Raw genomic sequence first — 144,179 nt, 5'->3', positions numbered from 1 at the left:
TCGTCATCGATAACACACTGAAACCTTCTGCTCAGTGTGCTGCTGCGGCTAAGAAAGCGAATAGAATGTTGGGTATTATTAGGAAAGGTATGGAAAACAGGTGTGAGGATGTTATAATGCCGTTGTATCGCTCCATGGTGCGACCGCACCTTGAGTATTGTGTTCAATTCTGGTCGCCGCATCTCAAGAAAGATATAGTAGAATTGGAAAAGGTGCAGCGAAGGGCGACTAAAATGATAGCGGGGATGGGACGACTTCCCTATGAAGAAAGACTAAGGAGGCTAGGGCTATACAGCTTGGAGAAGAGACGGCTGAGGGAAGACATGATAGAGGTATATAAAATAATGAGTGGAGTGGAACAGGTGGATGTGAAGCGTCTGTTCACTCTTTCCAAAAATACTAGGACTAGGGGGCATGCGATGAAACTACAGTGTAGTAAATTTAAAACAAATCGGAGAAAATTTTTCTTCACCCAACGTGTAATTAAACTCTGGAATTCGTTGCCGGAGAAAGTGGTGAAGGCGGTTAGCTTAGCAGAGTTTAAAAAGGGGTTGGACGGTTTCCTAAAGGACAAGTCCATAAACCGCTACTAAACGGACTTGGAAAAATCCAAAATTCCAGGAATAACATGTATAGAATGTTTGTACGTTTGGGAAGCTTGCCAGGTGCCCTTGGCCTGGATTGGCCGCTGTCGTGGACAGGATGCTGGGCTCGATGGACCCTTGGTCTTTTCCCAGTATGGCATTACTTATGTACTTATATGTACTTATATACTATTACGACAACTGCATTTCGATGGGTTGTGCCATATCATATGCATATTTTGAGCAGTTTAGTTCCTTATGCACTGAGTAGTGGAGCAAATAGCCACAGCCGAGACACTAGCAGGAACACACACGATTGCAAGTCTATATTACAGAATTTTAAACAAGTAGCGATTACCGTTGGTATTCCATTAACAACTGACAAGACAGTAGGGCCATGTAGTGTACCTACATTCTTGGGCATTGAGTTAGACATTAAGAGCCAACACTGATAAAATATCCAAGCTACGCAGAGCGGTGGATACAATGCGACAATCCAAAAAAGCAACACTTAATTTCAAGAACTACTCAGATTATTATGCTTTGCCACAGAGGTCATTCCAATAGGCTGTATTTTTGCAAGGAGACTAACTTTAGCAACCACAGGAGTAACAAAATCCCATCATCACATCAGGGTATCCAAAGCCATTAAATGGGTTGGCTTTCTGGCAGGACTCCCCAACACAGGCCAAGCCACTCGAGTTTTCACAGACACTACGGAGGGAGAGGGATTTGGAATTTACTTTCAGGGTGCATGGTGCGCTGCTCTCTGGTCTCAGTCATGGATAAAGACAGGCACCGCAAGGGAAATTACATTCTTGGACTTGTTCCTTATCATGGTGACATTCCATATATGGGGCCAGCAACTAGCGAACAGGGCAATTTTCAATTCTGATAATATGGCGGTTGTAAAAGCTATCAACAGTTTGTCAGCCAATACACTCCATACCATTAACCTATTGAGGGAAATTGTACTGCAATGTCTGTGTTATAATGTGGGGATTAGAGCAAAACACATATTTGACAAAAAAAATTAACAACATAGCAGATGCTCTTTCTTGTTTCAAGATATCAGAATTCAGATCCCTCACTCCTACAGCAGACAGTCTACAGGCAGCAATACCGGACATTGTATGGGACTTTGGCCCACTGAACTTTGGTAGTTGATGCTTCAATCCCTGTCAGATGCCATGAGGAGAAGATATCCCAGTGTATTCTTAGTGTTCTTACATAGCATTGAGGAACAGGGCAATAGGGACATTTTCAAAGTCCATGCTCTTGTTAATTTCATATTACAGTCATGAGCAAAAGGGTGCAGCAAACACTATATAGCAGCCACTATAGCTAGCATTAGCTTTTTCACAAAAGTAGCAAGTTTGTCATTTCCAGAACGATGAGATGCTGGGAGAGGGCTAAGATATTAACTTTAGACAGGAGATGTCCCATTACTCACGAGTACCTGATTTCTCTTTGTGAAATGCTACTATGTGAAATGTGTTAACGAATATGAAGTCCGGCTATTCAAGTGCGCTTTTTTGCTGGCATTCCATGGGGCGCTCCATATAAGTGAGCTGGTCCTAACTCCAAGCAGGGCAGCCATCTCATGGGCCTGTCAATATAAGATGTCATCCTCAGAGGGAACATTTTACAACTATACATACAAAAATCAAAGACCGATGAATTGGCAACAGGTACTAGAATTTTATTAAATCGAGCAGTAGGTGACCTTGCTTGTCCCATCAATACCTTCACAACATACATGGAGGGCAGGCCACGGGGAGATGATTAGCTACTTATTCATGAAAACAGTGACCCGTCTTCAATTCACCAGAATTTTACACCTCTGCTTAGAGTGTGCAGGCATGCAAACCAAAAATTATGGGACTCATTCAGAATTGGGATAGCTACTTCAGCGGCAGCACAGAGTCTTCTGACTGAGCACATTTGAGCTTTGGGCAGATGGAAATCAGATGCATATAAACGTTAAATCGGGCCTGTTGCTAAAGTTGAAGGGCAGTGTTGTTCCGAGGAGCGCTGACACCCGGGGCAGATCGCCGATGCGCCCCCCCCCCGGGTGCAGCGCTCCCCCCTGTGCAGCGCGACCCCCCCCTCGGCGAAGGGACACCCCCACCCCGGTGAAAGAACCCCCCCCGGGTGCATGCCGCTGGGGGGGGTGCCGCGCGCTGGGGGGGGTGCCGCGCGCTGGTCAGCGTCGTTGGTTTCCATGCTCCCTCTGCCCCGGAACAGGAAGTAACCTGTTCCGTGGCAGAGGGAGCATGGAAACCAACACTGACCAGCATGAGGCACCCCCCCAGCGGTGTGCACCCGGGGTGGACCGCCCCCCCCCCCTTGGTACGCCACTGCTGAAGGGCACCCTATCCAATACACAGAACAGGCTTTATTGCTTTCATTTCCATTATAATATGCCTTACAGGTCATCCTGAAGAACAGCAAAACATTTGGATATGTTACCATTCATACATACCCTGGGTGCAGCTAAGAGCACAAGCTGAGAGAAAAGAATATTACGATGTTTGCTCAGAGTAGTGGAGACTATTATAAAGGACAAAATTACAGAGCATATACATAAGCATGGATTAATGAGACAAAGCCAAAATGGATTAGTCATGGGAAATTTTGACTCACCAATCTACTACATTTCTTTGAAGGGGTGAATGAGCCTTTGGATAAAGGTGAGCCAGTTGATATTGTGTATCTGGATTTTCAAAAGGCATTTGACAAAGTACATCATGAAAGACTCCTGAGGAAATTAGAAAGTTATGGGATAGGAGGCAATGTCCTAGTGTGGATTAAAAACTGGTTTAAAGATAGAAAACACAGAGTAGGGTTATGGTCAGTATTCTCAATGGAGAAGGGTATCTACCCTTCTCCATTGAGAAGCACTGTTAACTGTGCTTGGACCGCTGCTTTTTAACATATTTGTAAATGTTCTAGAGGCAATTAAAATTGCTGATGACACAAAGTTATTCAAAGTTATTAAATCAAAAGAGGGTTTTGTGATAAATTGCAAGAGGACCTTACAAGACTGGGAGACTGGGCATCCAAATGGCAGATGACTTTTAATGTGAGCAAGTGCAAAGTGATGCATGTGGGAAAGAGGAACCCAAATCATAGTTACATGATGCAAGTTTCCATATTAGGTGTCACCACCAAGGAAAAGGATCTATTTATCATCACTAATGATACGTTGAAACCCTCTGCTCAATGCACAGAGAAGTACATAGAGAAAGCCTACAAGGACATTGTAAAGAAGTCCCACCTCCAATCTGGCAGCCCCTGTGCTGCCTTGGAAGAGGGAGGCCTTCTAAAAGGAGAGTATCACCCTGGTGAGGCAGGACCAACACACCAGGGAATGCAATTTCCTCTTGCACCAAGGATGTGTCTCCAGAAGCTAGTGCCCAGGTGGGAAGGGTTATGATGGCTGCTGTAGTTGGTGATTCGATTGTTAGGCATATAGATAGCTGGGTGGCTGGTGGACGTGAGGATCGGCTGCAATGATTTGTAAACGTTGCAGTTCAGGAAGAACGCTGGAGACAACTGATGGTGCAAACGATACAGTATTGAACTTCCAAGATAAGTACCACATTGTGGGCATCAGCATTTAGCTTCACTGAGTTTATTCTGTATCTTTAGTAGGTATTTGTCAGTTATAACTACACAATGGAGTGGAGTTTTTTTATGACTCATGATTGAACGGAGCCCCCTATAATTCTGAAGGCATTGTCCTTACAAATAGGAGTGTCTCTGATATTCACTGGTCTTTTTTCTCCACTGTTTGAAACATTGTGGTTGATAATTGTTTTGTATGACATCCCTACAGATACAGAATATAGTAGTAGAAAATTCATTGTATAAATTTTGATATTATATTCTCCTGATTCCTTTAGAAACAATTATTTCAATTACCCCAATACTGACTGGGTAAATGTAACATCAGGGCATGCTAGGGAGGTAAAATTCCTTGACAAAATCAAGGACTGCTTTATGGAGCAGCTGGTAGAGGAGCCGACAAGAGAAGGAAAAATTCTAGACCTAGTCTTTAGTGGAGCACATGATCTGGTGTGGAAGGTAATGGTGAGGGGCCACTTGAGAACAGTGATCATAATATGATCAGATTTGATATTAGCTTTGATGTAAATATAAACAGAAAATCCAATAATTTAGCGTATATCTTTCAAAAAGGAGTCTACGATAAAATGAGAAGAATGGTGAAAAAAAAGAGGAGCAGCTGCGAGGGTCAACAATTTACATCAGGTGTGGATGCTGTTCAAAAATACCATCCTGGAAGCCCAGGCCAAATATATTCCATGCATTAAAAAGGAGGGAGGAAGACCAAACAACAGCCGGCATGGTAAAAAAACTGAGGTGAAGGAAGCTATTAGAGCTAAAAAAAAAAAAAATATCCTTCAGAAAATGGAAGAAGGAACCAACTGAAAATAATAAGAAAGAGCATGGAGGAGTGGCCTAGTGGTTAGGGTGGTGAACTTTGGTCCTGGGGAACTGAGGAACAGAGTTCAATTCCCACTTCAGTTCACAGGCAGCTCCTTGTGACTCTGGGCAAGTCACTTAACCCTCCATTGCCCCATGTAAGCCACATTGAGCCTGCCATGAGTGGGAAAGCTCAGGGTACAAATGTAACAAAAAAAAAATAAGGAATATCAAGTCAAATGCAAAGTGCTGATAAGGAAGGCAAAGAGGGACATTGAAAAAATGATTGCGTTGGAGGCAAAAACACAAAGTAAAAGTTTTTTTATAGGTATGTTAAAAGTAAGAAACAGTCAAAAGAATCAGTAGGACTGCTAGATGGCTGAGGGGTAAAAGGGGCAATCAGGAAAGACAAAGCCATAGCGGAGAGATTGAATTTATTCTTTGCTTCGATCTTCACCGAGGAAATTTGCGAGAGATACTGGTGCCAGAAATGGTATTCAAAGTTGACAAGTCAAAGAAACTGAATGAAATCTCTATAAACCTAGAGTATGTAATGGGGCAATTTGACAAATTGAAGAGTAGCAAATCTCCTGGACCTGATGGCATTCATCCCAGAGTACTGATAGAATAGAGAAATGAACTGGCAGAACTATTGTTAGTAATATGTAATGTATCTTTAAAATCGAGCGTGGTACCAGAAGATGGGAGGGTAGCCCATGTAACGCCGATATTTAAAAAAGGTTCCAGAGGGGATCCGGGAAATTATAGACCGGTGAGCCTAACGTCGGTGCTAAGCAAAATGGTATAGACTATTATAAGGGAAAAAATTACAGAGCTTATTCAAAAGCATGGATTAATGACAGAAAGCCAACATGGATTTAGTGAAGGGAAATCTTGCCTCACCAATCTATTACATTTCTTTGAGGGGGTGAATAAACATGTGGATAAAGGCGAGCCAGTTGATATTGTGTATCTAGATTTTCAAAATGTGTCTGACTAGTACTTCATAAAAGACTCCAGAAGAAATTGGAGAGTCATGGGATAGGAGGTAATGTCCTATTGTGGATTAAAAACTGGTTAAAGGATAGAAAACAGAGAGTAGGGTTAAATGGTCAGTATTCTCAATGGAGAAGGGTAGATAGTGGGGTTCCCCAGGGGTCTGTGCTGGGGCCGCTGCTTTTTAACATATTTACAAATGAACTAGAGATGGGAATAACTGGTGAGGTAATTAAATTTGCTGACAACACAAAGTTATTAAAAAATGTTAAATTACAAGAAGATTGTGAAAAATTACAGAAGGACCTTATGAGACTGGGATACTGGGCGTCTAAATGACAAATGACATTTAATGTGAGCAAGTGCAAAGTGATGCATGTGGGAAAGAGGAACCCAAACTATAGCTATGTAATGCAAGGTTCCACGTTAGGAGTCACCTACCAGGAATGGGATCTCAGCGTCATTGTTGATGATACGTTGAAACCATAGGCGTAGTTTGACTGTTTCATTTGGGGGGGGAAAGAATGGGCAGAGCATATTAGCATATTCATTTGCATATATACATATGCAAATGAATATGCTAATATGGAGGAAGGAATTAAAATTTACAGGCAAAATATCACAGATGCACATTTCAAAAAGCTGACATATTTCAATTAATAAATTCTGAATAAAATACTTTTATCTACCTTTGTTGTCTGATCATTTAGTTTTTCTATTCGCTTTGGTCCCAGTGTCTTCTGTTTTATGCAATGTCTTCTTTCCAGTAGGCTTCACTCTGCTCCCCACCCTCCCAGTCCCATCCATCTCCTGCTCCTTCCCTCTGCTCCCCACCCCTCCCAGTCCCATCCATCTCTTGCTCCTTCCCTCTGCTCCCCACCCCTCCCAGTCCCATCCATCTTCCCTCTGCTCCCCACCCCTCCCAGTCCCATCCAACTCTTACTCCTTCCCTCTGCTCCCCACCCCTCCCAGTCCCATCCATCTTCCCTCTGCTCCCCACCCCTCCCAGTCCCATCCAACTCTTGCTCCTTCCCTCTGCTCCCCACCCCTCCCAATCCCATCCATCTCCTGCTCCTTCACTCTGCTCCCCACCACTCCTAGTCCCATCCATCTCACATCTGCTCCCCACCCCTCCCAGTCCCATCCATCTCTTGCTCCTTCCCTCTGCTCCCCACCCCTCCCAGTCCCATCCATCTTCCCTCTGCTGCCCCCCCCCCCACAAGGTCCAGGATCGTGGACTCCGTTTACCCCCTCTCTTCCTCCCTCCCTCCGGCGCAGGAAGCAGTCTTCTTCAACCTTTCTGTGTTCCTGGCAGCAGTAGCGACGTACATGCTGCCTTCGGGCTGCCCCGGAAGCCTTCTCTTCAAGTTCCTGTTCCCACCTATGCGGGAACAGGAACTTGAAGAGAAGGCTTCGGGGCAGAGCCGAAGGCAGCGTGTACGTCGCTACCGCTGCCAGGAACGCTGAAAAAGACTGCTGCCTGCGCCGGAGGGAGGAAGAGAGGGGGGTAGATGGACATGCACCTCTCCGTCCGCTTGGCTTCCCTGCCCTCTCTGTCTGCGTCCCGCCCGAAAGGAAATGACGTCAGAGGAAGGCGGGACGCAGACAGAGAGGGCAGGGAAGCCAAGCGAACGGAGAGGAGCGCGTGCCTGCTTGTTTTTTTTTTCACTACTGGCGCTGTGGTGCCTCGTCGTTTGGGGGGGCATTGCCCCTCCTCGCCCCCCCAGTCTACGCCCATGGTTGAAACCCTCTGCTCAGTGTGCTGCAGAGGCAAAGAAAGCAAATAGCATGTTAGGTATTATTAGGAAAGGAATGGAAAACAAAAGTGAGGCCATTATAATGCCTTTGTATCGGTCCATGGTGCGACCACACCTCAAATATTGTGTTCAATTCTGGTCACCGCATCTCAGAAAAGATATAGTGGAATTAGAAAAGGTACAGCGAAGGGCGACAAAAAATGATAAAGGGGAAGGGACAACTTCCCTATGAGGAAAGGCTGGAGCGGCTAGGGCTGGTCACCGCATCTCAAAAAAGATATAGTGTGTGATGACTCAGTAACTCTACCTAAAGATGGCAGGCAGAGCAGGGAGAATTCCCCTCTGTTTTACCCTCGACCTCAGCCTAGGTTTTTGAGAGAGGTAGAAAATATAGTAACATAGTGAAATAGTAGATGATGGCATAAAAAGACCTGTACAGTCCATCCAGACTGCCCAACAAGATAAACTCATAGGTGCTACTTTATATGTGTACCTGACCTTGATTTGTTTCTGCCATTTTCAGGGCACAGACCGTAGATGTCTGCCCAGCACTAACCCCACCTCCCAACCACCGGTGTTTCTGAGGATCCATTCCTTCTGAATAGGATTCCTTTATGTTTATCCCACACATTTTTGAATTCCGTTACCGTTTTTATCTCCACCACCTCCTGCGGAGGGCATTCCAAGTATCTACCACTCTCTCCATGAAAAAATACTTCCTGACATTTTTTCTTGAGTCTGCTCCCCTTCAACCTCATTTCATGTCCTCTAGTTCTACCACCTTCCCTTCTCCAGAAAAGGTTTGCAGATTAATACCTTACAAATATTTGAACATCTGTATTATATCACCCCTGTTTCTCCTTTCCTCCAGGGTATACATGTTCAGGTCAGCAAATCTCTCCTCATACATCTTGTAATGCAAATCCCATACCATTTTTGTAGCTTTTCTTTGCACTGCTTCAATTCTTTTTACATCCAAACCTGGCCTGGCAAGAGAAAGGGAAAGTACTCAAACAGCCAGATTCCATGCCATCTCAGGGACAGCCCTTAAAGACAGACCAGGATCCCTATTTAGTCCAAGCTCTCTGCCTAACCAAAAAGTTTAACATGGACACGGGCTCCAGTTGGGAGGGGTTCCCAGGGGCTAATTAGAAGGAAGAGGAAGTAGGAAGTGAGGAGAACGAGTGGGTTGATGATCAGGATGTGTCCCAAACTGCTCCACAGATCACACTTCTTGAACAGGAGGAAAGGATGGAGGTAGCTTCAGAGAATGATTGAAAATAGCTGCTGTAAGTTTCAATGATTCAATGCAATGCACTCTACATTCTGCTTTCACATTATCCCTGTGGGAGGATTGGACCAGTTATAACCGGTAAAGTGGGACGTGGAGACAAACTCCAGTGTAAGTTAGGCTGGCGCTGTCAGCAAGAGGTGTGAAAAGCTATTAACTTTTTCTGAACTGTTTTGAACTGAGAAATGAACTTTTTTTTTAAGTTTATTATTTTAAACATTTACATTTATAAGATTCACTTATAAACAGAAAAATGGCAGGCAATACTTTGTTCTAAAATAGAAAGAAAATTCAAACGAGAGAAATGAACTTTAACTTATAAGCTCTAAGGTTTGTTTTGTGTTTAATTTAAGATAAGACTGTTCTTAGAATTGGGATAGTTTTCAAGTTTGCAGAAATACAGACCCTTAAGCTGTTTGGTCCAGGAGCTTTTCTCATCTGGAGAGGGAAAGTGAAGTGTGCCATCCTTTCTTGGATTTAAACCATAGGAGGACTAAAATTACAGAGGGCTGTGCAATAAGAAAGAACTATCTATGCTAAGGAGCACTGACTGCCACTTTGTCTTGGTGAAGCAAGACTGAAATCCTGGACTGGAATTACAGTTGGGATTGCAGTAGTTTTTTTTTTTTAATTATTATTGTCTGTTTTGTAATTTGGGGGGCTTGCATCGTAGCAGCCTCACATTACAACACCAGAAAGAACTCCATCCCGTCTTTTACAAGCATCGCAGCCAAGATTAGAAAATGTACAGAGAAGGGTGACAAAAATGATAAAAGGGATGGGAGGACTTTCTAATGAGGAAAGGCTAAAGTGGCTAGGGCTCTTCAGCTTAGAAAGAGACAGCTGAGGGGAACATGATAGAGGTATACAGGTAGATGTAAATCACTTGTTTTCTCTTTCCAAGAATATTAGGACTAGGGGGCATGCAAAGAAGCTACTAAGTAGCAAATTTAAAATGAACCAGGGAAAATGTTTCTTCACTCAATGAGTAATTAAACTCTGGAATTCATTGCCAGAGAATGTGGTGAAAGAAGTTAGCTTAGCGGGGTTTTAAAAAGTTTTAGATAAGTTCCTAAAAGAAAAGTCCATAAGCCATTATTAAGGTGGACTTGGGGAAAAAAAACACTGCATATTCTTTGTCCTGTTTGTCTGTCCTAATTAGGTAGTAAGCTCTGTCGAGCAGGGACTGTCTCTTTATGTCTAGTGTTTAGCGTTGCGTACATCTAGTAGCGCTATAGAAATGATAAGTAGTAGTAGTAATAGTATTCTAGGATAAACAATATAAAATCTGTTTTAATCTTCTGGGAGCTTACTAGGTACTTGTGCCCTGGATTGACCACTGTTAGAAACAATATACTGAGCTTGATGGACTTTCAGTCTTTCCCAGTATGGCAATACATATGCTCTTAATATCCTGAATGGTATGGAGAGGGTGAAGGTGAATCGATTTTTCAATCATTCAAAAGTACAAAGACCAGGGGACATTCAATGAAATAGCATGGAAATACTTTTAAAACAAACAGGAGGAAATATTTTTATCATTCAAAGAATGGTTAAGCTGTAGAACTCATTGATGGAGGATGTGGTAATGGCAATTATCATATTTGGGTTTAAAAAACGGTTCAGACAAATTCCTAGAGGAAAAGTCTATAGTCTGCATGGCGGAAGCCACTGCTTGCCCTGGCATTGGTAGCATGGAATGTTGCTACTAATTGGGCTTCTGCCAGATACTTGTGACCTGGATTGGCCATTGCTGGAAGTAGGATACTAGTTTAGATGGACCATTGGTCTGACCAAGTATGGCTATTCTTATATTCTTATGTAAATTGGACCACACTAATTTCAAATGAGGCTGTGGATATGGGAGGGGCAAGGGCGGTTTGTGGGCATTCCTAAACATTATATACAATGTTACTGAATATACCTCATCTGCGCCTAAATAAGACACAGGAATATACAACAGCTTTCAGTTCATATAAATGGCTGCACCTATATTTTCGTCATGAAATGGCCTATTTGTTTGATGCCATATAATCTGGTCCAAAATATATAACTTATCTTTAAATTTTGGGATAAGAGGGAATGGATATGGCCAAAGAGAAAGACACAAGAAGAAATCCACTCAGAGGTCCATCAACCTCTCATCAAAAATTATATGGAGACTTAATACAGGTCTTTTAGGCACCTTACTTTAGGTACTGAAATGGAAGTTGGCACATACTGATGGAGGTATAACAAAATGATATAAAAATCTATCCTTACATAACCCCCATATTTGCCACTGGGAATGTAAATGGTGGAAGACCTGCAGTAATTACCATATGTATCTCTTTAAGGATTACTGCCCACTTATCATGTGTTTAAAATTTGAATGCAATTAAATGCCCCAACCATGAATTTACTCTCCCTTCTGATGACCCACTTAGTCGATTGCTCAATTATTTGCGAGACCAATTGCCTTGCTGGATCTTCATCACCCTTCTGTCTCTCTCCTCCACCCCCATCTCTAACCCCTTATCCCAACTATCACCACCCTGTAAGTCTCCCTTTTATCTCCCCCTCCTACTTACTCACTTATTGGTCAACTGACCCACTGCTTCCTGAGGTCAGCACTGTAGCACCAGCATCAGAAAACAGAAGTCAAGTACAGGGACATTGCTCTATGTGTGCCATTGATGGTCCCAGAAACAGAAAGCTACCTCCTGTAGCTGTGGTGTGTACAGCAGTATTTGGTTACAAATTCTTACTGCAACTTATGAATTATCCTGAATGAAACAATCCAAAGTGTAAAATAGCTTGGGTTAAACTTCCTGGAAACAAAAGTGAATTTCTCTAACTGAACCCAAGCCAAAAGGAGAATAAAATAAACCACTATACAACCTTTTCTGGCCAACAATGCTGATTCAGGATCCTGTTCCAGGAAACAGCAGCTGCCAAGGTATAACTTAATGTTTCTGGCACTGACAGAGCCAGCTGTGGAACACACAGTGCAGTGCCCCCATGCCTTCCTTTAATTTGCTGTTACTGCCACTGCCAAGGAGACCTGGGAAAGCAATGGGTCTGAAAGAGAAGCTGGAAACCGAGTGAGTGGATGGGGGAGAGGAAAGGGAGAAAAATGGGGGAATGCAGGATGGTGGTGGTGAGGGGAGGGAGAGATAGGACAATGCTGGTTGGGAGGACAGGCAGAAAAACAGGCAATATTGGATGGAGTTGGTAAATGGAGGAGAGATGAGACAATACTGAATGGTGGGGGGAGAGACAAAGAGATAGTGCTGGATGGTGAAGGTGTGAAGTAAAATTAAGATATCCCCTTACCTGTGGGTAGTGGTAAATCCTGGACAGGCTGGAAAACTCACTTGATTGCTCAGCTGAAATACCTTCAATGACAGCACTCAGTCTTCTAGATGTTTTGCAGCTATAATTTGGGATCCCGGTGCTCATTCCTGTAAATATATTCATGGCAGCTATATACGTTAGGAATATATTGTTGCAAGGGTTATAAATGTGGAACCCCAGTGTATGATTGGGTAAGAGCTCCAAGCTGTTGTTAATCTCCTCCACCGCAGACACAAAGGCCAGAAAGTTGTAATAGTACAAAAATAAAGGACTTTAAGGATAATAAATGACAGATAATATGAAATTAGCATCAAATTAAAAATGCAGAAACAGAGACATTGGCAGTACACATGAGTGAAATAGGTTTAGGATTAGGGTTAAAAAAATAATTTGCTACATATTTGTCTGCAAACATGATGGAGAAGTGGATACTTCTCCATCATGTTTGCACGGAACTGTTCAGAAGAGCATACCCCAACCAACCCAACATAACAAACCTGGACACTTGAAACACAGTGTAACCAAAGACCGCAATTGAACACTACTTGTACCTCATTCCACCACATTATCACTTTGTACTCATTCATACCATGTGTTTGTTCAGACTGGAATCGGCTAACGCCGCTAACGGTAATATGTAAGCCACATTGAGCCTGCAAATAGGTGGGAAAATGTGGGATACAAAAGCAACAAATAATAATAATAATAATAATAATAATACTTCAGGTTTAGCACAAATTAAGCACATTTCTTCCCTCTCTCCCTGCCATTCTCTAGGGCCACAATGAGTACATCTATATCCTACCCACATGCACACAGCCTTAATCACTGGACTGTAGTACCTCTGATTCTCTGCCCATCCATATGCATCTGATCCATTAAATAAACTCACCACTCAAGATTAAGCAGGGGCTAGAGGAGACTGATTCAGGAATTGGCATCAGGGGGAGACGGTATGGCTGGAAGTACCGATGGAGGTATTCCACCCCCACCAATAATAATGAGGCATTTGATGTATATGCAATGCAGTGAAGATGTGGCTTAGAATGTGAGGAGTTTGGAAATATAGTAAGGAGGAGGGGGGAGGAGAAAGAGACGAAAGAGAAGAAAGCAAAAAGGAAAGGGGAGAAATGAAGGAGTAAGAAAGAGAAGGCCTTAAAAGGGAATGGAGGAGGAGGTGAAGTGCGAGAAGATGGGGGAGTAAGTGTAGGGATGGAAAGAAAGGATAGCTGAAGAAAAGAGAAGAAAAGCAGGAAGGGACAGACTAGCACCCCTAGACCCCTCCGCAGTAGTCCCCCTAAATGCCGACCCTTCTTGTACTCACAATGCCTCATGCTCACAGGACTCACACAAATAACATGCAACAAATGCACAACCACAGTAAACGTGTTTTTGTGATCTTTGAAAACTTTTCCAAATATGTGATCTTGATTTGTTCTTGCCATTTTTAGGGCATAGACCACAGAAGTCTGCCCAGCACCGGCCTTGTTCTAAAATTTCTGAATTCGTCAAGCCCTTGAAAAGCTCCACTCCAGGGGGGTGCTGTAGAGCCACTGATGAGATCAGATGCTTGAAGGATTCTTTCCCTGTATTTCTCTAGAAAATCATTCTAAAATATACTTAAAACAGGATTTTATTTCCTTAAACTGCCTGTATTCAGTTTATAACCGCATAATGTCTCTTTCTAAGTCAACAAAATTGGATTTTTTAAGTTTACTACAATCGGGATCTAAAAGAACAAAAACTGATCCACCGATGCCAGAAAAAGCTGCTCAAGCGAAACTACCACATTCTGCTTCAGATATTATCATGGAAGAAATTTGCGCCTTATAGAAGCTTACTACTAAACATTATCAAACTACATTCGACTTGAAAACCAAACTGCAAACTCTTATCTCTCTTCTCTCGGCTTTTCAGGTTAGGATTGAAAAGTTGTAAACACGTGCGGACGAATCCGCTCTCAATATAGCACAGAATCAGGAAAGAACAGACCAACGCATTCGTAAACTGGAATTGGAGTTAGAAGATCTCTCCAGCAGAAATTGAAGAAACAATATTAGAATTATTGGTTTGAAAGAAGGAGCAGAAGGGCCGGATATGGTTAAATTCCTTACAACATGGCTTCCCCAAACTCTTCAATTATCTTCAGATCTTCTGTTGCAATTTGAAAGGGCGCATAGATCTCCATCGCAACTCAAGCAAGGATCTCAGCAACCGCGTCCTATTGTGGTGAAATTATTACATTTTCCACAAGCACTGAAAATTTTAACCGCAGCGAGAAATTCCGACAATCTCAAGTTTGATGGGAAAAGATTTCTAATTGTACCCAATCTGGCTAAAACCTCGGTCAGGAAACGGAAGGCTTTTCTGGAAATGAGGGCCCGACTCAAGTCTTTAGGTGCCAGGTATGGCTTACAGTATCCTGCCCGCATGACAGTAACTCTACACAACTCCACCAAATTTTTTGATCCTCCAGAACAACTTCAACAATTCTTAGATCAACTTCAATCAACTGGAATGGATACTTGATTTTTCTTTCTCTCTTGTAATGATATATCACAGGTATTCAGTACAATTGTTTTCAAAATGAAGTCTCCTCCTTCACTTTAGTAATTTTGCAAGATTGCGATATTCTAAATATGTACCTCATATGCTTTCTCATGTTAATTAGATCCAGTTCTAATTCTATATCTCCAAAAGATGTTATACTTTAAATGTTTGTAATCTCTATCTTATTTCAAAGAGTTTTCACTAGAAATATAGGCGTATGACTAGGATTATACACACATAACTATATATTTGTTTATATAACGTGTTTGTAGGCTCATGTGTAACGTCTAATCGCTTATAGCCACAGGCATACCTGTGTTTATTTACGAGGATCTCTGGCTATACGCAGAACATGGCGCAAATGCCTACTTTCTCTTGTTATTCAAGCATTTCATTTCATATTATTCTTTGTTTGAAGAATAACTCTGCTGTTATCTATGTGAAAATTCCAATATCTCTAGCATCTCTAGGTTTGGGCATATAATTCTATTTTCTCTACCTTTAATGTTAAAACACAGGGATATCTTTGAGTGTTCTCTCATCTTTACTCTCAGTCTCACACACTCAAGATTCATTTTCTTGGTTGAACTATATATTTAGCTCTTTATGCTGTTTCTATCTATCTCTTGTTTAGTATGCATAATGTATTGTAGTCAGTATTCTCAAATTATTCAATACTAGTAAAAAAGGCCCGTTTCTGTTTTAAAGGAAACAGGTGCTAGCAAGGTTTTCCTCGGAGTGTGTATGTTTGAGAGAGTGTGTGTGAGAGTGACTGTGTGAGAGAAAGTGAATGTGCGAGTGTGTGTGTGACAGAGAGAGTGAGACTCGGTGCGAGTGTGTGTGTGAGAATGAGAGTATGTGCCAGGGTCCCCCCCCCCCCGCGGTCTGTCTCCCAGTTGCAGGGGGGCCCCCTCCCTTCCCTTTTTCCCAGTTGCAGGGTCCTCCCTCCCTCCCTTTTTCCCAGTTGCAGGGTCCCCCCCCCCTCCCTCCCACCCACCCAGTTGCAGGGTCCTCAGCCCTCACCCTTAGCTGTTCTCCTTTCGTTACACTCCAAGTGCAGCACATATTTCTTGGTTTTATGGCTCTGTTGTTCTTTCGTTAGCCCCTCCGCTCCCCTGAGAGTTGTGATCCTGAAGTCCTGCTTTGCAGTTAGCAGAAACCAATGAAAGAGGGCTTCCTGCTCACCTGCAGTGCTTTTTTCTTCCTAGGACCTTGAATCTTTCTTTCTTAGAGAAACATTGGAAAGAAAAGATTTTCAGGTGTTCCGCCCTCCCTCTTCGTCTGCTTGCTTTGTTTTGAGTGAACGGGGATGAGGGATGCGACTCCTCCCCCTGCCTGGGTCGCTGACTGTTTGGTGCTGGCTGGGTCACTCGCTCGCCGCCCTCCCTCTTCGTCCAATTCATAGGCAGGGGGAGGAGTAGGGAAACACGCTCCGTGTGTTTCCCTACTCCTCCCCCTGCCTGGGCTGCTGTTTGCTGCTGGCTGGGTCGCGGTTTGTTGCTGTGCGTGGGGCTAGTGACTTCACCCGAGGCGCAGCCAATCAGTGGGATGCATGACGTCACTGATCTACAGCACCTAGCAGACCACTGTTCCAGGCAGCCTCAGAACGTTGGAGGTGAGAATTATTATATAGGATTGTGGACTAACAACTATTGTCATGTATTTTTCTATGAATTATAATGTCTCAAAATAGCACTGACTTTCCTATTAACATGGTGACATGGAATGTAAATGGTTTAAGACACCCTATTAAAAGAAAGAAGGTTCTTTTATATCTTAAAAAACTCAAACCAGAAATCATTTTCTTGCAAGAAACTCATTCCCCAAACACTACACAATTTATTAAACAGTGCATTTGGATCTCCTCCTCAATAGATTCTCTAGCACAAGGTAGGAAAAAAGGGGTTTCAATTTTATTTCACAAAAACTGCAATTCATCCATACTAGACCAATATATAGATCCTGATGGTAGATGGATAATTGTTAAAGTTTCTATTAATAATATTCCAACATTGCTGGTCAACATCTATGCTCCTAATGTTGACTCCCCCAGACTTTTTCTCTAATATTTTTCAAATCATTCAGTCACAAGACCCTATTCCTATCATCATGGCTGGAGATTTTAATATTCCTATGGACTATCACCTTGATAGACACTCACAAATCAAATTAGTGCCTTATAAATCATTTACTATTTTACACTCATATATTGACCAGTTGCACCTTGTTGATCCATGGAGATTATGCAAGCCTACTTCAAAAGAGTTTACTTTTTTTTTCTGTACCACATAAAAGTTTCTCCAGATTGGATTATTTCTTAATCTCCAATTCTCTAGTTGAGGCAATTAAGACCTCCTCCATTTCACCTATAGTAGTCTCTGATCACACTCCAGTCTCCCTATCTCTAAACTGGTCAGCCTTCTCTCCCAGAAAGTCTTCGTTATGGAGATTATCTCCTAGTCTTCTCAGTGATGAGGAAGCTCTTGTCACGATTGTGGCCGTGACCCCTCCTTGATTTACCTTGTTTCCAGATGGTCAGCTTCTGAGCTGGCTCCTTGTCTGTTCTTTCCTGTTCACTTCCTGTGTGTTCCAAGCCTCACTTTGGTGTTCAGTGCATATTTCCTGCTTCTGTCCTGTAGGGTTTCCACTTCCTCTGTGTTTCAAGCCTCACTTTGGGTTCTGTGTATTTCCTGCCTCTGTCCTGTTTATAAGGAAGTGGTTCACTTTCATTCAGTGCCTTTGCAATGCCAAAGGTCCCCATGTTAGTTTGTGTGCGTGTGAGCACTTCTGCCTAGTACATAAGTACATAAGTAATGCCACACTGGGAAAAGACCAAGGGTCCATTGAGCCCAGCATCCTGTCCTCGACAGCGTCCAATCCAGGCCAAGGGCACCTGGCAAGCTTCCCAAACGTACAAACATTCTATACATGTTATTCCTGGAATTGTGGATTTTTCCCAAGTCCATTTAGTAGCGGTTTATGGACTTGTCCTGTAGGAAACCGTCTAACCCCTTTTTAAACTCTGCCAAGCTAACCGCCTTCACCACGTTCTCCGGCAATGAATTCCAGAGTTTAATTACACGTTGGGTGAAGAAACATTTTCTCCGATTTGTTTTAAATTTACTACACTGCCTAGATCCTTGTTGCTTTATTTCTTAGCCTATGTGCCCGTGGGCACTTCTGTTTCTGTTCTTCTCTGTTTGTTTGCTTTGTGTCCTGCCTAGTCTGCCTTGCTTATTCTAGTCCCTTCTACCTTAGCTTCAGCTTTAGTTCTGTTGTTTGTCTGTGTGGGTCAGCTTTGTTTCCTGCTTGTCTGTGCCTTGCAAGCCTTCAGCTTTGGCTCTGTCCCTGCTTGTCTGTCTTTACCCTGGTAATCTTTAGCTCCAGTTCCCTTCCTACTTGTCTCTGCCTTGCAAGCCTTCAGCTTTGGTTCTGTCCCTGCTTGTCTGTCTTTACCTTGGTAGTCTTTAGCTCCAGTCCCCTTCCTGCTTGCCTCAGCCTTACAAGCCTTCAACTTTGGTTCTGTCCCTGCTTGTCTGTCTTTACCCAGGTAGTCTTTAACTCCAGTCCCCTTCCTGCTTGTCTCTGTCCTTGTTTGCTACCAAGCTTGTTTGTAAATCCTGAATCTTGCTTGAGTATCCTGAATCCCATTCCAGTCAAGCCAAGCTTGTTCCTGAATCCAGTTCCAGTCCAGTCAAGCTTGTTCCTGTATCCGGTTCCAGTCCAGTCAACCTCCAACCCAAGTAGTCATATAGTAATAGCAAGAGTTGAGAAGACTTTTGCTGGGAGTTATGTCATCATAGGCAAAAACCCTTTTAGTTCCAAAATAAGTTAAAAAAGGTGCTAAAGCTCCACGGAATCAGCTCTGGATCCGTACAATATGTGAAAGTCAAAGAGTAACTTAGCTTTCAAGTGCAGGTTCAAAGCAACAAGTGGGTCATCGGTATTATCGAAAGTCGATTTTGGTCGGGTTCAACTGCTTTCCGTCTCGGAGCCGGCGAAACATCAAGGGGCGTGTCGTTAGGGTAGTGAAGGTGGGACAGGGGCAGGACTGGGGCGTGCTCACGAGATGGCCGGCTTCGCCTGATAATGGGAAAAAAGCCAGGCTTGACAAGCATTTCGCTGGCTGTACTTTGTCCCTTTTTTTCACGACCAAGCTTCAAAAAGGTGTCCCAACTGACCAGATAACCACCGGAGGGAATCGGGGATGACCTCCCCTTACTCCCCCAGTGGTCACCAACCCCCTCCCACCCCCCCAAAAAAACAAAAAAAAAACTTTTATGCCTCTATGCCAGCCTCAAATGTCATACCCAGCTCCCTGATAGCAGTATGCAAGTCCCTGGAGCAGTTTTTAGTGGGTGCAGTGCACTTCAGACAGGTGGAACCAGGCCCATCCCCCCTCCTACATGTTACACTTGTAGTGGTAAATGGGAGCTCTCCAAAACCCACCCAAAACCCACGGTACCCACATGTAGGTGCCCCCCTTCACCCCTTAAGGCTATGGTAATGGTGTAGAGTTGTGGGCAGTGGGTTTTGGGGGGGATTTGGGGGAGCTAAACAACCAAGGGAAGGGAGCTATGCACATGGGAGCTATTTTTATTTTTTTTAATTTTTAGAAGTGCCCCCTAGGGTGCCCAGTTGGTGTCCTGGCATGTCAGGGGGGCCAGTGCACTACAAATGCTGGCTCCTTCCATGACCAAATGCCTTGGATTTTCCCGGGCGTGAGATCGCCGGCATTATTTTCCATTATGGCCAAAAACCGATGCCAGCCATCTCAAACCCGGCAATCTCTGACATTTGGCCAGGCCGAACCGTATTAGAGAAGAAAAAGATGGCTGGCCATTTTTTTTCGAAAATACGGTTGGCTCCGCCCACTTGCGGCGCCGGCTCCGAAGATGGCCGCCCATAGAGATGGCCAGTGCCGTTCAATTATGCCCCTCTGTATCTCTCTCATCATCTCTTCACGTCCATATATACTAATAAACAAACTCCCTTTTGGAAAAAATGGATTGATAAAGGAATATGGACTCTCTGAGATATAATTCATAATAATAAGTCTTTTCGACCTTTCTCTGAACTAACAGAAAAGTTTTCCTTATCATCTTCTGCCTATTTCAAATGGCTACAGTTAACTCGTATTGCTGTTTCTCCTGTTTTTTCTCAATTGTCACCTCAACAGCCTTCTCTCTATAGCACTGCATAGTCTCTGCTTCTAGAAGGTCACACTGCCTCAAGGATATACAAAATGTTAATAAAATCAACACATAATTTTAATGTGGTGCTCCAAAGTAATTGGCAAGCGGATATAGGACAAATTCTCGATGAAGAACAGTGGTCTTATTTTTGGTCGAAGACGTTGAAACCATTGTCCTCTGCATCAATTCTCCAATCTATGTACTTTTTGTATCACAGAGTCAATTGGACACCTCGCAAATTAGCAAGAGCTAGTCTTCTCCCTTCAGATAAATGCTGGCATTGTTCTCAAAAAACAGGAACTCTACTTCACATGTTATATGACCTTGAGCACATATTCAAGTTCTGGCAATTAATCTGGTCCATCATACAGAAAATCTTATCACTGGATTGTGCTTTATCATCTTCGATAGTAATTCAAGCAAAATTATTGGATATCTCATTTACTGTCGCAATCCCAGGCTTTGAACAACCAGGCACGAACTCTGGAACAATGTAAGCCCTTGCTTGGCCTACTGTCGTCGAGCGGCAGCAGGAGGCAAACCCCCCCAAGCAAGACTGGGCAGGATTCAGGATGCACTGGCTTGGCTAGAGTCAGATACTGGAACAAGCTTGGCTTGACTGGACTGGAAACAAATGCTGGAATGGACATGGCTTGGCTAGACTGGAACAAGCTTGGCTTGACTGGACTGGAACCAAATGCTGGAATGGACTTGATTTGGCTGGACTGGAACCGGACACGGAACAAGCTTGGCTTGACTAGACTGGAACCAAAGGCTGGAACCAGATTCAGGAACAAGCTTGGCTTGACTGGACTGGAACTGGATACAGGAACAAGCTTGGCTACAAACAAGCCAGAGACAAGCAGGGAGGGGACTGGAGCTGAAGCCTACCAGGGTAAAGACAGACAAGCAGGGACAGAACCAAAGCTGAAGGCTTGCAAGGCAGAGGCAAGCAAGAAGGGGACTGGAGCTAAAGACTACCAGGGTAAAGACAGACAAGCAGGGACAGAACCAAAGCTGAAGGCTTGCAAGGCAGAGACAAGCAGGAAGGGAACTGAAGCTAAAGACTACCAGGGTAAAGACAGACAAGCAGGGGCAGAACCAAAGCTGACCCATAGACAAACAACAGAACCAAGGCTGAAGCTAAGGTAGAAGGGACTAGAACAAGCAAGGCAGACTAGGCAGGACACAAAGCTAACCCACACAGACAAACAGAACAAAGGCTAAAGGTAGAAGTGTACACAGGCACCAAATAAGAAAACAAGACACAGAAGTGCCCACAGGCACCTGTTCTGTACTTTGACAGCCTTGCCTGGTTCGGATGGGTTCTGAAATGTGTTTAATGTTTTACTGTAGTGCACTGTAATGTTAAGCAAGGCATTATGTGAAATGTAGTTCACAGGTAGTGCAAACACACTTGTTTAAAAACTTATTAGTGGTGTGCTGTTGCCTAGGCCTTTTTGCTCAGCCTAACTTGGCTGATACTAAGAGCATCTCCCGCCCCTGCAAATTGAGTTGTATCCATACCAGTCTCCCCTCTCCATCTTTGAACTCTAGTTTTGCCTGGCACATTAGCGATTTATGAATTAATATTGCTACCCCCCCCCCCCTTTCCGACCAGTTGCTGGCGAGCAAAACACCTCCCCCACCCAAGAATGTTTCAGTTTTGCATGTTCTTCCTGGGAAAGTCTTGTCTCCTGTAGGCAGGCTATCCCCACCCCATATCGTTTTAAAGCTGTCAAAATCTTAGTTCGCTTAATTGGGGAGGAAATACCACCCACGTTCCAAGAGATCAAGCGCACTTTATTTGATGCAGGGCTGTACCCTTAAGAGAATAAATCCCAAGATGAACTGTTGCTCAAAGTTCCCGGGGTACCCAGCCTTACCCCGGAAACCTACATTGGCCATCACGTTCCTCTCCCCAAAGTGCTCCCCAAACTTGTTTATTGTGTACCTGTTCTTTTTGTGCCCATCTCTAATAAGTGTTCTATTGTGTGTGTGTTCATCCTGCGCTCTCCCCATCCCTATCTGATCCCCTTCCCAACTCCCCCCACTATCTACTCCCCCCCCCCCCAATAACCTGACCTAAATCCCCTCCCTTATACATCAATTCTACCAAAAAGTAAAGAGCCCCTTCCATGCTCAAGGCCTCCCCGCCCTCGTGCCTTACAAACCTTTAAACCTCATCTCTTACTGAATTGTGTTACTGCATGGGGTTCCATGCTAGGTCTCATCACTCCCCCGCCATCTGCCCGGCCGAGTCTGCTGCCTTCCGTTCCAAATCTGCGATGTAGTCCTTCGCTGCAGCTTCGGTTTCAAAGGACTTCCAGCGGCCCTCATGACGAACTTTCAGCACTGCTGGGTAAATTAACATGAATTTTGTGTGCAAATCTTGAAGTCGACGGCATAGCGGAGTAAATTTTCTCCGTCGTTCCTGAAGCGGGGCAGAATAGTCCTGAAATATTCTGATAAGGTGTCCATCATATTTTGTGTCATCTCGCTTCATGCGGTAGCCCCTCAGTATCTCCTGTTTATGCAAATAATTATGGACTTTCAAGATCACAGCACACGGGGCCTGTCGGCCATCTTGAACGCGGCCTATGCGATGTACCCTTTCCAGGCATAAGGCTCCCGCATGGTCCCATAAGGCGAATTCTGCCTTCAGCCAGTTTTCCACTACTGTTGGAAGCGCAGTATCGCTGATCGATTCAGGTAGGCCTATCAGACGAAAGTTACTACGCCTGGCTCTGCTCTCCAGTTCGTCTACTTTATCTGACAACGATGCCACTGTGGTTTGAAGCTGGCGGAGTTGGTGTTGCATCGGGGAGCGTTCATCTTCCAGTTCTGAAACCCGATGTTCCAACTCCCCGGCCCGCCGAGATGCTTCCGCCAACCTTGCATCAAAGTTGTCTATCTTAGCCAATATGCGCTCCAAACGCGGTTCTAGGGCTTGTACTACTGCTGTGGTCAGCTGCGAGAGCTGCTCCTCTGAGAAGGGTGGCCCGCTCCTCTGCTCCGGTTGTTCCGCGCCAGTGTCTGCCGCTCGCGGTTTTTCTTTTTTCCCACTGTGCGCTGGCATTGTTTTTGGAGGCATGTCAAGGAACTTGTCCATCGACGATTCAGCTGGATGGACAGAGCTGTTCGCTGGCCAAAAGTGAGGTTTAAACAAGAATTTTGACAATTTTGGGCGTTGGGCCTTGGAGAGCAGGAGCACACGTCCTACTCTCTCAGCGCATCACGTGACTCTCCTATCCAGATTTTATAATTAGCCAAGTTAACTACCCAATCGAAACCCAGCTAAACATTTAGGAGTAATCTTTGATATGTACTTATCTTTTAAAACTCAAGCATCTGCCATCATAGCCAAACCTTTTAAGATCTTTTGAAGATTAAAAAGGATTAGAGACTATTTAACAAACCAGTCTTTATGACTGTTAGTACAAACGATGTTATTATCACAAATTGACAACTGCAATTTAATGTATGTGGGTAGAAAGGAAACTGATTAAAATGCTACAGACAGTTCAAGACACAGCATCCCACTTGATTTTCAGTGTATCAAAGTACGACAGAGTAACGTTGTTATTCCTTAAATTACACTGGTTCCCAATTAAAGCATGATTGATGTTCAAAACCTGTACCCTTATCTACAAACTTTTGTTTGGAATGGCACTAGGTTATATGGTAGATTTATTTGAACTATCTAGAAGGAATTTAGACCCCAAAACATGAGACTATATACTTCTCCACCTCCCCAGCTGCAAAAACACAACCTATAAGCTCACACAACAACTCTCAGTTACTTGGGATCCAAATGGTGGAAACAAATTCCCAAGAAAATAGGAGACATATTTCACAAAAACCTGAAAACATATCTTTTTAAGAAATTCTTTAATTAAGAATACAATGTAAAATTGTGAAATAGTGGCCACCCATCTGGAAAGTTATCTAACCAATTTTGCTATTTTACACAAGTCCCAGTCAGTGGCGTAGCCAGACCTGACATTTTGGGTGGGCCCAGAGCTAATATGGGTGGGCACTAGGTGTGAGTAGTGTTTCTTGGGATACTCCTTAATAATGCCTTAGAATGCACTTGATGATGGATTTCTAAGTAAACAGTCTGTGCAACAGCTCTCCTACATTAACACAAACCACATACCTGGTTCATGAAACACCAACATTTTTAAATATAGTGATTTTATCCCATATCTTAAACTTGACCAAATATGACTGCTATAAGGCAAACATGTCAATGGCACATATCCTTCAAACTTTGCTTTGTAACAAATGCAAATGCATGATTAAGCTGTATTCATAAAACAGGTAAATTCTGAAACTGGCATTCCCATTTAAAAAGCCAGAGAAGTCAGACTCATATAGATCCCCACACGAACTATATGCACACAGAATCTTTTACATCGGTCACATGCAGAACACAGACCACCCCTTACCAACTGCAGAATAAAAGACAAAACATTAGAAATCGCAGAGATGCCAAGAACACAGACCACCCCGTACAAATTGCAGAATAAAACACAAAAAATTAGAAATCACAGAGATGGCAAATTACCCAGTTCCAGGCTTGAGATTTTGTGCAGTCCTGATTTAAACTTTATAACCCAAATCAGTGTGGGATTTGCAGTGCCTGATTCTGCCCATGGAAATCAGCGCTGCAAGTCCCATAACAATGGGGTGGTCAGAAACGCAGGACTGTCCCAAAATCTCCAGCCTGGAACTGTAGCCCGGCATCACCCTGCCCTTCCCCCCTCCCCCATAGTTTGGCATCAGCCGTGGGAGAGAAGGCAGCGACAGCGATCAAAGCAGTGGCGTACCTACTACTACTACTATTTAGCATTTCTATAGCGCTACAAGGCGTACGCAGCGCTGCACAAACATAGAAGAAAGACAGTCCCTGCTCAAAGTAGGGTAGTTGACACCCGGGGCTGGTCATTTTTTAACACCCCCCTCCAAAATCCAGTACTAGGCATACATACCGAGAATACAAAACACTCGGGACCTATAGAGCAATTCTAGCATAACATAAGCAGTAATTTCTACAAGTCACACAAGGAAAAGGAAAGCATCTTAAACACTACAGTGAGCATTAGAAAATCAATTCACCTATTGTAAAATGAAACCAGACAGAATAGTACAGATCGTCGATCCTGCACAGTCAATGCCAACTGAAAGCAATGTATTTTTCAAAAACACAGATACACCCTAATCCACTATAGAATAAGTAATCATAAACTTTCTATTTAGACAAAAATTAAACTGAACCCCCAAGATGCCAGGCTCTGCATACAATGCAACACCACATAAACCGAAAATGTCCCCTAGTACTGTGCTGGAGGAGTGGCCTAGTGGTTAGGGTGGTGGACTTTGGTCCTGGGGAACTGAGGACCTGAGTTCAATTCCCACTTCAGGCACAGGCAGCTCCTTGTGACTCTAGGCAAGTCACCTAACCCTCCATTGCCCCATGTAAGCTGCATTGAGCCTGCCATGAGTGGGAAAGCACGGGGTACAAATGTAACAAAAAAACAAAAAAAAACAAAATATAAAGACAGCAGATGTAAATTTGAAAAAAAACTAACAAATACCAATCACCACTTTCCAAATTAACAAATACAAATAAAACAAATATAGAAAATAAAATAATACCATTTTATTGGACTAATACATTTAGCTTTCAGAGGCCAAAACCTCCGTCCTCAGGTCAATACAGTAGTGCTGTTACAGTAACCTATCCTGACCTGAGGAAGGGGGTTTTGTTCTCCGAAAGTTAGTCAAAATGTATTAAAATTAGTCCAATAAAAAGATTACCTTATTTACATGTTCTATTTATAAACATTTATTAACACATCTAGAATACTACTTTATCCTAAAGCAAAAAAATAAAAAAATATATTTTATTTACAGTTTGTTGTCTCTGGTTTCTGCTTTCCTCCTCTTCTTTTCACTGTCTTCCTTCCATCCAGCATCTGTCTTCGCTCTCTCTCTGCCATCCCTTCCATCCACTGTCTGCCCTTTCTCTCTGCCCCTTCAATCCACCATTTGCCCTCCCTCTCCCATCCATCCAGAGTCTGCCCTCCCTCTCGCTGCCCCTTCTTTTCGGCCCCCAGTTCCAGCCCCATTATCCCACCTGCCCCTCCTTTTCAGCCCCCAGTTTCAGCCCCACTATCCCACCAGTCCCTATTTTCAACCCCAGCCGTTTTCTCCCACCAGTCCGGAGCTTCAGCCCCAGCCACTTCTCCCTGTCCCCTTTTCAGCCCCTGCCCCTTTTCAGCCCCCAGTTCCAGTACTAGCCCCCTTATCCCACCTACCCTCCTTTTCAGCCCCCAGTTCCCTTCATCCACATGCCTTGCATTAGGGCCCCCCTTTTCAGCCCTAGACCCATTCTCCCACCTCCCCAGGCATGGCCCCATTCTCTCACCTGCCCCCTTCTCAGACCCCAGACCAAGTCCCCGTCCCCTTCTCCCATCTGAGCCCCACCCCACCCAGACCCCCATCTGAGCCCCTCCTCTCCCCACTCCACCCCACCCAGACCCCTTCTCCCATCTGAGCCCCCATCCCCGACCCAGTCCCCACCTGCCTACCAGCTCCATCGACTGACAGACGACCCTCTTCTCCTGCCACATGGCACCCAGCCTTAAAAAAACCCAGTGAAGCGTCTGATCTGCTGCTGTAACGCAAGCAAATCGCCTCGTCACGTCGGCCCTTCAATCACTGTGTCCCGCCCTCTGATGTAACTTCCTATTTCCGCAAGGGCGGGACACAGTGATTGAAGGGCTGATGCGACGAGGCGATTTGCTTGCTTTCCAGCAGCGCAAAGCAGACGCGAGGCGCTTCACCATTTTTTTTAAGGCTGGGTGCCGGGTGGCAGAAGGGTCATCTGTCCGTCGACAGAGCTGGTAGGCAGGTGGGGACTGCGGCGCTAGCGGAGCACCCCCCCCCCACCTGCTGACACCCGGGGCAGGGCGGACGTTGGTTGGGCGGGCCTGGAGGGAAAGTGGCTGGGCCTGGGCCCATCCAGGCCCACCCTTGGCTACGCCCCTGGCCCAGTAAGGTTTCAGACTCCACTTCAGCTCAGATATAGTACTGACCACACTAATAGCCAACTTCAAAAAACTAATCAGCAAAGGTCAAAACATTTCGCTCCTCCAATTCGACATGTCAAGTGCCTTTGACATGGTCGACCACTAAATTCTGCTGCTTGAATACATTGGTATCAGGGGAAAGGTGCTCAACTGGTTCACTGGCTTTCTCACATCCTGCTCCCTATAATGGAAACCATAAAGATTCTAGGTTTCATCGTGGACTGCCTTCAAAAAGCGGGCCAAAAATGTCACCAAAATGTTCCACATGATGTGGAAACTAAAGCGTATCAGGAGATACTTCCCCATATATATTTATTTTTATTTATTTTATTTAATACATTTGTACCCCACATTTTCCCACTAGATGCAGGCTCAATGTGCTTACATGAATCTGTAAAAAGGCTACAGTACAGAAAATACAATTAAACAGTGTAAAAGTAAGATAGTAAACATCATTTAAACAACAAAGTGTAAAAGATAATAGATAATTAGTGTCCAAGAGTCTTGATTAAACTAGGAGTTAATCAGAATTATATTGAATCTGTAGAATAAGCCTTTTTGAACAAGACGGAGTTCAATAATTTTCTGAAATTTAAGTAGTTCTGGGTAGATTTTACTGGTTTGGGTAAAGCATTCCACCATTGTGTACCTATGAATGTGAAGTTGGAGGCAAAGGTAGATTTGTACTTAAGGCCACCACAATCTGGGTAATGTAAATTTAAGTAGGATCTTGATAAACTGGATCTATTTCTGAGTGGCAAGTCAACCAATTCAAGCATATATTCTGGAACTTCCCCAGAAATAATTCTGTGAATTAAGGTGCAGACCTTAACGGCAACTCATTCTCTAATGGGAAGCCAGTGCAGTATTTCCCGGAGAGGCTTGGCAGACTCCAATTTAGATTTTCCAAAGATCAATCTTGCCGCAGTGTTCTGTGCAGTTTGAAGTTTCTTTTTTTTTATTATTTTATTTATCAATTTTCAAAATATACATTTACATATAATAAATGTGGGAAATACAGGAAAATTATATATGACAAATCCTTGTCCATTAAAAGAAAAAACAAATATGTAATGATATTGTTACTTAGTCCACATTATATTGATCAAGATACAAGGCAATTTTTTGCGGAAAATCTTTAAACAAACAATTGTGAGGGTAGAGTCCATTCCCTGCCAGCGGTTTCAGCTTCCTACCGGGGCATCCATAACCAATTCACCACCACTTTCTGTGGCAATTATAAATTGTCTAAAGAGAATCCACAAACAGTGGAGAACTCAATAGATCACTGTGACAGACGGTCCATTTGCACAACGGTCTTTTTTAAGGTACGTGTCTCGCGTTCTTTTTCCAATACATGCGGCTCGCGCCTCTGACGCCGCCGCGTTTTATCATTTTTGTTTTATTTGTGCGCTGTTTTTCTATTATTAATATGCAGTGCGTAGTTTCTTTTCTATCATTAATATGCAGTGCGTAGTTTCTTTTCTAATTTGTTTGTTTCTAATTTGTTTGTAGCTAATCTTATGTTTTTGAGCTAGTCTTGCGTTTCAACCCCGGACCAGTGCTGTAAAAAGGTTTAATAGGCAGATCACATGACTCTTTATCTTTGGGTTTTCTCTATTTATCCAATTAAATTGCTTGGCGTGACCCAACGGTTAAACATATTTATTGTCTCGTAAATGTTAATCACATCGTGATCATACGGACCTTTTTTTGTACTTTTTTGTATTTTTTCTTCTCTGTCTTCTATTAAAAATTTTCTTTGTCTTCTACAGACCATTTTCAAGATCTCATCTGTAGATCTTTGGAATCTTTTATCTGCGTTTTGAGATTCCTTTGATGTGTTATACTTAATTTCAATTTGACAAATAAGGTTAGTTTTTTCCATTCAATTTTTTACCCCCATGTATGTATATTTTGATTTGTTTTTCCCTTATAAAGTTCGTTCAACATATTATTTGGCATATACAGTGGGGGAAATAAGTATTTGATCCCTTGCTGATTTTGTAAGTTTGCCCACTGACAAAGACATGAGCAGCCCATAATTGAAGGGTAGGTTATTGGTAACAGTGAGAGATAGCACATCACAAATTAAATCCGGAAAATCACATTGTGGAAAGTATATGAATTTATTTGCATTCTGCAGAGGGAAATAAGTATTTGATCCCCCACCAACCAGTAAGAGATCTGGCCCCTACAGACCAGGTAGATGCTCCAAATCAACTCGTTACCTGCATGACAGACAGCTGTCGGCAATGGTCACCTGTATGAAAGACACCTGTCCACAGACTCAGTGAATCAGTCAGACTCTAACCTCTACAAAATGGCCAAGAGCAAGGAGCTGTCTAAGGATGTCAGGGACAAGATCATACACCTGCACAAGGCTGGAATGGGCTACAAAACCATCAGTAAGACGCTGGGCGAGAAGGAGACAACTGTTGGTGCCATAGTAAGAAAATGGAAGAAGTACAAAATGACTGTCAATCGACAAAGATCTGGGGCTCCACGCAAAATCTCACCTCGTGGGGTATCCTTGATCATGAGGAAGGTTAGAAATCAGCCTACAACTACAAGGGGGGAACTTGTCAATGATCTCAAGGCAGCTGGGACCACTGTCACCACGAAAACCATTGGTAACACATTACGACATAACGGATTGCAATCCTGCAGTGCCCGCAAGGTCCCCCTGCTCCGGAAGGCACATGTGACGGCCCGTCTGAAGTTTGCCAGTGAACACCTGGATGATGCCGAGAGTGATTGGGAGAAGGTGCTGTGGTCAGATGAGACAAAAATTGAGCTCTTTGGCATGAACTCAACTCGCCGTGTTTGGAGGAAGAGAAATGCTGCCTATGACCCAAAGAACACCGTCCCCACTGTCAAGCATGGAGGTGGAAATGTTATGTTTTGGGGGTGTTTCTCTGCTAAGGGCACAGGACTACTTCACCGCATCAATGGGAGAATGGATGGGGCCATGTACCGTACAATTCTGAGTGACAACCTCCTTCCCTCCGCCAGGGCCTTAAAAATGGGTCGTGGCTGGGTCTTCCAGCACGACAATGACCCAAAACATACAGCCAAGGCAACAAAGGAGTGGCTCAGGAAGAAGCACATTAGGGTCATGGAGTGGCCTAGCCAGTCACCAGACCTTAATCCCATTGAAAACTTATGGAGGGAGCTGAAGATGCGAGTTGCCAAGCGACAGCCCAGAACTCTTAATGATTTAGAGATGATCTGCAAAGAGGAGTGGACCAAAATTCCTCCTGACATGTGTGCAAACCTCATCATCAACTACAGAAGACGTCTGACCGCTGTGCTTGCCAACAAGGGTTTTGCCACCAAGTATTAGGTCTTGTTTGCCAGAGGGATTAAATACTTATTTCCCTCTGCAGAATGCAAATAAATTCATATACTTTCCACAATGTGATTTTCCGGATTTAATTTGTGATGTGCTATCTCTCACTGTTACCAATAACCTACCCTTCAATTATGGGCTGCTCATGTCTTTGTCAGTGGGCAAACTTACAAAATCAGCAAGGGATCAAATACTTATTTCCCCCACTGTACATATATATACATGTATAGTTTTCAATTGGTTTTATATTAATAGAATTTCATTACTTGTATTGATATGGTTTCTTTGATTTTTTTGATAATCTATATATGTTCCTCCTTTAGTAGAATTCTTGTTGCATATTATTATTTTTTTGATATATATTGTTTTGATATATATTTTTTTGATATATATATTTTTTGATAATCTATATATGTTCCTCTTTCAGTATAATTCTTGTTGCATATTATTATTATTTATTTCCATATGCTTAATTTATTTATCTATTGTTTGTTTATGTTTATAGACTCCTGATGTAGGCCATTCGGCCGAAACACAACGTTGTGTCGAGTCAATTTTAATGTGTTATTGTTATATTATTATTTGTTTGAAGATTAATAAATTTTGTTTTTTTAAGAAAAGATAATTTGGTTCCAATTATAAATTGTCTCAATTTTTCTGGTTCAAAGAATACAAAATATACATTTTTCAAGGAAATAATACATCTACAGGCAAATTTCAACTTGTATGTACCACCCAGAGAGAGAACCCGGGACCGAAGTCCCAGAAATTCTCTTCTCCTTCTTTGAGTAGATTTACTAAGATGTGGACAAATTTGTATCTTCGAACCCAGAAATTGGGCTGAGATGAATTTGAAGTATAATCTGAAAACATGGTTCCTATCGGATTCAAAAGCAAAGGAAGCAAGAAGAGTTGTGCGTTCCGTAATTGTTTCTAAGGAAGATTCCAAAAATTGTGTCAAGTTTAAGTCTGAAGCTGCAGCTTGAGTAGTGTTAATTCCTGTAATATAGTAAGCCTTTATAATTGGAGGTAAAGCTTCTTTAGGAATTTGAAGTATTTCGAGGAAATATTTTCTCAACATCTCCAAAGGTGATATCAAAGGAGACTTCGGAAAATTCAAAAATCTCAGGTTATTACGCCTGAGTTGATTATCCATAAATTCAAGTTTCCTTTGAGTCAGTTCTTTTTCTGTTACTATATTGCTTACAACTGTCTGTAGCTTTTTAATTTCAAGCAAATTCAACTCACATTTTTCCTCCTGCTGCTTGACTTTCGCTTCCAGGGTTTGATAAGTTGTTTTTAAATCCTTTAGTTCAGATTTAAAGGAATTGCTTGTCTGAAGTAGCGACGAATTAAGGGTCTGGATTGCATCCCAGAGGGTCTCAAGAGTGACGACTGCCGGTCTAGGCCTCCCGTCGAGTCCGATCAGCGGAGCCTCCTGGATAGGGGAGGGCGAAGGATCAATACGTCCCGCCCTACAACCTGATGTCATTCCTTCCGGAGTCGAGTGCTCGACAGGGCCGCCGCTAACCTCCAAAGCCTTCACTTGGGGTTCTCCCATCGCTCCCGATTCTCCGCTTGGTCTCGGCGGGGCAGTCTGGTGTGGCGGACTTAAAGACGCCGCCTCCGTGCTAAGATCCCCTAGCTGGTCCGGGGATCCAACCAGGGCAGGGACCTGGGCTCCTGAAGCTTGGAGGCCAAAACTTTCCAGGATCGGCTGCCGGAGCATTAAAGAACCGCCAGGGCCGGCAGCGGCTTTCGCCCCGACTTTCCCCTTTCTTTTCACCATATTTTAGGTGAAGGAAAGCTAACGCTACTGGAGCAGAGTCTGGGAGACTGCAAGCTACACTCCCTCACACGGACGCCATCTTGATCTCCACTGCTCCAGTTTGAAGTTTCTTGAGTAGATGTTCTTTGCAACCTGCATAGATACCGTTACAATAGTCCATCTGGTTTAATACCATAGATTTTATCAAATTTCGGAAAACATCATGGGGAAAATAAGGTTTTATTCATTTGAGTCTCCACATTGAATAAAACATTTTCTTTGTGGTCAGATTTATTTGGGTTTCCAGTGTTAGGTGCCAATCAATTGTGACTCCTAGAAGTTTTAAACTGTCCGAGATAGGTAAAGAAAGATTAAGAATAATATATTCCACATGCTGGTTCAATCTATGGTTTTAGCCCCTCTGATTAACACTGAAGAAATTAGAGACTGTGCAGAAAACCACTGTTAGACTTATATCTGGGAAGTCAAGGTTCAAAAGTGCCAAACCGCTACCACACAGCCTACACTGGCTCCCCATCAAGTCAAGAGTAGCCTTCAAACTGTGTACCTGGGCTTATAGAATTATCTTGTCCCAGAATACATGAGTGAACGTATAGCATTACCAACCCGAAATGCTATCATAGTCACGAGGAACTGTCTAAACCTTCACTTTCCTAACCCCCAAGGTATAAAGTACCGAATCACACATGCAATGTTTCTCCTGCTTATGTATCAAGGCATGGAATGTGCTTCGGAAAGATCTAAAATGCAGAAATAATTACATTAATTTTCAAAAACACCTCAATGCTTTCTTCAGAAAAATCTTCTTTGAAGAAGCATGGTAGCCCCAGCTACATCCATCCTATTCAATCGTTCAAGATGAATAACTATCCTTTGATAGAATATCTATGTTAAACTTGTAATGTAAGCCACTTTGAACAAAGTCATATTTGGTAAAATGTGGAGTACAAGTGTTGAAATAAAATAAATCTTTATGACTGATTCTTGTTTATTCTAATTTTATTCATTATGTAGTTAAAGTAGTTGCCTTGATCTTTACTGAAGATGATGTAAGAGATCTACATAGACCAGAGATGGTTTTCAAGGTAAAGATCTAGAGAACTGAAAGAAATCTTGGTAAACCTGAAAGATATATGAGCAAAACTGACAAATTAGAGTAGTAAATCAACTGGACTGGATGGTATACACCTCAGGGTATGGAAAGAACTCAAATATGAAATTGCAGATGTGCTGTTAGTGATCCGTAACCTGCCACTAAACCTGTCATTAGTACCTGAACATTGAAAGGTGGTCAATGTGAAGCCTATTTTTAAAAAGGACCCAGGAGTGATCCATGAAATTACAGTCCAGTAAGCCTAACATCATTGCCGGGCAAAATAGTTGAAACTATTATAAAGAATAAAATCAATGAACAAACATTAGACAGAGTCAACAGGATTCAGCCAAGAGAAGTTTTTTCTCACTAGTTTGCTTCATTTCTTTAAATGCATGAATAAACATATGGATAAAGGTGAGCAAGTTCATATAGTGTATCTAGATTTTCAGAAAAGTTTTGACAAAGTTCCTCATGAGAGACTCCTGAGAAAATTAAAAACCCATGGAATAGGAGGCAATGTTCTCTTATGGATTAGGAACTGGTTGATGGATAGAAAACATGTGGGATATAAATGTCACAAATAAATAAATAAATAAATAAATAAATAGCCAAATTCATTCTGTGGAGGAGAGTGAATAGTGGAGTGCCCAAGGACTTGAACTGGCACTGGTGTTATTTAACACTAGTAAAAAAAGCCCGTTCCTCATTGAAATGAAATGGGCGCTAGCAAGGTAATCACTTTCTGCCATTAATGTTTTTAAGGGAAGTTCCAGCGTCCCCCCTCCCTCCCAGTTCCAGGGTCCTTCCTCCCAGTTCCAGCGTCCCCCCTCCCTCCCTCCCAATTCCAGGGTCCCCCCTCCCTCCCTACCTCCCTCCCTCCCAGTTCCAGGGTCCCCCCTCCCTTCTTCCCAGTTCCAGGGTCATCGTCGCCCCCTCCCTCCAAATTTTAAAAGTCATCCTGACTTACCTCGTCGGGGCAGCAGCGGTAAAAAGCGTGCAGGCTCGGCACTTACTTCAGTTTTCCCTTCTCTGTCTCTCAGCTCTGGTCCCACCCTCATTTCCTGTTTCTGCAAGGGCAGGACCAGAGCTGAGAGAAGGGAAAACTGAAGACAGTGCCGAGCCTGCACGCTTTTTACCGCGCGAGGTAAGTCAGGATGACTTTTAAAATTCGGAGGGAGGAAGGAAGATATTACTGGCATTGGAACATGTCAAACATGTGAAAGCCCCCTCACTTCTTATTAGTTTTGATGCACACAAGGCATTTGATAGAGTGAGGTGGGACTTCATGTTTGGAGTTCTGGAAGCATATGGAGTGAGAGGTTTCTTTACAAAAGCCATACAAACTTTATATAAGGACCCGGTGGCAGAGGTATCGGTGAATGGAGTGATCTCTAAGCAATTTCCGATAGCCAGAGGGACAAGACAGGGGTGCCCACTCTCGCCTCTTTTGTTTGTAATGGTGTTAGACCCCTTAATTAGAGATATTATGGGCCAAACGACAGTACAGGGAGTGGGTTTAGGAACTGAACAATTCAAGATCTCTGCCTTTGCAGATGACCTACTAGTTGTACTTCAGAATCCGAGAGAATCTCTACCAGCTCTTTTGGAGATATTCAAGGAATATGGTGAGTTTTCCGGATTCTGCTTGAATTTAGATAAATCTGAGATCCAGCCCCTATGGATATCTGAGGAGGAATGGGCGCAGCTCCAATGTACCTTTAAGAGAACTGATGGCTCATTTAAGTACCTTGGTATACAGCTGCCAGGAGACCCAGTACAATTATACCAATTAAATATAGCCCAACTATTTGAACAAACAAGACAGATGTTAGGGAGATGGGCTAACCTACCAATATCATTGTCAGGGAGAATTTCACTATTCAATATGATATTATTTCCAAGGTGGCTTTACTGCTTTCAGATATTGCCAATTTATATGATTAAAAGAGATTGGAAAAAGCTGATGGGCCTGCTTTCAAAATTTTTTTGGAATAAAAGACGTCCACAAATCAAATGGCAAAATCTGCTGGACCCTTGGAATAGAGGGGGATTTGGGGTCCTAGACCTACAACGTTATAACAAGGCATGTTTGCTTAGACATATAGGGGACTGGCTTTTGGGAACAGCACACTATACACCGAGGATGATGGAGGAACAGTGGGTATACCCTTTGAAACTCCATTATGTGCTACAGGCAAAGTTAACTGAACTACCAACATACCTACGGAGGAACATAGTGATTCGTCCCCTTAGACTGGTTTGGAGGGACTTGGGCCAGATTCTGAAGTTTGATGAGCACCACAGCACACTAATACCAATAGTAGGGAATGGAGGATTTCTCCCAGGTATAGAGGGTCAGAGATTTAAAAGATGGCAGCAAAAGGGGCTTATTCTCCTACAGGATATTATTGAATCCGATGGTAGCATTAAAAAATTGGAGTCTTTGGGAATAGGAGATATGATGTGGATGGATAAATTCGCATACCAGCAGATATCCCATTATGTTGCCAGCCTCCCACGCCAATCTCTTGCTATTGATGTACCTAACATGATAGAAACACTGTTTGAAGTGCCCACTGAGGAACCCATATCTATCTCCTTAATACATAAACGGCTTATGCACAGCTCTGCACACAGAACACTACCACACCTGATGGAAAAATGGACAGAGGATTTACAAAAAAACATCACTGCACAAAGGTTGTTAAGCAGCATTAGACAAATCCCACAGAAAATAAGTAATGCAGACTTGAGAGAGTGTCAGGGTAGAGTGTTGTTTAGAGCATATACCTCCAAATTTAGATTGTATAAAATGGGAGGAGTGGATTCACCAAACTGTGGAAAGTGCGGAGGGCTGCACTGTACATACTTTCACGCCATGTGGGATTGCCCGGTGGTAAAACAATTTTGGGGAAAGATATGTAATTTCATGGCACATATAGAGGGGCATAATGGAACAGAAACGCCTATCTCCATGGGCGTTAATCTCCGAGAACGGGTCCGTGAAGGGGCGGGGCGGATCGTATTTTTTAAAAGAAAAAGACGCCCATGTTTTATTCGTCAAGGTGTGAGCTGGGCGATTTTGCTTTTCAGCGATAATGGAAAATGAAATCGCCCAGCTCAAAAACGAATAAATCCAAGGCATTTGTTCGTGGGAGGGGCCAGGATTCATAGTGCACTGGTCCCCCTCACATGGCAGGACACCAACCGGGCACCCTAGGGGGCACTTTTACAAAAAACAAATAAAAGGTAAAAGAGCTCCCAGGTGCATAGCACCCTTCCCTTGGGTGTTGAGCCCCCCAAATCCCCCTCAAAACCCACTGCCCACAAGTCTACATCATTACTATAGCCCTAAGAGGTGAAGGGGGGCACCTACATGTGGGTACAGTGGGTTTGGGGAGGGTTGGACGACTAATAGCATTAAGCAGCACAATTGTAACAGGTAGGGGGGGGGGATGGGCCTGGGTCCACCTGCCTGACGTCCACTGCACCCCCTAACAACTGCTCCAGGGACCTGCATACTGCTGCTTGGGAGGAGGGTATGACATTTGAGGGTGAAAGTAAAAAGTTGTGAAACATCATTTGTTGTGGTGGGAGGGGGTTAGTGACCACTGGGGGAGTCAGGGGAGGTCATCCCCGACTCCCTCTGGGGGTCATCTGGTAATTTAGGGCACTTTTGGGGGCCTTATTCGTAAAAAAACAGGGTCCAGGAAAAGTGTTCTAAATTCTAGCTCAAAACTGTTCCATTATCGGCGAAGGGCGCCCATCTCTGTTCGCCCGATAACCACGCCCCAGTTCCTCCTTCGACACGCCTTCGACACGCCCCCGTCCACTTTGTCCGCATCCGCGACGGAGTGCAGTTGAAAGCGACCCAAATTCGGCTTTTGATTATACCGCGTTATTCGTTTTTGTGAGATAAACGCCCATCTCCCGATTTAGGTCGGAACTTGGGCGTTATTCTCGTTCGATTATAAGCAGGATAATGAATCAACATATATCAGTGAGCCCAGAACAGGTATTGCTGGGAGGGGAGACGGTGGGGGGTACTGGTGCTGTCCATCATAATCACCTGCTATACAGAGCATTTTTAATAGGGAAAAAATGCATCTTAGCCAATTGGATCCACCAAGAGGCTGCTACATATTGGCAATGGCGTAATAGACTGCATGCGTTACTATTAATGGAACTCAAAGAAGTGCAATGGAAATTAAAAAGACAAAAAGAGTTTTACTTAGTCTGGAAACCGTACATACAAGCATTGGCTCCACGAGCACGCAGTTTTGTGCTAAACCGATTAGGGACCCTTTAATGAAAGAGGGAATGATATGTGCTGCAAGCTGGTGACAGTCAATCTCAGTATAAAGAATTCTTGACCCCTTATCTGGGGAGAGGGAGAGGGAGTGGAAATACGGGTAAGGGATAGAGGAGGGAAGGAATCAGGAGGGGGCAGGGAAGAATAGCCCACAAATAATTGACTTATATGTACATATTTAACATAAAGAGGGACTAGTTTTGTATGTAAGAGCTTCTTGAATCATAAAAGTTATTATGTAAATTCTATAGCGAAAGGAGTTATATTGAAATTGTTAATATACAAGAAGAAAGGAAGATGTAACAAAGAAGAATAGACAAGAGGTTTTGGGGAGGAGGGAGGGACAAAGGGGGGGAAAGAAAAAATGGAAAATTCACACAGACTTATGGTTGTAATGATTTATTGTTTGTTCAATAAAAAATTGTTTCAAACTAAAATTCAGAGGGAGGGACCCTTTAATTGGAAGGGAGAGAGGGACGACAAACTTCCGGTGGGTGAATATTATGTGCAGCCTTCCCTTCCCTCCGAGGGTGGGGCACTGAGAGCGAGTGTGAGGCCTTTGGTTGGTCCCTTCTCCTTCTGACGTCGCGTTTCTTTCCCTGGGCGATTACGAACCCTACACGGCTTCACTGCCGTGTAGTGTTTGTAGGGTTTGTAATCGCCCCACCCTCGAGGGAACTCTGTATAGTTGCCAGGGAAAGAAATGTGATGTCAGGAGAAGGGACCAACCACAGGCCTTGCACTCGCTCTCAGTGCCCCACCCTCGGAGGGAAGTGTTAGAACGCTGGTAGTGAGCCCTTGGGCCCTGCCTGAGCACGGTAGGCTGAAGAGTAGCGCCACACTCGGTCAGGCAGCCGAACAACCCCAGCTTCACCTGGGAGCAACCACCATTCCCCAGGAGTTGAGCCCCGAGGTGCAGGTGGTCACCAGGACTTCCGGATACCAACGGGGTCAGGCGGCAAAGCAGATAACAGTAGGTCCAACCCGAGAGTCGGGGCAGGCAGCAAGGCACAGAATGGTCAGGTTCAAACCGAGAGTCAGGGCAGGCAGCACAGCAGAGAATGGTCAGGTTCAATCCGAGAGTCAAGTCAAGCAGGAAAATAGATAGCAGAACGCTCAATCTCAAGCACCAGACCTCTACAACGATAGAAGCTGAAGCAAAGTGTGAAGGCTACTGTGGTTCTTAAATAGTCACCTCATCAGTACTAACCACAATCAGCTGGGAGAACGATCCTGGTTTGGCTGGCTGCTGGAGAGGGGTGGAGCAGAGCGAGGAGCGGCTAATCCCGTACCATCATACAAGGCGAAGGACCGTGCCGGAAGGAAGCCCCACCTCCACAAACGCCGACAGTCCGCATGGCCATCCTACAGGCAGAATCGGGATGGCCGGCCACGAGGCTGCAGCTAACCAGCCAGTTATCGCCCCCCCATTTCTTGATGCAGGACCCCCACCTGCATACGTAGGGGTGAGGTAATCCATGAAATAGACCGGGGAAGTGTGTCCCCTTGAATGGAGGTAACCTGGAGGGCCGGCTGACAAGGCACCATCGGCCCTCCCAACCAGGACAGGAGGCCAGCATCGATAACGTTTCCCCCGGCTCCTGAGTCCACCAATGCCATAGTATGAACCTTGAACCCTCGCCCCTGCAGCAGAACTGGAACAGACAACAGGTTGTCAGGAAGGGAAGACAACCGACCCAGAGCCACTCCCTTCATGGGGCCCGGGCCGGGGCGTTTCCCGACTTGTTAGGACAGGTTCCTGCAAAATGTCTTGGTTGTCCGCAGTACATACATAAGCGATTCCTGCGGTGGTGAGCTCTCTCCGCCTTGGAGAGTCGGTGTCGTCCCACCACCATGGGTTCCTCCTCAATCCTGGCCGCAGCCTCTCTGGAGGCTTTAGGTGCCCCAGGACGGCCAGGTCGGAATGTGGGTCTCTGGTCTGATCGCTGAGCGCCCTGGGCCCTCTCCTGGAAACGGATGTAAATCCGGGTGCAGACGGAAATGAGCGCGTCCAGAGTGGCGGGAAGCTCCCCGCCAGCTTGTCCTTTATTCTACCATTCAGGCCCTGCCAAAAAATGGCTGTTAATGCTTCCTGGATCCAGCGGAGTTTGGCAGCGAGGGTTCGGAACCGAACAGCATAGGCCCTGACGGACCAGGCTCCCTGCTGGATACGTAGCAGTTCACCCGCGGCAGATGAGGGGCGACCTGGAACATCGAACACCATCCAGAACTGCTGCAGGAATTCCCCCAAATCCGAAAGCACAGAATCTCGCTATTCCCACAACGGAGATGCCCAGGCTAGAGCAGGACCTGAGAACAAGGAGATGATGTAGGTGATCTTAACTCTGTCAGACGGAAAAGATCCGGGTTGCCGTTCGAATAACATCTGACACTGGTTCAGGAAACCCCGGCATCCTGAGGGTGTCCTGTCAAAACGGGGTGGCTCTGGGAGCCGCAGATGCGGGGTGGATGACTCCGCCCTGGGACCAGGAGCACTGGCAGAATGTTGCTGCTGGAGAGAGGGCATCTGGGAGCAGACATCCTGTAACACACTGGACAATCGATTCAGCTGAGCCCGTTGCTGCTGTAATACTTGAGCCAGATCAGACAGCTCAATCTTGTCCGGCGAGCTCATGGCTTTGGCTTACTGTTAGAATGCTGGTAGTGAGCCCTTGTGCCCTGCCTGAGCACGGTAGGTTGAAGAGTAGCGCCACACTCGATTGGGCAGCCGAACAACCCCAGCTTCACCTGGGAGCGACCACCGTTCCCCAGGAGTTGAGCCCCCAGGTGCAGGTGGCTACCAGGACTTCCGGATACCAATGGGGTCAGGCGGTCAAGCAGATAACAGTAGGTCCAACCCAAGAGTCGGGGCAGGCAGCAAGGCAGAGAATGGTCAGGTTCAATCCGAGAGTCAGGGCAGGCAGCATGGCTGGCCACCGCTACCGAGTCTGGAGGTGAACCGCCTGTGTGGTTTGCACCGCAGGTGAGGAACGTAACAGGAAGAGAAGGCTGCATATAATATTCACCCACCGGAAGTTCGTTCCCTCCTTCCAAGTTCCAGGGTTGTCGTCCGTCCCCCCCTTCCTCCCAGTTCCAAGGTCGTCGTCCTTCCCTCCCTTCAAGTTCCAGGACCCCTCCCTCCGAATTTTAAAAGTCATCCTGACTTACCTCGTGCAGTAAAAAGCGTGAAGGCTTGGCAGTTACTTCAGTTTTCCCTTCTCTGTCTCTCAGCTCTGGTCCCGCCCTTGCGGAAACAGGAAATGAGGGTGGGACCAGAGCTGAGAGACAGAGAAGGGAAAACTGAAGTAAGTGCCGAGCCTGCACGCTTTCTACCGCTGCTGCCGGCCACTGTAACCCCAACGAGGTAAGTCAGGATGACTTTTAAAATTTGGAGGGAGGGGGCCTGGAACTGGAAGGAAGGGAGGGGGGGACCCTGGAACGGGGAGGGAGGGGGGACCCTGGAATTGGGAGGGAGGGAGGGGGGACGCTGAAACTTCCCTTAAAAACACTAATGGCAGAAGGTAATTACCTTGCTAGCGCCCGTTTCATTTCAATGAGAAACGGGCTTTTTTTTTTTACTAGTATTAGATATTTATTAATGATCTGGAAATGGGAACAACAAGTAAGCCGATTACATTTGCAGACAACACAAAATTATTCAAAGATGTTAAAATGCATGTGGATTGTGAAAAAATGCAGGAAGACCTTAGTAAGTCGGAAGACTGGGCATCCAAATGGCGGATGAGATTTACGCTCCTGTTTACTAAGCTACGTTAGCAGCTGTCCTGGCGCTAATGCTGATAGAGCCCATTCAAAGTGAATGAGTTCTGCTGGCATTAGCGCCGGGACAGCCACTAGCGCAGCTTAGTAAACAGACCCTTTAATGTGGATAAGTGCAAATTGATGCACATTGGAAAGAATAATCCAAATAATAGTTATTTGATGCAATGCTTCACCCTAGGAGTCAGTACCCAAGAAAAAGATCTAGGTGTTATCATGGATAATATGCTGAAACCTTCTGCCCAGTGTGTGGCAGTGGCCAAAAAAATGAACAGAATGCTAGGAATTATTAGGAAAAGGATAAAAAATAAGACAAAGAATATTATAATACCTCTCTATCGCTCCATGGTGCAACCACACCTTGAGAATTCTGTGCAGTTCTGGTCACCGTATTTTAAAAATGATATAGCAGAATTAGAAAAGATTCAAAGAAGGGCAACCAAAATGTTTAAAGCAATGGAGCTCCTGTGATATGAGGAATACTGAGTGATGTAGATTGGGTAAATGCAAATCAATTTTTATTCTTTCAAAAAGTAGAAAGACTAGGAGATACTGAAGGAAGTTATATGGTACAATATTTAAAATGCAAATCAATTTTTATTCTTTCAAAAAGTAGAAAGACTAGGAGATACTGAAGGAAGTTATATGGTACAATATTTAAAATGAACAGGAGAAAATATTTTCTTCACTCAACAAATGGTTATGCTCTGGAACTTGTTGCCAGAGGATGTAGTGTCCGAGTTCCCTCCCTCCGTCTCCTCCGAGTTCCAGACCCCCTCCCCTTTGAGTTGCAGGACCCCCTCCCCTGCCCTTTGAGTTCCATGGCCCCCTCCCCTTCAAGCTGCAGGACACCCCCCTCCCCTTCAAGTTGCAGGATGCTCCCCCACCCTCCACTCCCCTCCGAGTTCAACGCCCCCGTGCCTCCCTCCCTCGAAGTGCAAGCAGGACCTGTCCTCTGGCAGCCCCTTGCCTTCCTGCGTGCTGGCTCTAATTTTAAAATTGTTATCTTGGGGTCCGGTGTCAGCATTGAAGGCGAGCGGCGCTTCACACTGCCTTCCCATCTGTCTGAACTCTGCCTCTGGTCCCGCCCTTCCGGAAACAGGAAATGAGGGCGGGACCAGAGGCAGAGCTCAGACAGATGGGAAGGCAGTGTGAAGGGCCGCTCGCCTTCAATGCTGACGCCGGACCCCGAGGTAACAATTTTTAAATTAGAGCCAGCACGCAGGAAGGCAAGGGGCTGCCAGAGGACAGGTCCTGCTTGCACTTCGAGGGAGGGAGGTGGGGGGGCGTGGAACTCGGAGGAGAGGGGGCATCCTGCAACTTGGAAGGGGAGGGCAGGGGGGGACGGACTGCTGAACTGGGAGGGGATGGAGATGGTGGTGCGAACTCGTACTGCCCATGCTTGAGACGTGTCGCGGTTTCCCAGGGAACACGGTGACTTCACCAGAAGGCTTCAGACAGCACAAATGGACATTGATAAGGTGAAGGAAATTCAAATGAAAAATTACCAAAATGGTGCATAATCTGCAGAATAGGTCACACACAGAGAGGCTGAAGGAGCTAAAGACGTAATTTACAGAAGAAGACAAAAGGAAGATACTGTATAATGCAAGTTTCAAATCCATATCTGCTTTCAATAAGATACAAGTAAGTAGTATTTCTAAAAGAATGAAAACCTCATTGTTAAGGAGATGTCAAAGGAATTAAGTAGGAGTAAACCTCAAGAACAAAATATGATTTTTTTTTTATTCACAGAGAGTTTGGTGAATATCTGAAGTAGTTCAATACGAAACAGCGACAGAATGCAAACAGGGAAGGCACTTTTCACAATCTGTTTACTCAGGATTTAAGGCTGTCCGAAAAATTCTCACTCTACATTGGAAAAACTGCACACACAAAAAAAGTGTATTTTTTCGTGTCAGAAAGGTATGAGGACAACACATCTAGTTGTGTATTCTATGATTAATTTAAGAGGAAAAGTATAGACAGAAAAAGATAAAAGTCTTAGCAGGTCATTTCCCCAGGGTAACTTTCAAAAGGAAAACACTCATACTTTATCTGAGAGAACTAGTAAAAAGTCCACAGGTTATATCTGCAGTTCATGCAGTGAAAACCAAAATGAAACTACAAGCCTGTCTCAGATAGGAGCTAAACCATGATGCTACTTACAATGCTTCTCCATCAAACCAAGGAACAGTGGTGAAGGAATCACGATCAAGTGAAAAATACTTTTCCACAGATATGAGTCCCCCAATCATGATGTCCCCATCTCTATGATATCCTGGCTTTAGATTTACTGATAAGTAGTTTCTAAGTGTACACTGACATTCAGCCGTCTTCCATAGGATGTCACAGAGCTTCAGTACAAACAGAACCAGATGAGCTTCCATCTTTAACATTGTGGAAACAACTTCTCCTATGATAATCCCACTCTTCCCACTCCAGTTGTTATACTTGGGTATTGTGTGGATGATGTGCAATTCTTGATGGTGCTATCAAATTGAATATTTGAATGAGAGGCAGAAAATATTAAGTGCTAATTAGACCTGTGTCTTTATACACAAGGAGAATGAGGAAAGACAATGAAATTATAATGCTTAGGGTGAGGTGACCTCTCTATTTCTAGCTGAGTTCGAACACCTGTGAGGACACTGTGTGGCCTCTGTTGGACCCTGCTGCTCAGAGGTTCAGCCTTAAGGGATATCTTCTCCTGACTTCTGCATTTACCATTAAATATAGGTTGTTTCTTTTAAATATAACCTTATAGAAACTGTCCTCATAAGCATAAAGACAAATAATTAATTTGATTGAAGTGCTTTTGCAGGACATAATTTAATAACATAATAGATGAAATGGCTCATCCACTGTGCAATTATTCTGTTCATACTGCCTGAATACATCTGATATTCCAGTCAGAGATTGTGAATGATACAAAGGGGAGAAATTATCAAGGAATGGCAAGAAGTGAGTCTTTACTGCAGCTTGATTTACCATCATTAACCTGCAGTACCTCTATACCACAGGTTGTTGATTCCTGTGGTAAAGGACTAACACTTTCGGGCCACATTGATCAAGGATAAGTACTGGCCAAAAGTATCAATGGCCCTTTTACCAAGCTGGGGTAAAATAAGCCCTGCAGTAACGGTGGCAGTTGTTTTTGCCGTGCACCAGGGCCCTTTTACCACAGCGGATGAAAAGCACAAAAAAAACCCACATGGCTAAGTGGTAAGTTTGCATTTACCATGTGGCGATGTGTGGGGGAGCACTTACCACAACCCATTAAGGTGGCAGTAAGGGCTACCGCAATACCCTGAGGTATATATATTTTTTAATCCAGCAGTGCTGGGAATGGCGCATGCTGGAGGCAGTACTGCCGCCAGTGGCCGAGTTGGGCCAGAGGTAGTTCCAGGTTGTCGCGCAGCAACCCTTTGTGAAAAGGCCCCTCATAAGGCCCTCCCCCAAACCAAATTCCATTCTAAGGTGCCCCCTTCTCACAAGACCATCCCCAAGAATGATTAATTTCTGTATTCTTGCACAAATGGTATCAATGTTATATTTGGCAAAGAGCTTTTTCTGACTAGTGATGTGCTCTGTATAAGGCTCTCTGGTACAGTTTTGGCCGGTAGCAGTCACTGAAGCCTTTTTCTCCTTTGCCATTTTTTATGTTTAGGAAGTATTAAGTGGTTGGATTTTCATATATTACTCACTTTAGAACTTTTACTGTGTAACTATTTGTGGCACTATTAGTGGGCTGGTATTTTTCACATTTATAATGGCCTCTAACTCATGGTTCACTGCTTATGGGTTTTCAGCTGAACAAGCAACTGACTTACTAAAAGATTCTACCATGTTTGGTGCATCAGATAATGCAAGAACTGGATCCAGATGAGACTGGACAAGGCAACAAGCAAGACAGACAAGCAAGGCTGGGTTTAGACACTAAAGGCAAAGTAATGAATGGAGAATGGCAAGGTCTAGGTAAGACTGGGCTAGTAGGGGCAAGGGCAAGAATCCAAGGCAAGACTGGCTAGGTCTATGGTAGGGCAAAGTCCGGAGATAAGGCACGACTGGAGCTTGGCAGGAACTCAACAAGTGTCACATTTGTGACTTTTTTCTTGGTTTGTGGTCCTCTCGCCCTCTGGTGGCCAGAACCGGTGGCAGCCATAGACTTTCCAGACTCTCTTTTTAGTCCGGTCCAGATATTTTAGTCCTCCAGTCTTGCTTGGAAGTTTGGCAGCTAGCCTCACCCTTAGCTGCCTTGAAATTGCTGCAGCTGAGCTCAGCTGCTGATGGGCTTATTAGCCACCTGGAAACTTTCTGCTTTGCCTTTGCAAACGCCAAAGGTCCAGGTTATTGTTTGGTGCTGATAGGAGCACTTCTGTCTGTTTGTTTGAGCTTCCCTGCTTTACCCTTGTGGCTTCCCTGCTTTACCCTTCTGGTGCTGTTAGGAGCACTCCTGTCTTGCTGTGCTGTTAGGAGCACTTCTGCCTGCTTGTTTAAGCATCCCTGTTTTACCCATTTGGCTTCCCCGCTTTACCCTTATGGTGCTGATAGGAGCACTTCTATCTTGCTGTGCTGTAGGAGCACTTTTGCCTTGTCTTGTGTCTTGTTCTTGTCTGGGTGCCTGTGGGCCCTAACCCTGTTTCTGTCAAGCTTGTTCTGTATCCTATTCCCTGTCTGAGAATCCCGTATACTCAGTAGTCCCGAACCCTGTGTTAGTCAAGCTTGTTTAGCATCCTGTTAGTCTAGTCTGTCTGCAAGCTAGGTCCAGTGTCCTGCCGGCTGCCTGTACCTGGGGGCTCAACCCCTGGGGAATGGTGGTTAAGCGCAGGTGAAGACTGGTTGTTCTGTCCTGCTTTTTCCCTGCCTGCCTACTGCTGTAGTTCCAGTCCTGTGGTTCCACTTCGGTTGTTCCAGCTTTGCCTGTCTACAGCTTCTCCTGCCTTGCTTGCTTACCCAGTCCTGGTTGAGGGTCTTGCCTACTGCTGCCGCTTGTCAGCAGCGGTCCAAGGGCTCATGTGGTGCCAGTGACCAAGAGCCTGAGACCGTGACAACAAGGCAGGGCTAGAGCTTGGCAGAACCTCAGAGGCAAGGCAGGGCTGGGGTTTGTCAGGGACTCAAAGACAAGGCAGAGCTGGAGCTTGGCAAGAACTTGGAGACAAGGCAGGGCAAAACAGGAACAAGAACACCAATTGCTAAGGTGACAGGAGCAAGCCCGGGTCTTCCTTAAGTACTGCATGACAGGAAGTGATGCTCCCCATGGGAATTCCCAGCAACACTGTAGCAAGACTATAGGAAATGTCTCTTCATCTTGCACGTGACCTATGGAGAGGCACACAGCACACCCCAGCAGACATACGGAAGTGGGCACCACCCAAAGAATGCTGCAGGACCTGAGAAAACCACGATGCATTGTAGCGAGAGTCATAGCAGAGCCATGACACTATCATTTATTTATTAGGATTTATTTACTACCTTTTTGAAGGAATTCACTCAAGGTGGTGTACAGTAAGAATAGATCAAACATGAGCAGTAGGCAATTAGAGCAGTAAAAATATTTGAACAACAATACAAAGTATGGCATGGTATACTAATTGCAATGACAACACAATATGTACTAGAACATTATAATTGGTAGTGAGGGGTAAGGCAAAGTTGTAACATGTAGATGAGTAAGAAAGTAGGAAGAATTAGAAAGTAAGGTGATTTGAAGAAAGTTGCACGTGAGGTCAGAGAGATGGTTAAATATTATCTCAGCAAGAGTAGGAGTGAATAAACATGTCCTGCTGCAGTATGTGCAGCCCGAGTCAATCCTTGTGTGTGAGACTAACAAGTTAGTTCCTTCTTCCATTAAAGGCTTGGTTGAAGAGCCAAGCTTTTACCTGCTTCCTGAAGTAGAGGTAGTCTTATGTTAAGCGGAGCCTTTCAGGCAATGCATTCCAGAGTGTGGGGGCTACTCCGGAGAAGGCTTGCTTGCGGGTATCACATCATGTAATGTCTTTTGGAGAGGGTGTAGTTAGTGAAAGTCCTTGGGAGGACCTTAGTGTCCTTGGCGGTGTGTGGAGGATCATCTTATTCTTCAGATACTCAAGGCCATTTCCTTTCAGTGCCTTGAAGATCAGACATAGATGTTTAAATTTAGCCCTGTATTGTACTGGTAGCCAATGAAGTTTTTGCAAAAATGGTGTGATGTGGTCACGTGACGGTCACGTGACCACATCACACCATTTTTGCAAAAACTTCTATGAGTTTTAGTTAGACAATACATTCTACAGTTGCTTATCAGCATAAGGGAGCTACAATTGTACAGCTGAGCTGTAGTGTAGGGTGTATTATTCTATTTTCTTACCTATATATTATATTTCAACGGTTTTTATTGATGACAATAAACATTGTAAACATAATCCATAAATTCAAACATTTCGTTAACCTAAGAACAGGTCACTGTTGCATACATACATCGTAACTGCATCATCAATATTTTCTATCATCATTTTCTCCCCCCCCCCCCCCCCCCGGGTTAACATCTTCACAATAATCTTTTTACTTCATAGCGTCTAGTCTTTTCCAATATCTATTACAGGACTATATCCATTTACAACTGAAGTGCTTATCTCCTGAACACCCCATTTGCTAAGGCGTTCCAAGTCTATTTAGCACCGCACTTCGTGCTTTGTGGGATATGTTTTGCAAATACTTACTCCATATATTAATAAACTCCTTTCTTTTCTTTGGATTACCATAAGCCGTCCTAGCCTCCCAAAGCATTAATTCATGCATCCTATTTCTCCAGTACCAAAAGGAGGGTGGATCTTCTTGCATCCAGTGTTTAAGTATGCATTTTTTCCCCACTGCATATGCCTTGCATAAAAATAGCTCTATATGTCTGTTTGATATCCCATATGCATCCCTTTTGTTCAACAACACTCCTCTCCAAGAGGGGAGTAATCTTTGCCCTATGAGATGTTCAATATAGTTCTGTATCGCTCTCCAAAATAGTTTTATTCGAGCACATTTCCAGAATGCATGCAAAAAGGTATTACTTTCTCTATTACACTTGGAGCATTGAGCTTCGCCTATCCAACCCGCTCTTGCTGCTTGATTTTGTGTTATGTATCCCCTGTGTATTACCCTATATTGACTCTCCTGTTTCTTACCTATATAATAAATTAATATATTTCACAGCAGTGACTTTACTTTTATTCCAGTTCTCTCTAACAGAAGAAAAGTTCTGGTGTAGGCCCAGAACAGCCAGGTTCCCTTATAATATATAACCCCTGGACAGAGCTAGGAAGTTGGTTTAGCCAGACTCCTGTAAACGGAACCTGGGAATAACTCATTGGGTAGCTTTGCCCAGAAGAGTTATTCATCTATAAATGCTTACATAACTAATAACTTACATAATTAATAACTAAGGTTTGCAACCTTCTATGAGTCTTGCTGCTGCATTCTGAATCAATTAGAGCTGGTGCAGGCCCTTTGTAGTCAGACCATTATAAGGAGAGCTAATAAAGGTGGAGTGGTGGTTGATTTGAACAAAAATGATTATGAACTAGAGGTATCCAGGCAATTCTCTGATAGCTCTACCTATAAACAACTTTGTATAGCTCCGACTGAGAGATTGTAGTCTGTGATTTCTGGAATCACCACTCTGGCTCTGAATGCAGGATTTTTGACCAAGAATAAGTTTCAGTTATTGAATCCCCAGGATCCTTCCACCCCAAGGTTTCTATATTCTTCCTAATGTAACTGTGACCTCACCCTGGGCATGATGATTCACCCTACAATACCCTTAGAATACCTCGGGCAAAATATCATGTATCGGACAGGGTTAAAGTACAAACATTAAAACTAGCCATGGGGAGAGGAAATAAAACTAAATTTGTGACAAAATACATAACTCAGGAAAACAAATGACATGTACATTGATAATTCAATCAATTATACTTTTTTATTTATGGTATGTATATGTGTAAACTTCAAACAATTTTAACAAGTTTATTTTTTTTTCCAGCACATCAACTTCCCATTGCATCAGACTTCTTCAAAGTTTTATCAGATAAGTACCATTTGATCTTAGCAAAATTCATTAATTAAATATGCATTTAATCTCAAAACCTTGTTTAAACTCCCCTCTCTTTACAAGAATTGATTCTTTGTTATTATTTCTTCTTCAGGTCTCTCCTCTATCAAGCAGGTAAGTATGTATTGTGATTCTCTTTCTTACTCCTTTAGTTGACCTTTTATAATTCAGTCTTTTGTGTTGCTTAGCTTTTCTTCCTGCTTTCTTGTATATCTTCTGTTCTTCTTTCTTTAACATTGGGTACCGTATTTTTATTGTCAGCTGGAGTCAGGAACCAGGTCCGGAGTACCTACTATCCTGAGCTTTAAAAAGCAATAAAAAAAAACCCTAAACCCTAACTACTTCATATGTTTCAAGAGTTTAGTACTCAATTTAGACAGTTCACTATCTAACTTCCCCAATGAAACAAAAGATAATTCAGTAGCACTATGCTAGCCCTCCCAGAACAATATTTTTTTCCAAAAGATTTTTGATTAGCCTCAGTGTAGTTTTCCTTTTAGCAAATAATCACCGAGACTCCTCTGTATGTCCAAAGCGTTAAATTTATTCTCAAAAGTTAGCAGCAACCCCCTATTTTCAAAGTACTGTGTATGTTTGATATTTATGTGTTATTTTTTAATTTATTTTTTTATTTCCTATGTCTTATATTAGAAGCGTGTTGGAGAAAATATAGTTACTATATTCGCCCACTGCTATGTTAGAACACTGCAGTTTTAAAAATACACCAGAGTTCAAATGAGTTCAATAAGCTAAATAAGGTTATTCTCTGGTAATACAGCTTATACCAGTTTTCCCAATTACCCCTTGATTTAGCCAAAATCAAAGTATTTTAAATTCAAACAGAGCAGTGGTGTAGCCAAGGGTGGGCCTGGGTGGGCCTAGGCCAGCCCACTTTGGGCTCAGACCCACCCAGTAGCAGCATACCTACGATGTGGCTGGCAGGGATCCCCAAGCCCCACCAGCCGAAAATTCCCAACTGTTCCTCCTGCATACCTTGTAAATAGCAGATCTTCACCTGCAGTGAGTAGCGACCGATACATACTGCTTGCACCGGCCCTACAGCCTTCCCTCAGATGTATTCCTGCCTATGTGGAAGCAGGAAGTTGCATCTGAGGGAAGGCTGTGGGGCAAACATAAGCAGTATGTATTAGTTGCTGCTCACTGCTGGTAAAAATCTGCAACTTAAAAGGTATGCATGGGGGAGGGATGTTTGAGAGACCATATGGCATGCAAGCGAGAGAGGGAGAGACTAAATCACTTGTGGGACAAGCCCCACCCATCTTGGACCCAGGCCCACCCAAAATTGGGTGTCTGGCTATGCCCCTGAAACACAGCCTTTCAGCAACTCTCAATCATGCCTCTTAAATCCTTTCTAAAACGCGAGAGGCTCTTTAAATTAGGAGATGTTACGCAATCACACTTGTGAACATACAGCTTCCTCTCAAAAACCCTCTTATCCATTTTAAAAACGGAATTTTTCACTCAGCTGACCAGAGACTGTGACTACAGGTATTGTCAGCACTTAACCTACCTCCCAACTGCCTAACAGTAACATTTAGAACTCTCACTATGTCACACACAGCACGAGCCCCTGCACCCACATAAAGCCCACCTAAACCCCCCAAAACACATTTTTAGTTCACATTACACATTTTTAGTAATTAACACACATTTGCTTTTAAAATAACATAAATTTAGTACCTTTTTTTCCCTTGGTATCCTTAAAAATCTTCATTTTCGTCCCGAGCACGAGCCTACTGCAGCTCCGTCCTGAGCTAGCATCCGGCTCGTGCGGTCAGCTGTTATCTCCCTCCTCGTGCCTCCTTCCCGGCGCGTGCCAGCCCGTTGCACACCCACCGTACTTAAATAAAAATGTCAGAGAAGTGCATCGGAGCACTTCCCCCTTCTTACTTTGTCTCACGCTGGCCTCTCTCCTGCTCAGGAACTGGCTCTGCAACTTAAAAGGAGCTGGTTCCTTTAAAAGACTGGAGATTCCCGGGCCCTGCGTCTAAAACGGCCGTCTGACGTCGTCACGTTGACGTCCGACGCAAGGCCAATCAGGCTTCTTCAGCTCTCCCGAGCTTCCCCGGCCTCCTCCACTCGCCCGCACCAGCGAAACAGCTGATTCACGCTGCTCCGGGCCCCGCCGCAGCCCAGCATCGCCGCCTCTCCAATGCAGCGATCCAGCTCTTCTCACTCCACCCACCGATACGCCGACAGCGTCCCACAACAGCAGCTGCCCAATCCAACTCCGCTGCCATCGGGCCCGCCCAGAATCGAAATTTCAGCCCTCACCCTCTAACAAAAACATGCCACTGCTTCCAATGTGGCCAAAACCCTCCAGGCTCCCCTTCTTCAACGCCGCTGTTCTGCATTGCAGAAACCTCCCCGGACCTCAAAGCACTGCTGCTGCCCGAAAACTACAGCCTGAAATCGCCGCTGCGGGAGTCCTAACAAAAACGCCTTCCCCGCTCCCAAGACAGGACCCAGTAAGTTTTAACCCCTTAGGGGGTTACACTAAGATACACAAAAGCTTAATATCTCCTCTTGGTAGACCTATCATGTCTTCTTGTAATTCTTTGCTTCAGCCACCGTCTACAAATGTAGATTGGTTCTTGAAACCCTTGGTGGAGGGTAGTACTTCATACATATGGGATACTATTCATTTTATTTGTATTCTGCAGCAGAGTAACATATAGTAACATACATAGTAGATGACAGCAGAAAAAGACCTGCACGGTCCATCCAGTCTGCCCAACAACTCATATGTGCTACTTTTTGTGTATACTCAACTTTGATTTGTACCTGTGCTCTTCAGGGCACAGACCGTATAAATCTGCCCAGCACTATCCCCGCCTCCCAACCACCGGCTCTGGCACAGACTGTATAAGTCTGCCCAGCACTATCCCCGCCTCCCACCACCGGCTCTGACACAGACCGCATAAGTCTGCCCAGCACTATCCCTGCCTCCCACCACCGGCTCTGGCACAGAGTCTCTGTCCTACAGTCTCACTTGCTAATGGCAACACTGGATGCTGTCTCTCTCAGTACCTCCATATCTCAGGATGCAGCCTTTTTTATTCTTGAGAAGTTTTTGGATTCTTGACCTCAACCACATCTGGTCTCCACTGAATTTCTTATTGATTTGTTGACACATGCTATGAAGGCGTTTAAAAAAATATTTATTCGGACCAGCTTTATTTGCAACTTATAGGTGTTGCTATGGATGATACTTTTGCCTCTTCTGTCGCGTGTTTTTATATGATCAATTTTGAAAACACCTGGATTTCGGAATATCAAAATAAAAAGAAGATTGTCTGCTGTTATTTATTTATTTGTTGCATTTGTATCCCACCTTATCCCACCTCTTTGCAGGCTCAAAGTGGCTTACAATACATCATGAGTAGTGGAAGAATGTTAGTAAATAAACATTTAGTATTGCAGGATCTTGGTCAGTATGATGATAATAAAACAAAGTAATAGTATACAAGCAGATATTAAGAAACAGTTCTGAATATCGATGGGCGAGTTGTACATATTCACATTGGTTGATCTTTGTGGTACGCTTTATTAAAGAGATGGGTCTTCAGTAATATACGGAAGTTCGTTCTTTCGTAGATCGATTTCAAGCTGCGCGGCAGTGCGTTCCATAACTGTGTGCTCAGGTAGGTAAAGTTTGACGCATGGATTAGTTTGTATTTCATTCCTTTGCAGCTGGGGAAGTGCAGATCAAGGAATGTGCGGGATGATCTTTTGGCATTCGTAGGAGGTAGGTCTATCAGGTCTGACATGTAAGCTGGTGCGTCTCCATGGATAATTTTGTGAACTAGTGAGCATATTTTGAACGTGATGTGTTCCTTAAGTGGGAGCCAGTGTAATTTTTCTCGTAAGGGCTTGGCACTTTCAAATTTTGGTTTGCCAAATATGAGTCTAGCTGCAGTGTTCTGGGCTGTCTGGAGTTTCTTGATTATTTGTTCTTTGCAGCCGGCATATAGTGCGTTGCAATAGTCTAGATGACTGATCGCTTCATAGATAATGTTTTTGTCATCTGGGCTGGTCATGTTACTTCTTTTCAGTCTCTTGTGGACTAGTATAATGGATATAATCCTCATATTAGATTTACCTCTCAACATTCTTTGACCAAGATATCTTTTGGGGATGTTACTGTGATCCAGGTTGGCTCATTTTTAAGAACCAAACTACATACTAAAAGTACAGAGAGGAATATCTTCTACAATTCAACAGAAGTCATCTCTTGAGTCTCAAGGAGAGTTTACCATATTCTCAAATATTACAGTTTTGCTGTGTGACAGAACAGTGTGTTTTAAGCCTGTAAATTTGCCTTTATTAAATCTTGAAGTGCATTTCTCTAGTTTGGCCAGCAGGTGGTGCATGTTTTGTTTTAAACTGTTCAAAGAACTGACCTTTCTTTCATTAGTTAACACAGGTAAGTGATGTAACCAGCTTTTTTCAAATGTTGTTATTGACTGGGCTCTGATTGGCCAGGGAGCCTTTTTTTTTTTTCCATTTCAATTGTACTGACGTTTGCTCCAGTTTCAGCCAGGGACGAGAGAGAGAGAGAGAGCTCTTTGTTGAAATCCTGTTAAAAAACCCCAAACAGTTATATTTGATAACTGGTGAATAGCTATATATATCCTGAACTCACCAGGTACTTTTTAGGAAGCAACCAAATGTTTACTTACAGATATAATTGATCCATATTTCAGTTGCCTGTTATTGTTTGCTGATTGCACGTTTTTTGTTCATTGCTCAAGTGTGACAATAAACCTGTTTAGTTTGTTGACTCTGCTGTCAAACTGTGGGACCACTGGGAGTGTGGCCCAAGTAACCCAGTAATCACTGGGGATAATTTGAGAGTGGAAGACTCGCCCAGAGGCGGTACTGACCTAGTCTGTGGGAGGAGGGTGCTAGTGTAGAGCACAAGCAGCAGGTGCAGGTGGACCTGAGCTGTTCTGGGGATCGACTCTCTAAGTGCCAAGGGGTAACCCTAGGCGGGTGACTAGGTGTTTCATGACAGACCTGTCCTTTTTTGGTGGCAGCGTGGTGGGATTTTCAAGGTCCTTATGCGGTGTGAGGGTCACCATCGACTGAGTGGTTCAGAGTTTTTTTTTTAATCTGTAACCTCCAGACACAGAGCACAATGAACAAGTGTAGCAGTAAAAGGGTCCCTTTCCTGTTCAGTTTTTTTTTTTTTGTAGTGTTAGGAGCAGGGGCGTATCTGAGGTTCGGCGGTAGGGGGGGCAGGGGCTAGAGTGAGGGGGCACATTATAGCCCCCCCCTACCGCCGTCAACCCTCCCCCCTACCGCCATTAACCCTCCCTCCCTCCCCTGCCTACCGCCGTCACCTACCCCCGAGGTCCGCTTCCTCCTGCCGGCTTTTTAAAATATTGCTTCAGCTGGAGGGGGACCCCAACCCCCCCCCCCCCCCCCGCCAGCTCAGCCGCGGTCTTCTTTAACTTCTTCATCCTCGTCGTGCTGAAAGCTGCATGCATCCTTAGTTCCAGTTGGACGGAGTCTGACATCACAGTACGTTGACGGAGTCGAGGTTAAGGCGGTGTGCGTCGGCAGCGGCAGCGAAGCGCCTGTTCTTCGTTCGGCGCACCTTCGGCCTTCCCTGTCTCTTAACCTCGACTCCGAGGACGGTACGCTTTTTAAATTTTAGGAGGAGGGGGGTTATTGGTGCTGGAAGGGAGGGAGGGCAGGCGGCCCGATGCTTGTTGGGTTGGAGGGAGGGCGGGAGGCCGGCCTGGTGCTGTCTGTGTGCTGTTGGGTGGGAGGGAGGCCTGCTGCTGCTGCGTGCTGGGAGGGAGGGAGACCTGATGGTGGGTGCTGGGTGGGAGGGAAGCCTGATGGTGGGTGCTGGGTGGGAGGGAGGCCTGATGGTGGGTGCTGGGTGGGAGGGAAGCCTGGTGCTGGGTGCTGCCGGGTGCTGGGAGGGAGGGCAGGGTGGAGAGGAGGGTGGCTGGACATTTGTGGCTGGAGGGGAGAGGAGGGTTGCTGGACATTTGTGGCTGGAGGGGAGAGGATGGTTGCTGGACATGGATGGAGGGCAAGAAATGAAGAAGAAAGGAGGAAAGTAAAGAAATAAATGGAAAGGAAGCCCTGGAAACGGAGTTAAGAGAACACATAGAGAACAGCAGAATCAGCGACTAGAACCAAGATGGATAGAAAAACAAAATCACCAGACAACAAAGGTAGGAAAAATCATTTTATTTTCATTTTAGTGTTTAGAATATGTCGAATTTGAGAATTTACATCTGCTGTCTTATTTTGCACTGGGTATACTGGAGCAGTAACAGCTTACAGAAATTATTTATAATGGAAGAAAATCATGTTATTTTATTCTCCTATACTAGTATAATATTTTCAATGATGTCTGTTTATATGCGCCATGGCTGGTGTAAGGGGGTGTGGCTATCATAGGGGTGGAGTCATATGTGGTGACCCCGTCCATGAGTACCGGCACTTCGCGATGAGTAATTAGATTTTGGGTTGCTGTTTGGGCACTCGGTCTCTGAAAGGTTCGCCATCACTGTTCTAGAGCGACAGCGGCTAGACCAACAGCTGCTGTGCTGAGAGGAACAGCAGCAGCGGCGAGAGGAATGGGAAGAAGGACAGCAGCAAGATGAATGGAAAAACAACTGCAACATGAAGAGCATGAATTCCAACAGAATGAGGAGTGCGGGCGGGAATTCCAGCTGCAGAAAATGAAGTTAGAGATGGAAATGGTTCATATCCAAAGCTCCAATCCAACCCCTTTGACAAGGCCAGACATAGGATCGGGCTTAAATTGTTTTTGCAGCTTGATGACCAAAACCGAGCTTCTCATTTTCCCCCCCAAACCCACCTCCCCGCTCCCCCCGTTTTCTATTTCTGTTGATGGCTCTCTCATTCTCCCTGTCTCCTCAGCTCGAAACCTTGGGGTCATCTTTGACTCTTCTCTCTCCTTCTCTGCTCATATCCAGCAGACCGCCAAGACCTGTCGTTTCTTTCTTTACAACATCCGTAAAATCCGCCCCTTTCTTTCCGAGCACTCTACCAAAATCCTCATCCACACCCTTGTCACCTCTCGTTTAGACTACTGCAATCTGCTTCTTGCTGGCCTCCCACTTAGTCACCTCTCCCCTCTCCAGTCGGTTCAAAACTCTGCTGCCCGTCTCATCTTCCGCCAGGGTCGCTTTACTCATACTACCCCTCTCCTCAAGACCCTTCACTGGCTCCCTATCCGTTTTCGCATCCTGTTCAAACTTCTTCTACTAACCTATAAATGTATTCACTCTGCTGCTCCCCAGTATCTCTCCACACTCGTCCTTCCCTACACCCCTTCCCGTGCACTCCGCTCCATGGATAAATCCTTCTTATCTGTTCCCTTCTCCACTACTGCCAACTCCAGACTTCGCGCCTTCTGTCTCGCTGCACCCTACGCCTGGAATAAACTTCCTGAGCCCCTACGTCTTGCCCCATCCTTGGCCACCTTTAAATCTAGACTGAAAGCCCACCTCTTTAACATTGCCTTTGACTCGTAACCACTTGTAACCACTCGCCTCCACCTACCCTCCTCTCTTCCTTCCCGTTCACATTAATTGATTTGATTTGCTTATTTTTTATTTTTTGTCTATTAGATTGTAAGCTCTTTGAGCAGGGACTGTCTTTCTTCTATGTTTGTGCAGCGCTGCGTATGCCTTGTAGCGCTATAGAAATGCTAAATAGTAGTAGTAGTAGTAATGATACCATAGGTGACTGAGATGAACATCTAACTGTCTAAAAATTTGCTGCCTCAATGAAATTCCTCAGAAAGACTGGGTACACTGTCTGGGAGGAAAGCTCACTGGTAGAGCACTTGAGGCATTCCAAGGACTGTCTATAGAGATGTGCTCCAAGTTTGAGGAGGTGTGCAAAGCATTTTTTGAACTGTTATGCCATTACCCCCAAGATGTTCAGACTAAAGTTCCGGACTTTGCAAAACGGGGTGTTTGATATTCACAGCGAGTTTGTGATTCAGCTAAGATACCAGCATCAGCAATGAGTCAGTGGAGCTGAGGTTAAAAGCCTGGAGGACTGCCAAAACCTGATGGTCCTGGAGCAGTTTCTTCAGCGTTATCCTCCAGAGGTGAGGAAACATGTTTAAGATCACTAGCCCCATACTGCAGAGAAAGCGGCTGAGTTGGCTGACATCTTTATGGCTATGATAGAATATACTGAAATTAAATGGAAGTAGAATTAAAACTCTCCTTTATATTTTTTTTGTTACATCTGTACCTCACACTTTCCCACTCATGGCAGGCTCAATGTGGCTTACATATTGTATACAGGTACTTATTTGTACCTGGGGCAATGGAGGGTTAAGTGACTTGCCCAGAGTCACAAGGAACTGTCTGTGCCTGAAGTGGGAATTGAACTCAGTTCCTCAGAGCCAAAGTCCACCACCCTAACCACTAGGCCACTCCTCCACTCATTGGGGCACATGGAATTCATCTGTGTTGTAGAAGTTTACCTTTTAGATACACAAATGGATTATTCTGTTTTTGAACATATTTCAGGGGCATGTGATTTTATAAGTCAAAATAAAATGAAATATTTTGTTTCATGCAGATCTCTTTTGTTTAAACATAAATGGGCAATAAGCCCCTAATGCAGTCCATTTGTTTTCTTATATTTTGTTCTTATGATGGTAGTGGAGGAGTGGCCTAGTGGTTAGGGTGGTGGGCTTTGGTCCTGAGGAACTGAGTTCAATTCCCACTTGAGGCACAGGCAGCTCCTTGTGACTCTGGGCAAGTCACTTAACCCTCCATTGCCCCATGTAAGCTGCATTGAGCCTGCCATGAGTGGGAAAGTGCAGGGTACAAATGTAACAAAAAAAATATATTGTGCCAAACTACAGTGATACACATAAAAACCATTTGTGATGCATAGGCGTAGTTTGACTGTTTCATTTGGGGGGGCAAAAAATGGGCGGAGCATATTAGCATATCATTTGCATATATACATATGCAAATGAATATGCTAATATGGAGGAAGGAAATGAAATTTACAGGCAAAATATCACAGATGCACATTTCAAAAAGCTGACACATTTCAATTAATAAATTATGAATAAAATAAACTTTTATTTACCTTTGTTGTCTGATCATGCAGTTTTTCTATTCGCTTTGATCCCAGTGTCTTCTGTTTTATGCAGTGTCTTCTTTCCAGTAGGCTTCCCTCTGCTCCCCACCCTCCCAGTCCCATCCATCTCTTGCTCCTTCCCTCTGCTCCCCACCCCTCCCAGTCCCATCCATCTTCTGTTCCTTCCCTCTGCTCACCATCCCTCCGTCCCATCCATCTCTTGCTCCTTCCCTCTGCTGTGCCTGACCTCTCCAAATCCCATCCATCTCCTGGTCCATCCCTCTGCTCCCCACCCCTCCCAGTCCCATCCATCTCTTGCTCCTTCCCTCTGCTCCCCACCCCTCCCAGTCCCAACCATCTCTTGCTCCTTCCCGCTGCTCCCCACCCCTCCCAGTCCCATCCATCTCCTGCTCCTTCCCTCTGCTCACCTCCTTTCCCAGTCCAATCCAATTCCTGGTCCTTCCCTCTGCTCCCCACCCACCCCTCCCAGTCCCATCCATCTCTTGCTCCTTCCCACCCCTCCCAGTCCCATCCATCTCCTGCTCCTTCCTACTGCTTCCCACCCTCCCAGTCCCATCCATCTCCTGCTCCTTCCCACTGCTTCCCACCCTCCCAGTCCCATCCATCTCCTGCTCCTTCCCACCCTCCCAGTCCCATCCATCTCCTGCTCCTTCCCACTGCTTCCCACCCTCCCAGTCCCATCCATCTCTTGCTCCTTCCCTCTGCTCCCCACCCCTCCCAGTACTATCCATCTTCCCTCTGCTCCCCACCCCTCCCCCCCGCGCGAGGTCCAAGATGGTGACTCCGTTTACCCCCTCTCTTCCTCCCTCCCTCCGGCGCAGGCAGCAGTCTTTTCCAGCGTTCCTGGCAGCTGTAGCGATATACACGCTGCCTTCGGTCTGCCCCGGAAGCCTTCTCTTCAAGTTCCTGTTCCCACCTATGCGGGAACAGGAACTTGAAGACAAGGCTTCGGGGCAGAGCCAAAGGCAGCGTGTACAACGCTACCGCTGCCAGGAACGCTGGAAAAGACTGCTGCCTGCGCCGGAGGGAGGGAGGAAGAGAGAGGAGTAGACGGAGACGCTCCTCTCCGTCCGCTTGGCTTCCCTGCCCTCTCTGTCTGCGTCCCGCCGAAAGGAAATGACGTCAGAGGAAGGCGGGACGCAGATAGAGAGGGCAGGGAAGCCAATCGGACGGAGAGGAGCGCGTGCCTGCATGTGTTTTTTTTTTTTTTTTTTAACTTTTTTTTTTTTTAAACTAATGGCGCGGCAGCGCCTCGCGTCGTTTGGGGGGGCACTGCCCCCCCTCGCCCCCCCCAGTCTACGCCTATGTTGTGATGGTATGAATATTAATATGCAATTCTAACAATATTTCCTGGAAGCATGACTGTTAAAGCCATACATTAGAAATTACTGTTTAAAGTACTGCCATTAGCGATAAATGACTCCTTTTATACCATCTCTGTTAAAGGAGAATTCACTTATTATTAGATTTGTAAGATTAGGAAAAGAGGAAAAAGATATATCAATATAGAATCTTATATTAGCTTCCTGTTGAAATGCCATTAGTTGTATTAGGTATATCATTCACAACAATATGAAGATAGAATTTATATTAATATCCATCATGATGTAGTGACAGACAAACATTCATACCACGTCGACTACAGTGGGAGAGAGATCTTCAACAAACGACGCCATGGGACTTGGATCTGTGAAATCCTTAGTGCGGTTGTTGATGGTGATGCGCGTACATCCAGGATATAATAGATCAAATTGTGCATTTAGTTCTTTAAGTTTGGGGCGGAATTCCAAAAATGGTTTATGAATTTTCACTATGTTCTTGTGAAGGTCTAGTAAGAATTGAATTGTTGATCCGTCTTTTTTAATCGGAACACATATCAGAGCATGCTGCGTGATGGTAGCCACATGTTCGTATCAGAGCACTCTCATAACGCTAGGCCTGGGGTATTTGTTTTGTGGTATAAGCCTTGACGGGACCCGATGAACTCTTTCTATTTCAAAGCATCGTTCAAATTGTAAATCATAGTAACATAGTAAATAATGGCAGATAAAACTCATTTTACATGGTATGTGGAACTTTATACCCGAGTTTGATTTGTCCTTGCCATTCTCAGGACACAGACTATAGAAGTACATAAGTGTTGCCATACTGGGACAGACCAAAGGTCCATCAAGCCCAACCTCCTGTTTCCAACAGTGGCCAATCCAGGTCACAAATACCTGGCAAGATCTCCAAAAAGTACAAAACATTTCATACTGCTTATCCCAGAAATAGTGGATTTTCCCCAAGTCCATTTAATAATGGTCTATGGACTTTTGCTTTAGGAAGCCGTCCAAACCGTTTTTAAACTCCACTAAGCTAACCTCCTTTACCACATTCTCTGGTAACGAATTCCAGAATTTAATTACACATTGAGTGAAGAAACATTTTCTCCGATTCGTTTTAAATTTACTACATTGTAGCTTCATCGCATGCCCCCTAGTCCTAGTATTTTTGGAAAGAGTAAACAGACGCTTCACATCTACCTGTTCAACTTCACTCATTATTTTATAGACCTCTATCATATCTCCCCTCAGCCACCTTTTCTCAAAGCTGAAGAGCCCTAGCCACTTTAGCCTTTCCTCATTGGGAAGTTGTCCCAGCCCCTTTATCATTTTTATCGCCCTTCTCTGCACCTTTTCTAATTCCACTATATCTTTTTGAGATGTGGCAACCAGAATTGAACACAATATTTGAGGTGCGGTCACACCATGGAGCAATACAAAGGCATTATAACATCCTCATTTTTGTTTTCCATTCCTTTCCTAATAATACCTAACATTCTATTTGCTTTCTTAGCCGCATCAGCACACTGAGCAGAAGGTTTCAACGTATCAACAACGACGACGACGACGACATCTAGATCCCTTTCTTGGTCTGTGACTCCTAACGTGGAACCTTGCATGACGTAGCTATAATTCGGGTTCCTCTTTCCCACATGCATCTCTTTGCACTTGCTCACATTAAACGTTATCTGCCATATAGATGCCCAGTCTCCCAGTCTTGTAAGGTCCTCTTGTAATTTTTCACAATCCTCCCACGATTTAACGACTTTGAATAACTTTGTGTCATCAGCAAATTTAATTACATCACTAGTTATGCCCATCTCTAGGTCATTTATAAATATGTTAAAAGGAAGCGGTCCCAGCACAGACCCCTGGGGAACCCCACTAACTACCCTTCTCCTTTGAGAATACTAACCATTTAACCCTACTCTGCTTTCTATCTTTTAACTAGTTTTTAATCCATAATAGAACACTACCTCCAATTTCTTCTGGCGTCTTTCATGAGGTACTTTGTGAAACACCTTCTGAAAATCCAGATACACAATTATCAACCAGCTCCCCTTTATTTTTTTTATTTTTATTTATTACATTTGTACCCCGCGCTTTCCCACTCATGGCAGGCTCAATGCGGCAGGCAATGGAGGGTTAAGTGACTTGCCCAGAGTCACAAGGAGCTGCCTGTGCCGGGAATCGAACTCAGTTCCCCAGGACCAAAGTCCACCACCCTAACCACTAGGCCACTCCTCCACATGTTTGTTCACCCCTTCAAAGAAATGTAGTAGGTTGGTGAGGCAAGATTTCCCTTCACTAAATCCATATTGACTTTGTCTCATTAATCCATGCTTTTGAATATACTCTGCAATTTTGTTCTTTATTATAGTCTTTACCATTTTGCCCGGCACCGACGTCAGACTCACCGGTCTATAATTTCCCGGATCTCCTCTGGAACCTTTTTTAAAAATTGGCGTTACATTGGCCACCCTCCAATCTTCTGGTACCACGCTCGATTTTAAGGATAAATTACATATTACTAACAATAGCTCCGCAAGTTCATTTTTCAGTTCTATCATTACTCTGGGATGAATACCATCCGGTCCAGGAGATTTGCTACACTTCAATTTGTATAACTACCCCATTACATCCTCCAGGTTTAAAAAGAATTCATTCAGTTTCTCCGAATCGTCGGCTTCAAATGCCATTTCTGGCACCGGTATCTCACCCAAATCTTCCTCGGTGAAGAACGAACCAAAGAATTAATTTAATCTCTCCGCTTCGGCTTTGTCTTTCCTTATTACCCCTTTTACTCCTCGGTCATCTAGCGGTCCAACCGGTTCTTTAGCCGGCTTCCTGCTTTTAATATACCTAAAAAAAATTTTGCTGTGTGTTATTGCCTGCAACGCAATCTTTTTTTCGAAGTCCTTCTTAGCCTTCCTTATCAGCGCTTTGCATTTGACTTGACATTCCATATGCTATTTCTTTTTATTTTCAGTCGGTTCCTTCTTCCATTTTCTGAACGATTTTCTTTTAGCTCTAATAGTTTCCTTCACCTCACTTTTTAACCATGCCGATTGTCGTTTGGTCTTCCGTCCTCCTTTTTTAATACGCAGAATATATTTGGCCTGGGCTTCCAGGATGGTGTTTTTGAATAGCATCCACACCTGATGTAAATTTTTGACCCTCACAGCCGCTCCTCTGAGATTTTTCCCGTCTCCGAAAAATGTTTGTTTGTGGATTAACACCTTTCAAATATTTGAACGTCTGTATCATGTCACCCCTCTTTCTACTTTCCTCCAAGGTATACATGTTCAGGTCAGCAAATCTCTCCTCGTACGGTTTGCAATGCAAATCCCATACCATTTTTGTAGCTTTTCTTTGCCCCGCGTCCAGTCTTTTTACATCTTTATCAAGATACGGCCTCCAAAACTGAACACAACACTCCAAGTAGGGCCTCACCAATGACTTGGAAAGGGGCATCAACACCTCCTTTCTTCTGCTGGTTATAAAGTAATCCTTACAACATTAGTTTCTTCAATATATTTATTAATTACACATATGCCTATATCTACTAATTACACATATACCTATATGTGTAATTAGTAGATATAGGACCAGCACAAGATATAAAGAATCCGGAGAATTTAAAGGGACTTTTCAGCTGCAGTGAATGTTTACATATAAGGTACCTCGGTAGCCTTTCCCTGGCAGTGGCGTTCCTCATGGACACGGTTCTCAAGAGAAGGGAACAAAGTTTCCATAATATATGAACTTATATTCAAAGACTTTGTTTGCGTCAGCGCACAATGGATTGAACAAGCTAGAATATGACCACGGAGACTTGTGTATACTAAATGATTGAAGCAGGTTCTTTGAACTTATGCCTTTTTGTATAAGCAACTGAAGGTTTGGGTACTAATTGACTAGAAGTGACAATGTGAACACGATAGTGTAGAGAACAGTGTGTTTTGAGTGAAATCGGCGAGTGACAGAGTTCCGAGGATCTAAGCAAGATACAGGTATATGTGTAATTAATAAATATATTGAAGAAACTAATGTTGTAAGGAGTACTTTATATATGAATGTAAATAAATTTTAACTGCCAGACCCTCGACCATGCAAACATTCAGAGATCCCTTCTCATCGTTTCTACTCCCTCCAGGGTATCCACTCTATTGGCTATTTTTGTGTCTTCCGCAAAAAGGCAAACCTTTCCTTCCAACCCTTCAGCAATATCTCTCATAAATATATTAAACAGAATAGGCCCCAGCACTGACTCCTGAGGAACTCCACTGTTCACCTTCCTTTCCTCTGAGCGGATTCCATTTACCACCACTCGCTATACAGTTCACCACTTTCGGTCCTAAGTTCAACCCTTTCAGCTTATTCATGAGTCTTCTGTGGGGGACTGTATCAAAGGCTTTGCTGAAATCCAAGCAGATTACATTTAGCGCACGTCCTTCATCCAGTTCTTTCGTCACCCAAAGAACTCAATAAGATTCGTTGGGCAGGATTTTCATTTGGTAAAGCCATCGGGTCCTGTAACCCATTGGCTTCTAGAAAGTTAACTATTCTTTCTTTCAGCAGCGACTCCATTATTTTTCCTACCACCGATGTGAGACTTACCAGTCTGTAGTTTCCCACTTCTTCCCTGTCTCCACTTTTGTGAAAAGGGACTACATTCAATCATCTCCAGTTTCGCAGTACTGCTCCCGTCTCTAAAGATCTATTAAATAAATCTTTAAGAGGTCCTGCTAGGACCTCTCTCAGTTCCCTCAGTATCTTGGGATGTATCCCATCCGGCCCCATAGCTTTGTCTACCTTCAGATTCTCAAGTTGTTAATAAACCCTTTCTTCTGTAAACGGTGCAGTATCCACTCCATTCCCAGACGTTCCCTCGGCAGCAAACCGTTGTCCTTCTTCAGGATTTTCCTCTGTGAACACCGAAGAGAAATAATTGTTTAGCACATTTGCTTTATCTTCATCACTCTTCACATAACCATTCTCATTATCTTTCAGTCTCACAATTCCATTCCTATCTTTTCTCCTTTCTCCAATATATCTGAAAAAGGTCTTGTCACCTCTCTTTACATCTTCAGCCATTTGTTCTTCTGCTTGCGCTTTCGCTAGCCGAATTTCCCTCTTTGCTTCTTTGAGTTTAGTCCAATAATCTTTTCCGTGCTCCTCTCATTGCGTTCTTTTGTATTTCTTGAAAAAGCCTCTTTTGCTTTTATTTTTTCAGCTACTTGTTTGGAGAACCATATAGGCTTCCTGCTTCTCTTGTTTTTGTTTACTTTCCTCTCATTAAGATCAGTCGTCATATTTATAGCAGCCTTTATCTTGGACCACTGTTTTTCCACATCTCCTACGCATTCCCACACCAACAGCGCCTTCTTCGGGTATTCCCCCATTTTATCAAAATCAGTACATCTGAAATCCAGTACTTTGAGTTTTGTGTGTCCGCACTCTGCCTTTGCCCTTATATCAAACCATACGGTGTGATGATCACTATTACATAGGTGGACGCCCACCCGGATATTGAAAACACTTTCTCCATTCGTGAGCACTTTCCAGTAGAGAAGGGATGAAGGATTCCAAATATTTAGTAATATTATTACCTTCAGCTGCTTCTGGTATTCCCAAAATTCTGATGTTATTTCTTCTCGCACGATTATTCATATCTTCAATCTCTCTCTCAAGGATCCCAATACTTTTATATTGTCTTTGTAATTGTTTGATATTATTGTCTGCAGCTTCTTGTTTACCCAAGATTTCAATATGAGATCTGAATTGAGATAATTTAGATTTTATTGAAGATATGTCTTCTTTTATCTCATGGAAGTCTTCTTCATTTTCTAGTAGAATTTCCTTTAAGGAGTGATTTTCTTCTTGTCAGATATCTCCAATACTTTCTAATGTTTTAATGATGACCCTGGGGAAGTTCATAATCTGGAAAAGGATCAGTTGTATCTTTATGTGGATGATATTCAGTTACCAAGCTCAATGGATGCTGGTATTAAAGAGATAACAAGATACTTTAATTTGATGGAACAATGGGCCGCTCAATATAAATTGAACTAAACACCAATAAGACAAAGATCCAATGTTTATCTCCTCCATCGATAGAGCCAGTTAATACATCATTAACCATTACGGGCTCTCATTTTATATTGGAAACCTCTTTCAGGGTATTTGGGATTATTTTAGACAATCAATTAACTATGAAGAATCAGATTAAGCAACTTGCTAAAAGGGTTTTTCTCAAGCTGAGACAGTTGCAGAGCATAAAAAAGGTAATTACTCAAGAATATTTTCAAGTGGTGGTTCATGCGCTGGTGCAGTCTCAGCTTGATTATTGTAACTCTTTATATTCCTGTTGCTCTAAATCATCGATACAGCGTTTGCAAATTTTGAAGAATGCGGCAGCAGAATCGATCTTTAACAAGCAAAAATCAGATCATGTTTCACTGTTACTGAAAAGCCACCATTGGCTTCCATTAGAGTCTCTTTGCTGATTTAAAGTACGTATACCACACAAGATATTCTATGGTTTTGTCCCAGATTATTTGGTTGACATCCTTTCTTTTGGGAATTCAGGCTGATCTTTTAGGTTGCAAGATCAAGGTCTACTACAATTTCCTACACCTAAAGGGGTCAGGTAAATCAATTTATTTAAGGAGTTTTGCTTACATCTCAGTACAATTTTGGAATTCATTGCCCTTAGAACTAAGAATAACTCGCAATCATCTAGCAATCATCTAGGTTTTCACAAGTTGTTAAAAACCCATTTATCTGGTCTATATTTGTAGTCAAGGGATTAAGGTTGTATTTGTTACTTCCTAGGGCTGACTAGCTTCTTTTATATATTGTAATCCATATGGATCTAGTAATGGTATGTAGCAGAATATAAATTTTATTGTATTTGTATTTGAAAGCGGGCAAATTTAGGATTGCTCAAAAGCTGCTCTAATTCTATCTGGTTAGCTATGCAGGTGCCAGCATTAAATATTGTCCAGGACCCACATAACTTTTATTTTAACACCTTGATCCTCCTCCTGGCCCCCTTCTTCTCTCCTACCTTCTCCCCTGCCCACATCATGTAACCACAATGACAAGGAAAATAAGGAATCAAGTAAAGGAAAAAAGGAACGGAAATAAAATAATCATAGATGCATCCTCAGTCTTATGCTTCCAAGAAAACCATAGCAGAAAGATTTAATTATGCCACAACCCTCAAATAATGAAATGCAATAGTTGTTGTAGATCAAACCTTATTTTCAAAATCTACCACACATGTACAAGGAAAATGTAAGACAAACCCAAAACCCAGCTTCAGAGCTCTTGGACAGATAGCCATGAACTCCTGTCACACGTTTTGGGTTGTGTCCATCAACCAGCAGAGGGAGATAGAGAGCACACTTTTTCAGTGCCTCATACCAGCTTGCTCCACTGCCTCTCTTCAGTATTTGAAGCTTCCAAAGCAGTATGGCAAACCGCAATGGGAATAACATGAGCTTTCCTCACAGCGAACGATGGCCCTACAACAAAGGGCATTAATTCAGAATGGAGGGAATGAAACATCCTCCTGGAGGGCATAAACTCATCCTCCACTGAGACATAACTGGAGGGAATAAACTCATCCTCCCGGAGGGAATAAACTCATCCTCCAAAACATGAAACTGGAGGGAATTGCATTATGGTCATTCTCCAGAGTAAAAGTACAAGTGAAGTTCTTAATCTAACAACATCCAAAAATGACTCCAAGAACTCTGTAAGGTTTATACTGGATTTATTTGTACCATAGGAGGAATAGCCTCTGGTGGCAACCTCAATATTTCCCTCATGTATTTATGGACCATGTCCAGCTGGGCCACTAAACATGATTTAGGGAAATCTGTAAAGCAGAGGGTATTCTTCCTTGTCTGGTTCCAATTTCCTTTAGTATCATAACTTCTGTGGAAACATTTCCTAGTTCTGATCTGCATCTGTTGTTGGGGGGGAGGGGGTTATTAGGAGTCCAGATCCTTGTCAATCCACACATGATCTTAACAGAGGCCAACATTGAAAACTCCTCCCTGAATAATAGAACCCCAAAACTCTGTCCTATGCAATTAAACTATGGAACTACATATCCCCATTATCCATAAATTCCTTGTACTGACTATATTATCTGGATATTCAGCACCGGAACTTATTCAGATAGTAGAGCTGAATATCTAGATATTTTTACCACCACAGTAGGCATTTAAAAAATTCTAACCACTGTGGCTGAATATCAACCAATTTGATTTCAATAAATTAATGAAAATGACTATATTCTGGATCAACTATATAGTTTCTGGGTACAACACCAATTTGTCAACTTGGATTAGCCCAAGTAATGAAAATAATATTTAATAGATACATGAATACTATATAAGTCTACAATGGGACCCCATTTAGATTATTGTGTTCAATTCTGTAGACTGCACCTTCAGAAAGATATAAAGAGGAAGGAGTAAGACCAGAGGGTGGCTACTAAAATGGTAAGTAATAGTTATCAAAAAGCATATGAGGGAAGACTTAAATATCTCAAAATGTATTCTTTGGAAGAAAATCAGGAGGTGGGACATATGTTTCTATTTATTAATCATTCCATTTTTTTGTTAGATACTTCCTGTTGTTTCTCTCAGGCCTCAATAGAATAATGTAGCATTTAGGGATAAAGATACAGCCCAGCAGTCCAGCACTGGAAGCCAAGATAGCAAATATCTCCACTACCACCATGTACTTGCCCCTGGTGCTCAGGTATGTTGGGATGAAAGAGACCCAAACACTGCAGAACACCAGCATGCTGAAGGTAATATACTTAGCCTCATTGAAACTGTCAGGTAAATTTCTTGCTAAGAAAGCTACAATGAAGCTGATACCAGCCAGAAATCCCAGATATCCCAGAACACAGTAAAAAGCAATGGTTGACCCTTCATTACATTCGATTAGTATTGCTCCAGTCTCTGAATGCATATTATGATATGGGAATGGGGGAATAGTGAATAACCAGAAAAGACAGAAAAGAGCTTGAAGAAAGGAGCAGGAAAGGACTATATAGTATGAGAATCTGGAATCCATCCATTTCCGGAGCTTGCTTCCAGGCTTGGTAGCATGAAAGGCTATGACCACTGTGATGGTTTTTGCCAGTACAGAGGAGAGAGAGATGGAGAAAGTCATACCAAAGGCAGCTTGTCGGAGAATGCAGGTCACCTTCTTAGGATGGCCAATAAATATCAAGGAGCAGAGAAAACAGAGCATGAGTGAGATTAGGAGAATGTAGCTTAGGTAACAGTTGTTGGCTCTCACTATGGGAGTATCTCGATAATGAATGAAGATTCCCAGAATGACAGCATTAATGAGAAAGAAGAAAATGCTGATGAGAGTCAAAGCTATCCCCAAAGGTTCTTCATAGGACAAGAAGGTTATCACTTTTGGGATGCAGGCATCTCTCTTCTGATTGGACCATTGGTCATCTGGACACTTTATACAGTTGTCCATGTCTATAAAGAAAGAATATTTACTCATTAACTCACAAATAACTTTACATAGTAACATAGTAGATGACGGCAGAGTCAGTGAGCTTCAAGCCTTGGTAGCTCATGCTCCTTATACCAAATTTCATCATAACAGAGTAGTCCTCCGCACTCACCCTGCTCAACAAGATAAACTCATATGTGCTACTTTATATGTATACCTGACCTTGATTTGTATTGCCATTTCAGGGCACAGACCATAGAAGTCTGCCCATCACTAGCCCCGCCTCCCAACCACTTAATCTCTGCTAAGCTTCTGAGGATCCATTCCTTCTGAACAGGATTCCTTTATGTTTATCCCATGCATTTTTGAATTCCATTACCGTTTTCATCTCCATCACTTCCCGCAGGAAGGCATTCCAAGTATCCACCACACTCTCCGTGAAAAAATACTTCCTGACATTTTTTCTTGAGTCTGCCCCCCTTCAACCTCATTTCATGTCCTCTAGCTCTACCACCTTCCCATCTCTGGAAAAGTTTGTTTGTGGATTAATACCTTTCAAATATTTGAACGTCTGTATCATATCAACCCTGTTTCTCCTTTCCTCCAGGGTATACATGTTCAGGTCAGCAAGTCAAAGCTACCTGATATCTGAATAAATAGTGACTGGAGCTAGATAATGCTGCTGAAAATGACTGCAGACTGCCTCACCATTATCCAGATAGCATTGGGGCGGTCAAAGGCAAAGCCAGGATTCAAATGGAGACCAGCAGTACTCAGCATCAGTACTCAGATCATTATCCAGATATCTTAATGAGGACAGGAAAAATGCTATCTAGATTCATATTCAGATAATGGTGCAGAATATTGGTGGTGGTCAGCATCATACCCAGATATTCAGGTCTGTTAATTGGATATTGGCTGCCCTTAAATATGTGGGTGTAATTTTAAACACTGCAGCCAACATTTAAAAGAAATGTCGACCACGGAATATAAGTTTTGTACTCTTTATTTATAAGGCGGTGAATAAAAACATATCCGTTATTTAATGGGATACTTTTGAACTGAAACTTAGAATAATACAGTAAAAATACAGAGGACAATTTCCAAGTGTTTTACCCAGGTAAGTGATGCAGCTCTGTTAGGGGGCCTAGTAAAGCGAGGTTACTAACCTATAGCAGGTATTCTCCGAGGACAGCAGGCTGATTGTTCTCACGATTGGGTGACATCCACGGCAGCCCCCAGGATCGGAAGATCTTCCTAGCAACAAAAGTTTGCTAGCTCTCACGTGATCCGTGCGCATCACGCATGCGCAACCTTCTTCCCTCCCGAACGTAAGCGTGCTCGCCAGTCAAATAAAAAGCAAAAGACCAGGGAAGACACAACTCCAAAGGGGAGGTAGGCGGGTATGTAAGAACAATCAGCCAGCTGTCCTCGGAGAATACCTGCTACAGTTTAGTAACCTCGCTTTTTCCGAGGACAAGCAGGCTGCTTGTTCTCACGATTGGGGTATCCCTAGCCCACAGGCTCACTCAAAATAACAAACATTGGTCAATTGGGCCTCGCAACGGCGAGGACATAACTGAGATTGACCTAAACAGAAACAGCTGAGAGTGCAGCCTGGAACAAAATAAAAATGGGCCTGGGGGGGGGGGTGGGGGGTGGAGTTGGATTCTAAAACTCAAACAGATTCTGTAGCACTGACTGCCCGAATCGACTGTCGTGTCGGGTATCCTGTTGAAGGCAGTAATGAGATGTGAGTGTGTGGACAGATGACCACGTCGCAGCCTTGCAAATCTCTTCAGTAGTGGCTGACTTCAAGTGGGCCACTGACACTGCCATGGCTCAAACACTATGAGCTGTGACATGGCCCTCAAGAGTCAGCCCAGCTTGGGCATAAGTGAAAGAAATGCAATCTGCTAGCCAATTAGAGATGGTATGTTTCCCGACAGCCACTCCCCTTCTATTGGGGTCAAAAGAAACAAACATTTGGGCGGACTGTCTGAAGGGGGTTGTCCGCTCCAGATAGAAGGCCAATGCTCGCTTGCAGTCCAATGTGTGCAATTGACGTTCAGCAGGGTGGGTATGCGGTCAGGGAAAAAATGTTGGCAAGACAATTGACTGGTTAAGGTGGGACTCAAACACCACCTTTGGCAAGAACTTAGGGTGAGTGCGGAGGACTACTCTGTTATGATGAAATTTGGTATAAGGAGCATGAACTACCAAGGCTTGAAGCTCACTGACTCTGCGAGCTGAAGTGACTGCCACCAAGAAGATGACCTTCCAGGTCAAGTACTTCAGATGGCAAGAATTCAGTGGCTCAAAAGGAGGTTTCATCAGCTGGGTGAGAACGACATTGAGATCCCAATGACAAAAGCAAACCTCTCATGAAGTGAACAACTAAAGGCTGTCCCGAGATAGGCTTACCCTCTACACAGTAGTGGAAAGCACTAATTGCGCTAAGATGAACTCTTACAGAGTTGGTCTTAAGACCAGCCTCAGACAAGTGCAGAAGGTATTCAAGCAGGGTCTGTGTAGGACAAGAGCAAGGATCTAGGGCCTTGCTGTCACACCAGACGGCAAACCTCCATTTGAAAGAGTAACACCTCTTCGTGGAATCTTTCCTGGAAACAAGCAAGACTTGGGAGACACCCTCAGAAAGACCCAAGGAGGCAAAATCTACGCTCTCAACATCCAGGCCGTGAGAGCCAGGACTGGAGGTTGGGATGCAGAAGCGCCCCCTCGTTCTGAGTGATGAGGGTTGGAAAACACTCCAATCTCCACGGTTCTTCGGAGGACATCTCCAGAAGAAGGGGAAACCAGATCTGTCGCGGCCAGAATGGAGCGATCAGGATCATGGTTCCATGGTCCTGCTTGAGTTTCAGCAAAGTCTTTCCTACCAAGGGTATGGGAGGATACGCATACTGGAGGCCCTTCCCCCAATGCAGGAGAAAGGCATCCGACGCTAGTCTGCCGTGGGCCTGAAGTCTGGAACAGAACTGAGGGACCTTGTGATTGGTCTGAGTGGCAAAAAGGTCTACCAAGGGGGTGCCCCACTCTTGAAAGATCTTGCGAACTACTCACGAATTGAGAGACCACTCGTGAGGTTGCATTATCCTGCTCAACCTGTCGGCCAGACTGTTGTTTACATCATAACGGCGAGCCCAAAGCCACATCCTGACGGCTTCCCGACACAGGGTGCGAGATCCGGTGCCCCCCTGCTTGTTGATGTAATACATGGCAACCTGATTGTCTGTCTGAATTTGGATAATTTGGTTGGCTAGCCGATCTCTGAAAGCCTTTAGCGCGTTCCAGACCACTCGTAACTCTAGGAGGTTGATCTGGAAACCTGTCTCCTGGAGGGACCAACATCCCTTGGGTGTGAAGCCCATCGACATGAACTCCCCACCCCAGGAGAGACGCATCCGTAGTCAGCACATTTTGCGGCTGAGGAATTTGGAAGGGACGTCCCAAGGTCAAATTGGAGCGAATCGTCCACCAATGGAGGGATTGGAGAAAAGCTGTGGACAACTGGATCACGTCTTCCAGATTCCCCGCAGCTTGAAACCACTGGGAAGCTAGGGTCCATTGAGCTGATCTCATGTGGAGACGGGCCATGGGAGTCACGTGGACTGTGGAGGCCATGTGGCCGAGCAATCTCAACATCTGCCGAGCTATGATCCGCTGAGATGCTCGTACCCGGGAGACCAAGGACAGAAGATTGTCTGTCCTGGCCTCGGGGAGGTAGGCATGAGCAGTCTGGGAGTCCAGCAGAGCTTCTATGAATTCTAGTTGTTGAACTGGAAGGAGATGGAACTTTGGGTAATTTATAACAAACCCAAGCAGCTCCAGGAGTTGAATAGTCACCTGCATGGACTGTAGAGCTCCTGCCTTCGAGGTGTTCTTTACCAGCCAATCATTGAGATAAGGGAACACATGCACTCCCAGTCTGCTTAAAAGACGCCGCCACTACTGCCAGGTATTTCGTGAACACTCTGGGTGCAGAGGCGAGACCAAAGGGAAGCACACAGTACTGAAAGTGCCACGTTCCCAGACGGAATCGAAGATACTGTCTGTGAGCTGGCAGTATCGGGATGTGAGTATAAGCATCCTTTAAGTCCAGAGAGCATAGCCAATCGTTTTTCTGAATCATGGGAAGAAGGGTGCCCAGGGAAAGCATCCTGAACTTTTCTTGAACCAGATATTTGTTCAGGGCCCTTAGGTCTAGGATGGGACGCATCCCCCCTGTTTTCTTTTCCACAAGAAAGTACCTGGAATAGAATCCCAGCCCTTCCTGCCCGGGTGGCACGGGCTTGACCGCATTGGCGCTGAGAAGGGCGGAGAGTTTCTCTGCAAGTACCTGCTTGTGCTGGAAGCTGAAAGACTGAGCTCCCGGAGGACAATTTGGAGGTTTTGAGATCAAATTGAGGGCGTATCCTAGCCGGACTATTTGGCGAACCCACTACTGGTCAGAAGTTATGAGAGGCCACCTTTGGTGAAAAAACTGTAACCTCCCTCCGACCAGCAGATCGTCCAGCACAGACACTTTTACCTCGGCTATGCTCACCTGGAGCCAGTCAAAAGCCCATCCCTTGCTTTTGCTGGGGAGCTGCAGGGGCCTGAGGACGCGCACACTGTTGACGCGAACGAGCACGCTGGGGCTTGGCCTGAGCAGGCTGGCGGGCAGGTGGATTGTACCTACGCTTACTATAAGCGTAAGGAGCATTCCTCCTTCCCCCATAAAAACGTCTACCTGTTGAGGTAGATGCTGAAGGCGCCCGGTGGGAGAGCTTGTCGAATGCGGTGTCCCGCTGGTGGAGCTGTTCTACCACCTGTTCGACACACTCACCAAAAATATTATCCCCCTGGCAAGGAGCATCCGCAATCCGCTGCTGGACTCTATTCTCCAGGTCAGAGGCACGCAGCCATGAGAGTCTGCGCATCACTATACCCTGAGCAGCGGCCCTGGACGCTACATCAAAAGTATCGTAGGCACCCCTGGACAGGAATTTCCTACACGCCTTCAGCTGCCTGACCACCTCCTGAAAAGGCTTGGCCTGCTCCAACGGGAGCTTATCTACCAAGTCCGCCAACTGCCTCACATTGTTCCGCATCTGGATGCTCGTGTAGAGCTGGTAGGATTGGATTTCGGACACAAGCATAGCAGAATGGTAGGCCTTCCTCCCAAAAGTCTAGAGTCTTAGACTCATGCCCCAGGGGTGCCGAGGCATAATCTCTACTACTCTTGGCTTTCTTGAGAGCCGAATCCACAACTCCAGAGTCATGGGGCAACTGGGTCCTCATCAACTCCGGATCTCCATGGACTCGATACTGGGACTCAACCTTCTTGGGAATGTGGGGGTTACTTAACGGTTTCGCCCACTTTGCCATCAATGTCTGCTTCAGGACATTATGAAGGGGAACAGTGGACCACTCCTTAGATGGTGAAGGATAGTCCAGGACCTCGAACATCTCAACCCTGGGCTCATCCTCAGTAACCACTGGGAAGGGAATGGCCCTAGACATTTCCCAGACAAAGGAGGAGAAAGACAGACTCTCTGGGGGAGAAAGCTTTCTCTCTGGTGAAGGAGTGGGGTCGGAAGGAAGACCACAAGACTCCTCGTCAGAGAAATACCTGGTGTCCTCCTCCGCCTCCCACGAGGCCTCACCGTCGGTATCGGACACAAGTTCATGAACTTCAGTTCGAGCCGAGCCCGTCTCAACGCCGAGGAACCCGGTCCTCTATGGTGGTGCCGAGAGCAAGACTCTCGCGCCGGTGGCGATGAAGCTCCCTCCAGCGACGTCGGTGGAGAGTCCTCCTGGGTGGCAGCAGACGCCAATGCCACAAGCGGTACCGGCGTCGCAGTCCGCACCATGGGTGGAGAGCCAACTGCTGCATCTCTCAATGGTACCGCCAGCGCAGGCACCGGCGGTACCAGAGAAGGTCTCAGCAGCCCTTCCAGAATCTCTGGAAGTATGGCTCTGAGGCGCTCGTCCAGACTGTTGAGCAAGGCAGTGGGGCCGGTACCGGCGACGAGCTAAGAACCTGTCTGGAGTGCGGAGGCGGTATCGGGCTGTCCGGAACGGAGCGCATCGACACCTCTTATATGGAGGGTGAGCGGTCCTTCCGGCGTCGACACTTCATGGGTACCGAATCCTTCGGTGACCCGGTACTGTGACGGGAAGGTGACCAATGACAGTGCTTCTTCGCCTTCGCACGAAGCACGGCATCGATGAGGAAGACGTGGAATCCAAACGTCTCCTTGGGGCCGGATCCGAAGGTGATCAGTCTCGGGGGCCCTGCACCGCAGGAGCCCTCAAGGCAGGTGGAGACCCACTCGATGGCTCACTGCACTCCGGACGTTGATGCACCCTCCGATGCCGACATCGATGCTGGCAATGACCTCGGTAGTGCTGGCTCCACCAAAAGACTGGACGAAGCCCCAAACAAGATGTTCCACTGGGCCTATCTCGCTGCCTGGGTCCTCTTCTTAAGCTGGAGGCACAAAGTACAGGCGTTAGGGCGATGACCAGCCCCAAGACACTGAAGACATGAAACGTGCCTATCAGTGAGCGAGATCATCCGGTTGCACCGCATGCACTTCTTGAAGCTGCTGGCAGGCTTCGAGGACATGGGCGGAAAAATCGCACTGGCGAGGTCAAAAGCGATGATGCCGAAAAAAGGGGCACCAAAAAGGGGAAAACCCGCACGGGCGGCGAAAAAAGCCGCTAACGCAAAGAAAAGGAAACTTACAGAGGAAAAAATTTCTACGACGTAGCGGAAACCTCTTTTTTTTTTTTAACAACGAACACACGAGGAAGAAGATAGGCCGAAAAGGCACAAAAACCGCGCGAAGAATGCGACAGGGGCCTCTCTGGGGGAGAGAACAAACAAAACACGCCCGTTCTGACCGCGGAAAAAGAGAGACTGGCGAGCACGCTCGCGTTCGGGCGGGAAGACGGTCGCGCATGCGCGATGCGCATGGATCATGCGAGAGCTAGCAAACTTTTGTTGCTAGGAAGATCTTCCGATCCTGGGGGCTGCCGTGGACGTCACCCAATCGTGAGAACAAGCAGCCTGATTGTCCTCGGAGAATAGTATACACCCATGTTGCCTTTATAAAATAGTGTCTTCTCATATAGCTCGGTGATACAGAGATTAGTAGGTCTTCAAACACCTCTTTATGAGTTGTCTGTGGAGACTGACATAGATTTGGATTGTACCCTGTTTGGAAAAGGCTATTATAAATTTTTGCCTAAACTGTCATGGTATATATTTATATTTAACCTTTTCCCAATACCAACCACCCTACTAGAGAGTAAACCTATAGTGCACCACCTATCCTATGAGGAACCTAGTATTGATGCATATTCATTTAAAACACAATTAATGAGTCCACTTCTATTTAGTGCAGAAACAAATGGGTATAGATCATCAATCAGCTGAAAATTAATATTCATTGTCATTACTATTATTGTCTATGCACTAAGGGAGAAAGCATTGTGTCACAAACCTGGAGTGCCAAGTGCGGAGCAAGACGCACACACCCACGACACTGTTGATCCCTTCCTCCAGAGCGCCCACAGTCTGGGTGCATCTATGTCTGGGCGCGTCTACACTCCGAGCACAGCTACATCTGGGCGCGCCTACAGTGACGTCAGACGCCTTCAGCTTAAAACCAGGAACCTTGCGCTACTTCTTTGCCTCGGCTACTACCTTGTTGGTTGTACTGGTGTGTTCTCTCCTGTTGTCTACTGCCTGCCCTGTCTTCTGCCTGGACCTGACCACTGCTGGAACGCCGATTGCCCTGACTTCTGCCTGGGCCTGACCACTGCTGGAACGCTGCCTGCCTTGACTTCTGCCTGGACCTGACTTCTGCTGGAATTGACTTCTGCTGGAACGCAGCCTGCCCTGACTTCTTCCTAGGTCTGAGCTCGCTTCCTCCTCCTGTCTGAGCCTCTTTCTCTCTTGTCCGACTCATTAAGTCCTGTTGGCTGCCTGAACCCAGGGGTGCAACCAATGGGGAATGGTGGTCGCTGCAGGTGAAGTGTTGGGTTTGCTGACCGCTGGTTTTAGGACCAGTTTAAGGGCTCACTTACTTTTCCTGACAGCTTTAACAGATAGCCGAGGCCATGAGTTCATCAAACAAGTCCAACCTACCTGACCTAGCACAAATTGAGCAGCAACATCAAAGTCAACTGCATCACTTATTGGGAGTTCTCCAGGATGTTTGCTCTTAGCTCTCGACAATCCAGTCGCAGCAGCAAACGGTAATTTCACAGGTGGGGGCCTCTGCGCTGACCCCTGAGCCACCTCATTTCTATGGTTCCCCCAGTGGCCTTTCGTAGGTTCCTCAACCAGTGCCTCATGCACTTTGAACTGCAGCCAGCATCCTTTCCTTCAGACCATATTAAGGTGGTCTACATCATCTCCTTATTATCAAGTTCTAGGATGGGCATCTCCGCTATGGGAACAACAGGACCCAATTCTTACAGATCTCCCTGGCTTTGTCGACTCAGGATGGTCTTTGATGAGCCAGGGATGCTACTGAATTCCTCCGGCTCCAACAAGGAAGCCTCTCTGTAGAGGCCTACGCAGTTCATTTCTGGACCCTTGCCTCTGAGTTGCACTGGAATCAGGAGGCCCTGACAGCTATGTTTTGGCAAGGATTGGCCGAGTGGATCAAGGATGAGCTTGTGGGCCAGGAGACATTTGGTTCCAGAAGAGGGCCAAGAACATGCAGCTCAGCGGCGACCCCCTCGCCTAGCTCCTCGCTTTCAATGACCCTTGCTTCCGGCTCCTAATTTGGACCCCTCGTCGGAGAAATCTGATGAACCTATGGTGGTTGGCCATTATCGTTTATTGGAGAAGGAAAGGTCCCATCGCAGACTCAATAACCTGTCTTTATTGCAAACAGGCTGGTCACTTTCTTAACAAGTGGCCTCAGAAGGTGGGAAATGCCTAGGTCTGGGAACTTTGGGGAAAGTGATCCTGGGCCTATCATCGAATTTCCCCAAATCAATGTTGACTTTCCCAGTTACCCTCCAGTGGGCTGGGACGACGATTGAGACTGCCACCCTCATAGACTCGGGAGCTGCAAGAAACTTCATCAGTGCTTAACTACTGCAGCAGTATGATATTCCCACGCAAACCATGGCCCTGCAGGTGACCTCTATCCAAGGGGAGGTTCTCCCTGGGGCTGTCTCCCAGATCTCCTTTCCACTCCGCCTACAGTTGGGAAGTTTACATCATGAGACCATCCAATTTCTGGTCCTACCTCAATCTCCCAATATATTGTTTTGTTATTAATTTATTGTTTGTGTTTCATGTAGACCCCTGACGCAGGCGCTGTGCGCCGAAACACAGCCCGTGTCGGGTCTTTTTTGGAGACTGTTCTCTTAAAGTGTACGATTAAAGAATTGTGTCCCCTTTTTTTGAGGCCCCTGGTGCTTTTTTTTTTTTTTTTGTAAATACTAAATACCTGCATCTTCGGCTACCCTCCTATAAATTTGCTCCTAGATTCATTGGACAGCTCACTGTCTGGTCCCAAATTGAAACTCTCACTTATCAACTGCATCTACCTTTCAAGTCCAAAATACATAACACTTTCCATGTGCCACTTTTGAAGCCCTTTGTATCCTCTAAATGGCATCCTGAACCTTGTAATGACTGGAGGGCTCTACCTAAAGCTGGCAGGCAAGGTAAAGAGAGTTCCCACATGTATTACCCCCGGCAACAGCATAGGTTTTCAGGTAAGAAGGGAAACCCGGCCCGGCCAGAAAAGGAGGGAGATCCCAGACAAACAGATCCCATGTCCTATCAGGGAGAATCCCTAAGGACGGACCAGGATCCTGACTTAGCCCAGGCCCCCTGACTGACTAAAGAATATAATTTGGATACAGGTTGCAGCTGGGAGGGGGAGGAGTCTCTGTGAGCTAACATGAAGAAGGCATAGACATGGAGTAGACTGAGCAGGGACTCTTTCTAGCTACTCCAGAGATCACAAACCCTGAAGAGGTGGAGCAGATGGAGATAGCACCAGCACCAGAGGAGTGAAGGAAACCAGCTGCAGGGAGTTACAGTGGCTGGGCAAGCTTTGCAATTGGTGTTTGTTTTTCTCTCCACACAGTCCCCGTGGGAGGACCAGAGCCAGTTTACTGGTAAAGTGGGAGGTGGGGGACAAGCCCTGGCTGAAACTACACTGGGGCTGTGCCACGTTCTCAAAGCAGGAGCTGGGTTTGTGAGCCCTTGGGCCACTGCCGAGGAGTGGCAGTGGCAGGCAAAACCACCCCCACACCAGGGGCAAGGCAGAACTCTGACAACAGTTAGGCTTCACCTGCACCTGGCCACTTTCCACCAAGAGTTGAGCTCCTGGCTTCAGCTGGCTGGCAGGACTTTGCAGGACAGGGCAGGAGCTGGATAACAGCTAGGCAGCACACGGACTGAGGGTCAGAGGGGAAAGGAATGAACATGGGGGCAGGAAACCTGGGCTAGAACTCACTGAAAGACAATACAACACAAGGCAGGGACAGGATAAGCTAGGGGACAGAAACTGGAAGCTGAAAGTCGCCCTTAAACAGGGAACAAAACCCTGACTAACAAGACACAAAACTAAAAGCTGCAGAGCAGCCACTAAGATACAAACAGACAAGGACTAAACACAAAACTATAACCCAGAGACAAGACTAACAAACAAACAAACAAACAAACAACAAGCTAAGCTAACTATCCACAGACTAACTAGAACAGACAAGAATCAAGGCAGGGAACCAAACTAGAGGCAGGTGTCAGGCACAGAGAGTAGTCGAGGTACATGCTGGGTCAGTAGGCAGGCAGCAGGCACAGAGAGTAGTCAAGGACACTGCTGGGTCAGTAGGCAGAGAACATGAATGCAGAAAAGAACACACAATAGCACAAAACAACCTACCGGAGTAGAAGCCGAAGCAACAAGGGAGAACAGAAGAACAGCTGATATAGTGCTGGTGTCTGACATCAGCAGAAGCCAGCAGAGACAAAGAGAGAGAGCAGTCATAGGCCAAAGAAGAGGAAAGAACCATAGGCTGTCCAATAGCGGTGGAGCAGCAGGAGGGAGCAAAGGGAAAAGGAGCAGCTAATAGGGCAGGAGCAGGAAGAGAGGAGGAGCTAAGAAGACAGCCATGGGGACACCCAATCCCAGCATAGCAGGAGGCGAGACGGAGCATCTAGGGACAAACCAGGTGCCCCGAGGAGACAGAAGGGAAAAAAATGGCGCAGAAGCGCTGGAAGGGAAGAAAGGGTGTGCTGCCCAAGAACCCCGACGTGCAGCGCCGTGCCAATACTGGCATCGGGGAACCCCCAGGAATCCTGACATGCAGCGTCACGCCGGTTCTGGCAGCGGGAACATTGCACTGCCCATGAAGAGAGCAAGGTCACGGTATGGAATGACAATGTCTGGGCGTGTCTACAGTCCGAGCACATCTACATCTGGGTGCGCCTACAGTCTGGGAGCATCTACAGTGATGTCAGACACCTTCAGCTTAAAACCAGGAACCTCGCACTAGTTTTGCCCAGCTACTACCTTGTTGGTTGTACTGGTGTGTTCTCTCCTGTTGTCTACTGCCTGCCCTGACTTCTGCTTGGACCTGATCACTGCTGGAATGCCGCCTGCCTAGACTTCAATTTTGTGGTATAATTTTGTGGTACAATTAACCCAGATTGGTTGGTTCAGAAAGAACAGAGATTGATCTACATGTGGAACACTACACTGCCGGGGGGACTTAATAGGGAGATTGAGTGGGATAGGTAAATTGGTAGGACATCCTCTTTGTTATATATTGGAGAAGGAAGGGCACGGCCCTATGTGCTGCCAGAACTGTGAGTCTCACTGTTTTGAAAACCCATCCAAACTGAATGGTTGCTGCAGCATGTAAGTTAACAAAACATGCTAATGTAAGTGTGTGGTTTTGGATGTTTATAGGTAAAGAGGGTGGAAGGATTGATTAATGAAAAATTGAACAATGCAATGTGATTTGATTTGTATATATCTGTAGGGAATGATACTGCATGTCTTTAGAGAAAGCGTTAGAGTGAAACTCGGCCAGAGTCAAGGATGCGCAACATTGAAGACTCTATTGAAAGCAGTGGACAAATATTTCAAGTGAAGGATTTATCTAGTAGAAAACCTTGGAATCTCTGGGATGTGTCATGTGGATTACAATTTTGACAATTTATGATATAGCATAGTTGAAGTTTATTGAAAAGGAGTTGAATTTGTAAGAAGGATTCAGGGAATTTACCACTCATAAAATGGTCTTCCGTAGACATTAAGTCACCAGAGGAATGAACGTGGCTTTGCTCTAGAGCAACAGAGCCAATTGTTCAACACACAGGAGGATCAAGTGGACCTAAGTGGTATTAGGCATATGAATTGTTATGTTTCACATGATTCTCAACAGTGCTTGATATGTTGATTAAGCTACCCAGTGAATGTTAATTGAAGGGTCCATTGCAGTTTAGAGTTGATTATGATTAGATTGGATTTGGATTGTATAAATATATATGAATAATTGCATTATGAAGTCAGTTTTCTGACATGATAAATAAACAAATCTTTTGATTATTAAGAGCATTTCATAATATTCAATTTTTCCCATCCAATACAATGTGAATATATTATTTAAACTGTTTAAAGTGTAAGACAAATTGAGGTCCAGTCAAGTTTATACGTTTAAATTTTAACTGCCAGACTCTTGACCATTCTTCTAACGTTTGAAGATCCCTTCTCATCGTTTCTACTCACCCCAAGGTATCCTCTCTATTGGCTATTTTCATGTCATCTGCAAAAAGGCAAACCTTTCCTTCCAACCCTTCAGCAATATCACCCACAAATATATTAAACAGAATAGCCCCAGCACCGACTCCTGAGGAACTCCACTGCTCACCTTCCTTTCCTCCGAGTGGATTCCATTTACCACCACTCTCTACCACCTGTTGGTCAACCAGTCTCCTATCCAGTTCACCACTTTCTGTCCTAAGTTCAACCCTTTCAGCTTATTCACAAGTCTTCTGTGGGGGACCATATCAAAGGCTTTGTTGAAATCCAAGTACTAGTGAACATCCTTCATCCAGTTCTTTGGTCATCCAGTCAAAGAACTCAATAAGATTCGTTTGGCAGGATTTTCCTTTGGTAAAGCCATGTTGCCTCGGGTCCTGTAACCCACTGGTCTCTAGAAAGTTAACTATCCTTTCTTTCAGCAGCAACTCCATTATTTTTCCTACCATCAACATGAGACTTACTGTTCTGTAGTTTCCCACTTCTTCCCTGTCTCCACGTTTGTGAAGAGGGACCACATCCGCTCGTCTCCAATCCCGCAGAACCTCTCCCATCTCTAAAGATCTATTAAATAAATCTTTAAGAGGTCCCACCAGTACCTCTCTGAGCTCCTTCAGGATCCTGGGATGTATCCCATCCAGCCCCATTGCCTTGTCTACTTTCAGATTCTCCAGCTGTTTATAAACTCTTCTTCCGTAAATGGCGCAGTATCCACTCCATTCCCAGATGTTCCCTGAGCAGCCGACCGTGGTTCTTCACCAGGATTTTCGTCTGTGAACACCGAAGAGAAGTAATTGTTTAGTACGTTCGCTTTATTTATTTATTTATTTATTTATTTATTTATTTATTTGTAGCATTTGTATCCCACATTTTCCCACCTATTTGCAGGCTCAATGTGGCTTACATTTGCCGTAATGGCGGTTGCCATTTCCGGGTAACAGAATTGCAAAAGATATTGCGTTAAGGTGTATACATACATGGTAACATACATGAAACATAACATATATGGAATGGATCATGGTATATATATATATATATATATATATATATATATATATATATATATATACACACACACACATACCATGTGCTTACATATATGGTAATGAAGAGTACATTATGGTATAGCATGAAGGTTCCTGTGTAATAAATGTGAATATAATAATCTACATTAGGTCATCGACTATAGAGAGACCCTGTTTGAGGTCTTTCAGTCTCGCAATTCCATTCCTATCTTTTCTCCTTTCTTCAGTATATCTGAAAAAATGTCTTGTCACCTTTCTTTACATCTTCAGACATTTTTTCTTCCACTTGTGCTTTCGCTACCCGTATTTCCCTCTTCGCTTCTTTGAGTTTAATCCAATAAACTTTTCTGTGATCCTCTCGTTGCGTTCTTTTGTATTTCTTGAAAAAGCCTCTTTTGCTCTTATTTTTTCAGCTACTTGTTTGGAGAACCATATAGGCTTCCTGCTTCTCTTGTTTTTGTTTACTTTCCTTGAATAAAGATCAGTTGCCATATTTATAGCAGCCTTTAGTTTTGACCACTGATTTTCCACATCTCCTACGCCTTCCCATGCTAAGAGCTCATTCTTCTGGTATTCCCCCATTATATCACAATCAGTACGTCTAAAATCCAGTACTTTGAGTTTTGTGCGTCCGCACTCTGCCTTTGCCCTTATATCAAACCATATGGTGTGATGATCACTATTAAATAGGTGGGCACCGACCTGGATATTGAAAACACTTCCTCCATTCATGAGCACTAGATCCAGCATCAACCCTTCCCTCGTGGGTTCCGTCACCATTTGTCTGAGCAAGGCACTTTGACAGGTGTCCACAATCTCCCTACTTCTTTCTGATTCCAATTCCAATCCACGTCAGACAAATTGAAATCTCCCAACAGTAGCACCTCCCTTTCATACCAATCTTTTTTTAATATCTTTTATCAGATCTTAGTCTAACTTCTCTGTTTGTGCCGGAGGTCTGTAGATAATCCCTGTGTGGATGCAGGTTCCATCTTCCCTTTCCAGGATGATCCATAAAGCTTCTTCCTTTCCCCAGGTTCCCTTCATTTCAGCCGCTCTGATATTCTCTCTCACATGCAGCGCCACCTCTCCACCTCTTCAGCCCTCTCTATCCTTATTAAAAAGATTATAGCCCGGTATGGTCACATTCCATTCATGGGAATCTTTGAACCACATCTCCATAATAGCAACAATATCCAAGTTTTCTTCAAACATCAGGGCTTGCAAGTCTGGAGCAAACATCAGGGCTTGCAAGTCTTGTGGATAAAGGGGAGCCGGGTCAATATTGTATATCTGGATTTTCAAAAGGCGTTTCACAAAGTACCTCATGAAAGACTCCAGAGGAAACTGGAAAGTCATGGGATAGGAGGTATTGTTCTATTGTGGATTAAAAACTGGTTAAAGGATAGAAAACAGAGAGTAGGGTTAAATGGTCAGTATTCTCAATGGAGAAGGGTAGATAGTGGGGTTCAGCAGGGGTCTGTGTTGGGACTGCTGCTTTTTAACATATTTATAAATGATCTAGATACGGGAATAACTGGTGAGATAATTGAATTTGCTGACAACACAAAGTTATTCACAGTTGTGAAATCACAAGAGGACTGTGAAAAATTGCAAGAAGACCATACGAGTCTGGGAGACTGGGCATCCAAATGACAGATGTTTAATGTGAGCAAATGCAAAGTGATGCATGTGGGAAAGAGGAGCCCAGACTAGCTACGTGATGCAAGGTTCGTGTTAGGAGTCACCAACAAGGATCACTGATGATACTTTGAAACCCTCTGCTCAGTGTGCTGTGCTAGCAAAGAAAGCAAACAGAATGTTAGGTATTATTAGGAAAGGAATGGAAAATAAAAACGAGGATGTTATAATGCCTTTGTATCTCTCTATGCTGCGACTGCACCTTGAATATTGTGTGCAATTCTGGTCACCACATCTCAAAAAAGATATAGTGGAATTAGAAAAGGTACAGAGAAGGGCGACAAAAATGATAAAGGGGATGGGACGACTTCCTTATGAGGAAAGGCTGAAATGGCTTGGGCTCTTCAGGTTCGAGAAAAGACGGCTGAGGGGAGATATGATAGAGGTATACAAAATACTGAGTGAAGTGGAATGGGTAGACATGAATCGCTTGTTTACTCTTTCCAAAAATACTAGGACTAGGGGGCACAAAATGAAGCTACAAAGTAGTAAATTTAAAACAAATTGGAGAAAATATTTCTTCACTCAACGTGTAATTAAACTCTGGAATTCGTTGCCAGAGAATGTGATAAAAGCAGTTAGCTTAGTAGTGTTTAAAAAAAGTGGGGGTAGTGAGAGCAGGAGCAAAGCCCACTCGCTCCAAACCCCAGAGGCTTCCTTTCCAATATGGCTGACATGACCTCTTGTGGCAGCCTTGCAGTACTACCAAAGTACTGTGATGCTGCTGCTGCTAAAAGTCACAGCAGCTATTTTGGAAAGGCAGTTGCTAGAGGAAGGAATGAATGGGCTTTTCTCCTGCTCCTACCACCCCTTGGGGAGCCTGTCCTGCATGTTGGAGGTTTTCTTGGTTAATGGGATGGGGATTTGGACTTTCATGATGGGGAGGGTGATCAGGACTGCAGGCGGGATCAGAAGACCTTTTCAGATATTTTATGTTATGAGGGTGCCAGCCGATAGCTAAGTGCCTGAATTTTGGACAGCTCCTACAGTATCTCTGTCCAGGTCTTTTAGTTCATGACTGGGGTTTAGAATGCAGGCATAATCATGCTTGTTAAAGCTCCCTTGTTGAGTATCTCCTGATTTTGAAAGTTCTTATACTGACAGGCATATGTCTGTGTTTAGAGTCTCCCTCCTTGGAAATTTGGTTTTGTTTCTGTGTAGTGCTGTCTATGATCTTGTGGACCGGTTGGCATGCTTGACTGGGGTAGGGATCATGATCTTGTGGTATGACTTGGTCCTTATAGCATGTAAAATCAACTTGGTCTTAGGGTTCCCAAGTAGCTCAAAATGTTAGTGGCCACCTTTCAGTTTTGCTCTGCTGGGCGGGGAGCATAGGGGCAGAGTAGGGGGGTCAAACGTCTTTGGCCTAGAGAGCAAGTTAAAATATGGGCTCTGCCAGTATAGTTTAGGCAAATGTTTTGTTGATCTTTCTCCCCACTGTGGTAAATTGGGCAATATCCTTGGCACGGTTTAGGGCAGTAGAAAATTAGATTCTGTGCTGGACATAAGACAGATCACCTCCCCACATCTGGGTATTGTAGGGGGCAAATTCAGGGGAGGGGGATGACACTTTGAGGAGGCAGTGACCAGGGCATAGTTGTGTTCCCTGCATCTGGGGCCTTAAAGCTTTAGTATATCCCACTCATCTGGACTGGTTTAGCAGAAGGATAAGAGAAGTGGTTATTTTAACTAATAATTTCCTTTCCTTTAGTCCTATTACATTAATCCAGGTCCTACCCGAGAAGACTAAGCTGTCATGGTTTCCTTTTCCTTTTGTTTCTTATTAAATGGGACAGGCCCTCAGTTTTGCCTTCAGGCCCTCAGTTTCTTCCTCACTCCAGTGGGGGTGGGGGTTTCTGAGGTTGACTCGCAATATGCTTGAGTTTTACAGATTTGCACTGGCAAATTCTGGGATTGCACCACGTCTTAAACTGGTGATGATATCAAAGAAGTTTGCAATGCTTTTCCTCAGTCTCATGGTCAAGAAGCCTCAGTTGCACTCTTTTTCTCTCTCTCTCTTATACGTTCTCTGGGCTTCAAGAAGATCCCTAGAGTGCCAACCTCTGGAACAGCCTGTCCCACAAGCAAGAAAATGTGGCTCTAAAAAGACCAGGGCTCCCCACTAGAACTCCCCTCCCCCATGGGGTCTCCCACCAGTGATAACCTTCTGTTTGAAGATTCCAAAGTGCTCCTCCCTAGCTGCTGCAGCACCCACTGCTTTGAGTAAGGCAAATGAGCAGCAGTGTATAAGACTAAAATGGCATGCCAAGCCCTACTTTGTCAGAAACTGCAGCTTTGGACAAGCTGACCCACACACAGAGGTGCAAGAAAACCACAAAATAAGGGATTCCCTTTCCTTATATGTTTGAAACTTGAGCTCTAAAGTACAAGGTATTCTCCAAAGAGAATGGAAATGTCACAACAGATTCAAGACTGCCATTTTTGCCACTCTGTGCAGGAGTTCCCAAGAACCATAGCTGTAAATACCTGCGGTCCTGTAATTTATTTCAACTTTAAAATGTAAAAATATGCCTTTAGGAGTTCATCCTTTTCATTTACTGCTTAGATACATCTAATTTTCTAGAATATGGCTCTTCTGCGTATAAATCCAGCTATGGAGTAGGGTTACATGGCCATTTCTCTCAATGGAGGAGGGTGGATAGTGGAGTGCCACAGGGATCTGTACTGGGACTGGTGTTATTTAACATATTTATAAATGATCTGGAAATTGGAATGACAAGTTAGATCATTAAATTTACATAGGACACAAAACTATTCAAAGTTGTTAAAACACATGCTGACTGTGAAAAATTGCATGAAGTCCTTAGAAGACTGGGCATCCAAATGGCAGATGAAATTTAATGTAGACAAATGCACAGTGCTGCATATTTTAAAGAATAATCTGAATCATAGTTACCTGATGCTAGGGTACACCGTGGGGGTCGGCGCCCAAGGAAAAGATCTAGGTGGTGGTGTAGACAATACACTGAAATCTTCTGCCCAGTGTGTGGGGGACAGCGGCCAAAAAAAGCAAACAGGATGATAGGAATTATTAGGAAAGGGATGGTAAATAAAACCAAGATTACTATATTGCTCCATGGTGTGACCTCACATTGACTATTGCGTTCAATTCTGGTCACTGAATCTCAAAAAAAAGTACAGAAGAATTAGAAAAGATTCAAAGCGTTACCAAAATGATAAAGGGGATGTAACTCCTCTCATATGAGGAAAGTCTCCTCAGCTTGGAACAGAGACGGATGAGATGAGATATAATTGAGGTCTACACTGAACAAATAGATAAGCTCTGGAACTCATTGCCAGAGGATGTGGTAACAGCATTTAGTATATCTTGGTTTAATAAAAAGGTTTGGACAAGCTCCTGGAGGAAAAGTCCATAGTCTGCTATTAAGACAGACATGGGGAAGCCACTGCTTTACCTGGGACTGGTAGCATGGAATGTTGCTACTCTTTGGGTTTCTGCCAGGCACTTGTGACTTGGATTGGTCACTATTAAAAGCAGGATATGGTCCATTATTCTGACCCAGTATGGCTATTCTTATGTTCTTATTATTTGTTGAATGACTAAATAAAGTTCTTCTTTTCCTCAAACAGGATAGATAGATAGATAGATAGATAGATAGATAGATAGATAGATAGATAGATAGATAGATAGATAGATAGATAGCACCCTGTTTGGGGAAAAGAAGAACTTTGTTCAATCGTTCAGCATAGAAGCAATCAATTACAGCATGGATTTCAAGTCTAGTAGTTCATTTGCTGGGCCTCTTTACACTCAGTGTTACTTTTCCAGATACCAAAGTTCAGGCATTCATTCTGCCCAGCACCCACCCATTCCATAGACCAATATGGGTTCTGGTACTTCTTATGCTTCCAGGCATCCCTTGACGACAAAACAGACTTCATTAGATGGTTTTGAGTGGTTTCCTAATTAAGCTCTCGCCAAGGCCTGAACTTATGCAAATCAGGCCCATATGTAACTTCCTTCAACCAGAGGAGACTCATTGTGTGCCAGAGACCCATTGTATGAAAACTTATCTTATGCATATTCATTGTGCTAATCCTGAAAAACCTTACTAGTTATGTATGCCTCCAGGAGTGGTTGAGGATGTACTTCCTTATAGAACTAGAACAATAGTATTTTCTGTTTTATTAGTATGTTGTATTAATTTAATGTTTCTATATATATTTCTTCATTTTTTTCTATCATTTATTTTTCAGGGGTTAGCTTTTTATTTTAATACTAGAGAAAAAGGCCCGTTTCTGTTAGCAATGAAATGGGCACTAGCAAGGTTCCCGGGCCCCCTCCCTACCTCCCTCCATCCCTCTGTTTGTCGTCAGGCACCCCTCCCCGTCGAGTTCCATGGCACCCCTCCCTCCCTCTGAGTTCGAATGCCCCCCTACCTGCTTCCCCTTTGAGTTCCAGGACCCCCCTCCCTTTCGAGTTCCAGCACCACCTTCTCCCCGTCTTCCAGTTCCAGGACCCCCTTCCCCCCCTCTTGGAGTTGCAGCGTATTCGTTCTATCACCCGAAATCATACCGTACGGCTTTCGTTGACTGCTGGTGGGTTGGCTGGAGCAGGAGTGAGAGGGGTGCTGTGAGTGGCTGTGTGGTGTGAAGCAGGGCTGCGTAGCGAGTGACGTATTGTGCGGGGGCGGGGCTGAGGGCGGCTGTATGAGTGGTGCTGAGAGGTTACGAACACTACAGGGCTTGAAGGCTTCAGGGCTTCACTGCCACGGAGTGAGCTTCAGAATGTTGGAGGTGGGAATTATTTATATAGATTTTAGTTTTCTAAGTTCTGTAGATTCTTTAGTCCAAGCCTTTGTTTTTTCACATTTGATAGTTCACCTTTATTCTTTTTCAGTTCTTTGTGGTCACTAGGCTTATTCTATAAACAGCCTAGGTGTATTCTATATACCGCACCTAAATCTAAGCAAAGTTTATAGAATACGCCTACATTCTGCTCCAATTTTTCAGGCACTATGTATAGAATTGGGTCCTTAATGTTGGAAAAAGGCTTACTGCAAAACATGTTAAAGTATTTTGTAGTAATTTGCCTGTCAGTCCACACTAATCAGACGCTATTTATATTTCTTCCTATTTTTTAGGATGCGGAATGAGTAGGGAATGTACATAAAATTGTTATCCAGCTAATGCATTTGAATTAGCATACACTAACTGGATAATGCAGGGTTCATGCGGAGCATTTAGCACCACCTAAATATGAGATGGTAAGAACATAAGAATACCAAATGGTCGGTGGCAAGATGGCGTCCTAGCTGGTCTCTCAGCGTTCTCTGTGTTAGCGGGTGATTCCTCAGGTCTGTTTTCCTTCTTGAAAATTAAAATGCCACACACTAAAAGAAAAGGGACGACAAGGAGATTGCCGCCGATACCCCTAACGTCGTCCCCCGCCCAGCAAACAATTGACCGCTATGTGAGAAGCTTACCTCCTGGACAAGGATCGGCGAGCCCTGCTGTAAGCGACGTCGAGGGAGCGACGCCGACTTTGGGGCCGGAAACTTCTTTATCGCCGCCTATGCTGAATCCACCGTCCTGCCCTGCAGCCTCCAGGTTGGAAGTTGCGGACCGGACTGATTCCGAAGTGTTGAGTCTGAGCTCGCACGGCGGTGCTTCCCCTGGAGGAGCAGAGGGAGATACCGAGGAGCAGGAAGTGCTCAAGGAGGCAACAATGGAAGTCATTTGGCAAGCGGTCCAGAAACTGACGGAAGAGGTGGCAAACTCCACTAAACAAATGCTTATGATAGTGAGTAAACTGACGACTATGTCTGACTCTCTAGATAATATAAAACAAGATCATGCTAATCAAATAGGTCAACTAAAAGAAGAGGTTAACTCTGTGAAAATGGTAGTGGATACTTTGGTTAAAGATAAAGTTTTTTCGGCACGGAAATTAGAACAATTAGAAAATCACAATCGACGACTGACTCTGAGATTACTTAATTTTCCTATATCGTCAATAATGACACCCCGTGATTTTCTTAAGAAGTATTTTCAAGAAATACTGAATTTATCTTTAACAGATATACCTCCTTGCAGTAAAGTCTATTATTTGCCAAATGTTCAAAAAAATAGAGAAGTTTCAGAACCAGTGAAAACTATGCCCGCTATTGACATTCAAAATTTAACAGCTGTTCTGGAAGAATCTATGGATGAGATCACATCCAGAGGAACTTTGATTATAACTTTAGTTTTCGAACAAGATATAAATATGTTGATGAAACTGTATTTTAAATATTCTTCTAAAACATTTTGTGGCCAGAAAGTGTGGATGTTCCCGGATGTGGCAAAGATTACACAACAAAGGAGAAAACAATTTTTACTTATGAGAGATGAAGTCAAGGGATTAGGTGCAACATTTATGTTGGCCTACCCTTGTAAATGTTTGATTCGCCTGTCTGGGACAAAATATGTTTTTTTTGAACCATCTCAACTAAAGACGTTTCTGGACTCTAAAAGATCCTCTAGTTGAATGACATTAAGAACTATCAGCAATAATAACTCGGGATAAAGATCAGGACTTACCTATACGTTATTAAAATAGTTTCTTCTTAAGTTACATTCTCCTTGAAATTGTACTTACAACCCACTACCCCCCCCCCCTTCCTAGATTGTGGTCTGAGGCAGAGTATAAATAATTGTATTCTGGAAATCTCTGTTAGATTTTCTATGTTTTCTTTTCATTTTCTCGTAAATAATTTCTCTGTATTGCCTTACAAATGATTATTTGTTTGTATTATTAAAACTAATAAATAATAAATTAAAAAAAAAAAAGAATACCAAATGGTCCAGAAATATCAGGATAAGAGAGTCTATAATCTCCAACATACAACAATTACCTCTCTCATATAAGCTGCAACGTACTTAGTACACTATCCAGCTTATTTTCGAAAGAGAAAGACGCCCATATTTCGACCCAAATCGGGAGATGGGCGTCCGTTTCCCGTGGGCGCCCAAATCGGTATAATTGAAACCCGATTTTTGGCGTCTTCAACTGCAGTCCATCACAGAGATGAACAAAGATCATGCGGGCGTGTTGGAGGCGTGGTGAAGGCGGGACTGGGGCGTTGTTATCGGCCGAGGAGAGATGGGCGTCTTTAGCTGATAATCGAAACAAGAAGGGCGTTTTTGACGAGAATTTGGTCCGCTTTATTTGGACCCTTTTTTTTCAGGTCCAAGTCCCAAAAAAGTGCCCCAACTGATCAGATGACCACCGGAGGGAATCGGGGTTGACCTCCCCTGACTCCCCCAGTGGTCACTAACCCCCTCCCACCAAAAATAATCCACTTTACAAATGTTTTTTCCCAGCCTGTATGCCAGCCTCAAATGCCGTACCCACCTCCATGACAGTAGAATGTGGTCTATCCTCTGACAGCCTTTCCCTGATTCTGATGTGGGTCTCGGGTGAGTGTGACACTTTTTCTGTTAATGCATTGTGGTGGGTGTAGGGTATTGGGCTCCGTGATTCCACTAGCTTGTGTTAAATGCTCACGATGTTGGTAGTTGGTAGGTCCTACTCCCATGGTGCTTTTCCCTCTGCTTACTGGGTGAGAGTGTGCCCTGTTTTGTTTCCGGTAGTCCATGAGGTAGTGGCCATTTGTGTAAGACACTTTTAGATCCCTTTCATGTGTTAGTCACGTTACAGCACTTAGTTCTTACCTTGAATGTTGCTGAAAGAGGGCATTGTACACCATTCTGCCAGCTCGGACCTACTGCTAATCTCAGTACCAGAGAGACTCGTTGCCAGTGGGGCACAACCTCTGATCTGCAGTTAACTGTGAGTAAAGGTGCTTATTCAAATAAAGGATATTTTCAGCTAGATTAGTCTTCAGGTGTGAACTGCTGTGCCAAGGTTATACACCAGCAACAAGTACTGTCCCTGGAGCACTTTTAGTGGGTACTGCAGTGCACTTCAGGCAGGCAAACCCAGGCCCATCCCTCCCCCCCCACCTGTACCACTTGTGGTGGTAAATGGGAGGCCTCTAAAACCCACTGTACCCACATGTAGTTGCCCCCTTCACCCCTAAGAGCTATGGTAGTGTTGTACATTTGTCCCTCCCACGACCAAATGGCATGGATTGGGACGTTTCTGAGCTGGGCATTTTTAGTTTCCATTATCACAAAAAAAAAAAAAAAACGCCCATCTCAGAAGGGACCAAATCCATGGCATTTGGTCCGTCCAAACCGTATTTTCAAAACGAAAGATGGATGGCCATCTTTTTCGATAATACGGTCTGTCCCACCTCTTCACATACCCGTTTTCGGACATAGACGCCCATGGAGATGGGCGTTCGCGTTCGATTATGCCCCTCCACACTTCTCCTGTGGAGTGTAAAATTTAAAATGTGTGGAGGAGTGGCCTAGTGGTTAGGGTGGTGGACTTTGGTCCTGAGGAACTGAGTTCCACTTCAGGCACAGGCAGCTCCTTGTGACTCTGGGCAAGTCACTTAACCCTCCATTGCCCCATGTAAGCCACATTGAGCCTGCCATGAGTGGGAAAGCACAGGGTACAAATGTAACAAAAAATAAATAAAAAGGGAAAAAACTTCTGTACCCCAACCTCTACCCTATATGTGTTCAATGGGTAAGGAGGAAATCAAGAGGTCCACCTTTCTTCATCAGCATAAAAAAACCCTTTTCACTATAATTTTTTGCTAAAGACGCCACAGAAAATTCTAATTTTTAAAAGGATCAACCCCCAAAAAATGAAAAAAAACCCCACTTAGCTTTTGGGTTAGTGATAGACGCAAAAAACGTGCAAGCAAAGTCAGTCACACCGACTGTGTCCAAAGTTTCACTATCGTGGGCTGTTACTGATTGGAACGCTGAGCACACTTCATCTTCAACCTACCAGGATCTACTCATTTTGGGGGGTTGTGTGCATTATCCTGTTTCAGTGAGAAAACTTTTAGATCATCTAACGACATTTTTTGTGTGTAATACAGCAATGAACAGAGTAAGCATTTTGACATTGTTACCATAATGTATAACACACTTTTGAATGGACATAGCGTACCTACTCTAGAAATTTCAATTGCTGCATACCTTTTTAAGACTTGATGATGTCACTAGTCTATTTAAATGACTCCATTGGCGTGTGACGTGTCAGCGCCATCTTTTGCAGAGAAGCATATAGAACTAAAAGTACGTAAACCGGAGATTATAATACAAAGCTTTGTTAGTCAGAAGGATTTTTCCTTGCACTAACAATATTTTCTAATCTTTAGAAATTCCCAAGGTGATGATAAGCAACACAAGTTCCTGAAGAAGTCAGAAACGGGTGAAACAGTGGCCCCGCTGAACGTTAAGTGCTGTCATTTCATTACTTTGGTGCCTTTTCACCTCTTTATTGTATTTGAATTTAGAAGATTTTTGATGCACATTAAGTGTTGGCACATTGAGAGTAAAATAATGGTCCCTATGATATAAACCTGACAGTGGCTTAAATTTTATGCCGGTCACAACCAAGAATTTATAAATCCAGATGGTTTTTAAGGGATCTTTCTCTTGTTACTCAGTGAAACAAATGAATATGTTCTAATCCTTCAGTAGACTTGTTAAGCAGGCTCATTTTCAAAAGAGATGGACGTCCATCTTTAGACATAAATCGGAACATGGACGTCCATCTCCCAGGGACGTCCAAATTAGTATAATCGAAACCCGATTTTGGATGTCTCCAACTGCAGTCCGTCAGAAGGACATTCAAATCTCAAGGGGGCGTGCCAGGGGTGTGTTCAAGGTGGGACTTGGGCGTTCCTAAGACATGGACGTTTTTCAGCGATAATGGAACAAAACAAAGACGTCCAAGACTGAAACTTAGATGTTTTGAGCTAGACCTGTTTTTATAACGAATAGCTGCAGTGGCAATTGAACCCACTTCCCCAAGATCAAAGTCTGCTGCACTAACCACTAGGCTACTCCTCTACTCCAGAGGTGCCCCAAATGACTAGATGACCACTGGAGGGACTCAAGGATCACCTCCCCTTACTCCCCCAAATCACAAAACATTTTTCCAAACAGCACTTTCAAAAGGAAAAGATAGACTTTTTTTTGTAGAAAATGTCCTTTCCTGTTCTGATTTTGGACGTTTTACAAAAAATGTCCAAATTCAGACTTAGATGTCATATCCAAAAATGCCCTTTCTGTATTTGACTTGCCCAAAGTCTCAAGGAGCAGCAGTGGGAATTGAACCCCTGTTGCCAGAATCAAAGCCCGCTGCACTAACCATTAAGCCACTCCTCTTCCGTTTTGGGCATTTAGCATTTGGATGTTTTTTGTTCAAAAATGGACCAAAAACAAGGACGTCCAAATCACAAAGATGTCCGAATCACAGGATGTCCTTGGTATTTTTTGACCTTCTCCCCACCTCTGAATTTAGACATCTTTGTAAAACATCCAAATTCCGACTTAGATGTTTCTTTCGAAAATACCCCTCATAGTAATTTCTTTCAAAAATGCCCCGTCATTTAGTACTAGGATTCTAGGAATGTCCTGAACAGTTACCTTTAATTTGGGCAATTACTGTGTGGTAAGTATGTGTGGCTGTAATATTTTATAAAACTTCCTATTAGTGCCAATCCTACTGCTACTCTGCTCATTCTTCAATCCCAGGAATACCTTCAGCTGTACTGCACAAAAGCAGGTGATATGTTTCTGAGTGCTTCCATTTATGTGAGTGTAATACAGGGCAGTTATTTTAAATGACTACTTGAGTGTATAAAACAGAGATTTTCAGCCTTTTTCATCTCACAGCACATTTATATGGCACTAAAATTGTCAAGGCACACCTCCACACGTGGTCCGGCATTTTACCTTCTCGCCTTCCCCACCTGCATTCTCACACATGGTCCAGCATTTTTACCTCCCCCCCCCCCCCCCCCCAAAATAAATAGTCCAACATGTACATTCCCTTCCCCACCCCCCTCACAAATAGTCCAGTATCTCTCCCTCCTGTTCCCTCTCCAACCAGCGACCACGCATCTTCTCTTGTCTCTCTTCACAACCCCCACCCTCACACACACACAGTGAGCAGCGATTCATACAACCTGCTCTTGCCAATACGCCTTCTGTTTGATGCAACTTCCTGCTTCCCGCCTATTTGGAAGTTACATCAAAGAGAAGGCTCTGGAGTTGGGCGAGCAGGCCGTATGAGTCGCTGCACACTGGCACTGACCACTAGAAACAAGAAAATGGGCGAGCAGGCTGTATGAGTCGCTGCTCACTGGCACTGACCACTAGAAACAAGAAAACTTTTAAAACATACAAATTAAGCTGGTCCTACTAATAAATGGCCCTCAACTCCCACGGCACACTGGTTGAAAAATTGTTTATGTTCAAGTCACTTATAAAATTACTCCATTAGGGGCCCTTTTACTAAGCTGTGGTAAGCACTGTGTGCTTACTGCAGTTTAAAATGGCATACTGCGGGGTGCGATGTGTGTGCACTACTCCTGTTCTAAAAATAATTTTATTTTTTTAGTGTTGGGGATGTGTTTTGGGTGGCGAGTGGGCACGTCTATACTAATTGGTTAGTGTGAGGGCAATGCTGTGTACTAACCGATAAGCGCAGGATTGGTCTCTTTCCAATGGATAAAAGAAACATCCTACTCACTCCACTGCCAAAAGATGCTAAGAAAAGCACAATGGACCTAACCAATTATCGACCAGTTGCATCCATTCCGCTCATAACCAAACTGATGGAGGGCATAGTGACAAAACAACTCACTGAATACTTAACTAAACACTCAATTCTACACGAGTCTCAATCAGGATTTCGATCAAATCATAGCACCGAAACTGTACTAGTGTCCGCAATGAACTCATTCAAAAAAACAATTGCAACTGGTAAAAACATACTCCTACAACAATTCGACATGTCTAGTGTCTTCGACATGGTTGATCATGGAATTCTACTACATATACTAGAATACTTCGGAGTCGGAGGCCCAGTTCTCAAATGGCTCGAAGGATTCCTCACCACAAGATCTTACCAAGTAACAACAAACTCTGACATATCACCTCCATGGATACCGGAATGCGGAGTTCCTCAAGGATCCCCCCTCTCACCAACTCTCTTCAACCTAATGATGATACCATTAGCCAAACTCTTAGCCAATCAAAACCTTAACCCCTACATATAAGCAGACGATGTCATGATTTACATCCCGTTCAAACATGATCTAAACGAAATCACTAACGAGATCAACCAAAGCCTCCGAATCATGCACTCCTGGACAAATTCATTCCAGTTAAAACTCAATGCAGAAAAAACTCAATGTCAAGTACTCACTTCTCAATACAACACAAACAATTACTCCACCATAACCACACCAAACTGCACTCTTCCTATTTCAGAAAATCTGAAAATTCTTGGAGTCACTATTGATTGAAACCTCACACTCGATACCCACGTGAAGTATACGACGAAAAGATGTTCTACTCAATGTGGAAGCTCAAAAGAGTAAAACCTTTCTTCCCGAGAAACATCTTCTGTACCCTGGTACAGTCAATGGTAATAAGCCATCTGGACTACTGTAACACATTGTACGCTGGCTGTAAAGAACAGACTATTAAAAAACTCCAAACAGCCCAGAATACTGCAGCCAGACTCATATTTGGAAAAACCAAATATGAAAGTGTGAAACCCTTAAGAGAGAAACTTCACTGGCTCCCACTCAAGGAACGCATTGAGTTCAAGATCTGCATGACCGTACACAAAATCATTCATGCAGATGCCCCACTCTACATGCTAAACCTAGTGGACCTACCTCCCAGAAACGCCAAAAGATCAGCCCGCAAATACCTCAACTTACACTTCCCCAGCTATAAAGGACTTAAATACAAGCAGGCATACACCACTTCCTTCTCGTACAGGAGTACACAGCTATGGAACGCACTACCCACAGCCCTGAAAACCATGGATGATCTAATTAACTTTCGCAAATCTTTGAAGACACACCTCTTCAACAAAGCCTACAAAGAGAACCCTTAACGACACAAAATCACCACACCAACCCACCCAGATATCAAAATACACCTCGGACACTACCCTATCTAACACCTTCTTCCCTAATTCCTCACCCAATCTCTGCTTATTACTGATTGTATCTAAGATCCTGTCATGACTGTCATAACAACACTCTGTAAACCACATTGAGCCTGCAAATAGGTGGGATAATGTGGGGTACAAATGCAATAAATAAATAAATAAAATACATGAGCCTTTACCACCACCAAAATAGGTGTTGGCAAGTACTCATGTGCTAATGGCCATGCACTAATGGGAAAATTAGTGCATGGTCCTTATTCCATAATTGCTAAAAAAAAAAAAAAGTGGCCTTAGCGTGTGAGAAAGACCTGTGCTGGGGCTAGCGCAAGCCACATTTTAGCACTGCTTAGAAAAGGACTCCTTAGTAAACAACCAGTGGCAAGGGCAAGTCACAATATAACACGATTTCACTCACCAGTTTGGTTGGAAATCTCTCCTTCAGAACAGGGAATACAGTCATAGCAGCAGATGGGCATTCCTTGGTTGGTTAATTTCCTGAAGCCAGAAAGGCAGCTTTGGCTGCATTTGGACTGTGGAGGTATCTAAATATTGAGAAGAACCTTAGATAATGTGATAAAAACAGAGGATATGGCAATAAATGCAGCATTACTTTGCAGTCTAAATATGAACTAATTCTGATCATGTTCTTGTTTTGAGCTCATTATGAGTCCTATTTTGATAAAATGTGAAATACGTTTTAACCTGGAATTGGACATTCATGTTCATCTGTCATAGTCCTTGTTGATGTGTTTTTAAAAACACTTTATAGGGGTAATTTTTTAAAGCATAGTTTAGCAGTGAGTATGGGAAAATATTTTTTATTCAAGCTAATTTTTGGATTCCAAAATCTTTGTTTCCTTTGGGTCTATTCAAGTCAATGGCATAAACAATATTCCATATATTTTTAATGACATTTGCATAAAAACATGTTTGCAGGGGGCACTAGAGAATCAGTAAAGCGAAGATACTTACCTGTAGCAGGTATTCTCCGAGGACAGCATGCTGATAGTTCTCACATTTGGGTCAGCGTCCACGGCAGCCCCAGGAACAGAGATTTTCCAGCAAAATCTTCAAAACCTTTGCGACAGCCAGTAGAGCGCGGAACGGATGAACCACGCATGCACGGCCATCTTTCCGCCCACGCACATCTGTTCCCGCCTCAGTTAAATGAAAAGCAAATAAAGCAGAACACAACTCCAAAGGGAAGGAGGGCGGGTTGGTGAGAACAATCAGCCTGCTGTCCTCAGAGAATACTTGCTACAGGTAAGTATCTTTGCTTTCTCCGAGGACAAGCAGGCTGTTGTTCTCACATGTGGGGTATCCCTAACCCCCAGGCTCACTCAAAACAACAAAGAAAGGTCAATTGGGCCACACAACGGCGAGGACATAACATAGATTGACCTACGAAGAACAGCTAACTGAAAGTGCAGCCTGGAACAGAACTAAAATGGGCCTAGGGGGGGTGGAGTTGGATTCTAGACCCCAAACAGATTCTGCAGCACCGACTGCCCGAACCAACTGTCGCGTCGGGAATCCTGCTGAAGGCAGTAATGAGATGTGAATGTGTGGACTGATGACCATGTCGCAGCCTTACAAATCTCTTCAATAGTGGCTGACTTCAAGTGAGCCACTGACACTGCCATGGCTCTAACACTATGAGCCACCCTCAAGAGTCAGCCCAGCCTGGGTGTAAGTGAAGGAAATGCAATCTGCTAGCCAATTTGAAATGGTGCGTTTCCCGACAGCAACTCCCTTCCTGTTGGGATCAAAAGAAACAAACATTTGGGCGGACTGTCTGAAGGGGCTTGTCCGCTCTCTTGCAGTCCAATGTATGCAACTGACGTTCAGCAGGGAGGGTATGAGGACGGGGGAAGAATGTTGGCAAGACAATTGACTGGTTCAGATGGAACTCCGACACCACCTTTGGCAAGAACTTAGGGTGCGTGCGGAGGACTACTCTGTTGTGAAGAAATTTAGTATAGGGAGCATAGGCTACCAAGGCTTGAAGCTCACTGACTCTGCGAGCTGAAGTAGCAGCCACCAAGAAAATGACCTTCCAGGTCAAATACTTCAGATGGCAGGAATCCAGTGGCTCAAAAGGAGCTTCCATCAGCTGGTTGAGAACGACGTTGAGATCCCATGACACCGGTGGAGGTTTGACAAGGGGCTTTGACAAAAGCAAACCTCTCATGAAGTGAACAACTAAAGGCTGTCCAGAGATAGGCTTACCCTCTACACGATAATGGAAAGCACTAATTGCACTAAGATGAACTTTTAAGGAGTTGGTCTTAAGACCAGACTCTGACAAGTGTAGAAGGTATTCAAGCAGGGTCTGTGTAGGACAAGACTGAGGATCTAGGGCCTTGCTGTCACACCAGATGGCAAACCTCCTCCATTTAAAAGAGTAACACTTCTTCTTGGAATCTTTCCTGGAAGCAAGCAAGACTCGGGAGACACCCTCTGAAAGACCCAAGGAGGCAAACTCTACGCTCTCAACATCCAGGCCGTGAGAGCCAGAGACTGGAGGTTGGGATGCAGACGCGCCCCCTCGTTCTGAGTGATGAGGGTTGGGAAACACTCCAATCTCCATGGTTCTTCAGAGGACAACTCCAGAAGAAGAGGGAACCAAATCTGATGCGGCCAAAAGGGCGCTATGAGAATCATGGTTCCGCGGTCTTGCTTGAGTTTCAGCAAGGTCTTCCCAGGCCCTTCCCCCAATACAGGAGAAAAGCATCTGATGCTAGTCTGCCGTGAGCCTGAAGTCTGGAACAGAACTGACGGACCTTGTGATTGAGCCGAGTGGCAAAAAGATCCACCGAGGGGGTGTCCCACTCTCGGAAGATCTTGCGTACCACGTCCAAGTTGAGCGACCACTCGTGAGGTTGCAATATCCTGGTCAATCTGTCGGCCAGACTGTTGTTTACGCCTGCCAGTTATGTGACTTGGAGAAACATGCTGTGACAGCGAGCCCAAAGCCACATCTGGACGGCTTCCCGACACAGGGGGCGAGATCCGGTGCCCCCCTGCTTGTTGACATAGTACATGGCAACCTGGTTGTCTGTCTGAATTTGGATAATTTGATTGGACAGCCGATCTCAGAAAGCCTTCAGAGCGTTCCAGATCGCTCGCAACTCCAGGAGATGGCATTTGAGGCTGGCATACAGGCTAGAAAAAAAGTTTTTAAAGTGGGGTTTTTTTGGTGGGAGGGGGTTAGTGACCACTGGGGGAGTCTGGGGAGGTCATCCCCGATTCCCTCCAGTGGTCATCTGGGCAGTTGGAGCACTTTTTTAGGACTTGTTTGTGTAACAAAGGGTCCAAAAAAAGTGACCCAAAATCGCGGTAAAAACGCCTTTTTTTCAGTTATCAGCTAAAGACACCCATCTCTCCTCGGCTGATAACCACACCCCAGTTCCACCTCCACCACGCCCCCGACATGCCCCCGTCAACTTTATTTGTTTCCGCGACGGAGTGCAGTTGGAAACGCCCAAAATCGGCTTTCGATTATACCGATTTGGGCGGCTTTGCGAGACAAACGTCTATCTCCCGATTTAGGTCACACTATAGGCGTTTTTCTCTTTCGAAAATAAGCTGGAAAGTCCCTTTAGGTCTCAAGGTGAAGGAGTTTTATGACCGACGGTTATTATAAAAATGCACTTGCCTTTTTTATTACTGCTATTGCACAGAGAGGTATTAAATAATGAGGTAAGGGCTCCTTTCATGCAGAGGTTCTGTCCAGAGGCAGTCTAATTGTGCCAACATTGTCCAGTTCAGTACACCAAGTTCATACAACTACTACTACTACTACTACTATTTAGCATTTCTATAGCGCTACAAGGCATACGCAGCGCTGCACAAACATAGAAGAAAGACAGTCCCTGCTCAAAGAGCTTACAATCTAATAGACAAAAAATAAATAAAGTAAGCAAATCAAATCAATTAATGTGAACGGGAAGGAAGAGAGGAGGGTAGGTGGAGCCGAGTGGTTACAAGTGGTTACTAGTCAAAAGCAATGTTAAAGAGGTGGGCTTTCAGTCTAGATTTAAAGGTGGCCAAGGATGGGGCAAGACGTAGGGGCTCAGGAAGTTTATTCCAGGCGTAGGGTGCAGCGAGACAGAAGGCGCGAAGTCTGGAGTTGGCAGTAGTGGAGAAGGGAACAGATAAGAAGGATTTATCCATGGAGCGGAGTGCACGGGAAGGGGTGTAGGGAAGGACGAGTGTGGAGAGATACTGGGGAGCAGCAGAGTGAATACATTTATAGGTTAGTAGAAGAAGTTTGAACAGGATGCGAAAATGGATAGGGAGCCAGTGAAGGGTCTTGAGGAGAGGGGTAGTATGAGTAAAGCGACCCTGGCGGAAGATGAGACGGGCAGCAGAGTTTTGAACCGACTGGAGAGGGGAGAGGTGACTAAGTGGGAGGCCAGCAAGAAGCAGATTGCAGTAGTCTAAACGAGAGGTGACAAGGGTGTGGATGAGGGTTTTGGTAGAGTGCTCGGAAAGAAAGGGGCGGATTTTACGGATGTTGTAAAGAAAGAAACAACAGGTCTTGGCGGTCTGCTGGATATGAGCAGAGAAGGAGAGAGAAGAGTCAAAGATGACCCCAAGGTTTCGAGCTGAGGAGACAAGGAAAATGAGAGAGCCATCAACAGAAATAGAAAACGGGGGGAGCGGGGAGGTGGGTTTGGGGGGGGAAATGAGAAGCTCGGTTTTGGTCATATGTAATTTCAGGTGGCGTTGAGACATCCAGACAGCAATGTCAGACAAGCACGCTGAAACTTTGGTTTGGATGCAAGGTGAGATATCAGGGGTAGAAAGGTAGATTTGGGAGTCATCAGCATAGAGATGGTAGGAAAAGCCATGGGATGAGATTAATGAACCAAGGGAAGAAGTGTAGATAGAAAAGAGGAGGGGACCAAGAACAGAACCCTGAGGTACGCCGACAGGCAGAGGGATAGAAGTAGAAGAGGATCCACCAGAGTGAACACTAAAGGTGCGGAGGGAGAGGTAGGAAGAGAACCAGGAAAGGACAGAGCCCTGGAATCCAAGTGAGGACAGGGTATCGAGAAGTATGCTGTGATCGACAGTGTCAAAAGCAGCGGAAAGATCAAGAAGAATGAGGATGGAATATTGACCTCTGGATTTAGCCAGTAATAGGTCATTGGAGACTTTAGTAAGCGCAGTTTCGGTTGAGTGGAGAGGGCGAAAACCAGATTGTAATGGGTCAAGAATAGCATGTGAGGAGAGAAAATCAAGGCAGCGGCGGTGAACAGCACGCTCAAGTAATTATGTTCAGTGGAAAATAAATCTGTTGGCTCAGGCTGCCTGCTATGCGAATATTCCATTATTATTGCTACAAGTATTACATATTAAAGGCATTTACTTTCAATTTTATTTTAATTCATTTATCCAGTCCTTTCATGCACGTTTTTGCTTTTTAAACCCAAAGGTGAATTTTAAGGGTGGTTGAAAAATTAGGTATAAACTGTTTATTCTGAATTAATTAATTGTAATACGTCAGTTTTTGGAAATGCACATCTCTGATGTTTTCCATTTTATTGACTTCTTGAGGTTTCTAGTTCAGTTCTTTTGCCTTCATATTAATCTCTGGTCCCTTGTGATATATTTGTTGTGTCATGTGTTTTTCATGTATGACCATGGTGTGGTATTCTGCAGAGAGATCTTGTTTGTTTTGTTTTTTCATTAGGTAGTATATTGGTGTTTTAGGGCCCAGTGTAATGAGGTTGTAGCTCTTTGTGTCCTGGCAGTTAGTGCTATTATGGTATGGTAATATTCTGAGTATGTCTTTGCCCAGGTTGCTGTATACTGTTAAAGATGTCTTAAACAAGGTGTGGTTTGGATTTTAAATGTGCAGGGGGCAGTGCTTTCATGGTGTAGTAATGTCTCAGGAATAAGGAATAATGTGCAAGCTAAATTTCAGGAAATGGAGCCTCATGTTATCTGTGAATGCAATCTAGGACTATTTCTTTTTTGGTGGTGGCAGGCAGAGGGAGAATGTTGGGTTGTGTTCAGCATCCCCAATCATTTTGAAAAGTTGGCTCCTATGGCCATGTAGACTAGACAACAATAAGGAATGATAAATAACATCAAACCTGACAAAAGATCAATGGAACTGCTAATACAATGTTGCCATTATTGAAGGCAGGATGAATTTCATTTAGTAGCAAAGCACAAGTCTCAATCCTGAATCTGGATTGTCACAGATGGAGAACATTAGAAGATTCTACATGATGAGTTAACTGTTGAAATATATTTTTTCAACCAATTTTGAAATAAAAGGATGATTGGAAAAGGGTGATGAGCTTTGGTTGAGGGGTCAAGAGATACCTTTTTTATGGTGGGACATACAACCACCTTTTCCCATTCCAATTGAACAATGCCTGTGGTCAAACTGCTATTTGTATGGGATAGAGTGAGTAGCAGAAGGCCATGATGTTGGAAGCAAAGCTATGAGGAGAGTGATAGAGTCAAGGGAGAAAAAGTCAGCCTCATAGAAAAGATTACTTTTTCAAGAGCATTCAGAGTCAGTTGGTCGAAGGAGAGAACTCGTAAAAGGTCAATTGTCATGGATGGACAAAGGAATTTCTTTAAAAGGGAAATTTTATCTGAAAATTAATTTACCAAATCAGAAGCAGACAGAACTAAGAGCCCTGTTTACTAAGGTGTGTTAGCGTTTTTAATACGCCTACAATTAGTGTGCGCACTAACTGTGTAGGCGCCTATAGGGATATTATAGGCGCTTACATGGTTAACGCACGTTAAAGACACTAACATGCCTATAGCACGGCTTAGTAAACAGGGCCCTAAGGCTGGCTGACTGAGGAGACCTCATTAAATCAGCCAAGACTGAGAAAACATTTTAAAAAGTTACTTATTTTTATAGTGTAATGCCATTTCTTAGCTAGTTCTATCTGGCATTGGTAATAAGAAAATTTTTTTTTAATTATTCAATAGACTAGGTAGATGAAATCTATGCACCTGTCATTCAGCATGGTGGACCTGTCTTTTAGGGAAGCATAAACCAAAGTGGTACCAAGGTCTAGAGCATTTAGAAGAAGTACAGAGATAATGTGAGGGGACAACAGCATTAGAGATAGCAGAGAAAACAGCTTGAGGATTAGTCCTCAATCAAAAAGAAGTTAGACAGAAATTAGGATGAAAGTGGTGATAAGGAAATAGGGTCCAGTGGCCGAGAAATTGTGAATAGAGACGGTAGATTCAGATGAAGTAAGTATAGATGAGAAAAATTGATAGAAAATATTATGATAAAATGATCAGTCCATGAGATTGTGCTAGAGGAAAAATGATTCAAAATGGCAGAAAAGGCAGGGGTTGTGAGTATCCAAAGTGTGCCCAGTTTTCTGGGTCAGTTGATAAAAATGCTGTGTGAGATCCAACTCTGACAAAAGGGTACAAAAACACCTATCCTGCCAGTATCGAGGGTCATCCATGTGAAAGTTAAAATCACCTAATATAAGAAGGTAAAGGTACTGAAAGATAGCATAAGAAAATGTCTGTATTAGTAGTTCCCAGAAAGTATTGTTAAATAATGGGGGAAAGTAAATACTAAGCAAATATATAGAAGACAACTGTAAGTCATGTGAAAATACGTTTAGGATAGGGAAGATGATCACTGGAAAACTGGACTAATGGAAGAACCAAAATATGGAGACTAGCAATGCCTCTTCCTTGGCAGGAGTGACAGAAAATAGAGAAAATTGAATAATTAGGAAGGAGACAATCAAGGAACAGAGGGGTTTTACCCTCTCTGACCTAGGTCTCAGTCAAACTACTGCTGTAGTTTTGAGTAGAATTGATTTACAGTTTAAAAGACCAAACAAAAAAGTATGAAGTAGGGGGCACTAGCGATCTCCACAAAGATGGCAGCCTGAGATCACAGCTCCCAAGATCTTCTAACAGAATCATAAGTACATAAGTACATAAGTACATAAGTAGTGCCATACTGGGAAAGACCAAAGGTCCATCTAGCCCAGCATCCTGTCACCGACAGTGGCCAATCCAGGTCAAGGGCACCTGGCACGCTCCCCAAACGTAAAAACATTCCAGACAAGTTATACCTAAAAATGCGGAATTTTTCCAAGTCCATTTAATAGCGGTCTATGGACTTGTCCTTTAGGAATCTATCTAACCCCTTTTTAAACTCCGTCAAGCTAACCGCCCGTACCACGTTCTCCAGCAATGAATTCCAGAGTCTAATTACACGTTGGGTGAAGAAAAATTTTCTCCGATTCGTTTTAAATTTACCACACTGTAGCTTCAACTCATGCCCTCTAGTCCTAGTATTTTTGGATAGCGTGAACAGTCGCTTCACATCCACCCGATCCATTCCACTCATTATTTTATACACTTCTATCATATCTCCCCTCAGCCGTCTCTTCTCCAAGCTGAAAAGCCCTAGCCTTCTCAGCCTCTCTTCATAGGAAAGTCGTCCCATCCCCACTATCATTTTCGTCGCCCTTCGCTGTACCTTTTCCAATTCTACTATATCTTTTTTGAGATACGGAGACCAGTACTGAACACAATACTCCAGGTGCGGTCGCACCATGGAGCGATACAACGGCATTATAACATCCGCACACCTGGACTCCATACCCTTCCTAATAACACCCAACATTCTATTCGCTTTCCTAGCCGCAGCAGCACACTGAGCAGAAGGTTTCAGCGTATCATCGACGACGACACCCAGATCCCTTTCTTGATCCGTAACTCCTAACGCGGAACCTTGCAAGACGTAGCTATAATTCGGGTTCCTCTTACCCACATGCATCACTTTGCACTTGTCAACATTGAACTTCATCTGCCACTTGCACGCCCATTCTCCCAGTCTCGCAAGGTCCTCCTGTAATCGTTCACATTCCTCCTGCGACTTGACGACCCTGAATAATTTTGTGTCATCGGCAAATTTAATTACCTCACTAGTTATTCCCATCTCTAGGTCATTTATAAATACATTAAAAAGCAATCCTGTTTTTCTTTTGAGTACCTGATCTCTTTCTGCACCCATAAAGCCACCAAATATAATAACATCGCTAATGGCATTGAGAAATCAAAAAATTGACCCTGGAACTGTTACTCTTCCTGCTTTAAAAATACCGAAGCAGGAGAGACACACATCAGATAACGTGGCAGTGATTAAAGAAGATGGGGTCTCACTGCAATCAATTATGGATGAACTTATGTCACTCAGGGACCCTTTTACTAAGCCTCGTAGATGCCTACGCGCACCCAACGCATGTCAATTTTGAGTTACCGCCCGGCTACCACATTGTAGTTCAGAAATGAAAGAGCTTTTTATCTTTCCTTGATCATCTCAAATCCTTGGGAGCACAGTATGGTTTGTTATATCCTGCTCTCATAATAATACGCGCTCTTTTGATGCCTCGGAGTCTCTATGAAAATTCTTAAGACTAGCTTCGGCAATAATTCCTTGTGTACTGGAAAATCTACTTCCATCCTAATAGCCTGGATCCTTAATAAGATCACCTCTTTCATCAAAGTGAGTAATTGTCAGGATTCTGCTGACTTGAGAGGAACCTCCTTCTCCAGCTCCAGTCTATCATCAGTCTTCCACATGCTTTGCCACGTGCTTCCCCACCTGAACTTTATCATTTGCTACAGGATTCTATACAGTATATAAACTGTGCAAAAGAACAGGACTCACATTTAATTGACCAGTAAAGTTTAAAAATTATTTTTCTGATGTTTTATCTGTTTCTTTCATTCCCCTATAAAAATAGGGGCTTTCAGTCCAAGTTTAGGAATCAATGCCGATATGTAAGTTTTATAATGCATGGACGGAGAGAAAGGAGAACTCCCTGTTTGCACATTATCTGCTGTTGCTTCTGCTGTTACTGTTCTGCTTTGCAGTTGTCATGTTCTGAGTTAAGTATGAATTTCTAATATAATGAGAAAGTGAAATCCAGTGGGTGGGTGGATGGGAGGTGGGTGTACTGTTTCTACACATATATGTTCTGTATGACAACTTCCACATAACTAGAACATTTAGTTGTTAATTATTATTATTACCTTTTGTCAAGAGCTGTTGTTATTTTAAGTATTAATTAATTATCATAAGCATAAGAATAACTTTAATACCACTAAAAGATGGGAGCTATCTTAATCTTAATTCTCTTCTTTCTCTACATGTGTTCTCCATCCTGTTCCATTTTCCTTGTGCTTTTGCCCCCATAGTAGCAACACCCCCACATTAGCCACATCCATTTTACTAGCCATGGAGCATATAAAAATGTAGCATTGAAAATAGTACACAAGTCCCTAGGCCCAAAACAAGAACCCTGAAGACTGATTATAAACTAATAAAAATGTAGACAAAAAAAATCAGCTGCAACCTTATGCGTGGAAAGGCAGCACTATAATTACACCGGGCTCTAAAACACCATTACACAACCTAGTGAAACAAAACAAAAAGGGCTGCAAATACTACACTCTAGCAGAATACTGCATCTTGATCACACATGAAAAACTCATGACACAACAGATATGAAGGCAAAATACTGAACTGGAAAGTTACCTCAAGAAGTCAGACTCAGCATGCAGCAATACTAGAAAAATTGAAACTTACATGCAAAATATCACAGATGTACATTTCCAAAAGCTGACATATTCAAATTAATAAATTCTGAATAAAAAAATGTTTTCTACCTTTGCTGTCTGAGCATTTAGTTTTTCTATTAGCTTTGGTCCCAGTGTCTTCTGTTTTATGCAGTGTCTTCTTTCCATTTGATATTTTTTCTCTCACCATGTCCACCATCCTTCTGTGTTCGTGTCCTGTCTACCATCTGTAGCCTCTATCCATATCCAGCATTTCTCCTCACTCCCCTCCCCTCCATCCATGTGCATCTACTTCCTCTGTCTTCCCTCCCCTCCATCCATGACCATCATTTCTTCTCTCTCCCTTCCACTAAATCCGTGTGCATCTCCTTCCTTTGTCTTTCCTTCCCTCCATCCTTGTCCAACATTTCTCCTCTCTTCCCTGCCCTCCATTCCATCCATGTCCAGCATTTCTCCTCCCTTCCATCCCCATCTCCTTCCTGACTTCCCTCCCCTCCATCCATCCATCCATCCATCCATGTCCAGCAATTCTCTCCCCAGCCCTCCCCGCCATCCATCCATGTCCAGCAATCTCTTCTCTCCCCCTGCCTTCCTCTCCATCCACCCATGTCCAGCAATCTCTTCTCTCCCCCTGCCCTACCCTCCATCCATCCATGTCCAGCAATTCTCCTCTCTCCCCTGCCCTCCCCTCCATCCATCCATGTCCAGCAATTCTCCTCTCTCCCCTGCCCTCCCCTCCTCTCCAGCGATCTCTTTTCTCTTCCCCTGCCCTCCCCTTCTCTCCATGTCCAGTGATCTGTTCTCTCTCCCTGCCGTCCCCTCCTCTCCAGCAATCTCTTCTCTCCCCCTGCCCTCCCCTCCAGCGATCTCTGCTCTCCCCCTGCCCTCTCCTTCTCTCCATGCCCAGCGATCTGTTCTCTCCCCCTGCCCTCTCCTTCTCTCCATGCCCAGTGATCTGTTCTCTCCCCTGCCCTCCCCTCCTCTCCAGCGATCTCTTCTCTCCCCCTCCCCTCCTCTCCATGTCCAGCAATCTGTTCTCTTCACCCTGCCCTCCCCTCCTCTCCAGCAATCTCTTCTCTCCCCCTGCCCTCCCCTCCAGCGATATCTTCTCTCCCCCTGCCCTCCCCTTCTCTCCATGCCCAGTGATCTGTTCTCTCTCCCTGCCCTCCCCTTCTCTCCATGCCCAGTGATCTGTTCTCTCCCCCTGCCCTCCCCTCCTCTCCAGCGATCTCTTCTCTCCCCCTCCCCTCCTCTCCATGTCCAGCAATCTGTTCTCTTCCCCCTGCCCTCCCCTCCCCTCCATGTCCAGCGATTCTCCCTGACCTCCCTCAGCTCCCTGACAGCCCTTAGGCTTCCCAAGACAGATTCCAACAACAGTTAAGATGAACCAATCAGGAAACAGGATCTCAATGAAATTTGGCCATCTGTATCCAACTGGATTAGGTTTAGACTATACAGATGGACCATGCATAACCAGTCCGTTATTTCTAATAATCTTTTGCTAGTGTTGTCAATTCTATTGTTTTGGTGAACTAAAGCGGCGGCTTGCTCAGTCTATTGAAGGCAAGCTCCGCCTACTGGTTTTAGTGGTCTACATAGGAACAACCCGTGTCCTGTTTTATTCAACCTCCAAGAAAACAGATCCTGCTAAGTCACGGCCCCTGTGACATGCCGTTACCTTCCTGTGGAGAGGAACCAGTCAAATTTACGGCAGCACGGGGGCTCGCCCCTTTTAAGGTGGGCGAGATTGTGCACGAATAGGAGGGTCTGGAAGAATAATCAATAATCTCCAGCGTTAAATACCATCAACAGAGAAAACAAAAAAATTTTCTGCGGATATATGTAAAATGTCCATATCTAAACGACTGGCAAAAGAAAAAGAACTTTTAAAAGTTTTCTGATCGAATCAGGGAAGATCCCGAGGATCCCGCTGTATCCGTTTTTTATCTTTTGCTGCCCTCCTCTCCGTTCCTTCCTGTCCCCCCCCCCCCAAGCTTTTTACTGTCCGTGGCAGCGATGTCAGTAAAGAAGAAGGCACTGCAGACTCGCCTCCAGCTTCTTCTTGCCCTCTTCACACAGTGTCCTACCTTCTCCGGCAATGCATTTCCTGTTTCCGTGAGGGTGGGGCACTGTGTGAAGAGGGAAGGGAGAAGCTGGAGGCGAGCCTGCAGTGCCTTCTTCTTTACTGGCGTTGCTGCCACGGACAGTAAAAGGGTTAAACGCTTGGGGGGGGGGGGGGGGAGGAATGGAGCTGAGTCGGGCTGCCGGTCGGGGAGCTGAGTCGGGAGGGAAGGAGACCTGCGCCTGTGGGGTGGAGAATAAAAAGGTGCCAGTACGCCCCCTTGAACTTTTGCCGGTGCGGCAACTGGAAAGTGGCGATGGTATCAAAAACGCTGCTTTCGATTATACCAATTTCGCCGCTTTTGCGAGATCGCCGGCCATCTCCCAATTTATGTCGGAAGATCGCCGGCGATCACTTTCGAAAATAAGCCTGCTGGTAACATAGTAGATGACGACAGAGAAAGACCTGTATGGTCCATCCAGTCTGCCCAACAATATAAACTCATATGTGCTACTTTATGTGTATACCTGACCTTGATTTGTATCGTCCATTTTCAGGGTATCGTCCATTTTACAGACCGTAGAAGTCTGCCCAGCACTAGCCCCGCCTCCTTGATTTGTATCTTCCATTTTCAGGGCACAGACTGTAGAAGTCTGCCCAGCACTAGCCCAGCCTCCCAACCACTAGCCCCGCCTCCCACCACCGGCTCTGAGGATCCATTCCTTCTGAAGAGGATTTCTTTATCCTTATCCCGTGCATTTTTGAATTCTGTTACCATTTTCATCTCCACCACCTCCCGCAGGAGAGCATTCCAAGTATCCACCACTCTCTCCGTGAAAAAATACTTCCTGACATTTTTCTTGAGTCTGCCCCCCTTCAATCTCATTTCATGTACTCTAGTTCTACCGTCTTCCCATCTACGGAAAAGATTAGTTTGCGGATTAATACCTTTCAAATATTTGAACGTCTGTATCATATCACCCCTGTATGCATGTTCAGGTCAGCAAGTCTCTCCACATACGTCTTGTAACGCAAATCCCATACCATTTTTGTAGCTTTTCTTTGCACCGCTTCAATTCTTTTTACATCCTTGGCAAGATACGGCCTCCAAAACTGAACACAGTACTCCAGGTGGGGCCTCACTAATGACTTATACAGGGGCATCAACACCTCCTTTCTTCTGCTGGTCACACCTCTCTCTATACAGCCTAGCAACCTTCTAGCTACGGTTAACGCCTTGTCACACTGTTTCATCACCTTTAGATCCTCAGATATACTTAGATATCCTCAGATATAATGTGCTGCACACAGGGATGATGTCAGGCTGTCTAGCGTCAAGGTGGTCTTCCTGCCACCAAACACTACTTCAGTAACATCACATGTGGCAGACTCCCTCAAATACTCCCCCCTCCCACAGCTGCCTAGCACTGGATCTCTAACATCCAAACTAACCTCTCTCTCACTCTCTCTAGAACACACACACACACACAAAGGACATGGAGGAGATGAGAGGGGAGGAAAAAACCACCACGTACACACTCTCTCTCATTCTCTCTCTCTATTGGCTATAAGTGAGAAGAACCCGCTCAAATGTTTGTGTTCTGCTATGCAAAATTTTGCTGCTGGCTTCCCATTTTGACCCTAGCCTTGCACACTCTCTTTCACAAACACACACATACACACCCTTACACTGTCTCTAGCTCACACAGACAGACAGACAGACACACACTTACTCTGTCTCACACACACACACACACACACACACACACACACACACACACTTACTCTGTCTCATACACACAGAGACACACATACATATACACACACTCTCTCTCTTAACTCACTCCCAGTCTCTCTTTCACACAGACACACACACACACTTTCACTGTCTGTCTCTTCCACACACTCACTCACACACACACACACACACACACACACACACACACATACACTTTCTCTGACTCTCTCTCTCTCTCTCACACACATATACACATTCTCACTACACTTGAGAAATAATTTAAAAAAATTGACCGTTGTATTCAGACACACACACACAAGGGACACAGAGGAGATGAGAGGGGAGGAAAAAAACCACCACATACACTCTCTCTCTCTTAACTGCCTAGAAGGAGCAACTGACCCTCCACTGTCACAGGGACTACTAGCACCTCTCTCTCTCTCTCACACACACACACACGGGACAAGGAGGGAATGGAAGACAAAAAAAGAATCATTGGGTATGGAGGGGACGGTAGGGGAGATAAGATAACAACTGGCTCAAATGGTTGTGCTCTGCTATGCAAAATATTGCTGCTGTCTCTTCATTTTGACACTAGCCTTGCACATTCTCTTTCACACAGACACGCGCACACACACACACATCTACACACTCTCTCACACAGACACACACACACACTTTCTCTGTCTCATACATACATATACACACTCTTTCTCAACTCACTCTGTCTCACTTTCACAGACACACACACACACTTTCACTGTCTCTCTCTTCCACACACACACACACACAAACACACACTTTCTCTGTCTCTCACACACACACACAGACACACATACATACACACACTCACTCTCTTAACTCACTCTCACAGTCTCTCTTTCACACAGAGACACACACACACTTTCACTGTCTCTTCCACACACTCATTCTCTCACACACACACACATACACTTTCTCTGTCTCACACACAGACATACATACATACATATACACACTCACACTCTCTCTTAACTCACTCTCACAGTCTCTGTTTCACACACACACACACACACACACACTTTCACTGTCTCTCTTTCACACACTCACTCTCACACACGCACACACAGTCTCTCTCTTCTACACACTCACTCTCACACACACACACAGAGGGGGGGAGGGGGAAGGCAGGAGAGGGGGGGGACAGGGAGGAAAAGGAGGGGGGCAATGGAAGGGAAGAGTAGGAGGGGGAGAGGGAAGGGGGAAAACCAGACTCTCAACCTCTCAAACACACTGTATCTGTGTGAACACTCTGTTTCTTTCACTGTGTCAAACATACGCAGTCTCACACAGACATTCTGAAACACACACACTCACTCACAGATACACAAGCACCCAGTCTCAATCTCTCTGTGACACACAATCGCACACGCACTCTCTCTCTCTCTCTGACACAGTCACTCTCACAGACACAGTTTCTCAAACATACACACTACGAGGAAAACCTGGCTAGCGCCCGTTTCATTTGTTTCGGAAACGGGCCTTTTATACTAGTAAAATAATAAAGAGTAAAAAGGAGGTTTTTTTATGACCAACAATTGGAATGGAGTCAATTGAACCTGATGCTACGTTGTATTAAGAGTGTTATGGCTGAGGTCTTTTACCGGAAGAACAAAGTGAGGAGAAATCAAGGAGGATGTTCAATGAGTCTTTAATTCTCACAAGTATAAAAATGACCGAACACGGCCGTGTGTCAGCGCAAAGGCCTGCCTCAGGGGGTCAATGTGTCTAAATAATATTGAACATAAAGAATAAAAAATATATAAATGATAAGTAATAAAATAAAGTAGTGTATGTTGTGACTGGCTGATATCAGGAATTAAGTTCAAAAGGCTAAAGGATAATGGCGGGAAAAGCATTGAAGGACGGGAGATGCTAAGACATATTACGACAAAGTCTGCTTGTTACTCCCATAGTAGAAAACAAAGAGCCAAACATATGGACATAAAATAAAATGAAGCGCTTACCTTCAAAAAGAAAAACGCTGTGTTGGGCCGCTGATCAACCGGCAATCGTAAGTAATGTGGTACAAGTAAATGGTGAAGTACCAGCGCACCATTGTTTAAATAATGTGAAAGACATCGGCAAGTAATGTCACAGAGTTAAAAATAAAAGAGGAGATAAAAATTAAAATGAAAAACAATAAAAAAGAATGAATGTTGAAAATAGGACTAAAAAATTGATGAGGCGGTAAAAATAACCACATCTAGAGAAAATAGAGCATTAAAATGATACATAAGTAGGACATGGGTCCAGTGGAAACAATAATGGGAAAGTGTAGATGAATTGGCACTGTGGCCATCTGAGCCGGTGTAAAAAATAAAGGCAAAAAATGTGTGTTGCTGAAAGCTGAAGGAAAATGAAAACGTGTACTGTGAAAAACAGGTGCTGTAGTCTCAAAGAACCACTTCTAGGCCACTCTTTGTTTGTGAGAAAATGACAGGCAGAAAATGAAAAGTGTAAAAATGGCAAATGAATAAAGCTGGTTACATTGGTCTGGGAACGCTTATAGTACAGGAAGTGTATGATGTACTAGAATTAATGTATTGAATTAAAAACCATGTAATAAGAGTAGAGCTGGTTGAAATAAAATGATTATGAATATATGTGAAGTAAACGCTAATACCTTGAATGACATTTTATGGTGTAACCATGAAGGATAGCTCTATGTTATTCTAAGGCTAATTATATAAGCTGCTGAATGAAGTAAAACCATTGTGTGTAATGTATGACTTGTGTAAAGTCATGTGGAGATTGTAAAATATACGTGACCATCGAAACATGGTGCCATTCAAATGTTTAAGCTGACAACAGAAATAAATGGAACGATGGCAACTGAAAATGGAGCACGTATGAGCACTAGAAAATATGATGAAATGAAAAATTGGAATGCTATATGAAATGAAATATTGTGTAGAAGGTGTGTTTAAAAAAATTATATCACATGGGGCACAGGGTAGAACATGGGGGACTATCCAATTCAAGAGTGAATGTGTATACAATATGTGTGTGTTTGTCTGGGACTAAAGAAAAACGCTGTAATCAATCTCTGAATTAAGTCCATGGTGCTGCAGGCTATTGAGTAGAAAGATGAACCTCTGTTCTTCTCCATTTAAGATGGTCTCGACATTACACAAGTGAACAAATACCCAGTTTCAAACTACCTTTTGGGAAAGGGAAATGGGTCTTGATATACCGCCTTTCTGTGGTTTTTGCAACTACATTCAAAGCGGTTTACATAGTATATTCAGGTACTTATTTTGTACCAGGGGCAATGGTGGGTTAAGTGATGAACTCCCTCTAAAATCACAGGTCAGGAATCTTTGGATACTGCTAGACTCATCACTCACTCTGATTCCACAAATTCAAACAATCTTAAAAAATTGTCTCTATCACCTAAGCAATTATGACATCTCTCTCCATGTATTGAAAAGACGAATGTGACCACAGTGGTCCATGCTATGCTAACATCATGACTAGACTACTGTAATGCCCTGTATACTGGCCAAACCAAAAAGAGTCTGCATCAGCTCTAATTCAGAATGCTGCAGCATGACTGATAGAAGGCTGCAAGTGGTGTGACCACATCACACCCTTCCTCCAAAAGGTATATTGGATACCAATACCTTACAGGGCTAAATTTAAAACTCCATGTTTGATTTTCAAGACCCTCAGACAAAATGGGCCAGAGTACTTAATGAATAAGTTACCCTTTACATACCTTTAAGACCTCTAAGGTCCTCTCAAGGCCCATCACTATCTGTTCTCTCATCAAAAGAAATTGTACAATGTGATACCAGCCAGTGAGCCTTCTCAGGAGTAGCCCCCATGCTCTGGAATTTACTCCCAGATGGGCTATGTATAACTCGAGACTACCTCTACTTCAGGAAGCAGGTGAAAGCCTGGCTCTTCTCCCAAGCCTGTAATATGTAGGGTGACTGACTATACACTCATTCTGCACCTGTTGCTACACATACTGTAACTTAGATCAGTTCCTTATCTCTTGCTTAACTATGCAAAGAATTTGCCGGGGCCTACATAACTGTCTTATGTGGGCCCCAATTGAACGGCGACCAGCCCCATTTAAATTGGCACCTGATATTCAGTTTCCAACAATTCCACCAGACTAAAAAATATATAACCCAGCTAAAGAACTTTTTTTGTTATTTTTAAATTGCAGTGCTCAGTAGGTTGATTTCATTGAAACCCTTACATTTCTACTGAGTACCTGATATTCAGTGCACTGAATATCTGGGGCTAATTTAGCTGGTGATGATCATGTTTAAGAAAATGCTGACCACTGCCAGATTAATATTGACCCAATAGTTTCCCTAATGGAATGGGTGCAAACTATTTACGTGTTGTAAAATTACTTTCATGAATGAATTTGAATATCAAGCCCTAAAGAGTCTTTTCTAATGGTGACAAGAAAAAAAATCAGTTCAAGCAATGCATTTAACTTTCTTTGTGTAGTATTGAGTGTGAAACATGGTAATGCTGAATTGCGAAGGACTGGAAGCCTCTCAACACTAGTCCACTGGCAGACTTAAAGGTACAATGGAGTTCTATGGTATTTTCTCTTACTATTTTCAACAATTTTGAACTGCCTGTTACTTTATTATAATGAATCAAAATTTTAGGCAGCTAGTCACTCAGCAGCTGTTCATCCTATTATTTCATAAAACATGCATGATGTCTTCCATTTCTTCCATTGCGTTCTACAGTTATTTAATTCTGACCTGGGTGAATGCACTGTCCCATACGATCAACTTCTCATTGATGGTGAAATCCTTCTCTAAGGGATTATAAGGGTTAAAGCTTCCAACAATTTCATTAATCTGTGTCCCATTGGGTAGATGGACCTTATTTATAATGTTATATCCAATGGCTATATCACCATTCTTATCAAAAAAAATATTTTCACCCAGTATGTTTTTAAAGTGGACATTCTTCAGATAATGATGAATCTAAAAAAAATTAAAAAAAAAAACATTTTCAGTATTACTGCTTTCTGCAGAATTACATATCTAATTTTGAGCACATGCAATGAACCTAATTTTAGGGAGGGCTTTTGTTTTAAAACAATGTTAAATTCTGTGCGTGCATTTAGAAACCTTATGAGGGAAAAGGATTGATCAATTCTCTATGCTTAAAAGCTTGCTGCATGTATTACAAAGTGTTGGAACTGCAGTTTTTATTTACTTGTTCAGCTTGCGGCACTAAGTGTTTGGATTTGTGCTGCTAGACATGCCTTCGCTCTGCTTTGTTTTTTTTCATTTCTATAAGCTATTTTCCAGACTCCTAATGCAGGCCCTACAGCCAAAACATGGTCCATGTCGAGTCGAATGAAGATTCACAATAAAAGATTTTGAAGCATTTGTTGCTTCTTTGTCGTCTCAACTGTTTTGCTTGCCTTGGACTTCTTGTGGAGGATTTCTTTTCTGTGTTGTACACCAAGGAATCACCAGTGACTTTCACTAAATCTGCAGGTTTAAAAATAGTTTATGGACTTTTCTCCAGGAACTTGTCACATCTTTTCTAAACACATCTATGCTAACTGTTTTTACCACATCCTCCAGCAACAAATTCCAGAGCTTAATCACTGAGTGAAAAAGAACAGCTTCAATTTACTTTAAATGTGTTATTTGGACTTACCCCTAGATTTTATATAGAAACATGACGGCAGATAAGGGCCATATGACCCATTCAGTCTGCCCGTCCTCTGTAACCCCTAATACTTCCTGTTCCTAAGTGATCCCACATGCTTATCAAATGCCTTTTTAAATTCTGGAACAGTCCTGCCTTTTGAAAGAATAAACAACCAATTCATGTATACCTGTTGTACTCTTGTCATGTTTTTATAGTTCATTTTCCCTCAGCTGTCTCCTCTCCAAGATGATTAATCCTAACATTAGCCTTTTAGGAGGCCTCTCTATCATTTTGACTGTCCTTGTATTTTAAGGTGCTTTTATCCCTCCCAACATGGTGGTCCACCCACCAATAACTAAGGCTGCATCAGTTTGCTCTTTATTAGATACCTTATTTCATATCAAGTATTTGTACAATTAGCAGATCAGTGGTATCTCACTGGGAATACAGAACATTGCTACACGAAATTACTTCTATATCTGAGACTCCAAAGAATATACAAGCAACATGTACAATCAATTGCTTATGGGAATACAGTACCACAGCTACACCCACCAGAGAGGACTTAACAAAGATGTGGGTTTTCTAGCCCATCACAAACCATAAAATTCTACTGTATTGTCACCATGCATCTATCCTGTCTCTCATCCACCCAGTTCCCCGTTTCTCACCTAAGCCACCCCACCCTCTTCCTATGAGACTGTCACTGGAATGCTTTTGTGTTTCACTTGTATATACTGTTATTTATACATAAGTACATAAGTAATGCCATACTGGGAAAAGACCAAGGGTCCATCGAGCCCAGCATCCTGTCCACGACAGCGGCCAATCCAGGCCAAGGGCACCTGGCAAGCTTCCCAAACGTACAAACATTCTATACATGTTATTCCTGGAATTTTGGAGTTTTCCAAGTCCGTTTAGTAGCGGTTTATGGACTTGTCCTTTAGGAAACCGTCTAACCCCTTTTTAAACTCTGCTAAGCTAACTGCCTTCACCACTTTCTCCGGCAACGAATTCCAGAGTTTAATTACACGTTGGGTGAAGAAAAATTTTCTCTGATTTGTTTTAAATTTACTACACTTTAGTTTCATCGCATGCCCCCTAGTCCTAGTATTTTTGGAAAGCGTGAACAGACGCTTCACATCCACCTGTTCCACTCCACTCATTATTTTATATACCTCTATCATGTCTCCCCTCAGCCGTCTCTTCTCCAAGCTGAATAGCCCTAGCCTCCTTAATCTTTCTTCATAGGGAAGTCGTCCCATCCCCGCTATCATTTTAGTCGCCCTTCGCTGCACCTTTTCCAATTCTACTATATCTTTCTTGAGATGCGGCGACCAGAATTGAACACAATACTCAAGGTGCGGTCGCACCATGGAGCGATACAACGGCATTATAACATCCTCACACCTGTTTTCCATACCTTTCCTGATAATACCCAACATTCTATTCGCTTTCTTAGCCGCAGCAGCACACTGAGCAGAAGGTTTCAGTGTGTTATCGACGACGACACCCAGATCCCTTTCTTGGTCCGTAACTCCTAACGTGGAACCTTGCATGACGTAGCTATAATTCGGGTTCTTTTTTCCCACATGCATCACCTTGCACTTGCTCACATTAAACATCATCTGCCATTTAGCCGCCCAGTCTCCCAGTCTCGTAAGGTCCTCTTGTAATTTTTCACAATCCTGTCGCGATTTAACGACTTTGAATAACTTTGTGTCATCAGCAAATTTAAATTTAATTACCTCGCTAGTTACTCCCATCTCTAAATCATTTATAAATATATTAAAAAGCAGCGGTCCTAGCACGGACCCCTGAGGAACCCCACTAACTACCCTTCTCCATTGTGAATACTGCCCATTTAACCCCACTCTCTGTTTCCTATCCTTCAACCAGTTTTTAATCCACAATAGGACATTTCCTCCTATCCCATGACCCTCCAATTTCCTCTGTAGCCTTTCATGAGGTACCTTGTCAAACGCCTTTTGAAAATCCAGATACACAGTATCAACCGACTCCCCTTTGTCCACATGTTTGTTCACTCCTTCAAAGAATTGAAGTAAATTGGTCAGGCAAGATTTCCCCACACAAAAGCCATGCTGACTTGGTCTCAGTAATCCATGTCCTCGGATGTGCTCTGTAATTTTGTTTTTGATAATAGCCTCTACCATTTTCCCCGGCACCGACGTCAGACTCACCGGTCTATAATTTCCCGGATCTCCCCTGGAGCCTTTTTTAAAAATGGGCGTTACATTGGCCACCCTCCAATCTTCCGGTACCACGCTCGATTTTAAGGATAAGTTGCATATCACTAGCAGTAGCTCCGCAAGCTCGTTTTTCAGTTCTATCAGTACTCTAGGATGAATACCATCCGGTCCAGGAGATTTGCTACTCTTCAGTTTGCCGAACTGCCCATTTCTGATCTGAAGAAGAAGGGCTACCTTCGATAGCTAATCAAAAAATGTATTAAGTTAGTCCAATAAAAAAAGGTATCATCTTATTTTCTTTTCTATATTTTATTTCTATTGATTACCTTTGAAAGTGGACTAACATGGCTACTACATCACTCTACTCAGGGAGGTATGAGAAAGAGAGAGGCAGAAGGGGAAATGTAGCTCAGCCTATGAGCTGCACTAACACTATTTGTGATGATCAGAAACTTGAATCTTGGAACCCTGTAATCCCCCAACCAAAATAAAGAGAGATTATTTAAAAGACAGAGCGCAAGAAGCTGCAGATGGTTCCAGTGAACACTTAAAACAACACTTGTCTGCTCTTATCTCCACATTGGGGCATAAGGAGGAGGCAGTGCAGAGTGTTTTTAACAGACTTTTTCTGGCAGAGGGGATGGGATCATTATGATTGCTAAATCACATTATCAAAGCTAAATGCTATCTTAAGGTTCTTAAAACCATCTACCAGCCCTTAAAAATAGCATTCTTCTAACTTATGATGTTACCTTCCATGGCAAAGAATCCAAAGATCTGTGACTTCCTCCACTCCGTAAGGTAGTGTTTCCAGTGTCAGACATGATCATATCGTGCAATGCATGTGCCACAGCATATACAGCATTGTAAACACTATAGCTGCTACCAAAATATTTGGCTTCACAGTGTAAAAAGAAAGGTGAGGTTTGATTAGTGCTGCAGGATCTTTTAATGCTTTTGGGGCACCGACTGTCACACAAGCCCCTCCACCATTCCAAAGTATGATTTGTACGCGGTAACAGGATAGGATCCATTTCACGGACAAATTTTAAAAAACTTGGAATATTTTTCTTTGCTGCTGTGAACGTCAATGTGTTGTTCTTCGGACCCATGTGTAATGGAAAACTTGAAGGAAAGTCCATTTCAACTGCACAGATCCAGATCTTGCCTGGTATCCTTCGAATTTGAGTATGCTTATAGAGACTTGTTGCATACAGTTTATCACTATAAAGAATGATCACGTTAGCTGATGATGCATGAATTTTGTCATAAATATGTTGTGCCTCTTTTGGTGGGATGCCATTGATGTGACTGAAGATTTCTATAAATGCGATGCAGCCTCCATCCTGCTTGATCTCTTCTTTCAGTGTCTGAACAGCTCTCAGGCTGCTGTCATCATCAGATGCAATGATAATGACCCAAGTCCAGCCAAAGTACTTCAGTAACTTGACAGTCCAAGTAAGGAGAGGCAGGTCGCTGGGGACAGTTCGGTAGAAATAAGGAAACATAACAGCATCACTCATGGTAAGACTCTGTGAACTGTAACTGATCTAAATAGAAAACAATAATGAATTGATCACTATCTTTGATATGTTTAGATTATATTTATGACCTGCTGATTGAAAAGGTACCAAAAGTGGAGTTACAAATAACAGAGATAAAGGCCTGAGGCAGGGGCGTAGCTACGGGTGGGCCTGGGTGGGCCCAGGCCCACCCAATTCCAGCCCAGGCCCGCCCAGCGCCAGCGCCAGCTCCCATTGCCGGCCACTGCTGCTTTTCCTGATGAGCAGCAGGGCCGGTGCCCGGCGCTACAAAAAGAAGAAGCGTTCAGCTGACTGAGCTGAGCGCCAACGCGTCGCTAAGGACAAGAAAAAATGTTTTTAAAAAAATGCGGCACCGCAGGCAGCCTCGAAGCATTGGCTGCTGGCTCTGTGCAGGCTCCTCCTGTCTCTTACATCACTGCCCCTTTAGCGAAGCAGGGGCAGTGACGTAAGAGACGGAAGGAGCCTGCAGAGCCAGCAGCCAATGCTTCGAGGCTGCCTGCAGTGCCGCGTTTTTTTAAAAACATTTTTTCTCGTCGGGTTAGCGACGCGTTGGCGCTCAGCTCAGTCAGCTGAGCGCTTCTTCTTTTTGTAGCGCCGGCCCTGCTGCTCATCAGGAAAAGCAGCAGTGGCCGGCAATGGGAGCTGGGGCTGGTGGGCCTGAATGGGAGAGGGAAAATGGATGGCAGGATGGGGAGAAAGAGGAAAAATGGAAGGATGGGGAGAGAAAGAGGGAAAACAGATGGGAGGATGGCAGAGAAAGAGGGAAAATGGAAGGATGGGGAGAGAAAGAGGGAAAACAGATGGCAGGATGGGGAGAAAGAGGGAAAATGGAAGGATGGGGAGAGAAAGAGGGAAAATGGAAGGATGGGGAGAGAAAGAGGGAAAACAGATGGGAGGATGGCAGAGAAAGAGGGAAAATGGAAGGATGTGGAGAGAAAGATGGAAAACAGATGGGAGGATGGCAGAGAGAGGGAAAATGGAGGATGGGGAGAGAAAGAGGGAAAACAGATGGGAGGATGGCAGAGAAAGAGGGGAGATGGATGAAAGGATGCAGAGAAAAAGGGGAGAGTGGAAGGATGTGGAGAGAGAAGGGACACTGAACAGAAAAGGGTAGAGAGATAGACACTGGTTAGAAGGAGGGAGAGAGACATTAGATGGAAGGATCAGGAGAGAGGGTAGATGGGTGGAAGGATGGGGAGAGAAAGAGGGAAGACGCTGGATGGAAGGGTAGGGAGAAAGAGGTGACACTGGATGGAAGGATGCAGAAAGAAAGAGGGGAGACTATTGGAAGGATGGGGAGAGAGAGGGGAGACACTGGAAGGATGGGGAGAGAAAGAGGAGAGCTGCTGCATGGAAAGGGGGAGTAGTGAAAGATTGGAGAATAAGAGGAAGGGGCATGGGGAAAACAAGGGTGAGAAAAAGATGAAAAGCTATAAGTAGATGAAGGAAATTAAAGAATGGATAGTAAGAATGAATTAAATCTGGACACAGAGAGAGGCAGAAAAATATTGAAGAAAGCAAAGAAAAAGGAGAGAAAAATGACAAATGGCCAGGAAACCCTGGCAGAAGAGTCAAGCGAAAACGAAGGAAAGCAGAATCTAGAGACTGGGAGCAACACAATGAGAAAAAGTAAATGGCCATACAACAAAGGTAAAGAAAATAATTTTATTTTTAATTTAGGATAAAGTAATATGGTGTTAATAAAGTTTCAGAGACCAATACTTCCTTCCTTAGGTCAGGAGAGGATACCGTAACAGCATTATACTGACCTGAGGCAGGAGGTTTTGGCCTCTGAAAGCTCACTGAAAAGGGTGTTAAGGCTATTAAATAAATTGTTTGAAATCTGATGCACTGAAAAGCAGCACTTTACCTTGTGTGACAAATGCATCTGAGTGTGACTACATTTTGCTGGGGGGGGGGGGGGGGGGGGTAGAGAGAAAATTTTGTGCCCACCCACTTTGGGTTCAGGCCCACCCAAAATTGGCAGTCTGGCTACGCCACTGGCCTGAGGCTTAAATTTTGCAGGATTATGCAGTTGATAAGCAGTACTCTCAAATAAGCCACAATTAACTTTTTAGAGGCCCTCAATTACCACCATATATCTTCAGCCTTCAATATATAACAATTGAACTACGGGCCTCAGCAGTGCACCTTACTGGATCATTACTCAACACCAGGAAGACTTACCGTGTTTCCCCGAAAATAAGACACTGTCTTATATTTATTTTTCCTCCCCAAAACGCGCTAGGTCATATTTTTGGGGGGATGTCTTATTTGCTGGGAAACATCGGTCGCCCCCCCCCCCCGAGTTCGCCCCCCCACCACCACCACCCGAGGTCGCCTGCCCCCCCTCCGTTGCTCCCGGAACTAACCTGAAGCTCCTTTCACCTTCGCAAGTTCGGATTTGGAGCAGCAAGCAGCAGCAGGGCAGACCTCTCCTTCCTTCTGTGCCCCGCCCTCGCCTGACGTTATGTTACGTCAGACGAGGGCGGGACACGGAAGGAAGGAGAGGTCTGCCATGCTGCTGCTCCGAATCCGAACTTGTGAAGGTGAAAGGAGCTTCAGGTTAGTTCCGGGAGCGACTGAGGGGGGGGGGCCCGGTGACCTTGGGGGGGGGGGCGACCTCGGGTGGCTCTCGGCGGCCCTGCTTAAAAAAAAGTTTGGTAGGTCTTACTTTTGGGGGGATGTCTTATATTTTAAATTTGCAGGAAAACCCCGGTAGGTCTTATTTTCGGGGTAGGTCCTATTTTCGGGGAAACACAGTATGCACCCACCTCCTCATGGGTCACATAGTGTGAACACTTTTTTAATCAATTTTTTGAATGAATCCTTTAAATATAGTTTAAATCACTAATATTCATCTTAAGGTGTATCCCAGTCAGCCGGGGGCTTGAAATGTTATATATTAGAGGCTGAAGATATATGTTGATATCATAATGTCACCCGTCTGTGGTAAGACTTCACACAGTATCAAAATACCTCTAATATGTAGTCGTGCCAGCCGAGGGAACTAACTGTGCTCAGGTCACCAGAGACAGAGTGAACATAGAATAAAGATAATACCGGATAAATGCATAAAGATGAACATAAATTCTTGTGAATGGAATCAATTTGATTTACAATAAATTCAGATACTACTCCCTTATATATATATAACAAAAATTATTTATTAAAGTGGAATAAAATTATTTAACTGTGCTGGTAAACAGGAAGAAATACTCTTCAGTTAGATTGTACAGGATCAGATCAGTAAAACTGCTGATTCCCTACTGGATCCAGTATACACTCTAATTTCTTTACTAACCAAACATTTAGTCTCCTAAGCAAGTTACAAGTCAGTATAACACTTCGAAGATTTCCAACTCAACATAGGGATGTTTCCTAGGTGTATTTAATGTAAAATCTCAGTTCACTTGTGTGGTAAACAGGAGTTTCAGGAAAAGTGTGAATTGTCTTTCTCTGTACTTAGCTGAAGGAAACTTCCAGTTGAATCTTCAAGAGATCTCTCCTTTAACAGTCGTCTTCCAGATTCTTCTCCCTAAACTTACTCTAAAAATAAAATAAAAGGAGAAATACAGCCTCCCTGCAGTGTGTGTGTCTTTTAGATCAGCCTGCCTGAAACTGGACCCTGGACTGAGTGATAAACTATGAAAAAATAAAATAAATTGAATTTCCCCAGTTCTAATTTCCTAGGTAGCTTTATTATACTTTACCCTGACTATCTAAAGAGCAACCCTTTTTGTTTATTCCAAACTGCTGAGATCTTGAAGCCCACTGCTGGATCTCAACCACACACACACATTCATAGATCCACTCCCCTCTCAGCAGAGAAACCTCAAACTTGTAAATCTCAACCAATCTCTTTCAGAAATAAATCTTTTTCCTTAAATGTTTAATGAATTCTGATCTTTACTATTAGGACCAAATCAACTTGGAAACTCACAATCCTTTCCTCAGGAGAGAATTTCAAATCTAGTACAAACCTCTCCTCAATTTCCTGTTTTACTTTCAACCAAGTCATTCACTCTTTTTATATATCAATCAAATCTTATCAATTCTTTCTTTCAATTCTCACACACAGAGCTCACAGAATGCAGGTCCTGGCTCAGTCAAATCTTCAGCTGCTCTCCTCTGCTCTGTTCTGGGCAGGGTTGCCAGGTGGAAAATTTTTTTCCAGCCCGATCGAGCCCAAAAAACAGCCCAAAACCCGCCCAAACACAAACCCCGCCCCTGACACCCCCACCCCCGCGTCATCACGCCCGCCCCCGCCGTCATCAACCCCGCCCCCGCCGTCACTGGCCCCGCCTTCCACGTCACCGGCCACGCCTCCCCGTCATCGGCCCCGCCTCCCACATCATCGGCCCCGCCTCCCACGTCATCGGCCCCGCCTCCCACGTCATCGGCCCCGCCTCCCCGTCATCGGCCCCGCCTCCTACGTCATCGGCCCCGCCTCCCACGTCACTAACCCCGCCCAAAACGTCATTAACCCCACCCAAAAACGTCACTAACCCCGCCCCCCCGCGGCCGAAAAAACCGCACTGAAGGCCAAAAACAGCCCAAAAAACCGCAACCCGCCGCGGGCAAAAATTTCCCGCGGCGGGTCGCGGAAAACCGCCCAATTGGGCGGTAAAACCGCCCACCTGGCAACACTGGTTCTGGGCAGGGTTGCCAGGTGGAACATTTTTTTCCCACCCAATCCAGCCTAAAAACAGCCCAAAACCCGCCCAAACTCAAACCCCGCCCCTGACACCCCACCCCCGCGTCATCACCCCGCCGTCATCAACCCCGCCCCCACTGTCATCAACCCCGCCCCCGCTGTCATTGACCCCGCCTCCCCCGTCATCGGCCCCGCCTCCCCCATCATCGGCCCCGCCCAGAACGTCACTAACCCCGCCCAAAACATCACTAACCCCGCCCCCGCTGCCGAAAAAACCGCCCGAAAACCGCGGAAAAGAAAAAAAAGAAGCCCAAAAAACCGCGACCCGCCGCGGGCAAAAATTTCCCGCGGCGGGTCGCGGAAAACTGCCCAATTGGGCGGTAAAACCGCCCACCTGGCAACACTGGTTCTGGGGCAGAATTCTAACAAGAGCTGCTCAGCCAATCAGAGAGCTCTATTTGAATCTAGATTAACATAGACACTCTAACGGGGAAATTTTAGTCAAAAACACTAGATAAACCCTTCGTTTTTGGGTCAAATTTCACATTTTTGATCAGAGCCATGCCCTAGCACTAAGGCTGTAATATTTCCAACAACTGTTTACCCATAAATATGCAAATGAGAGCCTCCCAAAAACAGACTAATTTGCATATGATTTAAACAAATTTGAGTACATAGCATATCAATCCCATCTCCTAACACCTAAATTCTGCAATTAGATTTAATGCAAATACTTTTAAAACTTATTTTTAGCACTTTTAAAATCTTAGGTGTAAGTGCAAATCTCCATGGTATGTTCTGCTCATGTGCAGGAGTCTCTATGGTATAAATATTTCCACCATGGCAACTCAGGACACCTCTAGCAACCCCCCCTGCTCTCTCAGCAGTAAGGTAAACAATTTAAACCAATTTCTACAACTGGTTACAATAAGAACATAAAAACATAAGAATAGCCATATTGGGTCAGACTAATGGTCCATCTAGTCTAGTATCTTGCTTCCAGCAGTGGCCAATCCAGGCCACAAATAGCTGGCAGAAACCCAAATAACAGCAACATTCCATGCTACCAAACCCAGGGCAAGCAGTGGCTTCCCCCATGTCTATCTCAATAGCAGACAATGGAATTTTCCTCTAGGAACTTATCCAAACCTTTTTTAAACCCAGATGAATTTGCCACCTCCGATGTTAAAAAGCCCAACTCCATGGGCTTCATTTAGAAACTGTTTCAAGGGTTTAGAGGTAAACAAATATTGCTAATAGCTACAGCAAACTTAAATTTCCACTCTCTCATAGGAGTTTTCCAGCACTGCTTCTCTGAAAAACTTGCTCATTTAGCTACGTTTTTTGAAGATGTCATAAGTCTAGATGGGTGAGCCCTTAGACAACGACTGTTCTCCAAAACCAGAGATCAGGAGGAGCCCGACTGACAGCAAACAAGTCACTACTAGAAGGCAGGAGGCTAGTAGGTGGCTCTTAAAAGAGCCCTTCAGGGCAGGACCAGCAGAACTAGGACCTGGGGTGGCTTTGAGACGAGCCCTTGGGGCAGTAGCGTAGCCAGAAGGCAATTTTTGGGTGGGCCAACAGGTCGGATGGGTGGGCACAAGGGTTGCCAACTTTCTGAAAGAGAAAAACCCACCATCTGATGCACCTGTGCCCTCCCTCACCCCATGCTTCACCCCTACTTTGCTCCCAATAAATTCAATGAGGGTAGCAGTGCAGGCCACACTGAAGCTAGAGGGAAGTCCAAAAGACTGCACTCTTCAGTCCCCATTGAGCCATGGTCCCCCAACACATTTATGCTTCTCCTGTATCAGGGTTTGTCAATTCTTTTGTGGCCACAACCCCATAATAGTGGCCAAATAAAATTATGTGACCCCCCCTCCCCCTGGAGGTGCAGAACAATGTACCATAGAGAGCCCACTCAAGTTGTGACCCCAAATGTAGGTTTTGTGACTCCATTTGGTATCCCAACCCACAGTTTCGGAAGCTCTGTCTTATATGGTATTGAAGCCAAATACATTCTGCATCCACAGAACCCCCTGGCCCTTCCCCAACAGTGGATGCAGAGCAGGGCTAGTACACTTCCCCATAAAACTCACCAAATACATATTTGTCTCTTGTGTAATCTCAATAACAGATGTGTGAAGTAATTCAAGCTACTCAGAACCTAGATCAAATCTATCATTCCAGCACTAGTTCCCAAAACAAGGATTCTACCTATGATATTTTAGGGCCCTAAATATTACAGTGATGCCCTAAAATATCAACATCTATTAGGAAAACTGAACAAGCCAAATTACTACAGAATGCTACATTGAAAATTCATACTAAAAGAATACCTTGATCACACACACAGAACACAAATGCCAAATACAGAATAGGTGACCACAAATATAAGTATCAATTAAACCGAAATCCCAAGAAGCCAACCTTTTCATGTAGTACAATACCAGAGAAATAGAAAGAGATGCATTTCCTCCTATACTGTGCAAAAAAGAAAGATGACACATGCCAGGGATGGTGTTAGAGGAGCGCAGCTAGGGCAACTGCCCTTGGCCTCCTGGCCAGAGAGAGCCCCAAGCCTGCCAGAACTCGAAGAAGGTGCAGCCTGATAATGTGCTTTGGGCAGGGCTGGTCTTAGCAAGTGCGGGGCCCTGTGCAGAACAATTTGGTGGGGCCCCACCCTAGCCCTGCCCCACCCTAACTCCGCCCCCACCCTAGCTCCACCCCATTGATAAGATTATTCCATTTTTAGAAATTTTTTTTATTTATGAAATTTCAAATAAAGACAAATGAAGCTAAACTTGTACAAAAAAAATTGATTGAAATAATAAGCACAATGCTATCATCATGAAACCTCCCCTCCCCAGAAATTATTCAGTTCAAGTCCACTACAATTAGTAGTTCCAATTCTCATAACAAAGGAGAAAATAAGGAAAAATATTAAGACAAGATCCAGCACAGTGCTACAGTGTACAAGGCAGGGGCGTATCTGGAATCCGGCGGTAGGGGGGGCCAGAGCCAGAGAGGGGGGGCACATTTTTGCCTCTCTCCCCCCCCCCCGCCGCCGCCTCTCTCCACCCCCTCCCCGCCGTCAACCCTCCCCCGCTGCTTACTTTTGCTGGCGCCGAGGTCCCGACCCGCAATCTCCGTTTTTCGTCTTCCTCCGTGGCCATGCTTCCAGGAAGTAACGCTGCAGTGCTGATTCGTTGACTCCAGTTCGACGTCTGACGTCAGACGTCGAACTGGAGTCAACGAATCAGCACTGCAGCGTTACTTCCTGGAAGCATGGCCACGGAGGAAGACGAAAAACGGAGATTGCGGGTCGGACCTCGGCGCCAGCAAAAGTAAGCAGCGGGGGAGGGTTGACGGCGGGGAGGGGGGCCAGGGCGAAATCTGCGGGGGCCCAGGCCCCTGTGGCCCCACGCAGATACGCCCCTGGTACAAGGTATGCCAGGAATGCTTTATCTGCCTATGGCTGGAGAGAGGTTGAGTGACTCGATGTGGTCCGGGTCGGAGCGGAGGCACGAGGCAGAGTTGAGGCACACTGAGCGGGGCCCCCTTAGGGCCCCCTTAGGCGCGGGGCCCTATGCGGCCGCCTTGGTCGCCTCTGCCTAAGACCGGCCCTGGCTTTGGGGTCCCTCCTAGATTTCTGCCCTGGGCCCCAGCCATATCTAACACCACATCTGGCAGGATGTACATTTCAAATCTGACGTATTCTAATCACAAAATAGAAAATAAAAATATTTTTTCTACCTTTTGTTGTTTGGTCATTTTTTTTTTCTCCAAATAATGTTCATCCCAGGCTTTGGTTTCTGCTACCCACTGCCTTCTCTTAACTCTCTTGCTAGGGTCTTCTGTCCATTTGACATTTCTTCTCTCTTCATGCTCACCATCCATCTTTGTGCCACTATCTTTCCCCATCCAGCTTCTCTCCCCTCCCTCTTTCCCCCCGCCTGCCCGCATTTGGCTTGCCTGCCCTCCCTCCTTTTCTCACTTGTTTTGTGTGTTTAGTATTTGACTCCCTGTTCTTTCATCCCTTGGCTTCAGTACCTCTTTCCCTTCCCTTCTCCCAGGTTTAGCACCTCTCTTCCTTCCAGCCAATCAGCCACCGCCTCCCATGAGTACAACACCTTTCTCCCTCCCCCCCCCCGCCCCCCTAAGGGCCCAACACCTTTCTCCCTTCCCTCCAGACCCCCCCCCCCCCACAAGTTCAGTACCCCTCTCCCTTCTCTCCAGCCTACCCCCATGGATCCAGCATCTCTTTCCCTCCAGCCCCTCCTCCCACAGCTCTAGCCCCTCTCTCCCTACAGCCCCCCCCCCATATGTCCAGCACCCAGTCAGCCACTCAGCCTGCCCCTCCCTTCCTGCCAGACCCCCCCCCCCCCCTGCCCGGAAGGTAATCTCTGTCTTTTTCCTCCCTTCTGCTGCTCCTTTCCCTGTGCTGTCACCTCGATCTGCGAGTCCGGCACTTCAGTTTTTTTTCTCCCTGCTTCTGCCACGGTGCTTCTTAGTACTGGCGTGCACTGCGCAGCGATTCACAGACACGGGCCGGCTCCGAGGTTCCCTCTGCCACGTGCGTTCTGCCCTAACAGGAAGCTGCATCGGAGACGGCGGGATGCGGAAGAGCGAACCCTGAAGTCGGACTGTGTGTGTGAATCGCTGCGCAGTGCACGCCAGTACTAAGAAGCACCGTGGCAGAAGCAGGGAGAAAAAAAACTGAAGTGCCGGACTCGCAGATCGAGGTGACAGCACAGGGAAAGGAGCAGCAGAAGGGAGGAAAAAGACAGAGATTACCTTCCGGGCGGGGGGGGGGGGGGGGGGGGGGGTCTTCAGTTGGACGCACCGTTGCACAAGAAAAAACAAAACAAACAATTGAAGGACTTGTCGTGGGAGCGGAGGGAAGGGAGCAAGCCAGCCAGCTAGGGATGCAACAGCGAGTCAGTGGCATGCACCATTCCTGGGTGGGCCTTGGGCAAAAGGGGCTGGGGCCTGGGCCCCAGCCCACCCGTGGCTACGCCTCTGCCTTGGGGGCAGGCCCAGCAGCACCAGGGTCTGGGGTGAACAGAACCCTCGGAGGCAAGGCGGGTAACAGGCAAGATAAGGCAAGGCTGAGGACAAGATTGGGCTGGAGGCAAGGCAGGTCAGAGACAAGACAAAGCTAAGGACAAGGCTGGGATGGAGGCAAGGCAGGTCAGAGACAAGGCAAGGCTGAAGACAAGGCAGGGCTGAGATCAAAACAAGTCAAGGCAGGAGCCAAGGCAAGCCAAGAGTCAGGGAGATACGTTGCAAAGACAGCAAGAGAGGGTGACCACCTGCCATAAAAGGGACCGGGTGCCTGATGTCTTCAGAGTGTGTCCAGCCAGTCCCTACACTTCGGGCCCTTTAAAGGACGTTCCAGTGCGTGTGCAAATGTCTAAAAAGGCTAGCATTTTGGGTCACTGAAAGCAGTGGTGCAAGCAGCCTGCTGTGCTGAAGACTCAGTCCAGGGTTTCCCCTGGGAGGGCTATGGGACCTGAGCCTGACCCCCGCTAAGGCCCACCAGTGAGTCGGGGCACGGGGCATGGCCCTGCCATAACAGAAGATAGGCAATGATACAGAGGTTTACAATACTTGCTTTTTAATAGTGTAAGATGAATACAGAATTGTTTGTTTTCTAATACAAGCTGTTAAGGAGCTCCTCATTTTTGAAACAGAAATTTGTTCAAAAAGCAGCAGAAAATGGCAGCTGAATGGTTTCCTTGCCTAGATGTCCAAATCGCTATTTTCAAAATATATATGTAAGATGTTTTTCTATGCAGTTTGTATGCAGTGCATTCAAATCACAAGGCTATGTGTCGGGGGTGGGATTTGAGTATTCCAAAACTTGGGCATTTTTCTGCCATAATGGAACAAAACAAAAAAAGTCTAGGGAAGCAATTAAGACGTTTTGGTCTAGACCTGATGACCACTGGCATGAGCTCCCTTACTCCCCCAGGGGTCACTGACCCCCTCCCATCCCTCAAAGATGTGAAAGAAACAGTACATGCCAGCCTCAGATGTTATGGCCAGTCCTGTTGGAGCAGCAAGCAGGTCCCTGGACTAGCCTATTGATCAGTGCAGTGCACTGTACAGAAGGACACTTAAAGTCCCATATCTCACTCTAACTGTTAAATGTCTGAAGGAAAGTGTGAGCCCTCCAGAACTCACTAAAGAAACTTCTATAGCTACATATAGGTGATACTTGCAGCCATAAGGGCTATTGCAGTTGGGTACAGTAGGTTTTTGTTTGGTTTTGGAGGGCTCATCTTACAATATAAGGGGGTAATGGTGAGATGTGTACCTGGGACCTTTAATGTGAAGTCCACTGCAGTGCCCTCTAGGATGCCCCACTGCTCTTCGGAGATGTCTGTGTGGCCAGTCTGCTAAGAAAGCTGGCTCCTCCTATATTTATTTATTTATTTATTTAAAAATTTCTAATCCACCTACAACTAAGTACATAAAAACATACATTATAAAATTCACAAATAGACAGAACTGTTCGTGCTCAGCCCACTACAGAGATATTAACCCCACACTTTACAAACAAGTGTGTTTTCAATTCTTTTCTGAACTGCTTTATACTCCTGCAAAACCTCAAGTAACCATGCAGTCTATTTCCTCCCAATGGCTTGATTTTCAGTGTTTTTCTCTTGGTCTTTTTTTTTTCCCGAAAATGGACCAAAAGAGATGCATTGAGCACAAAAACATCTAGCAAATGGCCATTTTCAAAACAAAAAGGTAAACATTTTTCTGTTTTGAAAATTGCTATAGTCATCACTTGAATTTGGGACGTTTTGAGCAAAACATCCAAACTCAGAATTAAATGTCATTTTGAAAATGCCTCTCTAAGTGTGCTTAAGCACTTAGAGGAAGTAGGTGAAAAGTTCATCTGATGGCATTCTCTTTATTCATAAAAAATAAAAATAAAAAAGAATGAAACATTTAAACCTTCAACTTTAAATATCCCTAACTACTCACTACCTATTTCAGATAGCTTAAAACTACTTGGCGTCACAATTGATCGGAACCTGACCATGGAATCCCAAGTAAATTGTACCACAAAGAAAATGTTTTACTCAATGTGGAGACTTAAACGTATAAAACCTTTCTTTCCTCGAGATGTTTTCCGCAACCTGGTACAATCTATGGTATTGAGCCATCTTGATTATTGCAATGGTATTTATATAGGTTGCAAAGAACAACTAATCAAGAAACTTCAGACCGCACAGAATACAGCAACGAGACTGATCTTTGGCAAGCCAAAATTTGAATCCGCCAGGCCCCTTCGAGAAAAATTGCACTGGCTTCCTATCAAGGAACGTATTGCCTTTAAGATCTGCACCTTGATTCATAGGATTATTTACAGTGAAGTTCCTGGATACATGTTAAATTTAATAGATCTACCATCCAGAAATAGTTCCAGTTCTTCTCGATCCTACTTAATCTTACATTACCCAGATTGTAATGGCCTCAAATACAAATCTACCTATGCGTCCACTTTCTCCTTCTTGGGAACACAGCTATGGAATGCACTGCCTAAGTCCTTAAGATCAACTCAGAATCATCTAGACTTCAGGAAATTATTGAAGACCACCTTGTTCAAGAAGGCCTACCTTCCAGACGTTACTTACTTTACGTGATCTGTTACAGCAAATATAGGGACCTTAATCATTTTCTTTTATATTTTATTATCTTTGTTGTTTTAGACGATACGTTTACGATCACAATTTTTACTACGACATTGTTTACTATGACATTGTTTATTGATATTGTAGCATACCCTTGTTATTGTGTAAGCCACATTGAGCCTGCAACTAGTGGGAAAATGTGGGGTATAAATGTGTTAAATAAATAAATATAAAGGGTGGCTATTACAGTGGTATGTTGTTTAAAACATGTACTTACCCATTTAAGTAGGGGTTGGTACAAGAATATTAGGCACTCTAGCAGATTTGTACTGTGTTTAATTAACTTAGGCCTAAGCTCCTACATAAGAATTTGATAACTGAACAACCATGATCACCCCAACAGCGCCATTCCCAGAACAGACTGTGAAAGGGAATATTTGTTCATAAAACATTGTTTTTTGGAATCATTTACATATAGAAATAGTCACATTTACATTGGTAAATTGGATACACTTGTAAAAGGCAATTTCAGAGAGATGCTGTTTATACATGTTTACCCCCTAGCTGCAGATATTTCAAGGAGAAATGGTTTAAATGTGGTATGATTGGTGCAAAAAAATACTGATTTCAAATTTTCCAATGGGGAATTATGTATATATTTATGTCATCAAAATGGTAGTTTAATTCAAGGTTTGAGTTCTGCCCCCAAAGTCATGTGTGCACAATCTGCATTTGTCTCTCATATTTGTAGTTCAGTTTTGCTGTCACTTCCTGCTTGTCTTTGCATTCTGTACTTTGACAGGTCAACTTCTGCATATGACTTCTCTCTCCTACCATTGAAGTCTTGGCAGATGCTTGAATTAGTATTTTTAGTGACTTGCACTGTGCCTTAGTTTCAGGCATGTAGCCTATTGTTCTCTTTCTTTGCTGTCTAGACATGTGGGTTTTCTTTTTGATCCCACCTCCCTGTAAGGCAGAATCTCCATTTTGGCTCAGAGCATGCAGTATTGATTAGCTCTTTCCTTCCTGGAAAGCAGCCTCTCTTTTTCACCATCACCTCTTTTAAGCCCAATCACCAATCACATTTTATTCAACTTTTTTACACCTAGCTTCTCAATTTCTTTATTAGGATTTATTTACTGCCTTTTTGAAGGAATTCACTCAAGGCAGTATACAGTAAGAATAAATCAAGCATAAGCAATAGACAATTACAGCAGTAAAAATATTCAAACAATACAAAGTGTGGCGTGGAGGGGCATAATCGAACGCGAACGCCCATCTCCATGGGCATCTGTCTCCGAGAATGGGTACGTGAAGGGGCGGAACAAACCGTATTTTCAAAAAAAAATGGGTGTCCATCTTTTTTCCGATAATACGGTTTGTGCCAGTCAAATGCATCGGATTTGTGTGGATTTCAGCTGGGCAGTATCGTTTTTCAGCGATAATGGACCAGTGATTTCACAGTAAGAATACTGAAAGGTAATTTTAAAACGTAAGACCTTTGAAATAAGAATGATTGAATACTTTGACACCCAACAAACAGGACTTAATAAGGATCTGGGTTTTCTAACCCATTATAAACCATAAAGCTATATTTCTCTGTTTATTACCCTCCTCTCACCTACCAACACCCATCCTGTTAGAATATCAATGAAATGCTTTGATGTCCCCATGCATACCCCCACCCTCCCACTCTGTCAGACTGTCAAAGTAATGCTTTGATGTTTCTCTTCTATAAACTATCTGCTAACATATGTGCTTATTTCCGATCTGACGAAGAAGGGCAACCTTCGAAAGCTAATCAAGAAATGTATTAAGTTATGTCCAATAAAAAAGGTATCATCTTATTTTCTTTTCCATGTTTTATTTTGTTTGATTTCTATTGATAACCTCAGAGATAATGGAAACCGAAGGCGCCCAGCTCAAAAACGAACAAATCCAAGGCATTGGGTCGTGGGAGGGACCAGGATTCGTAGTGCACTGGTCCCCCTCACATGCCAGGACACCAACCGGGCACCCTAGGGGGCACTTGTAACAATTCTTTTAAAAAGTTAACTACCTCTGAAGTCCATAGCTCCCTTCCCTTGGGTGCTGAGCCCCCCAAATCCCCCCAAAACCCACTCCCCACAACTCTACACTATTACCATAGCACTTATGGCTGAAGGGGGGCACCTAGATGTGGGTACAGTGGGTTTTGGGGGCGGTTTGGAGGGCTCCCATTTACCAGCACAAGTGTAACAGGTAGGGGAGGGATGGGCCTGGGTCCACCTGGCTGAAGTCCACTGCACCCACTACCAACTGCTCCAGGGACCTGCATACTGCTGTGATGGAGCTGGGTATGACATTTGAGGCTGGCATACAGGCTGGAAAAAAAGTTTTTAAAGTTAGTGGTTAGTGACCACTGGGGGAGTCAGGGGTGGTCATCCCCGATTCCCTCCGGAGGTCATCTGGTCATTTAGGGTACGTTTTTGGGACTTGTTCGTGAAAAAAAGGGTCCAAAAAAAGTGACCCAAATTCGCGCTAAAAACGCCTTTCTTTTTCGATTATCAGCCGAGGACGCCCATCTCTCCTTGGCCGATAAACACGCCCCAGTCCCGCCTTCACCACGCCTCCAACACGCCCCCATCAACTTTGGCCATTTCCGCGACAGATTGCAGTTGAAGACGCCCAAAATCGGCTTTCGATTATACCGATTTGGGCGCCTACGGGAGAAAGACGCCCATCTCCCGATTTGGGTCGAAATATGGGCGTCTTTCTCTTTCGAAAATAAGGCGGATAGTATGCTAATTTAGTTTATGTCCCACAAATTTCCACCTGTAAATTAACTCATTCTTCAGACACTCCATGATTTTTTTTAAAGAAAACATGGCAAAGTTCATCATGAGATATTCATGTTTTGAAATAAAGCTCTAGAGGCAAGTGCGGCCAGATTTTTAGATGTTGATGTTGAGGGTGGAAGAAAGCTATTGTGCATACAGCACTGTTGCAGATAAGTATTCGCTATGTATAAACAGTTTATAAAAGGTTTGTGGACGCATATGAAAGCATGTTCATGGACTTGTAGATAAGTGTGAACAGTTTTTCTTTGCTGCATCAATTTGATTTATTGAAATGGAATTTTGTCATTTGCTCTGAACACTCATTGAAAACATTGGGCATATGATTAAAAATTATAGGGCAATTATTGAGAATGTAAGGAAATTATAGGGCAATTATTTATGGGGCACCGTTTTGCTGTTAGTACCTTAGTAATCTGAACTCATATCTGTAGACATAAAGATATAAGTAACTTTAGATGTTATGACCCATAGAACTAGCATAAGTTTATAATTCCTTCTTTATTTCACACTAATTAAATTATATCAGTTAATAGGCAGCGTTAGGCCATGGGCAGAGTTAGGCCCAGTTATTCAATACTAGGTCATGTCTGGCCACCAGTTCTTATGCAGATCCCAGCTGATTCAGCCAGAATCCACATAAGGCACTTATTCAGGCCGCAGCTAAATACTGGCCAGGACCCACATAAGATAAGCAAGTCAGGGCCGCCGAGAGGGGGGGTGCAGGGGGGGGGTCAAAATTCCCTGGGCCTCCAAGGGGGCCCGGCGCCGGGATCAGGCCGCCGGCACTGCAGTTCCTGGTCTCACCTGCCTGCCTCCTCGGCTCCAGGCCCCCTGCATTCGAAACGGCAGTCACAGATTGCCTCCCTTCGGGCCTTCCCTCCCTGCATCCCGCCCTCGCGGAAACCGGAAGTTACATCAGACGAGGGCAGGACACAGGGAAGGAAGGCCAGAAGAGAGGCAATCTGCGACTGCCACCTTGAATGTAGGGGGCCCAGAGCCGTGGAGGCAGGCAGGTGAGACCACGGACTGCAGCGGCGGGGGGAGCGACGGGGGGGTGGCAGTGGCGGGGGAGCGATGGGGGCAGCCTTGCCCCGGGCCTGGCCTAGTCTCTCGGTGGTCCTGAAGCAAGTGCCCTAACTACCTTTGAGTCCTCCCTCCCTTTCTTGCAATCTGGATCCTCCTTCCCTCCCACCCCTGATGCCAGTAAGCCCACAGCAAACCCCCCACCAACCTCCTCAAATCCCTGATAGTCCAGGGGGTCTTAAAGGCAGCAGCAATGCTCACTCCCTATCTTTTGCAGTTTTAGACTCAAACTGACTTCCATGTCCTCTATCCACAATCTTGTGTTACTCACTAGTACCAACAGGCTACCATAGGCATCACAGTTAAGCAGACCCTGCATTTTGATTCATATACACTTCTGTAGAGCTGGTATCAAAGAATTTCATTATATGAAACTTACATGGTTTCTGTGTTTTCAACTTGAGAAGCATATCTCATATATTCAACCACTTGTATAGTCTATGAAACTGTGACTTGAATAGCATCCTTCATTTGTATAACTAAATTCTTTTGCAGATGGTTAGGTTTATTACAATTACCATTTAAATGCGACCAAGATGGCATCCGGAAGTGGTGTGTGGTTCTGACCTCCTGTCATATCGTTGCATTCCAATGGGCCATGTGGAAATGTATGAACTTACCTTTTGGTGTATGGAAAGCCTCCCTGGCTGAAGCAGGTGAACCTGAAAGATATGGAGTCTGTCTGTGTAGGTTTCAGTGGCACTGGGTGCTTCAGGGGCTCCATGGAGCTTAGTATGGAGAGTGTGTCAATTAGCCCTGTAAAAGGACCTGCAGTTTTGGTGAGCTTCTAGGTTGAATGAGCCATGGAGAAGCTTTAACTGAGGATGGATCCATGCTGGCTGTTTCCTCCCTCCTGGGAGTGGAAGTTTGTAGTACCAGGGCAGAAGTTGGTTTTGCTTCTGCTAGGGATCTAGCATCTTAAATTCCCCAACAGTTGTGAGGCTTGAAAGAGAAACCTGCAGTCATGGTTTCCATTGCTATTTCAAACAGTTTATAATTCTTGCAGGTATCTTCTCAATTTTTAGACAATAATGGTGAGGTTTCCTCACAGATTGTTGGTCAGTCCCAGGCATAGGGTCAACAGGCTGCCAAGATAGAATGGGTGGAATCTTAGGTGACTGAAAAACAGAATTTTAACGTGGTTCCATTAAAGAAAGAAGCCTTATTCATTAAAGGTTGGACATTAATGTACAAAGAACTTTAGTTTTTTGAACTTTCCAAAGTCATCTTCAGTGTTTCTGGTGAATATGGTGTGGAGATATTTACTGGAGGTGTTGGGAGTTACCCATGGATAACCATGCTTCCTATTTCAAGAGCTGTATATCTACTTCTGACAATCAAGAGAGATCTTGGTGTAGCTACTAACCAAGGAGGACTTCAGCAGATTCTTTGAATCTTACTGAGTTCCTTGAGTGTTCTATGGAGCCTGTTACTGGAAGATCTATTCTCTTGGTTACATTTGAGCTTAAGCCAGACCACAATACTGTTTTGAGACTTTACTTCAGCCATATGGATCATACATTCACAATCTGTCTCATATGACCCAAGCCAGGCAATGGGATTTCTTGGTTTTAAAGCAAGGGTTCTAACTCTGGGGCATAAATTTATCTTGAAATTTCTTTGCAGGTCATTTATTGTTTACAGTGGGACAATGTTATTTTCTTTGATCTAGACCAAGAAAAGGAGGAAGAAACCAAAAGGTACATAATGTTTATTGAAGATGGCATCTACTTTCCTCAGGGGTCTACAAACATAAGGTCAGAAATAAATAGCATTAAAAACATATATACAAATAAAAATATTCAAAACACTAAGAGAAAAAGCAAACAACCATCAGATATTACCAATGAAATCTTCAATGTGGACTCAATGTGGAAAAGTCCAAACACACAATATTCCTGCAAAAAAAACCAAAACATAAAATGGCCTAACATACAGCAAAAAACCAGCAGAAATATTTGAAATTTAAAGCAAAGGGCTAGATTCTATATATGGTGCCTGAAAAATCCATGTGGTAAATAAACATGCCTAGGCATATTTTCTAAAGTATTCCTACATTTTAAAGAATAGGCTTAAATTTCTATGCAGTATATAGAGTACGCCGAGCGCCTCCCCTGTGACCAAATTTAGTCGCATCCATTTAGGCCATGATTTACGTGGCATAAATCCCGATGCCTAAATTAGGCATAGAGCAGATATATTCTATAATAATGCGTAATAGATTTTCAAAACGCCCACAACCCATCTATTCCATGCCCATAACCACACCCTTTTCAACAATGCAGCTTGGAATTTACGCACATCAATTTAGCACTGCATGGGTGGTGAGAATTCCTGCTAGGGAGACCAGTGTAAAGAATTATAACCCCTCCCCAACTGTCTTTAATTCCCTTGGCTTGATCTGGCAGGAGATATTGACTTAACCAAGGTAGAATAGCATTAAAGTTGATGATTCCTGGGCCATCAGAGTTGCAGTATAGCTGATAGAGCTGAGGTATCTATCCTTCATGGATATACACTGTGTTGCTGGGTGAATAACCCCAAAGAATGAACAATAAGTACATACGTATTGCCATACTGGGACAGACCAAAGGTCCATCAAGCCCAGTATCCTGTTTCCAACAGTGGCCAATCCAGGTCACGAATACCTGGCAAGATCCCAGAAAAGCTCAATACATTTTATGATGCTTATCCCAGAAATAAGCAGTGGATTTTCCACAAAGTCAATTTAATAATGGTCTATGGACTTTTCCTTTAGGAAGCCATCCAGACCTTTTTTAAATCCCGCTAAGCTAACCGCCTTTACCACATTCTCTGGCAACGAATTCCAGAATTTTATTACACGTTGAGTGAAGAAACATTTTCTCCAATTTGTATTAAATTTACTACTTTGTAGCTTCATCGCATGCCCCCTAGTCCTAGTATTTTTGGAAAGAGTAAACAAACAATTCACAACTACCCGTTCCACTCCTTTCATTATTTTATGGACCTCTACCATATCTCCCCTCAGCCGTCTCGTCTCCAAGCTGAAGAGCCCAAGCAGCTTCAGCCTTTCCCCATAGGGAAGTCGTCCCATCCCCTTTATCATTTTCGTCGCCCTTCTCTGCACCTTTTCTAATTCCACTATATCTTTTTTAGAGATGCGGCGACCAGAATTGAATACAATATTCGAGGTGTGGTCGCACCATGGACCGATACAAAGGCATTATAATGTCCTCATTTTTGTTTTCCATTCCTTTCCTAATACCGAATATTCTATTTGCTTTCTTAGCCGCCGCAGCACACTGAGCAAAAAATTTCGATGTATCACAAACAACGACACCCTTTCTTGGTTGGTGACTCCTAACGTGGAACCTCGCATTACGTAGCTATAGTTCAGGTTCCTCTTTCCTACATGCATTACTTTACACTTGCTCACATTAATCGTCATCTGCCATTTAGATGCCTACTCTCCCAGTCTCGTAAGGTCCTCTTGTAATTTTTCACAATCCTCTCACGATTTAACAACTGTGAATAACTTTGTGTCATCAGCAAATTTAATTACCTCACTAGTTACTCCCATCTCTAAATCATGTATAAATATGTTAAAAGGCAGCGGTCCCAACACAGACCCCTGAGGAACCCCACTATCTACCCTTCTCCACTGAGAATACTGACCATTTAACCCTACTCTCTGTTTTCTATCTTTTAACCAGTTTTTATTCCACAATAGGACACTACCTCCTATCCCATGACTCTCCAATTTCTCTGGAGTCTTTCATGAGGTACTTTGTCAACCCCCTTTTGAAAATCCAGATACATAATATCAACCGGCTCGCCTTTATCCACATGTTTGTTCACCCCTTTAAAGAAATGTAACAGATTGGTGAGGCAAGATTTCCCTTCACTAAATCTATGCTGGCTTTGTCTCATTAATCCATGCTTTTGAATATGCTCTGTAATTTTGTTCTTTATAATAGTCTACCATTTTGCCCGGCACCAACGTCAGGCTCACCGGTCTATAATTTCCCGGATCCCCTCTGGAACCTTTTTTAAATATCCATGTGGTTACATGGGCTACCATCTCAAGCTATTCTTGATCCACTTCAATCTGGCTTTCGCCCGCTTCATTCCACTGAAACAGTACTTGCTAAAGTGTCCAATGACCTGTTCCTGGCCAGATCCAAAGGCCTCTATTCTATCCTCATCCTTCTCGATCTATCTGCTGCTTTTGACTCTGTTGATCACAGCCTACTCCTTGATACGCTGTCCTCACTTGGATTTCAGTGCTCTGTTCTTTCCTGGTTTTCTTCTTCTCTCTCCCATCGTACTTTTAGTGTATACTCTGGTGGATCCTCCTCCACTTCTATCCCACTGTCAATTGGTGTACCTCAGGGATCTGTCCTGGGACCTCTTCTTTTCTCCATCTATATTTCTTCCCTTGGTACTCTGATCTCATCCCATGGTTTTCAGTGCCATCTTTACGCTGATGACTCCCAGATCTAGCTCTCCACACCAGAAATCTCAGCAGGAATTCAGGCCAAAGTATCAGCCTGCCTGTCTGACATTGCTGCCTGGATGTCTCAGCGCCACCTGAAACTAAACATGACCAAGACTGAGCTTCTTATCTTTCTCCCTAAACCAACCTCTCCTCTTCCCCTATTCTCTATTTCTGTGGATAACACTCTCATCCTCCCTGTCTCATCAGCTCGTAACCTTGGGGTCATCTTTGACTCCTCTCTCTCCTTCTCTGAACATATTCAGCAGACTGCTAAAACCTGTCGTTTCTCTCTCTATATCACCACCAAAATTCACCCTTTCCTTTGAGCACACTACCAGAACCCATATCCACACTCTTATCACCTCTTGCTTAGACTATTGCAACTTGCTTCTCACAGGTCTCCAACTTAGCCATCTCTCTCCTCTTCAATCTGTTCAAAATTCTGCCGCATGACTTATATTCCGCAAGTGTTGCTATGCTCATATTAGCCCTCTCCTCAAGTCACTTCACTGGCTCCCTATCTATTTCCACATACAGTTCAAACTCCTCTTATTGACTGCATTCACTCTGCAGCTCCTCAGTACCTCTACACTCTCATCTCTCCCTACACTCTTCCCAGGGAACTCCACTGGGTAAATCTCTCTTATTTGCACCCTTCTCCTCCACTGCTAACTCCAGACTCCGATCCTTTTATTTTGCTGCACCATATGCCTGGACTAAAATTCCAGAGCCGGTCTGTCAAGCTCCATCTCTGGCCGTCTTCAAATCTAGGCTAAAAGCCCACCTTTTTGATGCTGCTTTTAACTCCTATCCCTTACTCACTTGTTCAGTACCCTTATTTTATCATCCCCACCTTAGTAATTCCCTTTCTCTTATTTGTCCTGTTTTGTCTGTCCTAATTAGATTGTAAGCTCTGTCGAGCAGGGACTCTCTTCATGTTCAAGTGTACAGCGCTGCGTACATCTAGTAGCGCTATCGAAATGATAAATAGTAGTAGTAATAGTAAGACCGAAGCAAAGAATTCATTTAATCTCTCTGATATGGCTGTCTTCCCTGATCGCCCCTTTTACCTCTTGGCCATCTAGAGTCCAACGTATTCTTTTTTTCCGGCTTCTTGCTTTTAATATACCTAAAAAAATTCTTACTATGTGTTTATGCCTCTAACACAATTGTTTTTTCGAAGTCCCTCTTTGCCTTCCTTATCAGCGCTTTGCATTTGACTTGACATTCCTTATGCTGTTTCTTGTTATTTTCAGTCGGTTCTTTCTTCCGTTTCCTGAAGGATTTTGTTTTAGCTCTAATAGCTTCCTTCACCTCACTTTTTAACCATGCCAGTCATTTGGTCTTCCATTCTCCTT

At 44.3% G+C, this 144,179-nt stretch overlaps 1 protein-coding gene across 1 annotated transcript; it reads right to left on the bottom strand.

Moving 5' to 3' along the window:
• Positions 1-68,758: 68,758 nt before the first annotated feature.
• LOC115464436 (vomeronasal type-2 receptor 116-like) lies at positions 68,759-122,091 on the bottom strand. Its single transcript, XM_030194817.1, has 4 exons — positions 121,321-122,091; positions 117,449-117,676; positions 98,678-98,804; positions 68,759-69,663 (listed from the first exon to the last, which is right to left on the bottom strand). Exons 1-4 carry the CDS (start codon positions 122,089-122,091, stop codon positions 68,759-68,761), a joined length of 2,031 nt encoding a protein of 676 aa, XP_030050677.1.
• Positions 122,092-144,179: the final 22,088 nt, after the last annotated feature.

Source organism: Microcaecilia unicolor, chromosome 3 (genome assembly GCF_901765095.1).
Source record: "Microcaecilia unicolor chromosome 3, aMicUni1.1, whole genome shotgun sequence".
Classification (NCBI taxonomy): domain Eukaryota; kingdom Metazoa; phylum Chordata; class Amphibia; order Gymnophiona; family Siphonopidae; genus Microcaecilia; species Microcaecilia unicolor.
Note: the sequence above shows the minus strand (reverse complement) of the source record. Positions and strands in the feature narration are given on the sequence as shown.

What these genes read in the sequence shown, in the direction of transcription:
- LOC115464436 (XM_030194817.1), bottom strand. Translation starts at nt 122,091, where the DNA reads ATGAGTGATGCTGTTATGTTTCCTTATTTCTACCGAACTGTCCCCAGC. An exon ending in GGGACAGTGCATTCACCCAG is followed by an intron (nt 98,805 to 117,448) that starts GTCAGAATTAAA and finishes CTCAATATTTAG; the next exon opens with ATACCTCCACAGTCCAAATG. An exon ending in AGAGATTTCCAACCAAACTG is followed by an intron (nt 69,664 to 98,677) that starts GTGAGTGAAATC and finishes CTTTCTTTATAG; the next exon opens with ACATGGACAACTGTATAAAG.